Source organism: Patella vulgata, chromosome 8, assembly GCF_932274485.2.
Source record: "Patella vulgata chromosome 8, xgPatVulg1.2, whole genome shotgun sequence".
In the NCBI taxonomy this organism is placed as follows: domain Eukaryota; kingdom Metazoa; phylum Mollusca; class Gastropoda; family Patellidae; genus Patella; species Patella vulgata.
The window spans coordinates 9,523,333-9,667,303 of NC_065886.2; the positions used below are offsets into that span (position 1 = coordinate 9,523,333).

The window sequence follows — 143,971 nt, forward strand, 5'->3', positions numbered from 1 at the left end:
CAGTTTTAAAAACCGTTGAAAATCACCGTTACACCCTAATATTAATAACAATTTTGAGAAAATCTGACTGAAATTGCCCGGCAAACTGGCCACTCCTCATACGCAAATAAAATAATGTAAGAGTATGTAATACCAAGGTTGTGGATCCTCTAGATGTCAAAATTTTTATACGATTTTGATGAAACTTGGAATTTATTTTATAACCCAAAAATCCGAGTTACTTTCGATATTCACACAGATGAGATTGTAACTTAACCTGATAATGACCCCTGATTGTACGAAAAATCACGTTTTAAGCTTGTGGTCTTTCTAGAGGTCGATTGAGTCCGAATTTCGTGAAGACCGTACCGAGACGGTAGGTGGTAGGGGAAGGCAAATGGAACAGCCAGATATCGGTATCGCATTTGAAGTACATTTCCCGCGATATAACTCTCTTTTTTTGAAAAAAAAATCAAATCGTATGTCTATTTTGCATCATAATGTTGTAGTGTTGTGTAGTATGTGGTGATATTGGGTAGTATTGGGTAAATCGTCCCACCCTGAAACAGCAAATCTGTAGATGATGATAATGCAAATACATGCGATTGATGAAAGTAGCAATGAACAGTACTAATACCTAATTAAAAACTCTAAATATAAAACTTATACCAGGGTTGAATGAAATATCCAACCTTACACTACAAGATTCTATCTTAGAGTGATCAAGCTGATGAAACAGAACTAATCCAAGAAACCTTCGGGTCAAAGTTGAAATAAAACACCAGTGAGCTCAGTGATCTTGAAACTCACTGGATGACCTGGCGCCTAGTACGTTCGGGCATTTTTATGCGCGAACTCTTAGGTTTTTTTTACTGGCATGCGCACTGGTACTATTTCTTTTTCTTTTAACAAGTACCCAAATCGGGGATTTCGTGCGGAGGTAGTTCGGAGGTAAACAGTCTGTGAAGTACAACACTTGCCACTGTACCTGTGTATCGCTAATTATAAACCGAATGTGTGAAGACAGTTCATACATATCACTCAAAAATTTTTCAGTACAAACTCAGTTGATTCACGCTCGATTTGCTACTAAACAAACCCAACGGTTTATTTTCTCAACAGTGTGACCCGAAGTGACCGCGGATTTATTGACCTTGTATGAACTTATCCATAGCTATATCCTTACACCGAGAGAAATTATCTAGTCTCGGTGAAAAGAACCATCGTCATCTGGTAGAAAATTACTTTTGTTTTTTTTGGAACGGAAAACAGTGTTTTTAGAAGCAAACTAACCTGCCGCACATGAGGAAGTCATTATACTAATAATAAAAGGCAAGACCTCTTTTTGCGGCGCAGGCTTATCACTGAGTAGTAAACCGTCCACAAACAATAATATAGGAAGCCTAGTGACGAGTGTAGTAAGTAGGCTATAGACTATAGGTTTGAGTCGAGATTACTCGCTTTCAGTTTACTCTGTTTTTGCGATAACCAATTATGTGGGAAATACCATACTGACATTCGGTTTTTAAAAGTTGTACGCGAACTAAATGCGTTTGTTAGATACTGACAGAGCAGCCCCGAGTCCAACAATCGCCGCCCGAGCTGTCTTCGTCAGCTAGTTTCACAATATCGTGCAATAGGTGTATTAATGTGATTTTTAGGTTTAACCCCGCAAACAATGCCAAAATAGTGTTTTCACTGCTTACAGAAAACTGAAATTTAAAAAAAAAATTTTTTATGAGGGTGACCCTCCCACACACTCCCTATCGAGCTGCCGCTCGGTCTGCGCAGCCTCATGCCTGGCACATACTGTCAACATTGTATATTTTTCCGTTTCCGCCCTTCCCCCCCCCCCCCAACAATATATATTTCACGGCTACGTTGCGACGGTACCAGCATACCCAGTTGTTGACACCCATTACATTACTCCTGTCTAACAAATCATAAAGCTGTGGTGTTACGGTGGAGGCATAGTATTTCACCGTAACACCACAGCCACTCTAACCATTCATAATACATCTAACTATCCCATTACAGCACTTCACTCCCTACACATTTCCCCTCGTCCTACTTTCCCAAACGTCAACAACACATCTCATACATCCAGTTCGCTGATTAACCCTTGTACCACGTCTACTGGATAACTTTAAAAAGAGTTTACAGAACAGGACAGTTTGAAGATGCAGTGATGTGTAACATATTATCTAAGATTAAATTAGAATTGTAACTACATTAGAATACCCATAAAATAAATATAACTACTCTACCACACATCGGGTGGTTATTTCTTGGATTATGGCCCCTGTGTGTACCCAAAATCGTGTTTTGAGCATGAGGATACAATGGAGGTCGCGAGTTTTATTTGATTTTAAAAACTGTTCAAATGTATCACTGTTTCAGCTTAATTACGGTTGAGTTTGAATTTCTTGACAAAATTGCTGCTCCCTAGCGTGTTCACTAGCTTTTGGACACTTAATATATCCCTCGAACAGGATTCACCCTCTACAATCCCAACCCTTCACACCTAATTTAAAAATCGACAGTGTTCACCCTCTCCTGACAGAAAATAATATTATGTTAAAACAATTGGTTTTCGGCCAATCGCCAAGTCGGGTTTATTTTACGCTGATCAGCTCGATGTGGATTGTTTGTATCAAATCCAAAGAAGAATGTATCACTGATGCCCGATACTAAAACCCATGCTATTAAATGAGCATTTCGTATCTTGACAACAAATGTATATGTCTCATTTAGTACAGTCTAATTAAGTCGATCCCTTAAATTCAATTATTTGAAGAAGGCTGAATTAATCAATCTTAGTTAGATCGGTGTGTTTTTATTAAATATAAAATCCGAATGGAATAAAATGTGAACAAGCAGTTGCCATGCAAGATATGCACCAATATCTATGAAGACCTGATATCTATTGAACAACCTGCATTCGTCACCAAATGCGAATTAGAATGGGTCAAGATTCAGCTCAAAGGCAGCAAAGAACTCTATATCGGATGTTTTTACATGCCTCGACGTGATAGCACCCAGCTTCAAGAACTCGACAAAGCCCTTGAGTTGGTGTCAAGGACCAAGAATCGTCACGTTATATTATGCGGAGACTTCAACTGCCCTGACATTGACTGGCCATCGCTAGCCGTCACTCCGACAACCTCTCGCCAAGTCCACCAAGATCTGATTGACCTGTCTGTGAAGCATCAAATCACACAGATGCAGGAAACCCCAACTCGACAAGAGAATGTGCTTGACCTAATCTTCACTTCGAATGCCTCTCTGGTGAAGAGCTGTTCTACAGTACCTAGTATATCAGACCATGACATTGTTGTCGTTGACTCTGACACCAAGCCTCACAACAACAGTCAGAAACCTAGAAAGTACCACCAATTCAAGAAGGCCAACTGGGACAAATTGAGAAGAGACTGCCAAGAAATATCGAGTAAGATTGTTTCATTGTACCACCAAGACTCAGGTGCTGAGCATCTGTGGAACATTTTCAAGTCATCCTTACATCAGGCCATAGAGGTAAACATCCCGACTAGGTCCGCAAGACGACTAAACACTCCCCCATGGCTTAATCGACGTATGCTACGGAAAAAAGCCGTCTGCATCACCAAGCACGTAAAACTAAGATCTGGAGTAATTACACACAATACCAGAGGGAATGCAAGTGCGCATTCAGGCAAGCTGAATGGTCATACATCAACGAAACCATCCAGACCAGACTAGAGAATAACAACACTGGAAATACGTGAAGTCGAAGAAACAAGACAACATCGGTGTCTCCCCACTAAAGAGTAAAGGTCACTTGCTATCTGATGGAAAATCCAAGGCTGAGGCACTAGTCGACCAATTCAACTCGGTATTCACAAGGATTACTTCCACCATCATGCCGCCCACCCAAAAAACAATCAAGGCAAGCATTCCAGATATTACGATTGGTGAAGAGGGGGTCAGAAAACATACAGACTGCCAAAGCGGCAGGCCCCGACGCCATACCAAACACGGTACTCAAGGAGTGTTCTACTCAGCTAGCCCTAGGAATCTCCCATATCTTCCAGAGATCACTTGATACAGCTGTTCTACCTAGTGATTGGTTAAACGCTAACATCGCCCCTGTCTTCAAGAAGGGAGAATGTCATTTACCAGAAAACTATAGGCCAGTATCTCTAACATCAGTCCTTAGCAAGATACTCGAACACATTGTCTGTCATCACATGCTAAATCACTTCGACCCCCACAAGATCCTCACAGGCCTCAACCATGGCTTTCGGGCTGGTTACTCGTGTGAAACGCAGCTAGCAACCACCATAGACGACCTCTCATCCAATCTAGATAGAGGCCTGCAGACGGATGTCATCATTCTAGATTTCTCAAAGGCGTTTGATACTGTACCACATAACGAACTTCTACACAAGCTGAGTGCATATCGAATCTGGGGTAAACTTCATACATGGATCCAATCATTCCTCTGCAAAAGATTGATGACGGTCGTAGTTGAAGGTGAGCACCCCAGAGCTCTGCCAATTGAATCCGGAGTGCCCCAAGGGACTGTACTAGGTCCCCTTTATTCCTTTGCCATGTGAATGACATGCCAGATGCTGTTAAATCAACAATATGTCTCTTTGCCGACGACTGCCTATTGTATAGGGTAATCCGCAACACTAAGGACCACATAACCCTTCAGCAAGACCTACAGAACCTTGAAATCTGGGCCCAATCATGGGGTATGCGTTTCAACGCTAAAAAATGCTATGTACTACGTGTCAAACCAAATTCCTCACACTTTTACCAACTAGACGGTATCTTCCTTCAGGAAGTCAATAACAACCCGTACTTGGGACTGGCTATATCTTCCGACTTGAAGTGGGGAACCCACATCGATAACATATGCAAAAGGGCCAGCTCGACGTTAGGATTCATTCGTCGAAACTTCCATCACTGTCCTCCAGGAACCAGGAAATCAGCCTACATCGCTCTCGTCCGATCAACACTGGAATACGGAGCCATCATTTGGGATCCCTTCCTCAAGTCCGACATTGACAAACTTAAAAGGATCCAGAGAAAGGCAGCTAGGTTCATCACAAGAGACTACAGGACAAGGACCCCAGGCCACGTCACACAGTTGTTAAAAAACCTAGAACTCCCACTACGTCAAGAACGTCGGAAAGATTTGAGGCTCACATTCCTCTTTAAGGTGGTTGAGGGGCTGGTACCAGCCATACCTCCTAATAAATACTTAAAACCAATCAGAAACAAGCGTCGGATAACACCTAAAACATTCACAAACTTTAATACAATAAACATTGTTGAAAACTCTGCCACTTCCAATGCAAAGTGCTTCACAGTAAACGTCGCGAAAACGGTCACTCACAAGCACTCATTTTTTATTAGAACTGTGATAGACTGGAATAAACTTTCTGATAATCAAGTAACATCGCCATCTGTGAAAACATTCAAAGCCCGCCTCCACAGTGATTAGTTTCATTAAGCGCTCCTACTCATCCGTCGATTAAGTGCCAGTAGTGGTTAATTCGATGTACTCATACAGATACAGATGCCCACATTTTGACTGAGAACAAGCTAAATAAAACAATTTTACATACAATCAGGGCCATAAATTTTCACGAAATTAGAACTCAATCGTTATTATGGCGTAACGCTGTTATATTTCAACGGTTTTTTTTTTTGTTGTTTTTTTTTAACCAGATAAAAATGTTGACATCAAGTAGGCCCACGAGCTAAACACGCGATGATTTTTTCGTACAACCAGGGGCCATAGTCCAGGAAGTTACGGTCCGATATGTGCACATATCGAAAGGAACCGATACCTTTTGAATATAATCATATATTTAAAGTGTGTGACATGTAGACTGCACACAAACAAATTATAGACGGACAGACATTCTGACGCACAAGGGCGGCAATATACGTCCACATCAAAATGTGGGCTTATGAAAAGATCCAGATACCGTCACTTTTCCGCGGGTTGTAATATAAATATAGATAAGGCCACACAAAATAAATGTCTTGTTTCTCGGGCAACTGACAGCTGAAACTGTAGGGAGGGAGGGCGGTTTCTTTTTTTTTTTTTACTCATTGATTGTGCAAAATAAAATTTGGCTATTGCTGAAAATTGCTGGGGCGGGAGGGCGGTCTTTCTTTTTTTTTTTTTTTTAAATGAGAAAGTCATTACTTGTTTACGTTTTTGCTTTCCGTTATATTCAACTTTATTGTACATACTTAAAACATAAACCCAAAATCAAGTCTACTAAAACACTGAGACTGAACACTGATTGAAAGGAAAATAATTTTCCATATTTAATTCACATAATTGAAATTGGTTTAAAATAAAATTCCATACGACTATGTAATAGCCCTCCATAAAGACAACAATATTTTTAAAAACTAAGCCTCTTTCACCAGGTGTATCAAAAATAATAATCATGGTAAACAGTATTTAAAACTAAATCTAGTATCGCCGGTTTATTTATAATTATTTACCGAATTCCAACCAATGCATGTCACACCGTGTCATCGGTATTGGAGATTGCCGGAAATACTGTTTCTTGGGATATTCGGTGTGTTTCTCAGGATATTCGGTGTTCTATCCGGTGTTTATATTGAATGACTATTTAAATCTAACTAACAACTGGTCAGTAAAACAATCAAATCGGTAATCCAATTATTATTTTCCGGATTATCGAAACTACCCTAAATGTGCTAATAATGACCCAGATTCTAAGGTATGCATTATGACGACTATCGTCATCGTATCGTATTCTTAGCTATAATTAATTAACCTGTTCTACGGTTCATTATTTTATCAATAGGATTTTCCAAACAAGGACCGACTGAAGCCGGCAATAATGAGCCGATTACGATCGAATGATTGAAATATTGTCGCCAATGACTTTTAACACGAATCAAATTCTAGTTTATCAGGGGAGGTAATTAATATCACGTGATACAAAATGGAGGTTCTTTCGATATCAATAAAAAAGGCAAATCTGCCAAACTTCGCCATTGTTCGGAAAAAAAAGACAGCATGTTCATCTGAATCAGTTTTAATACATTTGAATAGATATACATGTATGGCGGATGTAGGTACATGCGGGATATTTTTTTTACGACTTGCTTGTCGATGTGCGGGCGGGCGTTACATATTTATTTTTTTTCATCAAGACTAATAAATAGACTGCACGCGCAACCAATTTTGCGTGCGGGCGGTGCCCGAGAAACAAGTTATTTTATTTGTGTTGCCTAATGCACTTACATGCCACATTTATGGTTTTATTGTCGTCGCCCGCCGATGTTTCACATTTCCACTCTCCAGCATCCCTGTCTTTAGAAACATTAGCTATATGAACAGTGACACTGTTACTAGTTGTACTAACTATATAATATAAGGTGTAGTTGTATTTGGTAGGGGATGTAATTGAATCAGGAGTAATAATACAGTCTTCAGATACAATACAAGCAGTTACCTATACACCATCCTTAGTAATTACAGCATAATTAGAAGTCGTACACGTTAAATTTGCATCGGGATATATTGTAATTTTACCTGTTACGCCTGTAATATATAAAATAATAAGCACGTTATATATGCAGTGTTAAAGGATGCATACATAAATTACAAATTTTACGTGAAAGAACTGGTCGTTTTGGTCTTACTCTAAAGCAGTTTCAACTTTCAGAGAGAGAGAGAGAGAGAGAGAGGGGGGGGGGTTGATTAATAGTAATAATAAAAATAATAAAAATAGCACCTTCTTAATATAGTGCATTTTATAAACATGCTTTACAGAAACATAAGTAATAAAATTAAATTATGATTTAAAAATTCAACGATGATATTATGGTTTTGATATAATAAAGTTTAGTGCATAAAAATAAATAAAAGGTAGTAAAAGTGTTCTGATTAGAAGGATACAACGTGTGAAGGAAACTTGGATCGGGAATACTGTTGAAATTTTATATACATAAAAGTCAGATATTTTTTCACACGATTCTAAAAACTGATCAGCATGTGAAATGACGCTTGAAGAGCATGCTTTTATTTGAGCGTTTAAAACTATCAATTCTTTCCATAATGACCTTTTAACGTCCACTCGACATGTACTAGGCCGGACAGTGGCGCTACGGTCTACTCGTATTTCGAATTTTTACTGCCTAGGGTTCCTTTTGTTGCACGGCAATGGTATTTTGGCCAATCTGGACGACAAAACATTGTACCTTGCCCGGCCCTCGAATATGCACCAAGGACAAGAGGAAACCACGAGGAACTGTCTCGGGAAATACCGGTAGCGAACCTCCTAGTTAGCGAGGCAACGCCTTACCCACTGAGCCACCACACAGCTCTTAAAGTAAGGTTAAACTTTCAAAAAGGCTCAATTAATCTTAAAGTGCACATAAGATGGACGAGGAAAATTTCCGGTACGTGTAGCCAATGGTTACTATATCCACTTTACGGCAAGTTCATACCAATCTGATTGAAATTAATTTACAGCTATCGTCACTCAAAGTTGAAAAATTAGACCTCCCGTAAAAACGACTTTGCCAATTATCGAAAGCACTCTTAACCCCTTCAGACGCCATTGACGTCACAGTGACCGAATGCATATTCGCAATGTTTATTCCTTAATTACCTATATACAGCCGACGTGTGTACTCATTAATGCTTGACTGATTCCTTAATCCCCTAATTAAATAAAACAATTGACTACCGAATAATTTGTTTTGTAATTTAGATTCTTTTATAATGTCCCGCCCCCTCTTCTCACGACAGAGATTTTAATACAGTGTTTTAAAGTGACTTTTTGATAGAGTTCCTCTACCAAAATGTGCAGTCTTAACGATTCGAGACTTCTTCGCCAGAAGAGTATTGTGGTTGCAATGTCCCGAGTAACAGAGTAGGAGTAAAAGGATGTGGTCATGCAAAATGTATCATAAAAGTCAAACATGATTGAAACGCCATCTCGTTTCTCTGTAGCAATCGCTTTTCTTTCTGCATGCGGAGTTGACTTCATTATTCTGAAATAGACCGTGAAAATAAAATACGAAAAAATATATCAATATACTTTAGAATTAACAGTACAAATAAATGGAATAACAGATTAAGAAGAATGAATGAATGAAATGCGGTTTTATGGCACGTCAGCTCCAACCGGGCTATATTGCGCCAAACATATGGTGAAAATATGCGAGACAAAATAAAAGAAATCACAGAAATATATTTATATCCATAAATAAAAACAAATATCACAGATAATATATAAAATTAAAAATAAATATCAAATACTTTATGAATATAAACAATTAAAATGGAAGAAGACGGGTTACATGTATACAATTAAAACTTATAGTAAAATTTTGTCTCTTTTAAAAAGTTTAGTATCTCACAATATAGCTCCGGTTGAGCAAATAAAAAAATGTCTGGCAACGGTAATATTTAAATCTAATATTTCCAAGATACTTGCACTCGATCAAAATGTGCTTCACCGCCAAAGGAGCATGACAGTGTTCACATTCTGGTTGAGGCTCTCGTTTCAAGATGAAAAAGTGAGTTTTAAAAAAGTATGACCAATGCGAGAGCGACACAAAACAAATTCATCCCTCCTGTTGGTTCTATAGAAGCTTGGCCAGTCCCCAAAAAGAGGCTTAATGTGATGAAGTTTATTTGTGTCTGCAAGATCCCAAGACCGTTGCCAGCAGTCATAAATAAAATGATTTATACATGATTTAAAATCTTTATATGGTAATAAAAAGGGTGATTGGGGAAGGCCTAAAGCAGATTTGGCAGCAAAATCGGCTTGATCATTTCCCCTTATATCAACGTGACTGGGGAACCAGCAAAAGACAACGTCTTTGCTGCTGAACTCGTAAGATAGTAGCAGACGATAAACATCTGCTACTAATGTGTGTTTCAAGCTGTTTATTGTTAATTGCTTGAAGCGAGGACAAAGAATCAGTAAAGATGATGTGCGGTAATATATGTCATGATTGAATGAACTCCAAAGCCCGAAGAATAGCACGGAGCTCAGCTGTAAATATTGAAGCAGCAGGTGGCAGACACACAGAAATAGGTCTCGGATGGTGTCACGGTAGCCGAAGCTACCCTATCACCATCCTTAGAACCATCTGTGTAAATAGGAGCATAATGACAATAGGTAGACCTTAGCTGCCGAACGAGAGACTGAAACATCGTGGAGCTAGTATCTCTCCTTTTGTGTTGTGTAAGATGGAAATCAATCTTTGGGGGAGATATAGCCAAAAGGGGTTGTATGCGAATAGCGAATGGTGGAATAACTTTAGTCTTGAGCAGATATAAAAGCTCATGATAGGGTCTAAATATGGTGTTAAATGAAAGATGGATTGGTACAGATGCTATTTTCGTAGCATACTGCAGGGCCAGTTTATCAGGTCTGTTGTGCAGTGAGGGCTCATGCGCCTCGACGTATAAACTGTCCACTGGAGATGTGTGAAATGCTCCTAAACTGGCTGTGTATGGTTTCGTGCTCTTTGAGATAAGACTCGCGGGCAGACCCATACACAATACACCCATAAACGTCGAGTTTTGATCTTATTAATGCTCGATATAATCTGAGCAAGACCTTACGGTCTGCTCCCCGGTCAGTATTTGATAAGACTCTCAATATGTTGAGGGCTTTCGGACATTTCTTTTTTAGGTTTTTAATGTGGGGAATAAATGATAATTTTTTTTTATCAAATATCAACCCCAGAAATTTGGTTTCCTCCACAACTGGAAGGCGGTTGCCATCCAAGAATAGTTCTTGATCGGGATGCAAACCTCGTTTCTGACAGAAATGCATGCAGACAGTCTTAGATTTCGAAAAACGAAATCCATTTTCGGTTGCCCATTGTTGAAGTGAATTCAATCAAAGCTACAACTTAAGTTCGAATATCCGCGTGTCTGTAAAACCATAGCACATCTGAAAATAAAAGTCATCAACATAAAGAGCGCCGTTTGTACCGGGTTTAAGGCACGCTGGGTTTGTATTATATTTAATTGCAAAAAGAGTAGGAGATAATATGCTTCCCTGAGGAACTCCCATTTCCTGGGGAAATGGGTCAGAGAATATTGATCCCAGTCGTACCTTAAATGACCTATCTTCCAGGAAATCTTTAATGAAGATAGGTAAGCGACCTCGTAGGCCGAGATTATGTAGGTCGCGCATGATATCACGTTCCACGTGGTGTCATAATGCTTTCTCCAGATAAAAAAGTATTGCAACTAAATGTTGCTTCTGGATGAAAGCGTCCCTGACGAACGTTTTAAATCGAACAAGATGATCAAGAGTGCTCCTTTGGGAGGGAAATCCTCATTGGAGGTAAGGTTGTTGGACTCGAGGTACCAAACAAGCCTTCGATTGAGCATGAGCATTGTCTCCATGGTTTTGCAAATACAGCTAGTTAAAGCGATCGGGCGATAGTTGGTAGGATTCGTATGATCTTTACCCGGTTTAGGGATAGGAATTAGTGTGGCTTCATTCCACGAAGGAGGGAAATTCCCATCAACCCAGATCCGGTTCCAAAGATCCATTAAGATTAAGAGTGTTTGAAAAGGTAAATGTTTTAAAATCTGGTAGTGTATTTCATCTGGACCAGTTGCAGTATCCCGACCTCGCTTTAGCGAATCACGAAGCTCTGCAATGGAAAACATATCATTGTAGCATTCATCATTGCGGAAAAGTCGCCTTTTCTCCTGTGGTTGTTTAATGCCTCGGAAGGCATCTGAGGAGAAATTGGATGATGGATTGAATGAGATTGTACTGGCCAGAGAATTTCCAGTATCAGGAAATGTTTTTAAGGTGGTATTATCAACATTAATTTTTAAGGTTGACAGATAATGCACTACTTTTACCTTTAATCCAACGTATTTTATCCCATACCGATTTGGATGTGGTACGGGAATTCATCCTAGAGACGTAACCTTGCCATGAAGACTTCTTTGCTTGACGCCCGGACCATTTTGTATGCAGCAATATTTTCCATCGAAGGGTTTGTCTCAGGTCGTTTCAAAATACGACCACACTCTTTAAGAGCGGAATTGCAATCATCTTTATACCATGGTTTGTTGAAACGTTTTGGTTCAGTCGTGGTCGTTGGAATTGCCTGCTCAGATGCACCTTGGGAGTTCTTATTGAACGAAAACCGAGGTCCCGTGTACACATTAGCGTACACATAAAAGATCCCTTGGGAATTGGAATTCGATAAAAGAGTAAGCAGTAGCGCGCTGTCCGGGCAAAATTTTACTCCAGTCGGAGCTGAAAAGTAGGACTTTAAACCCATTTCAATTCATTTATATAACAGGCATTGGTCCAAATTACATTTATGGAATAATGTCATGTTAAGATTAAGCTTATCATACAGTTAAAACTATTCATGAGACGGCTTTCCATTGCCAGTTACCAAGCATGTAGTGATATAAAATTAATGACTTCTGGTATAGTTGGTAATAAAAGAAATATATATTATTATATTGAAACTTAAAAAAATTTATTAAAACATAACATAAATGAAGGAATGAATTAATAAAGGAACAACTGAATAAATGTACGACGTATAGCCCCATTACAATAAAGAACCCATTACAATAAAGAACATATACCGGATCAAGAATAGAATAAGGTCTTCGGCACATGGACATATCCAGCTAAATCATGTTTGAATTTATGCCCATGGAAATAATTAATAACAAATCTGGAAAATTACAGTTAAATGTCCCAATGAGTGAGACTTTAACAGTCGATATGTCCTAGAGGACTGGGGCATTATTGCTAAAGAAATTCAGTATTCCTTCGAAGTATCAAACACACATTACCTCAAGGAAACTATTCCTTAGGCGGAGGGACTAGCGTTGTTATATTGTTACAAAATGTAATTTAGTGTGAATTATTTTAACCCACTGATGTGTTCTCTGATCTATAATTATGTGCCCTTTATTTACTGTTAGTGAGAGAGAGGGTGAGACGGGGTTTAACGTCCCCTCGACACAAACTAGGTCTTTGCTTTAGCAATGAGAGGAAACCGGAGCACCTGGAGAAAACCCACGAAATTGCACAGGTAACCCGACTCCTTGTCACGTACAACCGGCGAATCGACACCACGCCATTTGACTCAATGACAGACCTTATGATACAGCTCGAATGCGCTAACCATTCGGCCATCATCCCCCCCCCCCACACACACACACTTTATTTATAAAGTTTTGGATAAGAATAATCATTACATTCCCGTTCGAGTGTTGCTATAGTTTTACAATTTTTTTTAAAAATTATTCTGCATAAGCAATTAAATCGATATTATCGATGCCGTAGATTAATTCATAACACAAGATTCTTTCGGATATTATGTTTCATTTAATTATGTGATATCATATTCAAGTCTTGGTTTACACAAAGTATAGTATTTTATTATTGTCAATATTTCAATTATTTATTATTATCGTCGACTCAGTAAAATATGGCGTGATAAACCATTTAGATTGTATCTATAATGAAGAACCGTTAGTGCTTCTTCACAAGCCGTAGACTTAATATTCGTGTCTAAATAATACATAAATAGCCCTATTAATTGCACCTATCCCCCTCATTATATCTTTAACCCCCAATTTACATGTACTTCTTATTCATCTTATGTTTATTTTTGTTATAATCCGAGGACGAAACATTTTCATCTTAGGGGATATTGTAATGGGATTATATTTCGTGCATTTATTCATTCGTTTATTTATTAATTTATTCCTTCATTAATTTATTCATTCATGTATTCGAGTGTGTTGTCTTAATAACTTTTTAAGTAACAATATATTTCTTTTAATAACAACTATACCGGAAGTCATTAATCTTGTATGGCTACATGCTTGGCAATCATGCGATGGGCAAAAACTCATGGGGGCGCAAAAACTCTAAACCATGACGCAAACTCCGTCATTGCGTCCCTCTTACTTAGACCCTGAATCAAGTGGCATATAATAATATAATGTTTGTGAGGTGAAGGGAAATGAAATGGGATTTAACGCTCTACTGTTCTGCTCCCAGTTCACTGTCTGCGATATCACCTAGGTGGTAGTGGACGTTAAAAAAGCTATTTCACACACACGCTCATGGTCCTTTGGTTTTTGAAATGTTCTGCATGCTGAGAATGTTGGAACAACTTCTATGTCCCGTTTCTAATATTTAAGATTGTTTGGTTTTGTACTTCATACAGCTGTTTGCAAACAAATGTCCAGATAGACCCCGAGATCTTTTATTCCTTTTAGGAGGGGTGTTGCGTTCTCTTCCGTTTTTTTGGAATGAGAGGAAATGGGTATCGTAAAGTTTGTACAGCAATACCCCTGGACATCATGTTCTCTGAGGTTGAAGCATTTTGGAATGGTTTTGATTTGATAGCATTGCTGTGTGCTTCCCCAAGTTGTATTCTTCAATCTTTTGCTGCAATCAGACTTGCATACGTGTCATTGTTTATTGGCGTAAGGCTCTGGTTTCCAATTAGCCAACATAAATTACAATAGAAGATTGTTTAATGCGCGATGCGATGCCAACAGCAAGCGTTCAAAACAAAATGTTAGTTTCACGGGAAGTTATCCACGCATTATAAGGCGATAATAAGTTTCAAGATCATTTGAATTCAAAAGAAATCATACAAGTAAATAATTAAATAATTAAAGACATTCAACCATTTGCTATGAAAGATTGTGAAAGACACCACATGATAAGATCATCATCATCATTTATATCAACATATAATCATTTCCCGCCAATTTTAGGACTAGCTATGTATGCTTTATTAATATATAACATGATCATCATTTATGCCAACAATATCACAATTTCCCTCAATTGTAGACATTAGAGCCCCCCCCCCCTCCATCACCACGCACATTTGGAATCTTCACAACATTCTGCATGGTCTATACTGGGCTAATGCATACGATCTGCAGTATGTTATAGGGGCAATATTTTGACCGGACAGCAATGCCTATTCTAAACGATCTTACGTTGTACCTTGCCAGGCCCTCCGCCATACACAACTGAAAAGGGGATACCACATTGGAAAATTTCGATGAACTTGTGTGACAAATTGCTCCATAACTTTCATCAAATGCTTATTTAGATGTACTGAATGTTTTACAATCCATTTGTTTTTAATAATATATATTTGCTATTCATCTCATCAAATCTCTTCATAAGCACGTATTCGCTGTTTTGTAATTACAGACTTAATAAACCCACGCTTTGACAAGCTACATATGACATGTGTACAACCTGACCATTAAGTGGTCACTTAATCATATACTATTCAAAAAAAGTAGGGGATATTTGATTTTGGGGGCATAATACTAAAATATGCAAATGACTACGAAAAAAGTCACTATAGAACCTAACAGAAGAAACATTTCCAGTTACATGTGACGCCCAAACGCACCAATAGCTACCGCATGGAATGCAGGTGATGCTTGGGATCATCATGGGGGTCCAACCCAAGATTTGCACGACTCTGACTTTGGATGTTACAGTCATTGTGGCATTGAATTCCAGGGTGGAAACATCAGTTTAATTGTTTTAGTGACCAGATAACAAATTTTGATATGCGTCGGCTTACCCAAAATGAAAGGTTACGTGCCCTTGGCATGCTACAGATCGGCACAACACAGGCGGTTGTGGCGCGGACGATGAATGTTTCTTAGTCTGTCATAAGCAGGCTATGGTCCAGATACCGTGATACACAATCTGTACAGGACAGACCACGCTCAGGTCGACCAAGGGCGACAACTCAAGCCCAGGATCGATTTATCCGTACCTTGGCCTTGAGAAATCGTGTCATCACAGCAAATCAGATCAGCGCTCGTCTTCAAACAGACACTGGTGTGAGAGTGAGTGGCCAGACGATTCGGAATCGACTGCATAGGGGTCACCTTCGCGCCCGACGTCCTCGCGTGATCCCTTGTTTGAGAGATCATCACATTCAGGCAAGACGTCGTTGGTGTAGAGATCGTCAACACTGGGATAATCGACGCTGGAGGAATGTGATGTTTTCAGATGAGTCAAGGTTCACTGTTGATTTTTTGGACAGACGTAGGAGGGTGTGGCGTCGTCGAAACGAGCGCTTCCAAGACGTTAACGTCATCAGGCATGATCGATTTGGGGGTGGTTCTGTTATGGTGTGGGGAGGCATCACTGTTGCTGGAAGAACGGCTTTACATGTTGTTGCAGGGCGTGTTACAGGCCAGTACTACCGGGACAACATCTTGGCAGTCCATGTTGTGCCGTTCGCACGACGTCATGGCCGCCGTTTCATCTTCCAGGATGACAACGCAAGATGTCACAGGGCCAGGATCGTTACAGGTTACCTCCAACAACAGAACATCACCACATTACCTTGGCCAGCACTGAGTCCCGACCTCTCCCCCATCGAGCATGTCTGGGACATGCTTGGACAGAGGTTACGTCAACGTCAACAACGTCCTGCCAATGTCCAAGAACTTGCTGCTGCGTTGCAACAGGAATGGGACAATCTGGACCAAAATGACCTTAGACGTCTCATTAGGAGTATGCCACGTCGGATCAATGCTTGTTTGGCAAAAAGAGGAGGATTTACCCGTTACTGACTTGGTTGTGATGCTGTGGTAACTTTGCTGTTTGACCCCGGGTATCATTTTACCCTTATAATGGTCAGTCTGTGCCTTACTTAGTCTAACGATCATTTGGAATAAATCGATGAATGTGAACTTCATTTCATTTTGTCATTTGTTTCTTCGTCAGTTTCATTAGGTGACTTTAATAACACTTAAAAATCAAATATCCCCTACTTTTTTTGAATAGTATATAATAACATGTGGTATAAAATAACTTTATATATAATGATGACATTGTGTTGTGAGACCCAGTTCCTTATAAGAAGTTCCCTATTGTTGGACGTTATATAACCACTGACAGTTAAACAGACTTGGAACAGAGTTCTGTTATCTGTAGTGTTACACTTTCGCGGCCAACGGAATCAAAATCATGGCCGCCAGGTTAGCAAGCCAACGCCCTGTCCACTGTGCCCCCATGTTGTGAAGTAAATGATGTTATGTGGAGTACTATTTTCAACGCATTCATTTTCGGCCAATCACCTAGCAGAGTCTATTTTACGCTCATTTAGCCCGATGTGGACTGTTTGTACCAAATCTAAAGAAGAATTGATCTATACTCAGCCAAATTAAAAACTTGATACTGATGAATTTCAACAAAAAATTTTTTTCTGGTAAGTCAAATAAATTTTAAAGTGTTTCTAACGATAGTAAGTAGTAAGAAGCCTTTAATTTCATAAAATTGTAAAGTCACGTGGATCACGTGACTTTTGCGCATATAAAGATGAAAAACCTGAAAAACACGTGCAAACACAACCTCGTGAGGTCAATCGATGCAAGTTTGCTTAAACTGAACACGCACACGTAACTTGAATTAAAATTGTTATTTTCATCTTTGATAGAAAATGCCGCGCCTTTCAAATGTAGAACGTCTACGTGCTATAGGTAGGCTCTATGCTGGTCAGCCTGTGGTCACTGTTGCAAGAGCCTTTAATTGTTCACGCCAGACAATAATTAATCTTAGAATGAGAGTGCTTCAAACTGGAACTATTGCCGACCGCCCAAGGACGGGAGCGCCACATGTGACGTCACTCCAGGAAGATCAAGCAATACGATTAGGTCATCTTAGAAACAAATCTGTCACTGCAACCTCCACAAGTAGAGAGATGTTTGGTGGAAGGGTAACTGCACAAACTGTTCGAAATCGCTTGCAGGCTGCTGGTCTTCGAGCTCGGAGGCCCTATAATGGACCAATATTGGCACCTCTTCATCGCCGTAACCGACTTGTGTGGGCCACAAGACACATAAGATTTACTCAAAGACAGTGGAATTCGGTTGTCTTTAGTGATGAATCTCGATTCAGTTTGAGATTTGCCGATGGCAGGGTCCGAGTGTACCGCAGACGAGGTGAACTTTACGCTCAAGTATGCGTCAGAGAAGTTGACCGATTTGGTGGCGGCAGCGTCATGGTTTGGGGTTCTTTTTGTGCACATGGGCGGTCTCTGCTTGTTGTTGTCCAAGGGAACTTAAATGCTGTCCAGTACAGGGATCAGATTTTGCAACCTGTTCTTCTTCCGTTTATGCAGAGACATGGGCCTGGACTAACGTTTCAACAAGACAATGCTCGACCCCATACAGCAATTGCTACCCAGAATTTTTTAAGAAATGCCGGTGTCCCAAGTCCTGGATTGGCCGTCGCTTAGCACCGACCTTAATCCTATTGAACACATCTGGGACGAACTGGTCGACGTGTTCGTAAGCAAGTGAATCCACCACTGACTTTGCAGGACCTTCAACAAGACGTTGTGTGGCAGTACGAGACGCTAGAGGAGGCCACAACCGTTACTAAACACTTTATTCCGATTGTTCTCCAAGTCTGTGAATTTCATTTTGGGGGGTACTGTCACATCGCGAACGTTATTAATGTCAAGGACTTTCGGCGAGACGTATTCTTGCTTTCTGTTGATGTCAAGGTCGTCTGTGCACAACATAACCCTAAAATAGTTGCCTTAAACCAAATATTAAAAATCTAGTCCCAAAAATCCCGAGTGTCAAGTTTTTAATTTGGCTGAGTATATATATTTATTTCTTGTTGTAAATCAATAGAGCCGAGTGTGATTGGTGGCATCTTGTTTATTTAATTATCATCGGTTGAACGGATTAAAGTACATAGACACGTTATAGGAATCGGACATTCATTAATGAATGCATATATGTACTTACAAATAAACTTGATGAAAAACACCAACGTAACGCGTCGTATAATTCAAGATCATTTGAATTCAAAAGAAATCATACAAGTAAATAATTAAATAATTAAAGACATTCAACCATTTGCTATGAAAGATTGTGAAAGACACCACATGATAAGATCATCATCATCATTTATATCAACATATAATCATTTCCCGCCAATTTTAGGACTAGCTATGTATGCTTTATTAATATATAACATGATCATCATTTATGCCAACAATATCACAATTTCCCTCAATTGTAGACATTAGAGCCCCCCCCCCCTCCATCACCACGCACATTTGGAATCTTCACAACATTCTGCATGGTCTATACTGGGCTAATGCATACGATCTGCAGTATGTTATAGGGGCAATATTTTGACCGGACAGCAATGCCTATTCTAAACGATCTTACGTTGTACCTTGCCAGGCCCTCCGCCATACACAACTGAAAAGGGGATACCACATTGGAAAATTTCGATGAACTTGTGTGACAAATTGCTCCATAACTTTCATCAAATGCTTATTTAGATGTACTGAATGTTTTACAATCCATTTGTTTTTAATAATATATATTTGCTATTCATCTCATCAAATCTCTTCATAAGCACGTATTCGCTGTTTTGTAATTACAGACTTAATAAACCCACGCTTTGACAAGCTACATATGACATGTGTACAACCTGACCATTAAGTGGTCACTTAATCATATAATAACATGTGGTATAAAATAACTTTATATATAATGATGACATTGTGTTGTGAGACCCAGTTCCTTATAAGAAGTTCCCTATTGTTGGACGTTATATAACCACTGACAGTTAAACAGACTTGGAACAGAGTTCTGTTATCTGTAGTGTTACACTTTCGCGGCCAACGGAATCAAAAACATGGCCGCCAGGTTAGCAAGCCAACGCCCTGTCCACTGTGCCCCCATGTTGTTAAGTAAATGATGTTATGTGGAGTACTATTTTCAACGCATTCATTTTCGGCCAATCACCTAGCAGAGTCTATTTTACGCTCATTTAGCCCGATGTGGACTGTTTGTACCAAATCTAAAGAAGAATTGATCTATACTCAGCCAAATTAAAAACTTGACACTGATGAATTTCAACAAAAATTTTTTTTCTGGTAAGTCAAATAAATTTTAAAGTGTTTCTAACGATAGTAAGTAGTAAGAAGCCTTTAATTTCATAAAATTGTAAAGTCACGTGGATCACGTGACTTTTGCGCATATAAAGATGAAAAACCTGAAAAACACGTGCAAACACAACCTCGTGAGGTCAATCGATGCAAGTTTGCTTAAACTGAACACGCACACGTAACTTGAACTGGAAAAACAAATTAAAATTGTTATTTTCATCTTTGTTAGAAAATGCCGCGCCTTTCAAATGTAGAACGTCTACGTGCTATAGGTAGGCTCTATGCTGGTCAGCCTGTGGTCACTGTTGCAAGAGCCTTTAATTGTTCACGCCAGACAATAATTAATCTTAGAATGAGAGTGCTTCAAACTGGAACTATTGCCGACCGCCCAAGGACGGGAGCGCCACATGTGACGTCACTCCAGGAAGATCAAGCAATACGATTAGGTCATCTTAGAAACAGATCTGTCACTGCAACCTCCACAAGTAGAGAGATGTTTGGTGGAAGGGTAACTGCACAAACTGTTCGAAATCGCTTGCAGGCTGCTGGTCTTCGAGCTCGGAGGCCCTATAATGGACCAATATTGGCACCTCTTCATCGCCGTAATCGACTTATGTGGGCCACAAGACACATAAGATTTACTCAAAGACAGTGGAATTCGGTTGTCTTTAGTGACGAATCTCGATTCAGTTTGAGATTTGCCGATGGCAGGGTCCGAGTGTACCGCAGACGAGGTGAACTTTACGCTCAAGTATGCGTCAGAGAAGTTGACCGATTTGGTGGCGGCAGCGTCATGGTTTGGGGTTCTTTTTGTGCACATGGGCGGTCTCTGCTTGTTGTTGTCCAAGGGAACTTAAATGCTGTCCAGTACAGGGATCAGATTTTGCAACCTGTTCTTTTTCCGTTTATGCAGAGACATGGGCCTGGACTAACGTTTCAACAAGACAATGCTCGACCCCATACAGCAATTGCTACCCAGAATTTTTTAAGAAATGCCGGTGTCCCAAGTCCTGGATTGGCCGTCGCTTAGCACGGACATTCATTAATGAATGCATATATGTACTTACAAATAAACTTGATGAAAAACACCAACGTAACGCGTCGTATAATCCCTGTCATGGTTTTCCACCGTTTACACTGGCCTTTTCCTAATCATATCCTCATATGATGTAAAACCGCTATAACTTGCCATAGACAAAGCTATAACAAGATCGGCAGTGTATTAATGCACGCCAACAGTGGCTAGCTGTAAGCAGTTTCGTATATTGGTGTCTGTCTTGTCCTGTTCGTATCACGACCTCACCCCTTTTATAACCGACAGCTTGCTTCAGCTTGATCAAATTAACAACTAGTTATCTTTTTGTGACATCATTTGTTAATGTATTATTGAAGCATTGTACAAATGACAGCAACATCACTATCGGAACTCCTTATCAATACACATGGATAGCTCTCGGATGTATGTAAAGCATGTAACAATAATCTTGTTTTGTCCCCTCGTGATCACATTCCAATATTTTAACCAGTTCAACGTTAAGTTGCTTATCGCGGACATGACACTCAGGGCCATGTGTTATATAGATATCGAGGTGTCTATGTACTTTTCTCAATGTTTAGGAGTTCTCTAACCAGTTGAAGCACGACGACTACGCTCAGCATTTTTAATCAAAGGCAGGATATCTGTCCGAGAACGCCTGACAAGATAAATAATTTGATGAAAAATAGCATCCGCTAGCTCAACAAATATTGCCTGAATGAAAGCCGTGTCATCTATTAACAAACAAACTTTTCTCCATCGGGTAAAACGGTCTTTATCGTGTCTCAAAATTTCAGTTCAAAATATTGAGTGAACGTCAAAAATGGTTATCCGGACACGTAACCCTTTTAAGATTTCCGGTCAATTCTTTCCTTGAATGACCTGATAATCGATTCCCGTTCTTTTAGAGGTCTATACAGTGAATAACTCATGTGTTGTACTTGATAACAAAAGGTAAATTTCACCTCACATTATTTTTATAAAATAAAAGTCTTGTTTTATCCAGACACTGCATAATATAGCTTGGGACACCGGTCTCCATTTCCAGATGAAGACTGACGGGTTTAAGTTGTTTGAAAACATATCACAAATATTGAGTTAGTTGCACGACCATTAGGTAGAGCATTTTAAGGGATTATAACACAAAATAAAGCAGCTTTATTCTTCAACATATTATTGGGATTGGCCCTTTAAACAACTTTCAACTTTCTTGACAATTGTTGTAAGCATTGCAGCTCTGTTTGTATTTGCAAAGAGGGGAATAAAACGGAACCTAAGGAATAGGAAAGTATGTTTTTCAAATCAATTTGACGACTTTGACCTAACACTTAAGGGTCTTGCAAAAAACTGTCTGGCATTCTCCATTAAGTGATCATTTCCTTTCCACTTGAATTGTCGGATTTTTATGTTTTTAGTAAAAAAAAATCAATTTCATGGCCATGATTGGTGAAAAGACATCTTATTTATGATTATACGCTTTGTTATATCGTCTTTCAAAAGAATTTCCCCTCGATTCTTGGATGTTAAAAGGTTATTGGTCACAATGTCCGAAGCAACTACACCAGAACTTAAGCATGTCAGTCCATCAATTGATTTTACATCTTCCTCTTCCTTCTGAATTCTAGATTTTGCTAGATCCTTCATCTGCTTATCAGTATTGTATGTATTAGCCATTTCTTCACAAATACGTGTTATTGCAGCTATTTGTGGTTGCAAAAATGAAATGAAATGGAGTTTAACGTCCTACTGTTCTGCTCCTAACCTGGGCTAATAAAGACGGACATACGCAATACAGTGTGCTATGAGGGAAATTTTGCCCGGACAGCGGCACTACGGCCTACTCTTATATCGAATTCCAACTGCCAAGGGATCTTTTACGTGCACGCCAATGTGTACACGGGACCTCGGTTTTTCGTCCCATCCGAACGACTAGACAGCTTTCCTTGTCGGGCCCTCCGTCCTGCATCACTGACAAGGGGAAACCACGCCGGAAAATCTGGATGAACTTTCTCGGCCAATGCAGGGATCGAACACCTGACCTCCAGGCTAGCGAGCTAGCGTCTTACCCACTTAGCCACGTGATCCCCCAGCGATGTCCTGCTCCCCTATTCAGTGTTATCTAAGATATTGGTTCCTTTTGATAATCGCGCATATCTGAAATAACTTCCTGGATTATGGCCCCTGATTGTTCGAAAAATCGCATGTTTAGCTTGTGGATTCGCTAGAGGTCACAGTTTTTTTCCCGATTTTAAAAACCGTTTAAATATATCACCATTCCACCATAATGAAGGTTGAATTCGAATTTCAGGAAAATCCAAATGGCCGCTCTTTGTCCGCAAATTGAGTAACAGTATGCAAAACGGAGGTTGTAGACCCTCTAGAGATCACAATTTTTATCCGATGTTGCTGATACTTAAAACATATCTTTATATCCCAAAAATCTCAATTCCTATCGATATTTGCGCATTTGAGACCATGACTTTCTGGTTTATGGCCGCTGATTGCACGAGAAATCGCTTTTATTTTTTAGCTTTTTTCCTATCCATCTCTTGGAAAATGTGGTCGTATCTTACCTGGCAGTCGCTGGTTTCTTTTTATTAAAAACAATATTTTTATTCAGAGTGGTATCTAAATCGGGATTGAGGAACAGGCAAAGCCTATATTAAACTCCTCAACGACACCCAAGGGTAACGAAAACAATGGTAATGAAGTAGCTTGCATTATTCTACTACTTTCTTAGACTAACTCATCGACAGTTATGTCCGTATTCATTTCTGGAAGGAGGTTACTATCGTCCAGGCATCTTGTGTACAGATTGGTACAATTAACTAGAATATGACGGAAAACGGTGCCCATACGAAACATTAACCCAAATATTGTAATTGTCCCGCCCTAATAGCTGACGCATTATACTTTCTATATAGGAGAGAGCGGGTTTGATTTACTCTCAGACATCATGATGAGACCGTAGAGAAGACACCATTTGGAGCTCAGGGGAACGTCATACCCACAGCCTCCGTGGCTAAGAGGCCAAGGAAACAGACATCATAGAGCGGCCCTAGAGGGGAACATCATAGCCTCCTCAGCTTAGAGGCTAGGGTGAAGACATCATCCTAGCGCGAACATCATGTAGAACTAATTAAATTGTTTAAGTGACATTTAGTAATTGGATGGGAATGACACATGACACAATTATATGAAATACAAGTTACTTGAAGAGTTTATTACAGCGACGTTTCGACGAGGGTTCTCCCGTCATTATTTACTTGATAAAGATGGGAGAACCCTCGTCGATCGTCGCTGTAATAAACTCCTCAAATGACTTGTACTCCATATAATTGTGTCATGTGTTATCATGTAGAACTGTATGTGGCTCTTGCCACGTTTCAGCCGTTAGGTCAAAGTTGTAAATGGTGTTATAACTTAGACCGTGGATATTTTAATAACTCCTAAAGTATCTATAATATATGTTGTAGTTGTCCTGTATTTAACCGTTGTGGTTTGCTGTATTTGTTATATAAACTTAGGTACAAAAGAAACGGTGTTCCAGAGTCAGTTAAAGGCATATATATCTTTTTTAGTGCCGCGGCGAAGGATAGTCACGACGTAACCCTACCTATAGTGTCACATTATGCTCATTATTTAGGGAAACTCAATCTTTTATAATAGACGTCACAGTTGATAAGATCTATGTCAGTCATACTTAATTACAGATATCATAACTTGAATATATTATTATAGATCTTTGCTTCCTTCCCAGAAAGCATGAGTTTAGGATTTTCCAGTAGAGCTCAACTCCTCGGCTTTAACTGATTATGTCACCGTTACAAATGAGTTTTGATTGGTTACTATATTGACGAATAAGGTTTTGAATCGATCAAGCTATAACGGGGTAGGGCGACTCCTCACTACCCACAAGCAATCAAGAGTGGTCTAACATTTGTCTTATAGATCAGCTTTAATCGACTAAAGTGTCGTGATTCCAAACCCATGCTTTCATGTGGCAAAGAGTAGCGTAATCGGTCAAAGATCATGGGTTATCGCCGTGTTCTCCTGTTCACCCACTGTACCAAGATCAAATTCATGTGTTAGTCCCTATTATAAACATAATCTACAAACATAAATATATATTATATAATAAAGTTCACAAAACCCACAATCACAATATAAGAATAAAACCCTCATAAGCTCTGTCGTGTGTTGATGCATAACTTAATTGTTAGCGTTTTGATAAACTTAGTGTAGGCTCTTAGAATAATATGTTGTTTGCATATAACAGCGTACTTCAGCTTGAACAAATGAACAAAGTCAATGTTTTGTTATTAGTTATGGAAGAATTACTGGATGTTTTTCTTGTAATATCATTCGGTAATATATTTTATGAACTTATAAAGTACTTTTTAATTTTACGTTTTTATAAATTAAAGGAAAATAACGCGATATATGCGTTTCTGTAATTCACTTCCTGGTCTTTTTAAAATATAGTAATACATGTAAGTATGTTTAATTAACACCTTGGAACAAAATAAACTAGACCAAGCCAATTTTCTTAAAACAATGGTTTCCTAAAACACAGTCAAAATGAATTGCTAATATCTAAGTGAAGATATAAAGAAATAAAGACGAAAAACTACAACATTATTTTACAGTCGTATTTATGATGATTATAATTCAATACTACTTCAACCACTGCATAGTATGCATCAAAACTAAAAACAAAAAACAACACTGCCTGTTGGCCAGTATTACACAAACTAACGATGACCGTTTTTAGCAACCGTCACACTTAGCAATATGTATAGTAACTGCAGAATTTGACTCCATATTATCTGAGAAGTAGTAGGCTTCCTTTTTCATTATTCTACGTCGTTCGGAACCGTTTATATTATGTGAAATAGCTTTAATTAAAGTCCCCTTCCACCGAAGTGGCTGTTTATACAGTTAGTGTACCTGATACATGGATATACGCTAATTTTATCTTACAATTATAAAGACCTAGACGTTGACCAAGCGATTCTCTTTCTATTGGTCCACGTTAATGGCAATGACCCTCTTAAATTATTGGGCTAATTTGATGTTATTTCAATTCATGGTGGATACTGAATCTGCATTTATGTATTTCACAAAGGGTGAAATTAATACTGTTTACAAATAAATAAAATAATTAATTTTACAAGTAAATAAAAACAAGTTTTGAGAAGTAAATAAAATATATATTTTTACAAGTATATAAGATAAACATTTTTACAATTAATCAAAAGTGATATTTAAGATTTGTACAGATTAAGGGATAAGGGCTATTCTTGTCTACCGAACGACTGAGTGGATTTGTGATATATTTCATATATAGAGGATTTTGGATTTTTTCAAAATTAAAGATGGGATGGAGGCTCTGGCTGAAAAAACCCAATGTCATTGATTTTGAAAAAGAAGTTCACATTAGCACGTGATTGTATTTTGAATGGAAAAGCTCGTTTGACTAAACAATATTTATTTATTTTCTGTTACACTATTACAGTTGTTGTTAATCATCTTGGACAGTCTTTCAATGTGTGCGGTCCAAGTAATAGAACAATATCACTGGTATACGAATATCCTGAACCAATACCAACAGTAGTATGGAGGAGAGGAGATGGGGGTATTCTGGCTATTGTATCTAATGCCGTCTGTGTATCCACTTTAAATGACCCTAAATACAAATTTTTGTGTGAAAATGGTGGACTAAAATATGGTCTAGAAGTTAACAACCCAGATGATGGAGAAGTCTATTATACAACAAATCCAAAAGATAATAGAACTATTGTAATTCAAGGTAAATTGTTTATATTTATTTATGGTTGAAATGGGAAATATTACACAAATAATATATAATCTCGCCATGTTTTACTTACACTCATTTGATTATCGTACTACTAATGTGGCCTAAAATACTCAGTTGACCCCAATCCTATTTCTAACAATTACTTATCTTATTAATATTACCTAAAATATTCAGCTGACCCCGATCCTAAATCTAGCATTTGATTATCTTATTATTAATGTTATCTCAAATATTCAGTTAATCCTAATAGTCTATTCCTAATGTTCAATTATCTTATTACCAATGTTACCTGAAATATTCAGTTAATCATAATCCTACATCTAACAGTTAAATATCGTATTACTAACGAATACTGAGGAAAGGTGTTTAAAAACCTTATGGAATGTAGTATCACAAATAGAGATAGGTGGGCTGATATATTTTTCAATACAGTCAGTCTTGCGGAATGTGGTACAATGGATGTCGTGTCACACTTGGGTTATCATTAAACACACTACATAGCAGTGATGTTAACAGTGATAGTAGCTGACAGGGTATTCATTGCTTGCTTAAAACACATCCAGATTTTATATCTTGCAACTGGAAAATATTTATTCAACTGTGCTTTATTCCTATATCAACTATTACCTTCAACGAACGGACGTACCTTTCGGGGGATAATAAGAAATATTTCTATTTTCCTTTATTACTTTACTCGATTTATCACGATTAAAGTTGGAAATGAAAAGAAATGAAATGAAATGTCGTTTTATGGCACGTCAGCTCCAACCGGGCTATATTGCGCCAAACATAATAATGATTCTTTTGAGACAAGCTAAATGATATCACAAAACTTTATATGCATAAATAAAAACAATATCACAGTTTTATCAAATTTAAAAATAAAAACAATCTTTTATGCATGTAAACAATAAATATTACATATACATATATATATATTATAAACAAATTAAAATTTATAATAAAAACCTGTCTCTTTTAAAAACTTTAGCATTTCGCAATATAGCCCAGGCTGGGCAAACAAGTGATGTAGTGACTGGCAACGATAATGTCGTGATCTTGTATTCTTGAGATGATTGCACTCAATCAAAATGTGCTTCACTGTCAAAGGAACATGACAATGTTCACATTCTGGTTGAGGCTCTCGCTTTAAGATGAAAATATGTGTTAAAAAGGTATGACCTATGCGAGAGCGACACAAAACAACCTCATCTCTCCTGTTGGTTCTATAGGAGCTTGGCCAGTCTCCTGAGAGAGGCATAATATGATGAAGTTTGTTTGTGCCAAGACCGTTGCCAGCGGCCATAAATAAATGTATTCATAATGGATTTAAAATCCTTAAAAGGTATATAAAATTCAGATACGGGAAGATCTAAAGGAGACTTGGCAGCCGAGTCTGCTTGATCGTTCCCTTTGATATCCATATGACTGGGGAGCCAACAAAGGACAATGTCCTTGCTGGTACACTCGAATGATAGTAGCAGACGATAAATGATAATGGGTGATCAAGCTGTTTGTTGTCTGTTGCTTGTATGGAGGACAAAGAATCAGTAAATATTATATATTTAAATATAGATGATGATTGAATGAACTCCAAGGCCTGTAGAATGGTCTGGAGTTCAGCTGTAAAGATGGAAGAAGCAGGTGGAAGGCGGACAGAAATTGTCTCAGATGGTGTCACAGTAGCCGAAGCTACCCGAACATCATCTTTCGAACCATCTGTATATATTGAAGCATAATCACCATATTTAGACCTTAGCTCTCGAAAGAGAGACTGAAACACCGTCGAGCTAGTATCTCTCTTTTTATGTTGCGAAAGATCGAAATCGATCTTTGGGGGAGATACAGCCCACGGTGGAGCCTCAAAGAGAGGGGTATTCGCGATACTGTCAAGACTGATACCAGCCTCAGACAAAAGGGGTTGAATGCGAATACCGAAAGATGGAATGACGTTAGTCTTAACAAGATACAAATGCTCATGAAGAGGTCTAAATATGGTGTTAAATGAAATATGGTTTGGAAGTGATGCCATTTTCGTAGCATACTGCAGGGCCAGTTTATCACGTCTGGATTAAAGTTGCAGATAGATTCAACATCGACAATTTGACGTTTAATTACGAAATGAAACCAGAACTTAACAATGAAATATTTGGATCTTTTTCTCAATCGTGCTTTTTGATTACAATGAAAGGTATCTCTAACTTTTGAATATAAGCTGCAGCAAAAACTAGATATCTCATTGCATTTATTGTAAAACTATTATACCGAAACAACATGTCGGTACGTAATGTAACGAACTGTAACTTTTGATACATATTAAGCCGTCCCCAGCCATATACCACACCCTAAATATGCTTCAACCCTATGTGCTGCCACGAATAAATACATTCACATAACCGATGGTCTGATAACCAACAGATCGTAAGTCTTCTGTTATTTATACCACAATGTCACATTTTGTTATGTTATGGCCAATCACATAATGCGACCTATATTATATTTCCTTTTTTGTTCAGATAAAGGGTCGTTCAACATAAACGTAACAGAAGAACCGTTTTTATGTCAGTTAACAGATACTGGTGTACAACTGGTGTGTAGTATAGGATGCACTAAACCAGAACCAAAATTAACATGGAAATTTACATCTTATACGGTAACATTTATTTATTGTAATGCCGACACCCGGTTACCCCGTCAATAGTTTTAGCGGATCTTTTCATATTTAGTGTGAAGCATTGGGGTGACCAGGGGACGTATCCTATATTCAGCGTGCTGGCTCCCGAGTTACCTCCACCCATTTGACCGTAAACCTTGTGAACGTGTTACGAGGTACAATTTTTAAACAGAATGTTTTAAGGTCTGGATTTAAAGCATTTTGATCACCAATGTATGCATCCTATCAAATTTCCCGTTTCACGGAGTTATACGCTCACATTCCGCTAATCATGTGAACGCAATAGAAGCTATACGGATTCTTTGCAAATTGTGGTAAAAGCAGGTGATCCCCGACACGATTTTAAACTTCCTTTGTTCGCCTTTTCTAGAGTTATACCTTCTTGGTCGAAAATCTTGTGAATGCCATAGAGGTTAGTATTGAACGGAGTTTTTTCATATTTGGTATGAAACTTTGGGCTCATGCTAGGACGGACCCTACCGATATGATTTTTCAATGTTCAGCGACCTCCCGTTCCGGCGTTACACCCCCGTTTTTGGATACTTTGAAAACGTGACAGCGAGTTCAGTTTACAACGGACTTGGTAAAATGTAGTGTGCATCATTAGAGGAAAAACTCTATGGATTTATTGCCGGTGGATGTACCCAATCGATTTTCAAATTTGGTGTGAAGCCTTGTAATCAAAAACGATGGCGCCTATTGATTTCAAGTGCAGAGATATATAACCTGTCCATAAGAGCTTGTGAATAGGATACAGATCAGATTACTAGAAGGCAAACAGATTCATATCAATGATTGTAGTCTTGATAAGTTTATTAATGTCTAATTAATAGTTTAGATAACATTAAAGACCTTAAAAAGACCAGCAATAGGCAGATTTACCGCCTACATAATCCATGTTTAAGTAGCTAAGTCTTTAACTCAATATCATTCACAGTCTTCGACATTGAAAATGAAACGAATTATTTGTCAATTTCAATCAACATTGGTGCTGATATACAATATTTAAGACAAAATAAAAATTTTACCATTGGGACACGAATCGTGTACCAGAATGCGTTTCAGAGCCATTTGTAACAAGCGACTCGGAGAACGAAGCTAGACATATCCCATGCCAAACGGTGACGTCATATTCTTATATCTGCAGAGCATGCACAAAAATACTAGTGGTGTAGATTGGAAAAAAAGCAGACGCAGTCATGGACATCGTCGTTACACGCCACCCAAGCTCAGCACGATTTCACTTGATGCCCTTTTGGAAATTATCCAAGAACCACTAGGGCCACACCATATACGTACTAAATTATATTCGATTCCACTTACTATTTTGAAATTACTTAAATCTCAATGTTTGGATTCAAATTGCACTGATCCTGCATCCACTGAATACAGGGTTGTCATTGTTCTTGACATTGTCCATCGTCGTTTGGACATTGTCTAACACCACCAACAGTTCATTTCTAAAATTGAAATTTGCTAACGAAGGCATTGATGCTATCGGGTTAAGCCAAATATTACACCATAAGCAAGTCACGGCACACATCCCTCCTTACTTCAAAACTGTTACTTTTCCTAGGATTTCTTATATGTATCATTGCATCCAAAATATTTAATTACAGAAACGCATTATCTAACATCAATGCAAAAGAATTATATGATAACCCGCTACCCTGTTCTTGCTCTACGTCGTCCTTCATTTACCAACCAGCTGGACATGTAGTCACTGGTGATTTAAACATAGTCCAGAATAATTAGTTACGTGAGATTTTGTCTAAAGGACCCAAATACCGGGAACCGCAACCATTTTCATGGGATCAAAATTTCAAACTTATTATGGATGTCGTAGAGGACTACGCCAGATCATGGGCCAAGAGGGAAGATGTTATCTCTGATACTCTCTCAGATTGGACTAAGTCTATCAGTCGTTTACTTAAACGAAGAATTTATATGCAAGGTCTGTTAGTTGATACTAGGCCTAAATCTATTTTCAATGATGTTAGCATTGTTGAAAATCTCAACGCCTAACATGACAAGTATGTCATTGTACCGGCTGACAAAGCGTCCAATAACTTAGTGTTTATATGTAAACGATATTATTATGACTGCCTGTTCAAAGAACTTAATTTCGGGAAATCAATCGACAGTGCTTTTTATAAACGCTCTACGCTTAGTAAGGATGAAATTATATCCAATCACAGATCTGTACTCACTTCATTTGGTACTCCATGTGGAGATACCTATACAGATCTGCCCTTGTTATATTGGATACCTAAACTACATAAAAATCTCTACAAGCAACGTTTTATAGCAGGTTCATCCCGTTGTCCACAAAACCACTTTCAAAAGTATTAACATCTATACTAACGGCAGTTAAAGAGGGTATTCAAAAATACTGTGACAAAATATACTCTCGTAATGGTTTTAATCAAATGTGGATATTAAAAAATTCCAAAGAATTACTTAATGGTTTACAATCTAGATCACTTGTTTCAATCTCATCTATACAAACGTTTGACTTTTCTACTTTGTACACTAAAATTCCCCATAGTAAATTAAAAGCTTGGTTAAAAGACATTATTCACAGTGTCTTTTTATCTAAATCGGGAAATGTTAGATATCAATATTTAGTTGTTAATTACAATTCCACATATTTTGTTATCAACCATAGTGATTCCAAAAATAAATTCCCCGCCAACAAGATAATTCCGATGTTGGATTTTTTAATTGATAATATCTTTGTTGAATTTGGAGGGGAAATTTATCAGCAAGTGGTAGGTATCCCCATGGGCACCAACTGTGCACCTTTGCTTGCTGGTTTGTTTCTCTATTCCTACTAAGCCGATTACATACAGGCACTCGTAAAATCAAATAAACGATTAGTCAGACATTTTAATTTCACTTATCGATATATCGATGATGTTCTATAACTGAATAATCCAAAATTTAGTGATTATGTAGAATTCATATATCCTGATGAGCTCGAAATTAAAAACACTACTGACAGTCACAAACGCTTCCTACTTGGATCTGCATCTCGATTTTGACAATTGCCATAAACTTAGTGTTAAATTGTACGATAAACGTGATGACTTTGACTTTCCGATTGTTAACTTTACATTTATTAGTAGTAACATTCCAATATCACCAGCTTATGGAGTGTTTATGTCTCAACTAAATCGTTACGCGAGAGCTTGTTCATTGAATTCTGATTTTTTAAGTAGATCGAGGCATTTGTCATCTAAGCTTCAACTACAGGGATACTTGCGAACTAAACTTATTAAAACCTTTAAAAAGTTTTATGGGCGTCATATTGACTTGATTGGTAAATATAACATGTCTCTCTCGGATATTATTCTAGATATATTTAATTGACGTCTACTTGATGAGAGAATCATAGAAGAGGAGAATTTATTAATAACTGGTGCCAAGACCCCCATTGAATACCTCAACACTGTTATGAATTTTGTTGGACCGTGAATTGTCATGTTTCACAAACTGTTTATAAATATTTATACTATAAAAATTTATACTATAAAAATTTATTTATTTATTTAGTTAATATATGTATTTATTTAGTTAATATATGCATATATAATTATTTATTATATATTTGTACTTATATATCAAACTATAAAAATGTATTTACTTATTTATTTACTATGTTGAAGTGTCACAAACTTGTTACAGACTATACTTTAAATCCCCTTAAACCCCTTTGTTGGTTAATTAGTCATGGCCGGGTGGACCTAGACTCTAAACAATAGGTGTGGGGAAATACATACCGATAGTCCATTTTACCGAGATTTCGCCTAATAGTTTGGATGCAGCTATGGCGGGTGTGGCGCCAGGCAGGGTAAGCTTACTCTTCCGAACACCTGTTACCACTGTTTGTCGTGTATTTTGTACACGGTGAACAGTCCATATGCTGATTACACTATTTTGCCTATACCGTTTTTTTAGGACTTCGAATTTTGTCTAATGGTTTGGATTGTTCGTACTTGGTTTTATTTTATTGACACTTCTCGCGTATTTCGCCGAACATAACTGATTTGAGATTAGAGTAAAAACAGAAACGATTGAATATAAATCAGTTTATATACATTCATATTACTTTATTATATGCATTGCGACCCATTTGTGTCAATTTCTAGGTCCCGAATTTTAGCGATTTAGCTCTTTTAATTAATAAAACAGAAATATATATCCGTGAAATAACAAAATTGTTTATTTCATATTTTTACAGGGTGGAACACTACAAGATTTACCAGGGGGTGTGGAATGTGTTATTACAGGATGTTCAACTGGATACGTTTCTAAAAGTAACACTATAACTATATCAAATAAAACACCTGTACTGATGGGTAGCCTAGATAGCTATACAATAATATGTGAGGCCTCTTATCCTGATTGTGATATACCTACAACAACTGACCGAGTTAATAGTTCTTGCATAGGTATGGCTTGCAAATATTAACATACTCAATTGACAAATTAACTATGCCTAACATCAAATACATTATTGCCGATAAACAGGTCAGTATTTATTATTAAATGAAATGAAATAGTGTGTAACGCCGGAGAACCCCTTGAAATTTCTCGGTCAACGCATGGATCGAGGGGGGAACCGCAGGTTAGCGAGCCAAAGCGGCTACTTAATTTATTATAAACACTGTATCCAATTACACACCAGCCTGCCTAAAATTATTTTATGTATGCCCTTTTATGTGTCAGACTCTCTAAAACAGTCTTATTCCAGGTGACTGGCGCTTGGCGTCAGCGTGACTGCTCATCTTTTAACTGAATACATTAGTCGGATTGACGCAAAACTTCAATACATGGAAGATGGGCAAATCGTTATTCAAGATACGACAAAAATCTATATAAGGTAGAAGCGTATAATAATTACTGTGATATTATTCCAGCTCGACCAGTCGTACACATAGAGCCTTCAACCAGTCGATATAAAGTTATAGAAGGGGGACAACTTGTGTTGACTTGTCAAGTAAGCAATTCTGTTTTAGCCGTGCCATCCGATGTATATAAATGGAATAAAAATGGTGTACAGGTCACAGGTCAAAGTTCATCTATATATATAATAGAATCAGTAGAGAGATCAGATAGTGGAAGTTATACCTGTACAGGTATTAATAGTGCTGGATCAGGTGAATCATCTACACCTGTACAACTTGATGTTTTATGTAAGTATTTGTAACCGTCTATTTGTAACTTCTATGTATACTTACCACTTCCGTCCTACTGAATGTTTATCGGTTGGTGATCAATTGTCGTATAATTAGGAAGTTGGCTAATGTTCAATGTAATCTAATGCAATAATAGGATAATTTCTATCTTTGCTGATTGAAATGATAACTCTATAATCTAACCATAACCTCACTTTATAGCTTATCTTTATAGCTGTTTTCACGGTATATTTACATTATTTGTTTTAAGTCGGTCCCATGGTGACCATATCAGTTGATTCTGTAACTAAAACAGAGAATGCCGACCTTCTGTTGATCTGTACCGTTGAATCAAATCCACCACCATCAACGTTTAAATGGTATAAACCAGATGGTAGCAGTGTTGATGTATCTTCTATTGGACGTCTTGATATAACTAGAATTACCAGGAATCAGGGTGGTATATATAGATGTGGAGCTACCACTACACTAGTACCAACTATTGGTGATCCTATAACTAGATCTAATAGTACTACTATAAATATTACTGTACTGTGTAAGTATAGCTATATCTGATAGTACTACTATAATTATTACTGTACCGTGTAAGTATAGCTATATCTGATAGTAAAACTATAGATATTACTGTACTGTGTAAGTATAACTACAGGGGCGGATCCAGGAATTTTTGCACGAGGGGGTTTGCCAGGTCCCTGAGACAATGTATCCCCCCTCCCGCGTTGTCTCTATCGTCATTTTGGCGTATATACAAACACATTTTAAACAGAGGCATTCAACATCTCAGTTGACGTCATTTTTTATTATGAATTAATACAATGACATTGTGATTCAATTTCATGGATGCAAAGCATCAATTGTGATATCACATAATGTCTATATCATTATCTCGTGCTTTGAGTGCCCATCCTGTCCCACATCTGACGATAAGGGATAGAGCACACGGTCGAGAAACTTTTCTAATAAAAAGTTTTGATTTACAAAAAAAATTATGTAGCTGAGCAGGGGGGGGGGGGGTGCCCTCCCCCTCTGGATCCGCCCCTGAACTAGATCTGATAGTAAATCTATAAATATTACTGTATTGTGTAAGTATTACTATATCTTATTGTTGAATACTTGTTACTGTCAGTTGTCGAGTAACTGTTAAAGATTATAATCTGAAATTTTATTCGTCACAAATAATATTTTATGAGGTTTGATATTATTTACAGACCTCGATCCAGTAACTTTATTACCAACTGGAGATAAACTGACTGTAAATGAAGGAGATTCAACCAATATCACGTGTTCTACTAACAGTAACCCTGTAGCCTTAGTTACCTGGTATAATGGTACAATTCAGATATCATCTAAACATACCAACATCAATACCTTTACCATACAAGCTACATGTCTGGATACTGGTGACTATACTTGTCACGCTACCAATACCGAAATATCAAGTGTTCAATACAGCCAATCATTGACATTATTTATTAACTGTAAGTATATAAGTATTTATTACAGTTGGTGATAATATGATAAGTATAGTATAACTGATAGCCGATGTTATATTGTTATACAGGTTCACCTAGACCAGATACAAGAGTTATAACAACATCTATAGTTAGTGGTAATATAACAGATATAGTACAACTGGTAGCTGTTGTTATATATAACAGATATAGTACAACTGGTAGCTGTTGTTATATCTATAATATTGTTATATACAGGTTCACCTAGACAAGATACTAGAGTTATAAAAACATCTATAGTTAGTGGTGATATAAGAGATATAGTACAACTGGTAGCTGATGTTATATCCTATCCACCACCAACCTTCACCTGGTATTATAATAATATAACTACTGAAGATGTTAATGATAGTGTCATTAAACAGATTGATACCAATATATCTATCAATACTTATAGATCAACATTAAATATCAACATTACATCCAACATCTTCTATACATCATATACAGTCAATGTATCTAATAATATTGGTTATACAGAACTAGAATATCAAGTTGCAGGTCAATGTAAGTACATATATATAATATACTATATACTCAGTCTGACAATATTACAACTGAATTGCACATATTGCCTCTTGGTCATTGCAATTATTTGTATATGTACCTTCTAACATCAACTCATCAACAACACGTCATGACAGTATCTGTATTATATGGACACCAGGATTTAATGGTGGAGATCAACAGGAATTTATTGTTCAACATTCAGTAGATAATAAAACCTGGACTAGTTCTACACCTCTACCAGAATCTAAACCTGATTATTGTATAATGAATCTACAAGCTGATACACCATATTATATTAGAGTTATAGCTAGAAATAAATATGGTAATAGTCCACCAGTTTATCTGATATTATCTGGTGGTTCTGCTACAATACAAACTTTAAAGACAGGTAGGAAGACTAGATACAATGCAGATTATTTAGATAGGTTAAGTAGACTATGATTATTGCTGTGATTAAGATGTCTTTTCTATTTTGGCTATTAAAAAATAGATCAGACACCAAGATTAAGTAACAGACGGTGTTCTAAATGTTGTAATGATTATTGTAGCCCAAAATGGGAATTTCGTTGGATTCGCTTTTGGTTTAAAATGGTGTCAGTTGAGTATAACAGTCCTTTACATTTATTGGGCCGACTCACTTTAAATTAATATTTCCTTGGTACTACATGGTCCGCGCAGTGGCATACAATTCTACACCAGAAAACACCTTTCCTTTAAATATTCAAGAAAAACACGCAACTGGAACACACGCAAAAACAAATTTCATTTCCATGATTGTCTGCTTATCTGTAATAATGGTCAAATTCCAACTTATTCAATGAGTTAATAAAAATGTTACAACTCACTCGGGCGTTCTTTTGGTCAATCCCTGTTTAGAATGTAGCTGACTGCTATTGTTTATTTGATACCAGCAATAGCGGCCTATAATAATTTCAGCGGTATCAAATGAACGATACCAGTCCGATAAATTGTAAATTGGAGGTGTTTATATAGTAATTATTTTGCATGTGGAATATTCATTGCAGATGTACCTACACCACCTGGCACCAATGGAGGGTTAATAGCTGGAGTTGTTATAGCAGTGCTGGTAATTATTATCGTTGCTATTGTTGCTGTTATTCTGGTACGAAAAATGAGAAAGAAACATGAAGGTTTGTTTATATGAACGTTACTGATGTACAACTCACACATTAATTTTTTTTTTAAAAAAGTCCCTGGAAAACGTCTCCGTCTAAGGTACATCTCTTTCCGTAGATTTACCAAGTCTCGTGTGTTAGATTCAGTCTTTTTATTTTTGATTCATCAAATATAAATGAAATTAATGGACTGGTTTATGAACTTTACATGTAGTTTATGTTACGTTTTAGCCGAATCATCAACATATGCTGGTTTAGATCTAGAGACTAGAACAGCTACTGGTATAGATGATACAACATACCAAGGTCTACAACATTATGTTAATCTACGATCATCTTCTACAGTCAATAATAACCAGAACTACGACTCACTTCAACATATAGAACCAACTACAGTATATGATAGTTTGAATACAAATATGGGTGATGCGGTGATATCTGAAGGAATAACTAATACAAGCAGTAAGTACATAATGGGGAATATCTGTGCCATGTCCGTATGCATTCTTGCCGATACTTAATCACGACTCGGCACTGGAGTGTGTCCAGTTTGAGAGTAAATGCCTGCTGTTTGACAGCTCTATATAGGATTTATGTTTTGCATGTCAATTACATGTTGAGATACATTTCGAGCAACATGATCCGATTGGTTGCGTTTGGGTAATCCGTTCGTTGTGAGGTCGGAATGTTTTAGGCCACCCATTGTATTATTGGTATTAAATGATACCTAATGTGTTATGTCCTCGTTTGATCTATGGAGCACTAAGATTTCCATTTTCTGTGATTGGTCGAATTTTGGCTATTGATCTCGTCTCCAAAAAGATATTTAATTTTTATCAGCAATAGCTTTCAAAGTATTGTATTCAAATTTTGTTTACCTCGGCATTTATTACTTTGGTGTTTGCAAAATGCTGTTGTTGTTGTTTTTTTGTATTGTGCGTATATATCTGTGTATCTGTGATTTTATTTCAGATTTGTCGAATCCTTACGGAAATATTGATGCAAAAGAAACACCAACTTATGCTAATCTTAAAACTGGGAGGAATACACAATAATTACAACTGTAATGTGGGAGACAACTCTACATTCGTTAAAGTACAGGATGCAGACCGCCGCTAATTTCCCCATTGACTTCAATGTTAATTCTGGCCTCTTTGCCCGGCTCAAACTTTTCCCCTAATTAGACTAGATATTTCAAGTCCTAAAACCCTAATGTGTTGAGTCTGCATTTTTATACTATGTAGACTGTAAGTTACGTGACTATTATATTACTTTGGGTTATTGCTATTTTACTAACAATGCTGTAACAATGGCATCGATTTGGTTTTTTTTGGTATCTACGAAGATGGCACCGTCGGCAATATGAATAGCACATATAAATTTATTTACAATAGTAGTTTGTGCGCCGCGCTCATGACAGTTTTGTTAACGTTGGGGGTCTATGCTGTATCTATAACAGAGCCAGGGACGTATCTAGATCAGAGCAACGAGGGGGGGGGGGGAAGTGTTCTCAGGGGGTGCTGTAAAATTGACGGACAATGTATATCTATTGTTTTTATGGTCGACCATATTTTCCCCGGGGGGAGGGGGGGGGATGGCGGGGGCGAAACTTATAACGGACATATATTCCAAAGTAACATACACCAAAAACTATCTTTCCTATAAACCATGTCATTCACGTCATACCAAAAGTAATATACCACTCTATTTAGCTAGAAAATATGCACAATTTTGGTCATAGACGAAATCTCCGGATCGTGATTAGGTGATCTAATAAGAAAATTTATTGAAACAGCGTTACCCAATCGAGGAAAGGAAATTAGAAGTTAGGATAAACAAGGCTTTGATATTCAAACATCGAGGACTACTAAAATAAAGGATAATTCGAAAATATCATTGCCTTTGTCACTCATAACTCCCAACATCCCAACTTCTTTAAAACAATGCATCAGAGCAGGTTAATCCTGACATCAAATAACTATGGTGGGTTGTCGAATTCAAAATGCGATCTGGAGTAGAAAGTAGAAAATCAAAAGCAAAAGAGAAAATGTCTACTTTCAAAGACTTCCATGTCTGCCAGAAAGATTTTATCCTAAAAGGACATTTTCATGAGGGAAATATGTATCTCCGGTGCTCTTCAACTTAAAATGTCCACCTTTTCAACTTTTCAATATTCTACATTCAACAACATAATTTTTTCTCAAATAACTTTTCTCCATGCATAAAACGAAAATAAATATGATCACGTGACTTTTTCTGATTATCATTACAGTGCGGTCATTTTCAAGAGAAATAAACGACACCAGAAAAATACCGCATCCGCGTTCAAGGAAGAAACTAGGTTGTAAGATTTTAAAGCGCTAGTCCGAAATGCCCCATTTGTGAGTGTACTTTAAACCCCATTTCTCTCTCTTTTAAAGCGCATTTTAATCGTCAATATGACGCAAGGTGTCAAAATGCTACAATAGGTAAAATAATATTTTCATTTTTCTGAATTTAATCGAATAAAATACAATATATTAAAAACCAAATATTCTGGCAGGGAAGGAATTCTTTGAAAGTAGAAATTCTGCTGTTGAATGTAGAATATTGACGAGTTAAAGTTGAAAAGGTGGACGCTTTAAGTTGAAAAGCACAAGAGGTGCAGGTTTCCCTCATGAAAATATCCTTTTTGGATAAAAAAATGTATCTTTTCCTCTTAATTTTTCTTCTTTCTACTCCAGGTCGCATTTTGAACCCGTTACCCGGCCATAAACAACAACCTCCGAACAAATTACTAGCAAGAAAGTGAAATGTCCAAAACAAATCTATTCATTTTATCATCCACTCTCCTTCAACATAACGCAATCTTTCATCAATTACCAGTTATAGTCACATTATAAAAATATAAATAGCAGTACTTAGTCTAAATATTCATAATAAGTGATCTCCTATAACATAAATCGTCTAAGCTTGACAGGTTTAACATGTTTGGAATGTTTCGATATTTTGATATGATACATTATAATAAAAGGTATTCATTTAAATGCAAACAGAAAAAAGTGTACAAAGTAGATGAGAATATAAGAGCATTTCCAGTTGGTCGCGTTAGTCCGGCAGGAGGTCGACAAATCTGGAAATATAGTCCACCTTATGTTTTTGATGGATTATATATCTTCAGTATGTGTAGATTCTTAATCCGGATGGTGCCACTTCTGGGGAAATTTAAATATTCACGATGGCCGCCATGAGGCAGTTACTAGTTATTTAGTGGGGTAAAATATGTGACAGATTCTCTAGAACTTCGGTTTGAAGATGGTTTCTATAAGAATTCGGCCCGCTGAATCCAATGAGGTGTATAATTTAACTAAGGGTGCCAGGGTGGCATCATCCGAATTCTGAATCCATATTGAAGATATATAATCCTCCAAAAACATTAGGTGGACTATAATTCAACGTTAAGGCTTAAAATGTGGTTTGGCAATTCGCCTAAAGGCAAATGCTATAGCTCATACGATGTATCATCGATACAAGTTAATTGTGACCGGTTACGACAAAATGAGTCAGAATTACGCACGATCTAATAATGAGATAAAGACAAAATATGTGAAAATATTGATTTTGATCGAAATTGAGATTTTCAAAAAAATGAGTCTTAAAATATTCTATCTTTAGACCCAATAGATCAAAAAAGCAATAACATATTTTAAAACACCTTTATTTGGACGTTTTGTAAGAGTACCGTATTCTTATATCTGCCCTTTTCTGAATATTCTCAGTAAAATTAGATATTTTTCTTCGCAAGGTTCTTGGCTTCGATGTCACGCTTATAGTGCTAAGGAATTTAAAGTTTGCCTACCAACGTATACGTGTTTTCTTAGGGTTTCTTAAACAGTAAGGCAGTCGTTTTTGCCAGAGTACGAGAATACAGAGGAGTTACACAAACAAAAAAAAATCAATTATAGTTAATTTGATCATCCACTAGATCAAATTAAATTGAGACAAGACTATATATTTATTAATAACACCCAAATAAATAGTGGCAATGCCGACGTCACACTTTCGTGAAATTGGCACCAGCTAGCCATACGAATTAACTATGGAATTTTGAATTTAGCGCCAACATGGCCCCGAGAGTGGTCAAAAACCAATCAACAGCCGAAGCAAGTGCGATGCCCACAGATGACATCCGAACCGCACACGAAGGTAATACGAAGATGTGAATTTGTATAGTAGTTTATACACGATGGCTCTGTGAAGTTGTCCAGGACTGACTCAGGGAAATGTTTTAATCTCTCGAAATTGACACCAGATGGTTACACGATAAAGTAAATTCGGTTCTTATCCTAGATACATCGAGCCATTCGTGAGGGCATTTAAGCCATCGTATGACCCGTGAAGTTTTCCAGGCTCCGGCTGCAACTTCGTGAGCGCTGGCAAAATATTTTGCATGCCAAAATATTGCTGAAGGACCTTGCGAAGGCTCATTTTCGTGTTGAATTCGTGTGTCCATTTTGCCCTTCATAAGGCCATCGTGAGGGCATGGCGAAGGCTTTAATCATAAGCATACGGACAATCTGACTTTTCGGGCAGACGGGTAAAGTGAACACAAAACTTATTATTTTATCTAGTTGGCAAAATAAAGTGCTGGAAATCTCATCAACCGTTATTTTCTTTTAATTCAATACCACGAATTTGTGCTGAACTGATTATGGATTAAAACATATTGTGTGGAGTCACTCTAGTTACTTTATCCGTTACTGTCTCTTCCTATACAAATCTAATATGAATATAAGGCTTGTACAAATCTATGAATGGAATGTTACCGTAAACGGGAATTCTTGCCGTACTTCAATTAACGGGCAAAACTGTCAACGTTGATACCGCTAAAATTGATGTATTCAACAGTAACTGATAGAGGCAGAGTCGATAAAAATCCGTTACTGAAGTAAGTAGAGTCATTCTACTTTATGCGACATTTTTAGGGCATCGATTATTATTTGTGGATTCAGATTCAACAGTCCGATTGGATGGTTGGAATTCAGATCGGCATATAGTGGGATGCAAACCGATTGTATACTTTGAAGATGCTTAACCCATGGGCTAGAATAGCAAAAAACGCATTTGCGGCGGTGAAATTTTCAAAACATTCTTAGGGAGGGCGAGGCCCCCATAACCCGCGACGTTTGATTGGTTGTTTGGGTTTCAGGTCAGCCACCTAATGTGACACTACGGGGACAGGTGTGACAATACTGTTCATGGACTCCTGTGTCACTATCCTGTGTCGGGGTATATGGCTTCCACGTTCTGTATAAACCCTCAATATCAATTAACTTCGGAACACTGTATTGTTATAACTATGTTTATATATGAAATACAGGAAACTACAACATCTATGATAGTACAATATTAGTTATTATAATATTTACAGTCTGAGTTTAACAGGCCTAGAACGCTGACCTAACTGCTATATTACTATATCGGCCTCGTACGTACTTCTAAGAACCATGCATGATGTCTGATTATCCCTTAAGTCCTAAAGGTAGCAAGAGCCACATACTTCTTGATAGGTTTACATCATTTTCTCACAAGACCTGTAAGCCGAGGCGACTCACGGTATGTCTCACTATATATATTTTAGGAAGCCCACATGATGTCTGAATGAGGTCTGCAACCCGGCATCTCGGCACCGACATTGTTGGATTATAAAAATACATTTCAAGTTTCATCAACATCGACCTCTAGAGGGTCCACAACCTTGGTATTACATATTTTTACGAAATGAAATGAAATGGGGTTTAATGTCCTACTGTTCTGCTCCTAAACTGGGCTAATGAAGACGGGTACATAGTTTGCTCTCACGCTGGCCATATAAAGGACAAAATGAACACATGTTGAAAACACAATTTTTCGTACAATCAGGGGCCATAATCCATGATAAGATTATATTAGGGATTGGAACATGTCGAAAATTTACTATATTTGATCGTACCCTTGCACTTTTACTGGTAATAATTAACAGACCTAGAAACTGGGGAATATCCGGCAGAGGACGTTCTGTTGATTGTAATTTGGGTAAAGGACGAGATGGCTTATTTTATTCAGATTTAGACGATGATTTGAAAGGTTGTGGTAGCGGTCTGGCCGAGCTGTTTGTAGTGAGAGCGTGTGTTGTTTGGTTATGAATTACCCTGACGTATATTAGGACTTCTTATGCTGGGTGTGTATATTTCTATGGTTCTTATAGATTAAATCTCTGAATGGGTTTATTAAAGAATGAACATAGCAATATCAATATAAAAATATTGAAATCATAATTAAAACATCAATTCTAATTATCTATTAATGAACATTGAATATATAATATTAGCATATATTATGTGAGCAAGTGTAATTATAAGCTATTTCTGATTACAATATATATATATATTAATCAATAAATGAATTTAAAATATTATCATACAATGTGAATAAGTCTAGTAAAATTTTTCACATCATAATATTAAGCATAAAATAAACATATATATCTTATTATTAGGCGACACAAATCAACAACTCGCCTATAAGAAACATAAGTATTAATTATTTGACGTCTAACTGGGTTTATTAACGAATTAACATGAATTGTCCGTATTTCATCTGTTATAATTATACCCAGCAGTTATCGCCAACGTATTATCTTAACATTTATTAAACTATAAATATTTGAACATATAGATGATAATTCTAAACATATCATACAAAATGTGATATAAATAACTCAAAAGATAGGTACCTACTGAATCAATGACTAAGATGCTAAGTAATATTAATTTATTTTAAGTAATTTAGTCAATTTAGATAAGTAATTATATGCATACCAAAATACATACTATAACGGTAGTTTTCTTTTCTGGTGACTCAGGTGTTTGACCTACCTTTGGACCCCTGAAAAAAGAACACAAAACCCCTAAAACTAACAATTAAATAACTCAACACAATTAATGAAAGTTTCAAGTTGATTAAATTTTTAAAAAGTGTTACGGTCTGAATTATTTGCATAATCTATATTTTACGTTCCTCGATATAGTCGGCAGAACGAGTGGGAGCCCAGTTAGTTGCTCTAGGGCGTTGGCTAGGTTCATCTCAGTGTTGGCCGAGAACGTTTACTCGGATGTTCCAGCATGCTTTTCACTTGTCACGAAGAAGACGAGCTTGACAAGGACAGCGTATAGTAGTTTGGACAGGACGAAATACTGAGGTCCCGTGGCGTGCACGTAAAATAAATCTTGACAGACGGAATTCAGAATAAGATTTGGCCTTAGCGCTACAATTTCCCATATAGTACAATGTATGCTTGTCTTTATGATCTCAGTCGGCGCAGAAAAGTAGGACGCTAAACCCCCATTTTATTTCATTTATAATTAGCAATAAGACCGACTTTCAATTTCGAAATGACAATCACATCAGACCAAATTCATTATTTTGAACCGAATCAGGAAGAATCGGTTAATATAAGTAAGTACTGCATATTTAACTGAACTATGGGGGTCGGGTGGAGTTATGTGAGATGGCGTAGCTGTCTGGTCGCCTCTGGCTTGCGGTTATAGTTTCTATCTCTGGTATGGGCAAATTATCAACTTATCGTAGTTTACTCCGGGTACTCCAGTTTCCTCCCACAAGAAAGACCCCTGCGTATGCACCGAACAAACTAATTTAAGGCAATTTGTGCAATGCCATCTTCTGTCCGAACCAAAGAATACAGAAATAAGCCGGGTAACACACTCGAATATTTTAAGCCGTTATAGCTTATAGATTCTCGTGGTATGATATGGCAAAGAAATGCCTGGAAATCCTGGAGCTTTAGGAAATTGACTTTCTTAAGGGCGTGTGGCTATATTGTTTGGAACCTTGAAATATACAAAAATGGTTCTAAAAGCACATATTAATGTAATACGAATTTAAGTAAGTGAGTTATATTCAATTTTGAAAACAATAATGTAATTTCTAATCAGTTATGTTCGGTGAAATACGCAAACGGTTCAAATTGAACGTCAGTCGTTTACGCCAGCTTAGTGCATTCTGTATATTTTTTAAAATTATTATTTTGTCGTTTGTGAATAAGCCTTTACCAATTACGTTTACATTGTGTTGTAGGATACGTTTTTATTTGTTCATTACAAAATGGCACCCACAGGGTGCATGACTCGTGTGCTGATTATAAAATGTTAATTGTGTCTTAAATATTGGATATTAGGATCCTATAGTTTCACGGCAAGATAACGACATCAATATTGAATGAAATTTATTAATATTGAATTCTAAACAAAAAGCGATTTTTTCGTACAATCAAGGGCCATAATTCAAGAAGTAAGGCTGATGTCCCCCGCCGAAATCCCAAAATGGAAAGATGACACATATTATAATTAATTGCACATTTATTTTTTTTCAAAAGTATCGAGCAATCAAACTATACATTAAGTTTCATCACTCTCTATCAGATAGAATCAAGATTATCTTGTCCCAAAGCAATGGCCAATGAAATTGATTACCTCTGCTTAGCTTTAGCTCGAAATGTTCATCATTGAACTCAGTCAAGACATTCACATGAACATCTACATCGAGTTTAACCATTCTACCTCAATTAAAAGCAGAGTTGTTATGTTCCAAAGTTTTGACCAATCAAATTGCTTATCGCCCCTGAGCAGAAAATGCTCATTATCTAACTTAGTCAAGGTATTAATGTGATTAAAACTATACACCAAGTTTCACCACTCTCACTTAATTAGGACTAAAGTTATCGTGTCCCGAAGCACCTTATCTCTGCTTACTCTCAACAGAAAATGCTATCTTCGACCTCAATCAAGGTATTGACCTAATAAACACCTATACCAAGTTTGAACATTCTAGCTCAATTAGAAAGAGAGACGGGCAGACAAACGGACGAACCCGTCGAAAGGCGGGGGACACAAAATATTAGCTCAACCGTAATGCTGCACTACTTTGTGTTACGCTAAACGATAGAAATAAAGTTGTTTTAGGTATACGTACTCATTGCTCGTGTTTCTGTGAAGCAACACACTAAAAAAAATATATATGTCTATTAGCCATTTCTTTTAGATCCTTAATACGCAATGACAATTAAGATATTCTTAACATTGGCCCCGTGTTCATTAGCCCAACTGGGCAAATAAACGCTGCTGAATTCTAACATCACCAATAAATCCACTCCCTTTTTTAACACAGTGACTTTACACATATTAAAGGTCACCGGAAAAGCATCATTTTTTTTTAAATAATGCAAGCAATTATGTCAACACATCCTTTCCATAAGTATAACCCGAGCCCGAACGTCAATATTACCTGCAACAGGTAAATTTCAATATTAGTAATTTCCGCCGTTCTCCGTAGGTAGTCGGAACTTTCCGTCAAAAAGCAATCTGTGACGTCATTTTAGTCCTTCTGCACATCGAAATATAGACTAGAATATGAGCAGAAGGACTAAAATGACGTCACAGATTGTTTATGTACTTATGGAAAGGATATGTTGGCATTATTACTTGCATTATTTAAAAATATATATATAAACCTTTTCCGGTGACCTTTAAACTAATTCACATGGAATTAGATTACTTTGTGGGGTAACATATGCAGCCCCGTATATTGATATTAATTATAAACATTGAAATGTTAAGGAAAAATATTACCAATCTTATATAAATTAGTATTTAGATATTTGGTTTACATACAAAGCCAAACATGAACTCTCTGGACCATCGGATGCAATATATATGGAATGGATTAGATCATCCGCGCCGTATAATAATTTAACGTTATTATGGTCGTCACCCAATGAAAGGACTTACACTCGATATTTCGTCATTGGTACTTGACAATCGCTTATATCTTGGCAAATGTCTATACACTCTCAACTTCGCTCTGAATAGAGTAATTTGACTAAAATTCTTCTTTATCTATGTTAGAATTATTATAGCAGGAGCGGCCAGCTTTATATTTAAATCTTAAATAGGAAACATGAGCCCGGATCCAGGCAATTCTTTCCAGTTGCCCCCACAGCCCTCCGTAAATATATCAAATAAATATAAAGGTAAACCTGCCTACTGGTCTTTTGAACACGACAACAATAACTACAATGATAATCACAACGACAGCAATACAGCCCACAACAATTCCTGTTATTTCTCCCGCCGTGAGCGTTTCTTGTGCTAAAATATGAACATAATTTGCTTAAGATTAAAACTGACATCATATACTTAACTGGCATGTTGTCACTGGTTTTATCTACATTTTCAAAAAGTGTCTTACCCTTCCCCTTGCTGTATCCACTGATACATTAGGTAAGTTTGGGACAAACATATTCTGCAAATGGATCTCTTGCAGTGGACGAAAATCAGACAAATTGCCCAGGGTTATCACATGAAATTGTTGGATCGAAACAACGTGACTTTACTAAATGGTAGAACTTCGGTTCTAAAACGCATGCGATAGACAATTCGGCCACCAAAGCATCCACCCAGCCTGTTATCGCACCTTTAATGCCTCAGATATGGTTTATGTCAGCTAGGGTATTGTCAACAATATACAGTGCCCTCCAAACTACAATTAATATTAATACATGACATAAATGTATTTGAAACTAACTTCTAACAATGCTCGGATATCGGTTTGTTCGGAGTAAATTGGACGACAAACTATATAATAAAAAGGATCACATCTAAGACTCACAAAGGCTATCACAAAACGAGCATTCTTTGCTCTGCATAAATTTACTCGATCGATGAAAATGAAATGGGAGTTTTAAATTGCCTACTGTACTGCAGCCGACTAGGCTAATGAAGACGGCGCCCAATCAAGAACTACATATTGATAACAGGCGCACTTGGCTGTATTTGTAATAATTGTTTTCATTGTTTGAAAAAGCTTGGAAGAGTGTAGATTTTTGGGAATTGTTCCATCTGACTTTCTTTTGAACGACAGCCTGTTCTTCCGACATGGCATAATCGATCTTTGTTGGTACTGTAGGTTAATTCAATTACAATGGGTTGAGAAATAATCAGGATTTCAAATTTGATGGTCAGGTCATAGATTGTATTTGAAACGATCACAAATCAATTACCTTCTTTATCCATACCAATTCTACTATCGAGAATGCGAATATCAAAAGTGTGACACATTAAAAGCGATATGCCATATTTGTTTACGACGATGTCTTTGGACTTTCTGATAATATCAAATGTATTTACATCATAATTATCTTTACAGCATAAGTAAGCAACATAATCATCCAACATAAAATCTTGTTCTGAATCCCAAATTCCTTTCAGAATTGAGATCTCCAGCTATATCACTGAACGAATACTTTTATTTTATAGACAAATATATACATCCCTCGCCCTCCGTTAATCTCCCTTACCCCCGTGTTCTCTAACAAGTGAGAATGCTTCATGATTTGGTAGTAAGTTTGTGAATTCGGTAATAACATATGTACAAAATTTTCATAAACACGTCTTTAAGACCGTTAATATGTAATGAAATTAATGAAAAGGTATTAATAAATGATGTACTACTCGAGCCTTGGCCACACCCCTATTGTTCTATGATGAGCTCATCTGGTACACCTCTACCATCACAAGCCAGAATACTGTTTAGCTGTTCATTGTAAACAAAGGCTCGGTTAACAGATCAGTTTGTCATAGCTTCTCGTGAGGATTTCCCCCTACCATTTTCAGCAAAGATGCCCTCAGCTTTTTTCTACAATGTCCGACCCTTTCGCTATAATCCTCTTTAACATATACAACCTTTTTTTCTGTTTTCCTGTGTCCCTATGAGCGACCATTTTGTCGGTCAGTTTCGGTCCAATTTTCAAGAAATTCAAACTCACCCGTAACGGTGAACGATTGAAACGTGTTTTAAATCGGAAACAAGCTGTGACCGCCAGAGGTTCCACAAGCTAAAAACGTTTTATTTTATTTTTGGTAAAATCAGGGGTTATAATCAAGGAGGTTACGGTTCAATATGCGCGACTATCGCAAGAAACCGAGATCTTTGGAATATAAACATATTATATTTTATGTTTCATAAAAATCAGATAAAAATTGTGACCTCTTAAGGGTTTGCATACATGAAGCGGCCAATGTGTCTGGCAGTTTCTGTCCATTTTCTAACGAAATTCGAACTCAGCCATCATTGTGGTGTAGCGATGATACATTCAAACGCATGTTTTAATCGGATAAACATTATGGCCTCTAGGGGGTTCACAAGTAAAACATACCATATATTTGCGTACAATCAGGGGTCAAAATCGGAGAGAGTGCGTCGTTTAGACGGTCCACAACCTTGTTATTACATTTTTTTTACACTATTTGCATGGCCATTTTGTCTGACAGTTTCATTTCGATTTTTACGATGTAAAAGCTAAAATAAATCGCAATTGTTTGTACACTCAGGGGCCATAATCCACAAAGTTACGGTCCGATATGCGCAACTACCGAGATCTTTGGGATATAAACACATACCTGAAATAGATTGTTCCACAGTTATACAATTTGCTACCAGATGGCGCAATTAACTGAGGTTGGTTGAAAAAGTGACTTACATCGTTCTTCCCCGGGACTCTTCATATTTGACGTTTCATCAAAATCGAATAAAAATTGTGACTTCTAGAGGGTATCAGCCATAGTATTACATACTTTTACACTTTGTACGCACGTACAAGGAGTGGCCATTTTGTCGGACAGCTTTGGTCCTATTTTCAAGAAATTCGAACTCGGTCGCCATTATGGTGTAACGGTGTTATATTATTTCAATATTGTTCTTTTTTTTAAATCGGATACAAATTGTGACCTTCACAAGCTGAAAAGGCTATGATGTTTTCGTGCAATCAGGGGCCATAATCCAGGAAGTAACGATCCGATATGCGAAAATGTCGACAGAAACCGATATCTATGGGATATGATCATATATCAAGTTTCTTCAAAATCGGATACAAATTTTGACTGTAGACTGTCCATACACAAATTGTGGACGGACGGACTTCCGTACGTACAGGGGCGCCGACATATACGTCCACATCAAAATGTGGGCTTATAAAAACAATAATTATCTTTTCTTAATGTCTACATGAAAATATCCATATACCGTCACTTTTCCGCGGGTTGTAATATAAATGTAATAGATAATGCACTTACCGGTCACATTTATGAATTTATAGTCCTCGCCCGCCAATGTTTCACATTTCCATGTTCCATTATCCCTGTCTTTGGATACATTAGCTATATGAACAGTTACACTGTCACTAGTTTTACTAACTGTATAGTATCTATTGTAGTTGTATTTGGTAGTGGAGGTATTTGAATCAGGAGTAATATTACAGTATGCTGTAGATACATTACAAAGAGTTACCTGTACACCATCCTTAGTAATTATAGCAATTTCAGAAGTGGTACACGTTACATTTGCGGAACCACCGTCTATCAATGGATCGGGATATGTTGTAATTTCAACTGTTACACCTGTAATATATAACATAATAATTGCAAGCACGTATGAATTATACCTGTAATATATCAACTATTGTAGGGGGGGGGGGTTAACGCAAACTATATTATTTCGGGACTAGCATTTGATTCAATTTTATTTCAGTAATTCGCTTGCGCGTAAGGGTCTTCTGATAGTTGGTGCCGTGATAGAAAAAACTCTATTTCGAGGACTGCTAGTGAAGCTTGGAAGAATTTTTATACGCCCACATTTTCATGTTGACGTATATAATATCGTCGTCACCCCTGTCCGTCCGGACGCCTGCTCACATTTGTTTGTGGACACTCTACAGGTCACAATTTGTATCCGATTTTGACGAAACCTGAAATATGGGTAATTGATATCCCCAAGATCCCGTTTCCTTTCCATATTGGCATGTGTTGGACTGTAACTTCATGGAATATGGCCCGCCTCTACGAAAAATCACGTTTTTAGATTGTGGGTACTCTAGAGGTCACCTTTTGTATCCGATTTTGATGAAATTTAAAGTGTATGTTTATAAACCGAACATCTTAGAGCATTTCGATATTCTCGCATATCGTACTATAACTTCCTGGCTTATGGTACCTGATTGTACGAAAAGTCACGTTCTTAGCTTCAGTCCCTCTAAAGGCTACAATTTTTATCCGATTTTCACAACCGTTCAAAAATATCAACGTTACACCCTAATGACGGTTAAGTTTTAATTTCGTGAAAATCGGACAAAACGCCCCTTCTCTGCACGCAATGTCACTTGTTCGGAATTTACTAAGCGTTAGATTGACATAAATTTCGGAACCAAAAATATTCTAGAAATGGCACGGAATACCAACAATATTAATAATTAAACCGAAATGGGCTACTTTAACTATCAAACGTTTGAAGAAAGCTCATATTGCTAAACATGTGATGTATGTGACACGCGTGTGTGTGCTAGTAAACATGACTTACTGTGAAATATTTTACAAGGTCAATGTTGTAATTAAACCTAAAAAAATTAATAATGACACATTTGCAAAATATTGAATAATGAATTAGAGAATAGAGTGAAAACCACTCTCTGAATTAGAAAAAAAGAGTGAAAAATCACTCTCTGAATGAGCAAAACGCCTACATATGAATCTTGCAAATCTTTTTTCTGATTAGAAATAGCTAATAAAGAAATAAAATCAACACTCCAAAATAGAAAATCACCACCAGGTTTTCAATGAAAAGAGTAAATTCGCCACCACGTTTGTTAAATTATTCTAGACAAATAACATATTACTCTTTCAGGAGCTGGTTTCCTCGGAGGCCCTGCTCCTGAACGACAAACGCATGTCTTTATACACTGTAAAGTTGATGTTGATATTGTTGTATCAGCAAATAACTTTTATGATTGAAAATATTTACCATAAACAGATCAAAGTCGTCATAATGTTAATTAGATAGTTACAATTATTATTAATCATGCAGTAGTAAGTAGGTAAATATTATATTACTAATGTGTTAAACCCGTGACTGTTGATTGACGTACACCACTATACGCCAGGTTGGTATATTCAATAGTGATGGTTATTATAATTACACAACTGCTTATTAATTACTACTGCATAACTTTTAACCATTTTTAAACATTAGTGTAGAATAGTTGATCAATTGTAAGATTTAGCGACAAAAATTTCCATTACTAAAAGGTCTAGCCTTTATACGTCAAAGGTACCACCTGAAATGCTGAAATTCGAGAACTGAAAACATAACAATATGTGCAGCATACATAAGCTTTAAACGTATGATATTACCTCCACCAGAGTAAAGTTGGAACATAAATAGGGATTAACAGAAAATATGGAAACAACAAAACAAGCTCGTCAATTAAACACAATGTAACATCACGTAGTTAACAGTATTAAAACATTCACAAGAAGGTGACCAGGAAAGCTTAAGTAGTTCTGTGTAAGCATCTATGAAAGGAAGTCTTGCTAGGGTATTACAAAATAATTATGTAAAATCAATTATAATGAAATTTTAAACGCAGATAACTGCAAATAAATCAATTTGTTCTTTTCTGAATTGTGACAATATTCCGCTTAAGTTTGTTGTCATTATTATTTTGTAATACTGGTGCAGACGAGACAGTATGTGAATACGGGTGGGACGATTTACCCAATACTACCCAATACCACCCCAATACCACTACAATATAACGACATACTACCTAATACTCCAACATAATGATGTAATTATATATAATAGATTAAAATATACACAATAAAATACTTGTTTTTCTTTTTTTAGTTTCGTCGACTTGGAAACCAACTGCAACGCAAAAGAAGATGATTAATCTGAATAGCAATCTAAAATCTCTTTATCGGTTGTAAAGGGAGATAACTGCGCAAACATTTCATTTTTCTGCAAATTTTAGAATATTCGTTGTAGTAATTATACTAATATGCTGCTATTTGACAATACTAGGTTGTTAATTGATAATATTGGGTAGTATGTGGTAGTATTTGGTAGTATTGGGTTAGTTTTTGCTTGTTTTGGTTATATAGGGAGGCAAATGGAACAGCCAGAGATCGGTAATCGCATTTAAAGTACAATTCCCATGCTATAACTAATTATTTTTGAATAAATTCAATTGATATGCACATTTTACAGCATTACGTTGTAATATTGGGTAGTATGTGGTGATATTGAGGTGGTACTAGGGTGGTATTGGGTAGTATTGAGTAAATCGTCCCGCCGTGTGAATACAGCTGATTAATAGTTATCTCAAACTGACATAACATGGTTGTATTTCTACATTACGTTTGATGTAATCTTACATAAGCCGTGTATTCATATGTTAACAAACCATGTGATAATCCAAATGGGACACTGTATTTTAAGGATACTTATCACTGTATATATATATATATATATATATATATATATATATATACTTTTAACAGTTTAATAGGGGTCTTTTACGTGCACGCCAATGTGTACACGGAACCTCGGTGTTTCGTCACATCCGAACTACTAGACAGCTATCCTTGTCCAACCTGCATTACTGGCAAGGGGGAACCACTCCGGAAAATCTTGATGAACTTTCTCGGCCAAAGCAGATATCGAACACTCGACCTCCGAGCTAGCGAGCCAGCGTCTTACCCCCCCCCCTCCTCATAAGTGTACTATAGACGAAAAGTAATGAAGCCTTAAAAGGTTTATCAATGTTTAAGTTCTAAGGAAATGTACAATTACACGTTTCCTGTAAATTGTACACAAATCCCGTATTTAAACATGTCTGACTACATGAAAACATATCGCCTGGCAATCTGGATTTTTTTCACTTGCACGTGCACCGAACATGTTGCGAAATCACTTCGAAATTTGCCAATTACACGTTTCCTGTAAATTGTACACAAATCCCGTATTCAAACATGTCTTACTACACGAAAACATATCGCCTGGCAATCTGGATTGTTGTTAGGGTTGTATTATTTGGTAGATAATGTCACTTGCACGTGCACCGAACATGTTGCGAAATCACTTCGAAATTTGCCAATTTTCAGTTTATTATAATGGGTGGGACACGCTCAAATTGTTTTCAGACCACAAAAATCACCACATGACGAAGTAGGACCTTGCTAGATTTAACGAAATAAAGACCGAAATAAAATCTTTGTTCATATTTATTTCGGTGAACATAATATGATCCTGATGATGAGATATTTTAGCCCTTTTTACAGAAAGTTTGTCACTGCATACAGGACTAGATCGGACGGGCCCAATATTCTGAAAGTATTCAATATAATTGCTCCCAAGTAAACCAGTATATATATAAGATATGTGTAATTAATAATAATAACATCTGACCATATTTTAAAACATATACATGAACATTATATTCAAGATTTAAAAAAACCAAATCCTTATAAACCAAAGACTGCATTTTAGAAAATAAAACCAGATATCATTATGGGAAGCATCAATGACCTTAAAAGTTAAATATTATTTATCTCTATATTTCAAGATAACTATAGAAGGCACAGGTTTAATCAAAGTAAAACCGGATGTAAACAAAATCGAAATAAAATATTTTCGAAAATTTGAATCAAAATGGCTGCTGAATATCGATTTGAATATTTTGTGTAAAATCCAAAATGGCGGCCAAACAGTTAAACATTTTAATGTTATTGTGTTCCTTATTCCTACCAAGTTTCAGCCTGATACCTCATATGCGAAGGTAGAGAGGTAATCATGAATGTCGAAAAAATACTAACGAAAATATTTGATGCTAAAACTAATAGATAAAACTTCCGAATTTCGAAAAACCGTCAGTCCAACGAATCAAAAAATGAAAACCCGACGAAGATCAGTTGAAAAAATTAACCGTGATATGGGCAAGCTGAAATTATTTTTGGTTCCATCCGTAAAACAATTCATTTTTGTCACAGATGACCAAATTTATATGTAATACATAGTTCCACGGGGGCCAGCAATATCTACGTTGGTGGAATGTTTGCATCGTGCAGGGTTTTGGCGGCAAACTCTGACTAAATTCCATAAAAATGTTCTTACGAAAACATTACGTGTTACGACCGAAGGCCTGAAACAAGTGTAATAAAAACTCTTACGAATACAATGTGCGTTACGACCAAAAGTCTGAAACACGTAATAAAAACTCTTACGACAACAATAGGGCTATGTGTTTCGACCGAAGGTCCGAAACATGTAAAAAGTCGCTATTTGCCACATTGGACAACATATGCCTCAGATGCATATATATTTGTTATTATTATTCATATTGAAATACAATGTTAGCAAGCGCAAACACATCCAAGCAAACGAAGTAGCTCTCACTTGCAGCTGTCAAACAAAACACGTGATATTTTAAGCAATAGGCATTGTAGCGTGAATTGGGTCACAGTGTACTGTTCAGTATGAACATACGGAACGGCATTGTGTATCAACCGTAAGAAAGGATAATATCGTGTTTATAATATCCTAACAAACAGTCCCTTTGATAAGATTTTCGGTAAGCCGACGACGATTGAATAAAATATAGCTGTAAACGTACAGTTCGCAGTGTGAAGTTGAATCGTTTTTCACCAGTAACGAATAGTGAGGTGGACCACCTCGTTATTGGCGAATAACGAGGGGTACGCCACTTCGTTATTCAACTTGTTATTCGGGATTAAAATATGCAGCTAGCCATGACTAGAATGATGGATGCCAAGTATCCCCAAGAAGTATTAAACATAGCAAAACGAATTCTAGACGAAAAACAGTCCACATTGTTAGTCAAGCAGCGAATAACGAGCTGTTGTTTTTTGTTTTTCATCCCGTTATTCAAAACGATCACTAGATAACAATAAAATAATGGATTGCAAAGTATCCCTTAGCAGTAGAAAACTGATAAAATGATGTGTATAGTCGGTAAATAAACCAGATTGTTATTCAAGCGGTGAATAACGAATAACGAGGTGGCCTGCCTCGTTATTTGCGAATAACGAGTGACAAGCTGCCTCGTTATTCATTTTTCGTGATTCAACTTGTTTTGCGGGATTCAAATATGCTGCTAGCCATGACTAAAATGATGGATGCCAAGTATCCCCCAGTAGTATAAAACACAGCCAAACGACTTCTGCTAGACGAAAAACAGTCCACATTGTTATTCAAGCAGCGAATAACAGCTGTTTGTTATTCGTTTTTCACCTCGTTATTCGGGATTCACATATGAAAGTGTTAGTGTATCTTTAATGAGGATATTTCATGATTTAATTGAAAACGATCACTAGATGATAATAGAATAATGGATTGCAACGTATCCCCTACCAGTAGAACACTGATTCAAGACGCATCGTCCGTAAATAAACTAGACTGTTATTCAAGCGGCGAATACCTAATAACGAATAACGAAGTGGTCTGCCTCATTATTGGCGAATAACGAGGGACAAGCTACCTCGTTATTCGTTTTTTGTTATTCGACTTGTTATTCGGGGTTCAAATATGCAGCTAGCCATGACTATAATGAAGGATGCCAAATATTCCCCAGTAGTACAAAAAAGCAAAACGACTTCTAGAGGGAATGCGAGAGAGAAATGGGGTTTATCGTCCACTCGACACAAACTAGGTCATTTCGGTACTAACACATGGTTTAATTTCATTTCAATAATTCGCAATGGGGGAAGGGGGGACGGAAGACCCGGAGAAAACCCACGAGGTTGGACAGGCGACCCTACTCTCTGTCGCGTACAGCCGGTGAATCGAAACCACGCCACTTGACTCAATGACAGACCTTATGAGAGATACGATTGGTTTAATCTATGTTAATTAACAAATTTCGATATGTAGAATATGACAATACATTGATAAAGTAGTGATATGTTATGACTGAAAAACCAAAGATCCACATACAAAAAAACAACAAAAAAAACTCTATTATGTATTTTGAGCATGACCACATTTTGAACTTCGTCTCGTCCACATTCATATGTGTATAAACACGCCAACAGTGAGGCTGATGTCCCCCGTCGAAATCCCAAAATAAATAGATGACACATATTAATTAATCGCACACTTATTTTGTTTTCAAAAGTATCAAGTAATCAAACTGATTATCAACTATACACTAAGTTCCATAACTCTCTATCAGATAGAATCAAAGTTATCTTGTCTCAAAGCATCGACCAATGAAACTGCTTAGCTCAGCTTAGCTTTAGCTCGAAATGTTAATCATTGAACTCAGTCAACATCTACATCAAGTTTAAACATTCTACCTCAATTAAAAGCAGAGTGGTTATGTTCCAAAGTCTTGACCAATCAAATTGTTTATCGCTCCTTAGCCTAAGCAGAAAATTCTCATTATCGAACTTAGTCAAGGTAATGATATAATGAATCTATACTCGAAGTTTCATCACCCTCACTTAATTATAGCCAAAGTTATCGTGCGTCAAGGCATCAACCAATCGGATTGATTAGCTTTGCTTACAGTAAACAGACAATGTTCACCATTAAACTCCGTCATCAGATGAATGCCTACGCCAAGTTTGAAAAGTCTACCTCAGTTAGAAAGAGAGTTATTGTGTTCCAAAGTCTCGACCAATTGGTGTAGCACCATGGGCCTTCTGTCAGACGTGGAGAGCGTTCGTGGGAAAACCGGTCGCCACATCATATCTTAGTAGCCTTGTGATCGTCTAGAATTTGTCTCTAGCTGCCTTTGCTTCTGCTTCACGTTGTGTGTTTACTTCTTACTGTTTTCTTAAGACGTTTGTCTTACCAGGAATAGCAATGCAACAGTTCGTTTTTACATTTTATATATCATAGCTGATCGCATAGTTATGGTACAATGCATAGTAGAATAAAGACATTCTCTCTAACCCGCTCTTTAATGAATGTCTAAGGTTTGATTGTAGAACAGCGAGTGTTAAGTGTCGTGCACGAACTAAGGCACCATGTTTGCATACTCAAGAACAATATCACCATAGATAAAACATTTAGCTGTTCTTTAATGTCTGATGTAAGACTGATAATACCACAGGAAAAGATGTGGTTATCTGAGCTAGAGAATAACAAAAAGAAGGGGTTGGAGAACATGATCAGTTTTATTAATTTTTGCTGGCCAGCTTAACATCGAGGTATGTAGAATCAAATGTTTTGGGCAAAGTCCTTCGGATCAATTAAAGAAGTATTATTGCCTGAAAATTTGTTTCCACCACACCACTGAAGCTTATTGTATCTGAGTAAATATGTCGAGTTGAGCTAAGCGAACGGCTTTATAATTTGTATTAATATTATAAGGAGGTGGGGGGGGGGGGCTACATATTTCTTGCAAATGTTTTAATCATTGTGAGGATTTATGAACACTGAGGGTTTTGATTCCGAATGCATGTTAATTAAAATGACATGTAATATTAATTACTATATGTTTTGATTTTTCTGTTCGATGCACTTAAAGGTTATTTCTTTCAGAATCTGATAGCATCCCCAATGAATTGCAAATACCTGAAGCAAATATGACATCATTTTTGGCAGGAAGTCGGTTTTCTTTGAGTTGATTTAAACGCCATTTCAATTCCGTTCCGCCAATGGTACGCTCAACGATTTGACGGAGACGCCTATGATCATCATTATATTGCTGCTGATTGGCTTGAAGGTTATTGCCTATAAAGGGAGTTAAGACGTTGGCATGAAGTCCTCTGTAAGCTGCATCTCCCAATACTGCATCATTAGGTTGCATATTGTTTAAATACATTAAAAACTGAGCTGACCACTCTGCTGCAGTTTTGTCATGTGTAGCGCCAGGGATACCACTTACGATGTGTCTCACCACTCCTCTCCGGTCCACAATATATTCGACATTCAGGGCATCACACGATTTACCACGTCGGTCACAAAAGAAAGCGTCGCCAGCACGAGATGGGCGTTGTATTTTAACAATCATACCATCAATGTACAATACCGCAAACATATTTATGCCGTTGGCCAATTGGATTGGATCTCTAAGGTTGGCAAGTTCAGTTGGTTGAGGAAATGTTATGAATTTGTCCAAAATGTCAAACAAAAAATCAGCAACTTCATGTGTAAATAAATGACAAGTACCCCTTGCAATCCCAAATGCATGGGCTGGCTGACTATAATAACCACCAAACGAAAGGTAATTGAGAAAAACTTCTAACCGCTTTCGGGAAGTTGGATAACTGGGATCTATGTTGAATTTCTGTTGTCGCCATGTATTATATTCAGTAGAAAGTTCATCGATTTGATCATTATTCAGTCGAAACTTCCTTTCTGGAATTTCTTGTAAATCAGCAGGTCTGCGATCAACATTTCTTTGACTTCCGTTTTGGACATTTATGGGTAAAAACATCATTTTAAGCGTAAAAACTAAATCTGAAATTCTTAAATAAAAACAAATCCATTTTTGTCGTCTGCTGTTTTACACCAGTGTTGTATTAAATGACTTGAACTGAAATTTTTTTAACCCCTAGGGGTTAGTGTTAAAGTTATTTTTAACAAGATAATAACTTTATCAAGTTATTATTGTCTAACAAGTGTTTATGCAATTAGAAATAATATTGCACAAAGCTCATTGCCTCAATATTTTTTCACGTAAATTTTTTTTTTTTTTAAATCTGCAAATTGATATTGAAAATATAGACAAATTGAGGAGCTCAGGTATAACTTAGTGTTTGGGTAACACAGATACGACACTTTTGTTCATGTTGTGTAAATAGATCCATATTTAACACAACCTCAACACCGCAGACCTTAACTCGGACTGATTTCAAATACAGAGGGGGTCTGAGGTTGAGTTAGCACAGCGTTACACCAGTGCTACACTGATCTAACTGGTGTTAAACACTACACCACCTTAACCCAGGACTGGAATTGACCCATTAGGTAACTTAGGGACAAACATACACGCCTCGGTTTTCCGTCACATCCGAACGACTAGACAGCTGCCCTTGTCAGGCCCTACGTCCTGCATCACTGACAAGGGGAAACCACGCCGGAAAATCTGGATGAACTTTCTCGGCCAATGCAGGATCGAACACCTGACCTCGTGGCTAGCGAACCAGCGTCTTACCCACTTAGCAATCGTGATCATCCTCTCGTTATACACTTTACAGTTGATATTGTTAACATACCAGCAAATAACTTTTACGATTGAAAATATTTGCCACAAACAGATCAAGTCGTCATAATGTTAATTAGTTATTCACACTTATTAGTAAACATGCAGTAGTAAGTAGGTAAATATTATATTACTAAGGTGTTAAAACCGTGTCTCTTGATTATCGTACCCCACTATACGCCAGGTTGGTATATTCAATAGTGATGGTTATTATAATTACACAACTGCTAATTAATTACTATTGCATAACTTCTAACCACGTTTTAAACATTAGTGGTTGAATAGTTGATCAGTTGTAAGATTTAGTGACAAGAATTTCCATTACTAAAATGTCCAGGCTTATACGTCAAAGGCATCAGCTGAAATTCTAATATTCGCCAACTGAAAACATTATATGTGCAGTATATATAAGCTTTAAACATATGATATTACTACCACCAGAGTAAAGCAAGGAATAACTAAAGTTGGAACATAAGTAGAGGTTAACAGAAAATAAAGAAACAACAAAACAAACTCGTCAATTAAACACAGTGCAACATTACTTAGTTAACAGTATTAAAACATCCACAAGAAGGTGATCAGGGAGGCTCAAGTTGTTTTGGGTAAGCATCTATGAGAGAAAGTCTTGCTAGAGTATTACAAAATAACTATGTAAAATTAATTATAATAAAATTTTAAACGTAGATAACTGCAAATGAGTCAGTGTGTTTTTTTTTCTAAATTAATTGTGCACATATGCCGCTTTATTTAGTTTGTTGTTATTATTATTTTGTAATACTGGTGCAGACGAGACAGTATGTGAATACAGTTGATTATTCAACCTACCAGCTGTTGCTGTACTTGTGGGGTTTGTAGTGGTTTCTATTTCCAGTAAACCTAACATGAAACAAATATACACGATTAGGATACAGATTTTTAAGTATACATTTACTTACACACCCGACCCCAAAACTTGAACTTTTATCTACTCTTATTTGTAACATTTGTATCTGTAAATTAAACATAATATTGGGTTGAAATTTGCTAATTGTTTAGTTTATAATAATGTGTGGGACACGCGGCTTTCGGTTGTCTACCTAACTGCTCTAATGGTTTTCAAATCACAAACATCACCCATGACGAAGGAGAACTTTGCTAGATTTGACGAAATACAGACTGACGTAAAATCTTTGTTCATATTTCTTTCGGTAAACATACTATGATTTTGATGATGAGATATTTTAGCCCTTTTTTCAGGAACAGTTTGTCACTGCATACAGGACTAGATCCAAATATTCTGAAAGTATTCAATATATTGCCCCCAAGTAAACCAGTTTTCTAAGATATGTGTAATTAATAATAATAACATCTGATCCTATTTTAAAACACATACATTATATTCAAGATTTAAAAAGATAAAATAAAATCCCAATAAAGACTGCATTTTAAAAAAATAAAAACAGTTATCAATTTGGGAAGCATAAATGACCTTAAAAGTTAAATAATATTTGTCTCTATATTTCTGGCCCCAACATTCAAGACAATCATAGAAGCCAGAGGTTCAGTTAGTAAAAGTAAATCCAGAAGTAAACAAAATCGAAATAAAATGTTTTTGAAAATTGGAATCAAAATGGCTGCGGAATATCGATTTGAATATTTTGTGTAAAATCCAATATGGCGACCAAACAGTAAAAAATGTTATTGGGTTCCTTATTCCTACCAAGTTACTACTTGATACCTCAAATGCTAAGAGAGATACGCCATCTTGAATGTCGAAAAAATACTGACGAAAATATTTGATGCTAAAACTAATCGAGTGAACTTCCGAATTTAGAAAAACCGTCAGTCCTTGTGGGATTCGTCCAACGAATCAAAAAATGAAAAACCGACGAAGGTCCGTTGAAAAAATTAACCGAGATATGGGCAATCTGAAATTATTTTTTATCCCATCCGTAAAACAGTTCCTTTTTGTCTAATATGACCCAATTTATATGCAATACGTAGTTCCACGGTGGCCAGCAATATTGCGGCAAACTCTGACTAAAATCCACAAAAAATGCTCTTAGGAAAACATTACGTGTTTCGACGCCCGAAACAAGTAATAAAAACTTTTACGAATACAATATGCGTTTCGACCGAAGGTCCGAACACGTAATAAAACAATAGACCTACGTGTTTCGACCGAGGCATATATATTTGTTATATTCATATTGATATACACTGTCAGCAAGCACAAACACATCCAAACAGACGAAATAGCTGTCACTTGCAGCTGTCAAACAAAACACGTGAGTGCAATAAGTGTGAAGTTGAATCATTTTTCATTATTCGTTATTCACCAATAACAAATCATGAATAACGAGGTGGACCACCTCTTTATTTGCGAATAACGAGGGATACGCCACCTCGTTATTCGTTTTTCGTTATTCAACTTGTTATTCGGGATTCAAATATGCAGCTAGCCATGACTAGAATGATGGATGCCAAGTATCCACAAGAAGTACAAATCATAGTAAAACGACTTCTAGACGTAAAAAAGTCCACATTGCTATTGAAGCAGCGAATAACGAGCTGTGGATTTTTCGTTTTTCATCTCGTTATTCGGGATTCACATATGAAGATGTTAAGAACGATCACTAGATAACAATAAAATAATAGATTGCAAAGTATCCCCTAGCAGTAGAAAACCGATAAAATGACGTATAATCGGTAAATAAATCAGATTGTTACTCAAGCGGTGGCTTGCCTCGTTATAGGCGAATAACGAGTCGAACAAGCTACCTCGTTATTCGTTTTTCGTTATCCAACGTGTTATTCGGGATTCAAATATGCTGCTAGCCATGACTAGAATGGTGACTGCCAAGTATCCCCCAGTATTGTTATTCAAGCAGCGAACAACGAGCTGTTTGTTTATTCGTTTTTCACCTCGTTATACGGGATTCACATATGAAAGTGTTCATGTACATGTATTTTTAATGAGTATATTTCATGATTTAATTCAAAACGATCACTAGATAATAATAGAATAATGGATTGCAACGTATCCCCTAGCAGTAGAAGAAAACTGATTAAATGACGCATCGTCAGTAATTAAGCAGCGAATAACTAATAACGAATTGACCTGCCTCGTTGTTGGCGAAACGAGGGACAAGCTACCCCGTTATTCGTTATTCGACTTGTTTTTCGGGATTCAAATATGCAGCTAGCCATGACTATAATGAAGGATGTCAAATATCCCCCAGTAGTACAAAAAAGCAAAAAAACTTCTAGAGAGAGAGAGGGGGGGGAGAGAGAGACATGGGTTTATCGTCCACTCGACACAAACTAGGTCATTTAGTGACTCACACATGGTTTAATTTCATTTCAATAATTCGCAGTGGGGGGGGGGGGGGTCCGGAGGACCCGGTAAAAACCCACGAGGTTGGACAGGCGACCCTACCCTCTGTTACGTACAACCGGGGAATCGAAACCACGCCACTTGACTCTATGGCAGACCTTATGATACAGCGCGCACGAGTTAACCATTCGGGGTGGGGGCATATAAAGTCGACTCTGGGGGAGATAAGGTTGGTTTAAGAGGGATACGATTGGTTTAATCTATGTTAATTAACAAATTTCGATATGTAGAATAGAACAATACATTGATAAAGTACTGATATGTTATGACTGAAAAATCAAAGATCCATACAAAAAAAACACCTCTATTATGTATTTTGAGCATGACCACATTTTGAACTTCGTCTCTGTCCACATTTGTATATATTATTGTATAAACAAGCCAACAGTGAGGCTGATGTCCCCCGTCGAAATCCCAAAATAATTAGATGACACATATTAATTAATCGCACATTTATTTTTTTCAAAAGTATCAAGTAATCAAACTGATTATCAACTATACAATAAGTTCCATCACTCTCTATCAGATAGAATCAAAGTTATCTTGTCCCAAAGCATCGACCAATGAAATTGCTTAGCTCAGCTTAGCTTTAGCTCGAAATGTTAATCATTGAACTCAGTCAAGATCTACATCAAGTTTTAACATTCGACCTCAATTAATATCAGAGTTGTTATGTTCCAAAGTCTTGACCAATCAAATTGCTTATCGCTCCTTAGCCTAAGCAGAAAATTTTCATTATCGAACTTGTCAAGGTAATGATATAATGAATCTATACTCGGAGTTTCATCACTCTCACATAATTATAACCAAAGTTATCGTGCGCCAAAGCATCAACCAATCGGATTGCTTAGCTTTGCTTACAATAAACATAAACAGACAATGTTTATCATGAATGCCTACAGCAAGTTTGAACAGTCTACCTCAATTAGAAAGAGAGTTATTGTGTTCCAAAGTCTCGACCAATCAAATTGTTTATCGCTCTGCCTACTCTGAATAGAAAATGCTCATTATCGAACTTAGTCAAGGTATTGATGTGCTAAAAATATACACTAAGTGTCCTCACTCTCACTTAATTAGAAGTAAAGTTATCGTGTCCCAAATCATCAACTATCAAATTGCTTATCTCTGCTTACCCTAAGCAGAAAATTTTCATCTTCGAACTACACCAAGGCATTGACGTAATAAACATCTACGCCAAGTGTGAACATTCTAGCTCAATTAGAATGCGAGTTATTGTGTTCCAAAATCTCGGCCAATCAAATTGCTTATCGCTCTGCCTACTCTTAGCAGACAATGCTCATTATCGGACTTAGTCAAGGTATTGGTGTAATAAAAACATACCAAATTTCATCACTATCACGTAATTAGAACAAAAGTTATCATGCCCTAAAGCATCAAATAATCAAATTGCATATCTCTGCTTACGATAAGCAGAAAATGCTCATTTTCGAACTCCATCAAGGCATTGACCTAATAAACACCTGCACCAAGTTTAAACGTTTTAGCTCAATTAAGAGAGTTATTGTGTTCCAAAGTCTCGGCCAATCAAATTGCTTATTGCTCTGCTTACCCCGCAGCAGAAAATGCTCATTACCGAACTTAAAGGACAATATTGGTGCCAGTCATTATCACATATGTGATAGAACTGGTTAAACACTTTCCAAATATCATTTTATCACATAGATCATTGCTACGATAGATGAATAATCAATGTTTCAACAATAGGAAGTGACGATCGCAAAAGGAAAACACGAGTTATCCCTCTAATATAACTGGCTGAAGTGACAAGGGATAACAGATACATGGACGAATTTCTGCTCACTAAAAATTCCTTGTGTCCCAAGAGGTGTGACAGACAGACAGACAGACGGACAGACAGACAGACGGACGGACAAAAAGACAGACGGACGGACGGACGAACCCATTTTAATAGTCCCCTGCTTTCTGCTTTATTTATGTTAAGTAATGTAATCGTTGGCCTTCTGAAGTATCGTGACTTAAATTTAAGAAATGAAATACTTTACATATTATGATCTTTACATATTATGATATTAAATTCGATGCATTTCTCGGAATTGTTATATGACATTCCTTACAAACCCTGCGCCCCGCCTACTCCACCCAAAAACAAAAATATTAAAAATAATTAGCTAATATTAAAATTCGGAATTTTTTTAATTCTAAAGGTCATGAGCACAACGATAACATTTAAACAGCCCAACAGATTGTATTGCCCACTCTTAGTTGACAAATCTGTTTATGGCATAGTAATGCATATTTTTTGTTATAAGCCAGCAACCATGTTTAACTTTATTGGCGGGAGGGATGGGACATTCATAGTATGCCTCTCCTGTTGGAACTGTAATGTGGTCACTATTTAACAAAAAAAAAAAAAAACAAAAAAAAACAAAAAAACAAACAACAGAATTTGAGCCCACTATACAATAGGTTATTAAAATAATATGAAACAAACCTGAAACTATTTCTATAGCAGATGTTTCTCTGGTAATAGATACCCCTCCATAAGATATCCTAAATATTATAGTGAATGATCCGGTTATATGGTGTGATTGTACGAATTGTGATGTAACGTTTGACGTTACTGTAATAGTTTGGAAACCAATAGCACTGCAATCTTTGCGTTCTATTGTGGAAGAGTCCAATGGGTATGTAGTATTATTCTGCAAAAAGAAAAAAAGTTACCCATTCAGTGTATTAACGTACAATAAGCACACGAACTTTCACAAAATAATATACAACCATTAACATGACAAGAAAATGGAATGGGGATTAACGTCCTTCTTTTCTGCACCTACTAGTGGGCTAATCAAAAGACTCACAAAAGTTTTGCAATAAATACTTATCTATAATATGATTATGAAACACAAGGCAAGCTTCTATGTAGAAGCCTCGGTTACCTATAAACATGCAAATATCTAAAACTATCGCAACTGTCAGTGACATCTTCACAATACACTATTGTTTATGCATGTTTGAAAAGTTCACATATATATATTACCTGTTTTAAATGCACTGTAATAGAGGTTTCTTGTGGGGTACAGGCCACTGTACAGTTTATGGGTATACTATCTTTTAATTCTGGTGGAGCGTGGTCAGTTATGGCTGCTGTATGGTCCTGATCTGAAAATTTTCCAAATAATATGTTTTAGTTGTTCGAATAATTTAGGGTTCCATATAACTACATATTAGAACAAACGTAAGGACAAGATGTAAACGTGGATTTAATTATGAAACATTTATGCTACTATTTCATTAGATACAGGTCGTAATTATTATATATATCTTATATCGCAAGATACCAATAACTGTGTATTGTATATTCGTTATAGGTGGATCAGCGGTGTATATTATCCCTTTGTCGGTAGCTGAGCTATCTAATTCTAGAATGTATCTGCTTCACAAAGAATCGCCCCATTTCTAAGCCTTTTAGACAAATTTTCGGTTCTTTTATGCGCCCTTAAATACCACGGAAGATGTCAAGTTCTATTCCTATAAATCAGATCAATTGTAATTATTAAAAATATTTAACATACCTATAACTTCATATTGAAATGGGGAAGATGGTGTATCAGTCCCATATATTATCCCCTGATCGACATCCGAGCTATTTAATTCTAGAATATATCTTCCGCCATAGTCCTGACAATAAAAATTAAATCGTGCAGGAGCAACAATGAGTGGACTTTTACAGCCAGAACCTGTTGTATCTACTCTTGCATCACGAAGAAGTGTTGTGTCTCTAAACCACAATATGGTCATTTCGTTTGGATTAAATTCCATTGTGATATTAAATCGGGCTTCAGATAAAACATTATTAGTTTGTCCGGCGACGAGATCCGCATTAAACACGCCTGGAAAACATTAGGTATGGAATGTAAGCATTAAGATACACAAACTGTACACCTGGGCCTGTTTCACGGAATTTTAACTAAGATAAAATCCAAATTTTAGTAAAATCTTAGTGCTTAGCCAATCAAAATTGAAATATCTACTAAAATTTGGATTATATCTTTAGTTAAGATTTCGAGAAACAGGGCCCTGGTTCTATCAATAATACTACTCGTTTAATTTCAGCCATTACGTCAACTTTATATTAGGTTTTAGTAGCGATGCCAAACGCCGCTAGAGGCGCTGGCTGTCCTATTATTGGTGTGCTAAAAAACCTGACCGAAAAATGTACCGTTTCTACTACGGGGTCTCATGAATATTCAGGAAGTCAAAACGTGGTCACGTGGCACTTTTCCGGAACCTGGTGAGCTGAAGTTAGCGGACTGCCATAGCAGGTAAGATTTTGATCGAATTTTCGCCTATTTTTCTTGTTTTTAATTTTTAAATGTAATAGAAACTTTGAAAAAAAGAGCATTCCGCTCGAGATATCGACATTTTTGGATAGCCTGGTATATATTTTGTATAGTTTGAGCTTTTGTTTTGCCAAAATCCCCCGTAGGAATTGGCAATAAGACGGAAAGTAGAACCGGGGAAGAATCAGGGAAAGACAACTCTTGGTAGGTGCGTGTATGGGATCAGACCACAATGAATGATTTATTTTTTTTTTCCCTACCTTTTGCAAACTTAAGTGTGAACTATTTAGATGTTTTTGCAAATTTAATAACATTACTTGTAAAAAAAAATGGACTTTTGAGAAAAATATATCCCCAAATATTGAAATAAGACTGACTTGGCATAGGCAAAATGAAAATGTGTATCTCATTTATTTTAAAGCTTATATTTACTATGGAAGAAGAGTATTCACAACCATTATTCATAACAGATTCTGAGGAGAGTGAAAAAGAAATTGGAGAAAGTGAATCTCAAGTAAGGCATTTCAATCTGTACTTTAGGACAGTTATTATACTATGTTTATTTGATGCAGCACTCTTTTATTATAACTTTAAAAAACATAATCGGAAGAGGCCAGGGATTATATTGCTCTGTACCAAATCAATTTTATTTTCCAGGCACAGACGCAAGCTCCAAGATTCATGCCACTTTTCACTCCACGCTTTAGTTCTGAGAATACAGATTCTGATGACCAAAGTTTAAAAATTCCAGAAAAGGTACATTTATCTAAATAATTATAATGGTCAAATATAGAATGTTAGTCAGACTACAAAAATATGTGCATTGAGCAATCTTGCCAGTTAAATCGGTACAAATAGTATTCAGTTCATACTAATAGTCCACTTGTACCACAGTAATGTACAGTATACGCCTATCTCCAGTGCCGGATCTAGGGGGGGGGGGCAATGTGGGACAAATGTCCCGGGCCCCCCACATTTAGGGGCCCCCCACAATTCTGGGTCATACTAATATTTTATCCCGGATTTCACTAAAATAAAGTAAATGAAAACATCATAAGAGAAAGAGTCTGTTTTAAATACTCAAATTGTCAATGAATTCTAAACGTCAATGAAATCGCTGACTAAATTGTCTTAGATGCACTGAAATTAATCCTAATTTTAAAAAAGAATTCCTGGAGGAAAACACCCCTGGCACTCAAGGGGGCGGAGTACATACTAGTACGATCCGCGGTCAATACGAACATTTTGAACAAACAACATTGGGGCCCCCGCACAGTTGGTATGTCCCGGGCCCCCACAAGGTTAATTGGGCACTGCCTGTCTTGCCAAGAGCACCCTGAATGATAGTTGTGTGTTTCAGTTTAGCATGATATACTTATCAGACAACAAAATATATTATTTATTTATCTTTCAGGTTGCAAGATTGGACACACAGTTAACCTTTTCTGCATCAACATCAGAATTTGATTCAAGCCCGAAAATATTACGGAAAAAAGTAAAGAAACCAAAACGTGACCAGAACATAAAAGAATGTCAAACTATAATCGTCGGTGAAATATTTGCTAACACTAAAAACATGATTATGAGTGATGATATCCAAGTCAAACGAGATGATAATTTAAATGTAGGAACACAAACTGTTATATCTGGACCATTTATGCTTGATTCCCAAAACTTGTATTTTAAGTTTTAATTACTAATATGATCATGTAATCAAATCCCCCAATTATAATCCTCATGTCTTTTTGTGTCAATCTTGGGTTTACTGTCCAGGCTGCATTTTCTGACAGAAAGCCCAAGATTAGAAATTTGACTAATGGGGCAGTCTTGGAGCTTTTTGAACATGGTAGGTCTGTGAATGCAAAAACTATGGATGTGATTCATATAATGTGTGAAATTTGTGATGTTAAAGACGCCAATATTACTGCGTGTAGATCTAAGGTTTACAGGATGATTGACGCAGATAAGAAAAAGCGAGCTGAAGTTCGAGATTCATATAGGAATCAAATATTCCATTTACCGTCTTCTGTTCCAACATTAAGCACTACAGAATCAACGACAGAGTTAAAACAGTCAAAAGATGTTTCAGAGAGTAACATAAAAGAAGCAAACAGAATGCTTAAAAGAAAAGTTACACGTAGGGAGGACTCCTTAGAGAAGAAAGTAGCTGCAAAGACTCGAAAACTAGAAAAAATTACTGAATCAACTCAACAGAAGTTAAAGAAATCAGAGGAGTCATTGAAACAAAAGACTGAGATTCTCGAAAAGAAAAGGCAAAAGCACAGTCAAGACATTTTTAGCTTTAGACAGTTAAATAATTATGTTAAAACCCTGAAAAAACATATCGATGGTGTTAATGTAGTGCTTGAAGAAAGATCTCGTGAACATAAAGTTTTGGAGGAAGAATATATCATTCTACAACAGCAAAACAAGGAATTAGAAAAAAGTGTAGAGTATTTGCAAGGATTGATAAACGATACTGATGAAATTATTGTTTGTGATCCTTCAATAAATATTTATTCAAATAGATTAATTGAATGTGTGATGAATCTTACTAACTTAAAGATCGCAACAAAAAATGTTGGGCCTGTTATACAGGAAGTGGCTACACTTTTGGGAAAACGAGTGAACCGTCTTCCATCCCGCCAGACTGTTGACAATATTGTGGATAGAAAAGTGTCAATGTCACAAAAGCAAGTATCACAAACTATAGCGAAAGAAAAAGATACCACCCTTTACACTGATGAAACAAGGAAGCATGGACATACTTATCAAACCTACATTTTAACCGATAAGAGTCAGAATTCTTATCTTTTGGGCCTTAGAGAAATGGTGAACAAAAGTGCACAATGTACATTGGATGTGTTGAAAGAAATCCTATTTGACATCTCAACTCATTGTAAGGAGCTATCCGAGGCAAAAAACTTTAGTGTTGGGTATGAACTATTATGCAATATAGCAAATACCATGTCTGATAGAGCCAGCACAGAAAAAGCATTCAATACCTTGCTAGAGAGCTACAAAGAAGAGGTCTTGCCAAAGGTTATAGATAATTATAATGAACTTTCAGTCGAGAAAAAATCTCACTGTGGGAAAATTAACAATTTCTTCTGCGGATTGCATCTTCTTTGTGGGATGGCTGATAGGCTGGAATGAAGAAATATGAAACTGGCTTCTTAGATGGCAAGGAAATAGGATCTTCTGTCAAGCCTGAACTGAAGCGATTCCATAAGGCAGAGAGTGGCACATTAAGACTACTCCGCTCTTGTAGTACATCGTTTGCAAGAGGAGAAGATGAAAAAAAATGGAGTGTATTTGCCTTTTACTACATATTTAAGTCAAAAGAAAGAGAAAAACCAAATTTTAAGATTCAAACATAACAGATTCAATATGATATTCATGATGGGTCAAGCCGTCTATTACCACAAGGAAGATATTTTTATATTTCTTGACAAAGAGCATGGTTTTACAAACACCTTACTTAAAGCAGTACATTTGAACATTCAGGAAAAGCTCTACTTATCTGGATGCAAAGCACTCGGACTGATATCTAAATTTGTAACAGCTCCACTTTGGAGAATTATCGAAGCACCTGGACACATTTTAGATATGAATGAACAGTACTATGCCCTAGTGACATTTTTGGATAAAGCGAGTAGTGATATTGATTTCACTTTGAAATTTATGAATGGTGAATGTACCCCGTTTGAAAATACCAGTATTGATGATAATGATAAAATCTCAAGATGCTTGTTAATACCCAATGAAGAAGTTGATGTAATCTTAGGCCCACTATTGCAGTCATTATTTACAGCCATAAAAGAACTGTTACTTAGAATGGTGCCAGAACACTTGCCAGGAGGCAAATTTTGGAATCCAGATGAATCTTTACTGGAAGAAGTTTCCTCAGCAAAAAAGCATAACAAACTTCCTGAATTCGTATTTGGACAGTTAGACCATCTTATATCCTACAGACCTAATGCATCCTTACTTGCAAATGAAGCATACATTATGTTCAGTTTCAACAAAACATCTACATGGTTGAGAGAACTTAGCGAGGATGAAAAAAACAGGCTTCTAGATGAATCCAGAAAAGAAGGAAGAGAAATAAGGAAAGAATTCATTTCAAGAACAAAATCCATAAGTGATGAGCGTTTCAGGTTACAAAAGCTAAAAAAACAAGAAATGGAGAGGTTGGAAGCAAGTAGGATTCAGCGAGCAGAGTGTATGACAAATGATGTGTGTTATTATGGTTTATAGCAGACAGTGGATCAGATTAAAGAAGGAATGGACAAGTTAAGTGGTAATGATAAAGAATTAAGATGTGCTCTTCAGACTCAATTAAAGTTTCGTAAATCAGTACTCCATCAGAAGCATTCCGACAAACAAATTTTCAATTTAACAAAGAAAGAACCAGGTGGCAAATATCGTAAATTATCAGTAAAAGAACTAAGAGACAATTTATGTGAATTAGTTAAAACTGCCTTGGATGCCGGTTCTAAGTCAGAAGTTTCTGCCTATGATGTGCCTTTATTAGTAGATAAAAGGATTTTACACAAATTTGCAGATGGACAAGAATATCCCGGTTATGTGATCAATGTTGTTCTAGGCTTCCCTCAATGGTACAATGTTAAATTTGATAATGATGATGCTATTTACTCATACAATTTGCATGAGGATTATAAGAGGGGGGACTTAAAACTGTCAGTTTCTCAGGAAAATGCTTAAACATTTTAAAGTATAATACTTTTTGTATTTTCAGAAGGCATTTGAGTTACTACATGTAATTTTTCTATTCTTGCATTAAGATTGATATTTTTTATCATTGTATGTGATTTTTGATAATGTTATAATCAGAGATATTTATTATTTTTAGAAGAGAACGGGTCATTCTTTGTTTGTTTAACAATGATTTATTATATTATATACCTATATTTTTTTGTATTTGCATATGACTTTGATGACGTCCAGCCATGCCAAAAAAGAAATTATTTTGTCATGTGTAATCCCTGTGATTTTTTAAAGTTTTGTTTTGTAGTTGGTAAATTATTTTGTCATGTGTGATCCCTGTGATTATATCATATATTGTTAATTTCTTAAAGTTTTAGTTTTGTTTTGTAGTTGGTAGTTTTCATATGATTGATGTTGATCATGATACAGTTTTGTTTTCTCCTATTTTTTTTACAATGTATTCTTTAGCATTGATATATTTATCTGTTTATGGGATATTAAAAAAGATATTGTTACTCATTGTTGCAAGCTAGCATATTGTGGATTTATTTTTTCTTAATAATTTATAACCATAGATATTTGTTTAATAATGTATCATTACATACAATTATGTATATTTTTTTGTATATGACTTCGATGACGTCCAGCCATGTATGCCACAAAGTTTTATTAGGTTTGTTAAGAATATATCTATTTAAGAATATATCTATTTATTAGCCATGTGCCTTTAGCATTGATATTTTTTATCACTGTATGCAATTTTTTACTCATTGTTGTACATCTTTTTTTTAAAATTTTATAACCAGAGATATTTGTTATTTATAGAGAAGGGGTGATTCTTTCTTTAATAATGTCATAACATTCGATTACTTATACATGTAACTTTTTGTATTTGCATATGACTTTGATGACGTCCAGTCATGCCAAAAAAGAAATTATTTTGTCATGTGTAATCCCTGTGATTATATCATATATTGTTAATTTTTTTAAGTTTTATATTTTTGGTTTTGTAGTTGGTAGTTTTCATATGATTGATGTTGATCATGATACACAGTTTTGTTTTCTGTTATTTTTAAATTTAGGTCATAAGTTTTCACCCAGAAAAATTCTGTTATTTATTTATTTTTGTTGATTTTAAGTTTTATTGATTTTGTTAATTGAAATAAAGATATTTTTATTGATCATAATACTTGTGATTTTCCATTCCTGAAACAACTATTTTTGTCAGGTAAAAAATGAACGCTGTCTGTGTGTTTTGCATGTGTATGTATCCAGGAAAAGACTGTGAATATTTTAATAGCCTCTAGACCTACAGGGGGGTTGGATGGCTGAATGGTTAGCGTGCGCGCGCTGTATCATAAAGTCTGTCATTGAGTCAACTGGCGTGGTTTCGAATCCCCGGTTGTACGTGACAAGGAGTAGGGTCGCCTGTCCAACCTCGTGGGTTTTCTCCGGGTCCTCCGGTTTCCTCCCACTGCTAAAGACCCCTACGCGCAAGCGAATTATTGAAATAAAATTGAACCATATGCTAGTCCCGAAATGACCTAGTTTGTGTCGAGTGGACGTTAAACCCCATTTCTCTCTCTCTCTCTAGACCTACAGTTGACCCGTGACCTTTCACTTTCTGTATGACCTTGACATGGTATAGTAAAAAAATGCAATTCGAGTAGCTGATGCCTAATAAAAAAACACGATAACAATGTGAAAACATTATTTGTGTATCTATCACATCAAAAAACGGGTTGGGTAAATATTTCAAAGCCCTGGGACTTCTACATGGTTTGTTATTAACTATCACGTCATTTTTTTGCTGTGACCTTGAACGAAAATTGTCTCGGTCGTAAGTTTGAGAGTCTGTAGCATACACACTATATAACCGAAGAGTCTCCCGATAATTTGATTCAATCCAGTACATCTTGAACTTCAAATTCTGCAAGATTCGTGGATATACCTATTATAGTGTCTGAGATTTTAGCTTCGGTCAGGTTTTTTACGTTTTTAAAAAAAAGCCGTATTTTGGTGCCTCCAATTCGCGGTCTTCAAAATGCCATAACTTTTTTAATTTTCAATATTTTTTCAAAATTCTTTCAGATTATTGAATCTACATAGTTGACGCTTGCAGTGCAATAATCATATTAGAGACATTTTGTGTATTTAAAAACCCTTTGGCAACGCTAGTTTTAGTAGCTTTAAAAATTAGTATTTAAATTACCTGGGCAACAATTGTGACCAAATTAAAAAACAATAGAATGTTAGCTGAAAATAAAACTTACATTTGTGACTAAGTGAAAGAAAGTGAGACACATTTCGTTAAAAAATGAAATAACAGCTTTACATGAATTGAAATGCTGGATACAACAAATTTTCATTTAGTTATGCTACAGTTATTTAGTACAGGACCGAGATATACACCATACAATTTATAGAAAACCGAGATGTGTCGTTTAACTACAAAAGTGATAACAACCAGCAAACTGTACTGTACAGATTTGACACATTCATTACAAAGTCTTCGTCTGCAGACATTTTATTTAATGACTTCTGACACATGTGATATCTAGCCCCGTAGTGGCTTAATGTAATTAAACAAACGGTAAACGGTTGCCCTGCAAAATACTCACATATTTTCCAAGAGATGGACGGAGAATAAGGAAAATCAATAGGGCCCATATTCTCATTGTTTCACATCGAATTAAATACTGATTCATGATTTACCATTATAATTTAGTTTGCCATACACATGCTGACAAAGATCAAGTTTTCAAAATAGTGCCCTTATTGATCAAGTTTCAGGGAAGTAGCCCAGTTCGGGAACAATGAACTATGATTACAATATATGACACTACGGGGACATAGGTGACTCCAAATAAGGAATTAGCCGTGGCACTATCGTCTAGGGCCGTCAAGTATTTCAATCATCAATTAACTGACTCTGGAATACCGTTTATGTTGTTACTCTGTTTATATATCGAATACAGCAAACTACAAAAGGTTAAATACAGGAAACTACAATATCTATGATAGTACGTTAGGAGTTATTAAAATATTCACGGTCTGGGTTTAATGTCCTTTATAACTCAGACCTAACAACTCAAACACTACATATTGTCTCTATCCCAGCCTCTCAGTCACGACGGTGTTAATATTCGCCTTTCTACTGTGTATTAACAACAGTGTTCATTATAAACACAGATATAAATTTGTTTGTTATCCGCGGTAGTGTGTATAATTGTATATTTGTATTTATTGTATATTTGCTATTTGTTGTAATGCCCCTATATAATGTTTGTATATTGTCCCTTTAAAGTTGCATCTTATACTGGTCGGCACTATCTTTCCAAGAGCAATTCTAATCTGTACTTACTTTCAACTCACTAAATTAATCACAACACAGCTTCTGTTTGGAACCTCACTTGCAAGCTAAACTTGTTATAAGGAACAACAGCACATCTTATTACTTGGTAAGTTTATATTTATTTGACTTGACTTTTATATTTATCTATTTCATATGGTAATATAATTAGGGTATATTTTGTATATGAAATCACGAAGTTATTATTATATTTCTATAAATTTTGAGAAAATTATACTTCTCTACTATTAAATAACAATTCATTAATATCATTAATTTCAGTCTTGTATTGCTGTATTTTATATGTTATCAGCATTAGAATAGTTATATCAGTATTATTATAAACTCCTATTTTATAGGATATCTATTTGTATGTATTTATATTATGTCAGAGCTCATTGTAAATTAGTAAATTAGGTCGCAATTTTCAGTAACTTCTTATCTACATTCCTTTTATTGCAATAAAACTAATTCCCGTCACATTGTTTAAATATATGTATATAATTATAATAATTCTTGATATAATTTACACATTTCTTTGTATATTTCAGAGTTTATCTGTATCCACATTATTATTATTATTATCATATAATGTAATTTGATAAAATTGTAAATAAAACAAAAGTAGGATGTTAAACCCCAATTCATTTTTCATTTTGTAAATAAAACATATGACCCTACGATCTGATGTTTTCTTCATTTAGAAAGTCTGCTATCAGCAATACACCTGCATTTCCTAAATAATTTAATAATATGTGATATATACACGCTATATAAACATATTTGTGAAGTTTCATCTGAATCAGCAAAATGGGATGACGAAATGGACCTGCACATTCCACTGACCAACTCAAGATATTAGTTAGTATTATGGTTACCTTTGCTTCCAGAAAGTTTCAGCCATGTAACTTATGATCTAATCTTTAGCTGTGGCTATGTGCACGTTCTGACTAATTGACTTTTACTGATTTATGGACACCTAGCCACTACAAATTTAGGGGGTCAAATAACTGATGACCATATTATTAGCTATTAGCTCCTGGATTATTACGGTTCGATATGCGCCAATGTTGAACCGAGATCTTTGGGATATAAACATGCATTTTAAGTCACATAAACATAGGGAAAAACTGTGACCTTTCGAGGGCCCTGATTCTACTAAAAGTCGTGTTTTTAGCTTGTTGACCCATTAGAAGTCACAGTTTTTTATTTAATTGTAACAACCGTTCAAATATGTCAACGTTAAACCATAATGACGGTTGAAACTGAATTCCGGACTGAAACTGTCCGACAAAAAAATATTATACGGCTTTTCGGGTGATCTTTGAGATTGATAATAGCCCGAGACTGTCCATTATGTAAATGCAAAGAAAAACTTCGGATCTAACGCCCAAATTTGTTTTTTCTATGTACATTATGGACAGTCGTCGGACATTATCCATCCAATACATGTGTATTATATTTGATGGCACTGTGAGGTATATACCATGTATTCTAACTCAACAATTGAATATACATCATCACATTAATACTAAAGGGCGAGTAAAACATACCACTACTGATATTTTTAAATATAGAAAAGGTTAACTTGTATTAACATACAGATGTGACGTCACATTTTGAAGTTGGCGAACCATTATTTCAAATAATCGTACGGGAAACTTGCCAATCGTACATTATTTATACTAATGAAATATTGGATTCACGTGACGTATTTCACTGTAAAAGCACGTGCGGGGTGCCTGTATTTTAAGTCGTTTAATGGTCTCGAGCTTCAGACATTGCGTAATATATTGTAAAAACACTCGGGCCTACGGCCTTCTTGTTGTTAGAATATATTACTTCATGTCTCAATCTCGACCATAAACAATACATAATTGACTCACCTTGTAGGCCTACATGATATAGACATAGTACAATACATGTAGATATATACTTGAACATTGTAACTTGATGTTGTACACTGAAATACATTTTATCCATAATTAACGCCTATATTTTCTTAAACCCACTTTTACATTAAATTTTAACTATAGTAATATTTGGAATAAACCCATATCTACATAATATATAGTAGGTTGTGTTTTTCTTCCTCTTTCAACGCATCAATGACTGACTCCGTACAATACGTATATAACACCTGTCACATGTTTTGTGCATACCTGTATCAGAAAATATAGAATACATATTTAACTAGAAATGCAATGTACAAGGTCATATTAAGATGCGTAGAGATCATGTGGGGAAGGGCTCTACTAGAGCTATACATGCAAACCTCAAACCAGACATTCAGTCACATGGTTGTCATTGTCTTTGTACGTTGGTCTATTATTGGCTTGTGGCTTAATAACGACATAGAAGCAACAGTTTTTAACGGATGTTTTGTCAAATTTTGTGTAAAGTATTGGTGTCATGATTGGACGAATACTATCATGGATATGCATGGTTTGACTTTCCGTTGCAGAATTACCCCACCTTTTCGAAAACTTTGTTAACGTCGCCCATGTCGATATTATTACAATAAGGAAATTGGCTATAGAAGATAGATTTAAGTGAAGATTGAATTCATCAGACCCATTTTCATTACCGAAAACACACAATTATTATATTTACCAGAATTCATCTGTCAACTTGAGCTATATATTCTTATATATTACTCCATATTAATTCAGAATCGAAAGTGCAAATTTGTATGAGCGGGTGTTAGTCTAAAATTGAATTAGCGGATATATCAATGAAAGATATTTTTTAGATTATTTCTTTCCCTAAATCTGTTCAAAACCTGTCGAGCTCTTTGAAAAATGCAGATTTATTCATTACTCTACGATCGCACAATCTAAAAATGACGCCTAACACTATAAACTGACACTTCTCGACTATATTGAAATTCAGAGATCAAATGACATGACCTTGGGACCAATTTTAAAGTCTTTATAGCCATCTTTGGGGCAAATTAATTTTCAGGAACCCTAAATAGCTTAACACCTTATTTGCCAAACCGATCATCAGTAAATATTCTCTTGTCCGCCTATATCACCGAGAAAGATGACATAGGGCGAGATAATTAACTCTATAAATATTAACATTTCTTCTTCTGCAAATCAAATTGGAAAACATTTTTTAGATTAAAGAAAAAAAGGGTAAGGTGTTTGAAGTATTAGGGTATAATGAATGTTTCTATTTAGTATAAATGGGTACATAAAATAATGAGTAAAAGGCACCTCTTACTCCCGGTTCAGTTTGTGTCACTACGACCGATGTAAATAAAGCACGTGTTATCTGTGCCACATGCAGAACAATACTGGGTGTGACCTTAAAATTCAGTCATCTTGAACAGTTATTAAAGCGGGCTTAAAGTTTGCTTATTTGTATGTGAGACATCCCAAATACATGTAGGCAGTTGTACAAGCAATCACAATACTCTATATGTATAGTATCACAACGTATAGCCTTCTGTTGATAAAGTCCCCAAAATACCGAACAGAGCAGTACACATAACACTATTCGTGATTACAGAGATCAGTTGGACTTAAAAAAAAGTTTTTCAAAAATTCTTCTCAGACCTCCCTGTATACCTGTGTGGTACCACATTCTACAATAATTTTGACTTAGATTAATTTTAGGTATGTGGTGGGTTCCACAAGATGTAGGACTTAACAAATAAGCATTTTCTTTTCAAAAAATTCTTTTCCGAACCCCCTATATACCTGTGTGATACCACATTCCATAATAATTTTCATATCACAGGAGTTCCACAAGATATTGGACTTCTGATGGATAAAATGTCTTTGTGTGAACAATGCAGGGTACTGTCATCAGCAAACAAATCTATCTGACTTGAATCAATATTGAGTGTTAGATCATTTATAAAAGTAAGAAACAGGTGAGGACCCATGATCGACCCTTGTGGAACCCTGCATTTGAATGTAGTAAGTGAGGAGGTAATTGATCCTAAACAGACTTTTTGCTTTCGTGAGTCAAGATATGATTCAATCAAAATTTGTGGATTTTTATCAAATCGATAAAGATGTAGTTTCTTGATAATAAGTTTGAGATCAACGAGATCAAATGCTTTTCTAAAATCAAGATACACTATAATACTCATTCCACCATTATCGATAGCATCAAGACAATTATCTGTCATTCGGATCAGTGCAGTAGCACATGAATGATTTGATCTAAATCCAAATTGGTACGCATACAGAACATTGAATGCTTCTAAATAATATTGCATTTGGGTGCTCAAGTGCCTTTCGAATATTTTTTGAAATTGTGGGGAGAATTTAGATTGGCTTATAATTGTTCGGGTCTTCTTTAGCTCCCTTCTTATGTTTAGGAATAATTTTAGCAAATCAGTAGAAACTCACCTCTCCCAAATGAGTTTCTCGAATTAATTATAGTCTGTATTAAAGATACATTATGTAAGATTTAGATAAAGAGCTGGCCGTTCGTGATATAATAACTAAAAATAGATAATATAAAATGAAAATATTGAAAATGTCATTCAAATTACTTGATTCTGAGCCAAGATTTAGCTCTTGCATAATGTATGTTTAATTATAAGTATATTATATTCATGTAGGTGATCTTTAATGTTTGCATTGTATAGTCTACCAACCTATCCTTAACGCTTTAAACTCCTATCGGGTGATCTCACATTAGCTGTTGGACTATCACATTCACTTCTAGCTATAACCCAAATAACCAATTATCGGTTTATTGATTCCACTAACTAAGGAATTCACCGATTATAGATTTCATGTTCCAATCCGCCGAATATCAATCAGCTTTGACATCTATACCATACATAATCCATGTAAAACCATTATTGATACTGGTGGATTAGCTTCGTCTACACTACAATTCAACACGAGTTGTTTCCCTTCTATAACTTTATAGGGACTTGTTAGAAGTTCTGCGTGAGCTTTGGCTAAAAATTTAAACAAAAGAGAGAGAGAGAGAGGGGGGGGGGTAACGCCCACTCGACACAAACTAGGTCATTTCGAGACTAACATATGGTTCAATTGTATTTCAATAATTCGCGTAGGGGTCCTTAGCAGTGGGATGAAACCGGAGAATCCGGAGAAAAACCAGGAGGTAGGACAGGCGACCCTACTTCTTGCCACGTACAACCGGGGAATCGAAACCACGCCATTTGAGTCAATGGCAAACCTTATGATACAGCGCACACGCGCTAACCAAAGAAATAAATTAATTAGGTTCCAAGAAAGAGATATAGATTCAACGCAAACAAACAATTCGTTACTTGGTGTTAATCTAGCATATTTGAGATCTTTAGACGTCGAAGAAAATCGTATTCCATTTGACTAAAGTAAGGAATGTTCATCAAGATGTGATGCATATCTTCTGATAGAGACCTTTAAGTTTAAAGCTTGTTGTGAATTGCTTAGTGGTGTTTGTGGAGCAAAATCTCGTTTAGATAGGACAACGCTTGGATTTCGTGGGTCGACATAAACATTTTATTATTTCAAATCAACCCAATTTAAAGATTTGAATACAAGACATGGTCTCTTATTACAAGATAAGACAAGTGTTCAGATTACATGCATTTTAAGTTATTTCTAAATGTTTTAAAATTTAGATTGTAAATTGAGTTGTTTCTATACACAAATACCACAGGCACCCCCAAATACAGTTGTCATGGTTTATACGGTACACTATTATAAAACTGGAAGGAAAATTCTAAACTTTATCCCTAGGGTGACTTGGACAGTTCTGACAAAGGCTTTAAGAACTGTATGATTCTTTGACCAAGAGACGTTCTACTGCGAGCTATTTCTTCAAATCGTCAATAAATAGGAATGCATTTAGTATGAGTGTGATGGCTTGTAGCGTTTTACAATTTTAACTGTTGCATAAGTAGATGCGAACTTACTATTTCAATGACGACTTAAAATCCGATGACATAAAAATAGTAGTGGACGTTTAATCCTAGACGATAAATACTGATTATCTGCATTGTATGTTAACGAGATATATACTTACATCTTATGTTTAATGTTATAAAATAATAAAATACTTAAAATAGTAACACTTGGCACAGGTACTGTAATTAATGTTATCTGATACTTTTGTTACTAATAACAGTAGCATGCGGCACAGGTATTGTAAAAGTAAATGCAATAAATAATTAAGCCTGCTTAGGCCATTGTACACGTTTTTATTATTATTATTATTATTTTGTCGTTTGTGAATCAGCCATTACTAATTACTTCAACATTGGCTTCGGCAATATTGATTGAATTGAAACAATATTATAATAGTGTTTTTAATTTTGACTATTATAGAAAATATTGAGTTATGAGTTTAGCTCATTGAAATTTAAATATTCAACTACTGGAGAATGATTACTATCTTTATATCTCATTATAATATAGATCATACCTTTTACATCTATATCTATAGTATCTGTTACATCAGTTGTACCTGTATACCATGTTATAAAATATATCATACCTTTTACATCTATATCTATAGTATCTGCTACATCATCTGTACCTGTACAACTCCACATTCCACCATCTCTAGATACATTAGCTATATTAACAGATACACTGGTACTAGTTTTACTGATAGTGTATATACCAGTATACTGGTACTAGTTTTACTAGTGTTTTTTATAACGCAATATGCAAGATCATATAAAGATGCGTAGTGATCATGTGGGGAAGGGATCTACTAGAGCTATACATGTAAACCTGAAACCAGACATTCAACCATAACATATGTTTATCGTTGTCCCTGAATGTCGGTCTACAATTGGTTTGTTGCTTAATGACGACATAGAAGCAACAATTTTTAACGGATTTTTTTTTTCTTCAAAATTTGTGTTAAGGAGTGGACGAATACTATCATCGATATGCAGCGTTTGACTTCCGTTGCAGAGTTAGATCACGTTTCCGAAAACCTTGTTAACGTCGCCCGGATCTATATTTTCAAAGAATAATTCACCTTTTTACAATAAGGAATATGGCTATGGTACATAGATTTAAGTGAAGATGGAATTCATCAGACCCAATTTCATTACCGGGAACACACAATTATTATATTTTGGTACTACTGCGAAAACAATTATTTGTAATTACCTATATCTGTCTGTCGACTTGAATTATGCATTCTTACTTGTGCAAAATGCTTATATATTACTCAAAATTATTTGAGAATAGAAAGGACAGTGAACATTTTATTTGTTAAAATTAATTATTTCACAGTTTATGTTAAAGATACATTATGGGAGATTCGATAACGAGTTGGCAGTTCTCACTATAATAATTAAAAACTAGATAACGTAAAGGCAATTTGCTGAAAATTCCATTCAAATTGATCCACTATGAACCAAGAACTAAGCGAATAAAATTTCCGCCCAGCCTCGGTCATCATTACTAAAGTCAGTACGTTAAACAGCATAGTCTCGATTATCCATTTAATTGTTTAATCGAGAAGGAAAGTTAAGCAGTAAATCGGATCACAATCCACTTAAGATCGCAGGCTAGAGTTGATTATGGTCTGGATAAGTTAATTAATGTATAATTAATAATTTAGATAACATTTCAGGCCTAAAGAAAGACCTGCAATAGGCAGATTTAGCTCTTGCATAATGTATGTTTAAATAGTAAACAACACGTCACCAATCATCCAGAGAAGCATTCCAACAAAAAAAACAAGTTTTAATCACTATACATAGTACAGACAAATAGTATGGCGTTTAGGAAGACAACATGGATTGCATGGGGTTTAACCTAGCAGTCCGGTTATAAAGTTAAATTCAACACGTGAGTAGCGGGTTATCTGCCTTGAATACAGTCTCGGTATTTTTATAGAACAGTATTGTTTTTATCCAGACGCTAATATCATCTTTACCATTGTTAATTGTGTAGAGTTGTCTCCCATTTATATGTTGGACTGTATCCCAAGATTAACATAAGCACTTTTCTCGTCCCTGTTTATATTGGCGAATGTGGTTGTGGAATCTGTAAAATAAAATAGATGAAAACAATAATATATTAAATATATTTATATCTAACTAATATAATCTGTATATAATTAATATTCATATTAAAAACAAAGCCACTCACTGTCTGTTCTGGTTCTATCTTCTACTGTATTCAGACTACTGTCTACTGTATTCAGACTATCATATACTGTAGTTGGTTCTATTTGTTGAAGTGAGTCGTAATTCTGGTTATTCTGTGTATTGACAATATCAGTAGAAGATGGTTGTAGATTAACATAATGTTGTAGACCTTGGTATGTTGTATCATCTACACCAGTAGCTGTTCTAGTCTCTAGATCTAAACCAGCATATGTTGATGATTCTTGAATAAATATAATATAACCATACTTAAATGAAATGGAGTTTAACATACAAGTATTATGATCCGAACTGGGCTTATGTAGGCGGGCATACGCCATACAGTGTGCTATGAGGATAATTTTGCCCGGCCTACTCTTATATCGAATTCCAACTGTCAATGGATCTTTTACCTGCACACCATTGTGTACACGGGACCTCGGTTTTTCGTCCCATCCGAACGACTAGACAGCTGTCCTTGTTAGGCCCTCCATCCTGCATCACAAACACCGACCTCCAGGCTAGCGAGCCAGCGTCTTACCCACTTAGCCACCGTGACCCCCATAACTAAACTTGTTAACGGTCTATTATATTAACCCTATCGAATATTGATGAAATTAAAATTCAGAAAAGTAAAATAAAACACCTAGAAGTGTATTCAGGATCATTCCATGTCAAGTGAACCAGGGTGGGAAATCGCCCCCCTCGAAAAAATCTGGAAAAATATATATATTTATTGTACATGTAAAAACTAGAAACTGTACAAAATTTGTGGTCTGTAGCTTGAAAATTGACTGAGATACGACCATTTGACCCACTTGACATGGAATGACCCATCAGGTTTCTAAGAAGGGTAAGCATAACCTACATAGAACATGACACCTAACATTAGCCATAGTTAGAGAGGGGGATAGAGGGAGAGAGATGATGATGATTAGACTAGCCGAAAATTCAAAAGCTAATATCTCGGTTCAGAGTGGAGCAATTTGACCGAAATGTTCAGCATATTCTATTTACGTTATTTACTTTTTAACAATTAAAGCAAGAACTGTGAACTCTTTATCTAATCTCCCATAATTTCCCTTTAATGCTTGATTTTAACCTATTATGTTAAACACAGAGGCGGATCCAAATAGCTCTTGGAATGGCTACAGATGCAAGGAAATGACGGATAATTTTCTTGGGGGAGACCCCCCCCCCATTCCCCCCCTCTCAGCGGCCTGCCCCGTCTCCGCGGTCAGTGCCCTCATTTTGCGCCCGCCCCCTTTTCAAAATTCCTAGATCCACCCCTGAAACATATCGATTTAACAATAACATCTATTATAATAATCTCAAACGATGAACATAATATATACCCCAAGACGATATAGCCCTAAAATATTTTAATTTGGTATCATAAAAGATAAAAACAAACAAACCGTCCTTGCCCGTTCGTTGTTTTATTTTTCGTACGAGAATAACAACGACCACTGCCATAAAAATAATAATAACAACAGTAACAACAAGTCCTGCTATTAAACCTGTATTAGAATCTGGTGGTACAGTTGGTGGTGATGAATCGACTGTAAAAATATAGATTGTAACAATACCTATTAAACAGTACCAGAAAATAATTTGACACAACTACTAAATGAAAAGAGAAATGCGGTTTAACGTTCTACTTTTCTACACCATCGTGGCTCATGATGGGCATAAGCAATGCAGTGTGGTATGAAAAATATTTTGCCCGAACAACCGGGCTACGAGATCCTCTAATTTCGAAATACACCTGTCAAGGGGTGAACGTTTACGCGTTCGTGACACTGAGCCACCATGGCTACACAATCCTACCAATACGTGTTCATGTTTCATGTACTAAACATAAACTGGCCGAAAACAACAACAACCGTTTTATTTATGTACCTATATTAAAAGTTTGTACTGTACCTACACTATCTACTTTCATTTTCAGGCATGTCCTTCAAACTACCCGACAACAACACTATCTACTTTCATGTCCTTCAATTCACAAACTCTAAATCCCAAGATGTAAAAGAAACCCATCTATTCTAAATGATTGTCCCGAATTAATTATAATATGTAGTCTATCTACCCATCGCTAAAGTTTGTATTGTATCTGGTCTACCGATCTTTAAAGTTTGTATTGTATCTTGTCTATTTACCTCTAGCTAATGTTTGTATTGTAGAAGAACCATCAGATGATATCAGATAAACTGGTTGACTATCATCATATTTATTTCTAGCTATAACTCTAATATAATATGTTGTATCAGCTTGTAGATTCTTTATACAATAATCAGGTTTAGATTCTGGTAGAGGTGTAGAACTAGTCCAGGTTTTATTATCTACTGAATGTTGAACAATAAATTCTTGTTGACCTCCACCATTAAATCCTGGTGTCCATATAATACAGATACTGTCATGACTTGGTGGTAATGAGTTGATGTTAGAAGGTACATCAGGTTTAGCTGAAAATATTATTCACATCTGTTACAGGAAATGGATTGTATTCAAATGGTTTACCATTGTTCTATTTTACCTTCTAGTCAGACTTAATGTAAAGCCTCTAGCATTCCGGTTATTTCGAGGGCTCTAGAGTGTCGCCGCTGTAACAGAGCATGTTCAGTGTCTTGGGCTGTATTCTGGTCGAAGGCATGAATCACATGATCATGACACTTTGTAAAGAGGCAATAAAATATTGATAATGGAGTGTAGTGGCTCTACACATACCGGTGCTATAGCATCATTAATGATTTTTATGTTCAATCAAACATGAATTTCACAGTACAAATTACCGTTCTATTCAATGAGACATACATAGTATTCTTGTAAAAAATAATTTCTCACTTACAAAACACATGTTTTAAATAATATATATTGACCATTACGTATGTAACTGGTGTGTTTAATTACAGAATGTTGCCATGTTATCTTGCGATTTTAGTTTAGTCTATAGACCCATTTTCTGAACAGATGACAATATTCGACTACACTCTTGTTGGAAATATTAAAAAAAAACCGAGTATTACTACAGTAAAACACTTCTTTCAACGACCTATTCTTGTTTCCGGATGTGAATAAAAGTACATATAATTTATTTTAAAAAAACTTGATGTTCTCTTATACACCGTAGTGTTCCATAATGCAAGAACTGAAACATGGCTATTTACAAAATAAATATATATTTACAAATATTTACGGTCTTGTAGCGTGACAACTCTTAATATGATTTGTATATAGATATTATTTATGTTGATGCCACCCTTTTCAACTGGTACCGTATTAACCATACTAAAAATCGTAGTTCTTTATGATTCATGTTATGTTATACTTACACAGAGCTGTTACCTGGTACTCTATTTCTGTATAACCAATATTATTAGATACATTGACTGTATATGATGTATAGAAGATGTTGGATGTAATGTTGATAGTTAATGTTGATCTATAAGTATTGATAGAGATACTGGTATCAATCTGTTTAAAGACATCATCATTATAGATAGGTTCAACATCTCCAGTAGTTATATTATTATAATACCATGTGAAAGTTGGTGGTGGATAGGATATAACATCAGATACCAGTTGTACTATATCTCTTATATTACCACCAACTATAGATGTTGTTATAACTCTAGTATCTTGTCTAGGTGAACCTGTATATAACAATATTAAAGATAGAACATCAGCTTTACTTTATATCTACACACAGCAAAAAAAGTTAAGCACACCCCTGACTTTTCACAGAGGGGCGAACTCACGGAAGTATGGTATGAAACTCTGAAAAAGAAGATAAGCAAAACAAATTTTAATTAAAAGAACAATCATTTGATCATTTGGAAGTGAAGTTTTATAACAGTATGAGCACTAAAAGTGCATGAAAACATAGAGTGAAATTGAGATGGAATTTCATCCAAAAGACATGGGTGTTTAAGTATCGTCAGTTCAAGGTCTTGGTGTGTGCCGCCCGGTAAAAGCAGCTTAAATAAAGTGGATCAGTGTCCCAGGAATCACAAAACATCACTAACATGTGCTGCCACCAAGTGCCTGTTCCTTAATTGTTCCATCGGTATCCGCTGCCACTCCTCGTGAAGAGCTTTCTCCAGTTCCCACAGGTTTTGTGGAGAGGATTCCTTCTTTGTACCCGATATCCAAAACATGTTCGATTGGGTTCAAATTTGGAGACATTGCTGGCCATGGAATTTCGTGTGACAGCATTATTTGCCAGATGTTGGTTTACAGCACGTGAACGATGAGGTCGTGCATTGTCGTCCATGAACAAAGGTCTAGTGGCAAGTCTGTGGTCATCGAAATGATCAATAATCACAACAGCAAGACCTCTTGAATGTAGCGAGCGCTTGTGAGTGAACCTTGTGTAGTCACCAAATCCAGTCTACAGTCGTAGGAGAAGCCTCTCCAAACAATTACGGACCCCCCAGCGAAATGTTCCTGGTTGCAAGACGTGTATTTCTAGTTCTCAATACGCGGGCTCTCCCATCAACAGGGGGGGGGGGTGCTTAACCTTTTTTGCTGTGTATATGTTATATTAGTAGTATATTTACATTTAACTAAGAGTGTGAGTGATTGCTTGTACTGAAAATTTGGCATTTCGTTATTTGTAGCTTCACATGTATAGACACCAGTATCCAGACATGTAGCTTGTGGTATAGTGAAGGTATTGATGTTGGTGTAGTTAGATGCTATTATAGTTGTACCATTGTACCAGGTAATCAAGGCTACAGGGTAACTGTTAGTAGAACACGTGATACTGATATTATCTCCTTCTTGTTTATCTTCCATATAAAGTTTGTTGGTGTAGGTTTAGATTGAACGCTACAGGTTAATCTATAGTCAGTATTTTCTAGTATTTTAGTGATGTTATCAGGTGATATAGTAACTGTTGGTCCATATAATACAGTAACGTTAGTTGTAGTCGTTCCTCTACCTGTTTCTTGTGGTAAAGTTGTAGGTATCATGATATTAGTAGCTGTACATGTATAAACACCTGACCTGTCTTTACCTATATTAGATATAATTAAACTAGACCCAGTAAAGTTCAGACCACCAGGTCCAGTCCATCTATAGTTGATATTACCAGGATTAGCTGTAGCTGTACACTGTAAGGTTAGATCAGTTGACTCTATTACTTGATATGTTGATGGTGTTGATACAATAGGTGGATATAAAACATCAACTTGTACAGGTGTAGATGCTGTACCTGATCCAATACTGTTAGTACCTGTGCAGGTATAACTTCCATTATCTGATAGCTGTACTGATCTACTCTATATAAAGATGAACGTTGACCTGTTACATCTATACCATTCTTACTCCATGTAAAACCATTAGATGGTACTGGTGGATTAGCTTCGTCTACACTACAATTCAACACGAGTTGTTTTCCTTCTATAACTTTATAGGGATTGGTTAACGGTTCTACGTGTACTCTAGGTAAAACTTTAAACACAAATACAGAATGATAAATATATGCAGATTTAAGAAAGGAAATAAAGAGTTCGTTAAATAGTATTAATCTTTACGCTGGAATGTTTGACATCTTTGACTGTCAAAGAAAGAGTTTTCCATTTAATTAACGTGATTTGATGTGATTTGACTATACAATGGGTGAGGCCAAAATAATGTTAAAGTAAGTGTACTATAGCTCTGATGTATCTGTTTTACTTCGGACCATGAATAAAGAAATAATGTACTAGTATGTAAAAGGAACAAACATGGCCATGGGTTTCATTTTGAAACTGAACTAATTTTTCAAATTGTTAATATTTTTTTCTAACCTGAACCAACTCTGACACAGGTACTAACTTTAAATGTTTCCCCAACCTAATGAAATAGATAATGTTCATGGTGGATCTCCTTCAAGATGCGATACATATATGAAATGGGGTTTAACTGGGCTAATGAAGAGGGGCATATGCCATACTGTGTGCTATGAGGGAAATTTTGCACAGACAGCGGCCCTGTGGCCTACTCTTATATCGAATTCCAACTCTCAAGGTATCTTTTACGTGCACGCCAATGTATACATTGGGGCCTCGGTTTTTCGTCCCACGACTATAACCTGTCCTTGTCAGGCCCTTCGTTCTGCATCACTGACAAGAAGTAAACCCCGGTTTTCAAAGAGGTTAAACGAAGTCTCAGCAAAATATATGCTAGCCCAAACAAGACAATTTTCGTGAGACTGCAGTTACATGTACTGTGACATTGACAATCAACCCAATTTAGATTTTCTGTAGGGTTTTGAAAGTTTTTATTTCAAGAGAAGACACGTATTCAGATTATTTTATTTAGAATCTGGAATATCCAACAAGTGGAAATAATTTCAGGTTTTACATGTAGTTACATAATTTTGTGTAACTCACAGTTTCATTTATATCACTTAAAGGAGCTAAATCGCTAATATTTGGGACCTAGAACTTGACAAAAACGGGTCGCAACGCATATAATAATGCAATATAAACTGACCTGCATTCAGTTGTTTCTGTTTTTACTCTACTTTCTAATCAGTTATGTTCGCGAAACGCCAGAAGTCTCAATCGAATGGCAATCTCTTGCATCTGGTTATTAAAGTCTACGTCGATAGTATTTATTGCGCATGCTCTCACCGTTTGACACGACTTGCGGAATATGTCTAGCCTCGTTCTTCGAGTCCCTTGTTACAAATGGCGCTGAAACGGATTATGGTACACGATTCGTATACCAATGGCAAAATGTATATTTTGTCTTAAATATTGAATATTAGAACCCCATCTTTTCCCGGTAAGCTCGCAAAATCAATGTTGATTTAAATTGACCACTAATGCGTGTTTTCAATGTCGATTTGATTGAGTTAGGGACTTAGCTTCTGTAAGATTCCTTGAAAAGAAACGTATTAGATTCTACGATACCAATAATCCTCGTGAAGTGACGTATCATGCTTGTACTAAGTGTCGGGTTAACTTATATGGTTTGCCATATTTAATTTTCGGTTGTCATCTTGTGTTTTCGCCAATTTGGAATTTCTTATCATCACGTCCATATCCGAAATAAATCAAGCGACCCCCACAACCTGATATAAAATCACTATAGGTACTTGTAATTAGAGTGAATAGAAACAAGGATATTGGTGAAATCACTAATTTGACTCCCTATTTGTAGTTTTGTACCACCCTAACTTCTGGCGATATGTTGTATAAGGTGGTAAGGAGTCAGAATAAAATATATTTATATATAAGTTGGGTAACTACAACTTTTAGGGAGGATTGGGGGGGGGGGGCGATAAAATTAATGTACGCTGTTAATTTCAACAAGTTTGGTGGGGAAGGTCTTGTTTCCAGTATAAAGCAAGTCTTAATTTACCATAAATATACTTACATGTAATATTCAATGTTATAGAATCTGTTTTAGATGTACCATAACCATTAGTAGCTGCACATTGTAGTATTTTATCATGATCAGATTTATCAGCTGTATACTGTAATATACTGGTAGTAGTTCCATCAGAGTTATTACTTGTAGTTCCACTTCCTACATTATTCCTGCCATTAATAGACCACGTGATAGTAGCATGAGGATACGATACTCCAGATTTACAGATGATATCTGTATTTAAACCATCACTAAATATTAAAATATTGTTACTAAAGATAGTAACATTTGGCACAGGTACTGAAAGTAAATAAAATACAGCCAATAACCAGTGTTACTGATAACAGTAAACATATTTTAAATATTCAATTATTGTTACTTATATGCTATAATAGTATCCAACGACACAGGTAAATGTAAGCGTTGATTCACACTAAATTTTATAAACACGTTTCACTGTTGATAGTAATCACATTTAATACAGCCAATAGCCTTTGTTGTTAATAGTAGTCAAATTACGATAGAAATCACTGTAATATTTTCATAAGGATGCGAGGTTCCTATATTGATATGTCATCAAATACTTTAAACCCATTTTAATAATAAAAGTTGTATAGAACTGTGTCCATTAATACCTGACCGTTTTATCATGTATATGACATACAATAATTATTATCGCTATTTCGTCGACTGGCTGGTATTTGTTTACTTTACTATTACTATATCCAGTTATAATATATATCTTACCTTTAACATCTATAACTATGGTATCAACTGTACCAGGCAGATCTTCACATCTCCACATTCCACCATCTCTATCTCTAGATACATTAGCTATATTAACAGATACACTGGTATTAGTTTGACTGATGGTATATATTCCAATATATTGTTGATTTTGATTGCTCAGTGCTAATGCACAACTAGTTTCGTCCAGAAAACAGTTGGTTATAGTAGCATAGCCACCAACAGCAGCCGTGTTATATTTCAGTATGCTAACGAACTCTAAATTAGTACATCTTATAGAAGCTGATTCACCTTGTGTTACGGTAGATGGTACTGTTTCTATTGTTGGTGTACCTGTAATTATAAATACACATTGTATTATAGTTGATGGTACTGTTTCTATTGTTGGTGTACCTGTAATTATAAATACACGTGTATTATAGTTGATGGTACTGTTTCTATTGTTGGTGTAACTGTAATTATAAATACACCTTGCGTTACAATAGATGTACCTGCGATTATAAACACCCATGGCTTTGTGGGTAAGACGTTGGCTCCCCTTTGTCAATAGTACAGGCCTGACAAGGGACAACGTATAGTCGTTCGGATGGGACAAAAAAAACGAGGTTCCATGTACACATTGGGGTGAACATAAAATTCTCTAGGCAGTTGGAATTCGAAATAACAGGAGGCCGTAGTACCGTTGCCCTGGCAAAATTGTCCTCATGGCACACTGTATGGCGTATGCCTGTCTTCATTAGTAGGGTGTCCCCCATAATAACGGCGACTGTGGATTGGACTTCTTTATTTTAACAGTACAGGAACACACATTAATAATTATTACATCTATTATCCTAACAACCAATACAGGACATGGGAACATAACATATCATATTGTAGTCATTTCGGTCATCGTTCTAATTCACGTTCGCCTCTATTCTTGCATACCCACGTTCTGTCTTGAGCTTCCGAGCTCCTCTGGTGGCCAACTAAATCCCATCTCATTTATATCCAAAACCTAAAATTATCTCACGATAAGCATATGGCAGGCTACATGATGTGTGGTAACTTGACCACTATACATGATTATCTAACTTTGACTATTTACACACACCAGCTGGACTTTTATTAAATTAAACAGTCGTATGGTCAATTAGACAACAGCAGAGGTTGTATCACACAAGCTGTCATAGGATGATTATAATATTTTACCTATCACTGTCGCTCACACAATGTAACATTGTAATACAATATAAGAGTAGGACATAGTGCTCGGGCAAAATGTATGGAGTATGCCCGTCTTCATTAGCCTAGTCGGAAAAGAACAGTAGGACGTTAAACCACATTTCATTTCATTTCATAATAAAACAAATTAAAAAAAACAAAATGAACCTACTGTAAGGTCCTATTAAATATTTAAAAGCCGATACATTTTTTGAAAATTCCACTTGCGGTGGATTTTTATAGCCTCATTGACTATACTGCTGAGTATTCTCGCACTGCGTGCTTAGCCAGAAATCAGTTGCAGGCTAGTCACTAAAGCGTGCACATTCGCTTAAGAATGTTCAACCTTTAACAGGGCACATTTTGGCTGCGAGGGGCACCCTATCATTAGCCCAGTAGGAGCTAAATCGCTAATATTTTAGACCTAGAAATTGACACAAATGGGTCGCAAGGCATAAAATAATGTAATATGAATGTATCTGAACTGAATTACATTCAATCGTGTCAGTGTTTACTGTAATTTCTAATCAGTTATGTTCGACGAAGTACGCTAGAAGTCCCAATCGAATGGCAATCTCTAGAGTCTGGTTATTCCAGTCTACACCGATAGTATTCATTGCGCATTCTCTTGTTACAAATGGCACTGAAACATATTATGGTACACGAATCGTGTACCAAAGGTAAAATCTTATTTTGTCGTATATATTGAATATCAGAAGCCCATCTTTTCCCGGTAAGATCACAACATCAGTATTGATTTAAATTGACAAAACAATTCGTGTTTTCAATGTCGAAGACTTTGGATGATATTAAGTTAGAGACTTAGTTACTTTAAACCCCATTTCAATTGTTATAAACACACGTTATTATACATATAGATGTAAGCTAATATACCCGACTAACGACAGGTAAAACGTGTAAAATCAGATGCAATAATATTAATAACATTAATAATAATAACTTTAATTAATGAGGCAACGTATGTAGTTTGCAAAACAACTAATCTTCCATAAGCCACTCCTAAGCTACAAAGACATATATACATGTATAATATCAGGATAAATTCAAAAACATTTGAAATGCAATAGCATTTTAATGTGGGAAGTCACTCCTAAACTACAAATCATATACATTATGCAAGTAGAATATAGGAAGAACATTATAATTACACACAAAATAAGATAGAATGCAGTAGCAAGTTAATTTATACACGAAAAATAATAAGTATGACATCATTTCAATATTATGTTTTTTTCAGTTTTCAATATAAATGAGTTTTCAGTTAAATCTTAAAATTTTCAACACTTTTACATATCTTTATATCAAAAGGCCGATCGTTCCATAAAAGTCATGCAGAATAATGAAAAGTACGTTTCATGGATTCCGTTTTGCATTTTTGAAGGAAGAGAGATTTACTGGTCTGTGAACGGAGCAAGAAATCAGTTTTGGAAACAGAGATTTTTCAATAAAATAGGAGTATTATATGTAATAATTTTGAATAAGACAATTTTATTATAAAGAATCCTGTGTAAGGGTAAGCCAACCGAGTTTAGTAAATAACGAGGTGGAAATGAAGAGGAGTTTCAATTGGTGCATCAAGAATAATTCTTGCTGCCCTCTTTTGTAATTTTAAAAAAATGTCTAATCTACTTTTGGTAGCATTCCCCAACATAATAGAGTAATAGTCAAATAATGGTAGTATGTAACTATTATAAAACAAAATTTTTGTCTCGTAAGGTAAATGATCTTTTATTATATTGACTGTACTAATTGATGAGGTAATTGATCCTAAACAGACTTCCGTGAGTCAAGATATGATTCAATCAAAATTTATGATTTTTTATCAAATCGATAAAGATGTAGCTTTTCAATTATAAGCTTGTGATCAACGAGATCAAATGCTTTGCTAAAATCAAGATACACTATAGGCCTACCACTCATCGCACCATTATCGATAGCATCAAACCAATTATCTGTCATTCGGATCAGTGCAGTAGCACATGAATGATTTGATCTAAATCCAGATTGGTACGCATAAAGAACATTGAATGTTTCTAAATAATATTGAATTTGGGTGCTCAAGTGCCTTTTCGAATATTTTTGAAATTGTGGGGAGAATTGACATTGGCCAATAATTTTTCGCATCATCTTTAGCTCCCTTTTTTATAGGAATAATTTTAGCAAGTTTAAGGGCACTGGGGGATATGTTTTGAGAAATACAAAGATTAATGATATATGTCAAACTGCTACAAATTTTATACGAAGACAATTTTAAAATTTTGGGTGCAATACTATGTTCTAGAATGCTACACGATTTATCCCACAATTCATTTGTTATAATGTGTACCAATGATATAAATATAGATAGTATATTTAGTAACAATAGTCTACTCACCTTGTACATGATATATACATATTACAATACAGGTTGATATATACAACATTGTAACTTGATGCTGTACAGTGGTATACATATTGTTCACTTTATAGATGAAGACTGTACTTACATTTACATTAAATCATTATATGACCTTGTGAAACAAACATTATATCAGTCAGTATATATATAAAGACTATATAAACGCGACCTATATATATCTATCATGTGTATCATATTGTATTTTACTTCCTCTTTCAACATTTGAATGGCCGACGTCATGCCATACAATATCGTCCACGTGCTTTGTACAGATAATCTTATACAAAATATCAGACTAGAAAAGATCAAATTAATATTCATTGAGTACTATGAAGGCATCACACGAAAACATTAACCTGAAAACGAACAATAATTTGCAGTTTAATTACTTTGAAATCTGGTCAGGATTATATAAAATACCATTTATTATAGTTGATTTTAACTACAAATATTCAAAAACGAAATGACTTGCAGTAAGTGTTCATGGCCTGAGGAATCTCAGTGAAGTAAAATACCCACAGCTATCTACAGCTGTGGAACCCTAAAAGGATTCCAAGAAAATGTCCTTGTTTTAATAGTGGGAAATGTTAAAGCAATAAATGCCCCAACCGGTTAGTATAAATGATTCGAAATAAATTCGATACACGATAATCTAATTGACATAATTAATTATATAAAATCATAAACATTAATTACCAAAACTCCGCTGTATGATACTGGTTATAACAAAATGACGGTTTGGTTAAACAAACTAAATTCTAATGATTCAGATATAACGAATGGAATGAAAAAGGCTACTTGTACAAAGTCTGTATGTCATGACGTCGTATATCAATAGACCAGTGATTCTCAACCAGTGTGCCGCGATACACAGGTATGCCGCGAGATCTTCCTAAGTGTTCCGCAAAATTTTGAACGGCACACTAAGAAAATGAAAAAAAAGCCACTTGATCCCAATTGAGTATGCACTGATGTCTACTGGTACGTTTATAGCTGTGTTTTCCTGTATTTAGTTTGAGTCATTCTATGTTTCTTTGACTAGTCTGTGTCTATGTTTGTTTGCCGTCAAAAATTTCACGACATAGTGATCATCAGGGTAACTTATACCCCCATTTCACTGAGCTGCGGAAAGCTGCGGTACTCACGGACGTCCGCAGAATGGCTTCTACGGAAGAGCTTCGGCATTTTTACGCGGAAAAGTGGAAAAAAAATTCCACGGAAAATGTCCATTTCACACGCTCTCGGAATACCTTCGGAACAGTCACGGTATCTTCGGAACACATACGGGTAAACTACGGTACAAATCACGGCGAAGCGGCGGAGAAACTGCGGAACACTTAGGAATGCGTCCGGATCGTCACGGAAGATATTCGGACAACTTGCGGGCTACACTCAGCAATGACGGAAAATACGCGGGATAACTTCGGTAGCTCGGACCAATGGTGACGTACCTGCGGAAAATCGGTAAAGATCAAAGGATGACATCGGATTCCGCCGGTAAAATCACTGTTTTGAAGACAGAAAGCACGGACTTATATCCCCACTTCACTAGACCGCGGAAGATTTGCGAAAGCAAATCCGCAATTATACCTCAAAGTACCGTATGTCTTTCCTGTTGTACCGCATTGTTCCGCTAGGAAGCGCTGTTAATCCGTATACATTCCACATCATCCACAGTCTTCCGCGCGCCCAAAATTTTCCGCAAACGTTCTTTTGAACATGTTCAAAAGAACGTTTGCGGGAAAATTTGTTCGTGCTCTTCCGCAGTTAAACCGGGAGCGATCCGTAACATTCGCAAGTTTTCCGCTGTTATTCCGTATAGAAACGCAGTTGCCGCAAGTTGTCCGCATGTATACCGCAGACATTCCGTCACTTCCGCGGGTGTCAGATAGTCACGGATTACATGCGTTCGTGTAAGGAAAAATGCGGAAGACCTTCGCCTGCGAAATAAAAGCGTGGTATGTTCACGAAATGTTACGGATTAGACGCGGATGTGATACTGAAGTGGCGTAAATAGCCTGACACCATGGATAATGATGCATTACAGAGGGGTGTGATGACGGATTAGTCACGGATTAGGCGCGGTTAATATACGACTCGTTTGCGGACTACTTGCGGAAGCCGGGAATCAATTGCGGACTGTTTGCGGACTTCCCGCGGAAGAATTTGCAGGATATAAAATCCGTGCAAAGTCATCTTTCATTCATACCTCGTCAGGTATTGCAAACAATTGTTTAAAGATGCCAAAGGGGAAGCCTAGTTGTAAGAAGAAGGGTCCAGCAATTTCTTTTGGTCGAAATCATGTGCAAATCATGTGCTCTTTACCAATTTTTCCGCAGGTACGCCGTGATTGATCCGAGACCAAACGCTGTTGCCGAAGATCGTCCGCACTTGTTGCGCATTTATTCCGCGTATAACGCAAGTACTAAGCGATTATTCCGCAGTTCTACCGTGCCAAACGGATTAGTATCGCCAGATACCGCAGTTATTCCGCTACTGCCGAGTGTGACCCGCAAATTATCCTTATGTCTTCCGTGCTCATTCCCATGTGTTCCGCAATTTTTCCGTGATTTTTTCCGCAGCTCTGCCGTCCAGGTAGAAATATCTATAAATGGAGGTCGGCTTTCCACGGATTCTATACCCTGAAATTTTTTTCCGCGGGAAGTCCGTAAACAAACCGCGATTGATTCGCCGCTGCTGCAAGTAGTCCTCGCGTACCGCATGCAGTACGCAAATGACCCGTATAATAACAGCGCCTAATCCGTAACTAATCTGTCGTCAGGCCGGCTATCCCTCGTTCTTGTGCGTCTCATCCGCATCTTTTCCGTAAACATTCGGTGGCATACCACGCTTTCCTTTCGCAGGCGAAAGTCTTCGGTATTCTTCCTTACATGAACGAAGGTTACCCGTAACCATTTAACACACGTGGAAAGTGACGGAATGCCTGCGGTATACATGCGGACAACTTGCGGCAACTACGTTTGTATACGAAATAACAGCGGAAGACTCTCGGATCGATCCCGGTTTAATTGCGGAAAAGCACGGAAAAGTTTTCCGCAAATGATATTTAAAGGAACGTTCGCGGAACAATTTGGGCTCGCAAAAGTCTGTGGACTACGAGGAATGACTACGGATTCACTGCGCTTCCTGGCGGAGCCATACGGAGTGAAAGGAAAGACTTACGGACTTTGCGGTACACTTGCGGATTTCCTTCCGCAAGTCTTCCGTGGCCCAGTGAAATGAGGGTATTATACATTGTGTTGCTAATGGTATAGCGTTAACAATGGCCGTAATTCATGACGCCATACGCAGTAAATGTGACGTCAACATGATTTCATGTTAGTTACTGTTTAATTTAGGGGTATATCCTTCAATAAATAATCGTTCATTGATTGTCCTCAGCTCTTCATTCTCTGTGCGCAGTTTGTATATAGGACAGATTCTGAACTGGGGATTGCAATTCTTTGCGCATTCAACTATATGTCCGCTAAGGGGTATACATCTATAATATGGGGTTTTAATTTGTTGTTTATGTACTCGGACTCTTGTATACCCCTTAGCGGACATATAGATGAATGCAATAATGTCATTTTCTAAGGAAGTGAAAAAATAATTATTTTAATATCTGTTATTCAATAGGTTGTGAAATCTCTATTGTACAACCACAGACATCATTCTAGCACTTAAAAATCAATAGCATTCAAATTTGAAATATTTTCTACTCGCCACGGTACTTGGAAATTGTATCATTTTTCACTGGAAAACTAAGTCCATATAATGGAAGCTGGAAATTGTCTCTATTGTCAAGGTTAAACATACGAATAATGATGCCTCCGTTGTTTTAATGACTCTATATCTGCCACCAATATATACAGTGATTTATATATATTTCATTTTTAAGATTGTTTTGTTGATTGAACGATGGTCGGTTGCGCTTTTTATCCATTCTACACGATTTATTTTTATCTTACAGCGAATCTATCATTACTTGATTACTTTCGCATGTTTTTTTTCTTTTTTCATTACAAATGGCACCTGATACCATGGTCATTAAGTAAAGGAGTCTTGTACTAATTTTTGTCTTACAGTGAATCTACCATTTTAATTACTTTCACATGTTTTTGTTTTCTTTTTTCATTACAAATGGTGCGTGAAACCATGGTCATAAAGTGAAGGAGTCTTGTACTGATTTTAAAATGTTCATTGTGTACGTTTTAGATATTGGATACTGGAACCCATACTTTCACGGAAATGATTTCTAATACATTTCATTGGAGTTACATAAACTCCTTTAAAGAGTAGGGGTGGTGGGGGTAGTGGTGGTGGTGGGGGCGCTGTATCTGTCATCGGGTCAACTTGTGTGGTTTCAAATACCCTGTTGGACGTGACAAGGAGTATCTTCCTCTGTCCACCCTCGTGGGTTTTCTCCTGGTCCACCGGTTTCCTCCCACAACTAAAGACCAAAACGCGAATGCGAATGGTTGAAATAAAATTAAACCGTATGTTAGTCCCGAAATAACCTAGTTTGGGTCTAGTGAACGTTAAACCCTGACCAATTTTACTCACCTGTCGGTTGAAGGTGACTGTCGTATTTGTGTTTAAATATAATTTAAATCGGTGTTATTATAATGTTTATTCTGTGATAAGACTACTGTGATATTCGGATTTAAATTCTTGGACTACTGAACTTGTAAGTACAATATTTCTAGTTTCATCCTGCGGTATATAGCCGTTTTCTCTACGATTAGAGATGACATCCTTGTAAAACCGAACTTGTATTCATTTTAACTTTATTATCAAAATGGGCAGATCTAAATTGGGTAAAAATAATGGTAAAAGTGTTAATAAAAGGAAGCGGACTACGAGCACTGATAATATTCAACGTAGCACTGATAACTCTGGATTTCTTGATAGTCTCATGAAGGATGACCAATCCCTTAAACGATTCATTTCTGGCCTTTTAAAGCATCAAAACACCAAGGATCATATCATGAACGAACTTCAGCCTGAAATTTCTAAGGCAACAAAATTAATGACCGTTTCAATTGTATGGACGGGCGTATAGACGACCTCGAACAATACTCGAGAAGAACTTGTCTCAAATTTTGTGGTATACCGGAGACGACGTACAGTGAAAGAGAGGTTACGGATCACATTATTCTGAGCATTATTAACAATGAGATTTTGTATCGACACAATATTCAAATCTCACTTTATGATATAGGTCGTACGCATCGAGTTGGTCCGAATAGAAGTGGTTTCACCCGTGACATCATAGTTAGATTCATTAGTTACCGATGCAGAGCATTGATTTTCGGAACAAAAGCAATCTTAAAGAATTTAATAGAAACAGAAGATTTAATATATATATATCAATGAGGCTCTTACGAAAAAGAGATCCGATCTCCTTAGGAAAGTCAGAAATCTTTTTAAAGAACGAATAATTGAGGGTTGCTGGACATTCGATGGTAAAATTATGGCAAAAGCTCTGAATGGCAAAATCTCAACTATTAAAAATGAAAATGATTTAATTTATTCATCTTTATAGGAATCGTGCGAATGAGAACTATGAGCTCAATCGAGCTGATCAACCTCTAAATACGCAACGTACCTCGACTAGCCAGAATATTAATCACCCTGTCGGTAATCACAACATCTTCGATCTGAACCATATTCAATCTACTGGTATCAACAACAATGTCGTCATGAGCACAACCCCATTAAAGCTGCGTTCACACAGCATGCGCATTCAATGCGAATTCCGGAGACCGGTCGCCGGAATTCGGATTGTTTTTTCCCGGTTTAAAAGCGGTGCGTCACATTACAGTTTATTCGGATTGAATTCATTCAGCGCCACACTGAATGCGCAGTGAAGGTCATTCATATCCAAGATGGATGCGTCAGATATTCGTATTGGTGATCTTATGTTGCTTATGTTTAATTTCCTGAGTCAAGCAAGGCTACATCAGCGACGCCGAGTCTAAAGCAAGGCTGACACTTGCACGATTCCGTGGCACGCATTGGCACGACTCGAGTCGTACCAGTGCGCAAACTAGTCGTAAACTGGCGTGAAGTGTGCGTAAACCCGTCGTGACTGCGTGCCATGTCGGAACGAGAATTTTGAAATGTTCAAAATTTTGGTCACGACAAAATTTAGCGACCGGGTCGTGAACTATGCGCAAACTGTTCGTGAACTCGTCGAGAGGATGCGTGGCAGTGCGCGCCATGCCACGACTGTCACGAACTGCCACGACTAGTTCACGACTAGTTCACGAATATGGCGTGCCTAAGTCGACACGACACCGTCCGAATTGCGCGAACTCGTCGTGCCAATGCGGGAAGTGCGTAAACAATGCGCAAACTATGCGTGAAGTCGTTGTGCCAGTTCGTGTCAATGTGGACACTGATGGGCACGCATTCGTGAACTCGTCGTGAACTCGTCGTGAACAGTGCGGGAGCCTCCCAGTTCGTGCCCCAAAATAGCACGACAAAATCGTGGCCAAAAGTCGTGCAAGTGTCAGCCGGGCTTTAGATCTTCGACACCTTGCCATGCAGCGCCGGGCACGATTTGCCGGGCGCAAACTATGCGTGAAGTTGTTGTGCCAGTTCGTGTCAATGAGGACATTGATGGGCACGCATTCGTGAACTCGTCGTGAACTATACGTGAACTAGTCGTGAACAGTGCGGGAGCCTCCCAGTTCGTGCCCCAAAATGGCACGACTTGCCACGACAAAATCGTGGCCAAAAGTCGTGCAAGTGTCAGCCTGGCTTTAGATCTTCGACACCTTGCCATGCAGCGCCGGGTACGATTTCGTTGGCACCAAAATCAAATGCGAATGAGGATGATCACTCTTTTGGTAGCGTTTGCTATACAGTGTACACCAACTCTTGACTCTTTACTAGCGAAGATACGCTTCATAATTGAAATGTTATTAAATGGGGTTAAACATCCTACTGTTCTGGTCCGACTCGGCTTATAAAGACGGGCATTTTCCCAGGACATCGACGCTACAGCCCAAGCTTTTATCGAATTCAAACTATTAAGGGATTTTTTTACGTCCACGTCAATGTGTACACGCGAACTCTGTCGTTCGCCCCACCCAGACGACTATAAAGCTGTCCTTGTCAGACCCTCCGCCCTGCAACACTGACATGAGAAAACCACGCCGGAAAATCACGTTGAACCTTTCGGTCAACACCGACCCCCAGACTAGGGAGTCAGCTTCTTACTCACTGAACCATCGTGGCCCCAGTTCATAATTAAACATACATAATGTAAAGCAATACATTTTGTTGTCAGTTTTATCCAGCTATATGCAATACATGCTAGAGACTAGTCTCGAGACGACTACAGCTTACCTGCCCTGCTCCCAAGGTCTAGACCGTGAATGGTCAGATGTGATCTGAAGACACCTATCTTTGTATTTGAAATGTGGTCGTATATTATCGTCGCCCCCGCCCGACGCGCTAGAGGCTAATGTTAATATCTCATTGACATTAAATTTATGCACAGTGTTTAAGGTCATGGATGAAGAAGCAAATTGAATTTGAACGATTTACGATAATTACTGCCAGAGTTATAGCCCATCATATTTATGCACAGTGTTTAGGGTCATAGATGAAGAAGCCAATTGATTTTGAACGATTTACGATAATTACTGCCAGAGTTAGTTGGTTATGTTACCGCAGCATTTGTTTCAGTGATGAGGGCTGCAGCTATGTACACTACAACGTTATCGTTTCCGGTAAGACTGTAGATCTGTATCAAGCGTGCCACACTCAAATCTTGACTGCGAATAACCCGATTCGAAATAATAATTTGTTCCGGGTTAAATTCGGAAAACTATACGGATTCGTTAATTCAGATTCAGTTCGGTTTTTGTCGAATTGAGTGTGACGCCAAAGTCCGGAATAAGGCTTTATTCTGAATTCAATTCAGATTAAACCCCTAGTGTGAACGCAGCTTAAGACAGCTACCAGCAGGACCATCGACTTCTACTCCCGTACTAAGTAATCAAAAATCCACTCAAGAAACGGGTCCCTTTTCAATGGCACGCTAAACAACCAAAATGCTAGGCATGGGTCGCATAATAGTGGAAGTCGACATGACAGTCTAGTTATCTGATACTTGCTAGGACATTCCCATGGTTCAATCTGATACCACACTCTCCTTGTTAGTTTGGAATATAAACGGATTGAAGTCAGTGTACGACGACCACACTTTTATAAACTGTTTAACAAATTATGATATTGTGCTACTAAGTGAAACGTGGTTGAAAGAGGACGAATCATTTTCTATTGCTAATTTCTCAAATGGTATTTTTGTAAATAAAAGTGGACAATACAGTCGTGGTAAATGCAATGAAATTTGTGGAGGCCTTGCAGTTTATTTTAAACCTATATTTAAAGACTACTTTTCATTTGTATCAGAACACGAATGGGGTACATGGGTAATAAAACTTGATAAAGCAATCATCGAGGCCAACCGTAATATATATATATATAATATTCGTGTACATTCCCCCTGAAAAAATTATGTTCCATAATTTCTGTAATTTTGACATTTTTATTGAAATTGAACAGCTATATTTCCAATGTTCTGATCTAGGTGGATCAGCATTAATATGTGGGGATCTTAATAGTAGAACCCGATCCGACCCCGAATATATAATTAACGATAATTTGGATCAATACATCGCGTCAATTAACACTGATTATAATGACGATAATATTCAACCTAGGAAATCTCAAGATAAGGTTCTTAATAGTTTCGGAAATAATTAATCAGTCTCTGTAAATCTACTAATAGTCTGATTGCGAATGGAAGGTTAGGCGATGATAAAAATGTTGGTAAATTTACATTTTGTTCTAGTAGAGGTGCAAGTGTTATTGATTATCTAATAATACCAAGATGTCATCTTAACCTTATTAAAGAATTTCACATTGTAGATTCTACGGAATTTTCAGACCATGCAGCGCTGTCCTTTAATCTGAATATTATATTTAATAGCTCAAATACTGCACACGACTCCGCAGTATATGGTTAAATGGGATGATTCTAAAGTTGATATTTTTCGGGAAAAGATCAAAGACCATCGAAACGATCTGTCTGAAGTAGTATCGGTTAATTGCCTCACTGATGATGTTGATAAACTCGTGGAAGATGTGACTGGTATTTTCCGCAATGTGACAGTCTCCATGTTTGGAAAGCCAAAAAAGACAGTTTTTACGACTAGCCACAAATACAAGCAAAGGGCTACGCGTGGTTTAATAGCGACTGTGTTTCTGCTAGGTGTAAATTTAATATATCTAGAAATTAATATTTGAAAAATCAAAATGAGCTGAACAGAAAGCTGTTTACCTTGCGGAGGTCTGAATTAAACAATGAAAAACGGAAAGCTAAAGTTAAATTCAGTAAAATGCAAACTACTGAAGTGGTCTGTTTAAAAGGCCATCAAGCTGTCTAGACGTTCGTATTGGACGAAAACAGAGGTGTCGTGTACATGTTGACGTGCACTTAAAAGATCACTTAATAGTTGGAATTCGATATAAGTGTAGGTCGTAGTGCCGTTGTTCGGGCAAAATGTCTCTCATAGCATACTGTATGGTACAAGCCCATCTTCGTTAGCCCAGTCGGAACAGAAAAGTAGAACGTTTAACATTTAATTTCATTTTAGTGATTCATATTTTGAAATTTGAGTTTAGACTTTTCTATCACGTTCGCCTGGTAAAAGACGTAGATCCTTGTTCCAATGGTGACTGTAGGCGTTTTAGTTATATTGGATAATTAACATTGGAGTAGGATGTCCGGGTGTAATTCCTTTATCTCGTATTGTGCATGTAACCATACTTAGGCATGTCATTATGATATGTATGTATCCATTTAATGTTTACCGCCTACCCAGAAACATAATCCGTCTACATAACGACATATTTCTTTCTTTCCTATGTCTGTATATCCTTATATTGCTCTTACTGGTGTTCTATTTTCTGATATATTTTTTCTGCACATCTACCCCCCCCCCCTTCAGACCTTTATTCAGACTGTAACTGTTTATTGTACTATCGACATTACTTTAAAAGGAAATGGCCAGATATTTGAGCTGTGTTCACCTATGCAGTTTACCATGCAAACAGGTGCCTCCGGCCCAAAACACACCACGTTTAAACATGGTAATTGTAAGTTTTTCAGCTTCCCTAAAGAGTGATGTGTGCGTCTATGTAAGACCAAACAGCTCTTTATTCGGTGTCCATAATTCTCAGTTCTTAATCCATAGTTCTTAATTTTTATTTCTTCATTTGTTGTCGTATTTCGACATTTGTACACTAAAATTAACATTTGTATCTTAAAATCAATATTGTTTTTACATATCAGACATTTGTTATAAAAATTTGTGAATTATATTTTTGTTTGATTTTAGTTATATAAAGAAAAAATATATTTTAGAAAATCAAAACATTAGCCTACATTTACACTTCATCAGAGAAATACAAGGAAAAACAAATCCCAAACAACAAATTTCCAAATACAAATCTCCAAAAACATTTCTTCAAATACATTTCTCCATATAAATTTCTCGAAATTCACCAAACCGGAAATCAACCTGGCATAAAATAAGTCCCCATACAATAATGGGCTTATCGAGCAAGCATATGTACAATAAGCAAAATAGCTCGACAACAATGACTGTAGTGTAGTATGGCCATCAAACAAGAAAGTAAATTAAAAGTAATCTTTTTTCAGAAATTAGGTTATTGTCTGATAGCGACATATGTTTTGCTCAAACGAAAGACTATAAGTAGTATATTGAAAGAGTGATAACAAGAGACTTCCGGTCATGCATAACACGATAACCGGTATTCCGTATTTTAACTTTTAAATACCCCACCCCCATACACACACTGTCATCCAACTTAAATACCCTTTTCAAGCTATGTAAATTTAAATGTTCTAGAATATAATTTACATTTTTGAAACGCTAAATAAAAGTTTTCAGTGTGATATCTGGAATTTATTTATTTTCTGGCATATTTCTATTTACATATAACTTGCAAGAACAAATTTGAATGGCACTAACCTGTATTAAATGAGGGGGTGTGGTGGGGTATTTAACGTCATCATACGGTCCATAACAAGAAATACTATAAATTAGGATGCATACATTAAAAAATTCTAAATACCTTTTAAAAATTACAAAATGTTTTCGGACATATTCATATTAACCTACCTTGTTAAGGGAGGTTAAATTTGGATCCTTTGAACTCTATTTAGGAAGGTGGTTTAATTAAAAGTCAAAATACGGGTCATAATACGAAATTCCAGTTATCATGTAATGCATTACCCTGAAGTAAAATAAATTTTATCTTTATAAAACTAAAATTAAATTAAACCAAAATACAATTCACAAATATTTTATAACAAATGTCTGATTTGTAAAACAAAGATTGATTTTATGATACAAACGTTAATTTTATTGTACAAATCTCGGAATACGACAAAAAATGAAGAAACAAGAATTAAGGACTATGAATTCAGAACTAAGAATTAAAGACATCGAATAAAGAGCTGTTTGATCTTCCATATGCGTCAGGTTCATTGTATGGTCGCGGTAACTGTCTGAAGGTGCGTTTGCACAAAGCGCGACCGTGAACGCGGCGAATGAATTTGATTGATTTAATTACTTTTGAATAGAGTCGTTTTTAGGACTTCGAATTTTGTCTAATGGTTTGGATTGTTCGTACTTGGTTTTATTTTATTTTTATAATAACAGGACTGCGAACGTGGTCGGAATGAGATTACCTCCATTTCGAATTTTTGGGAATAGTTCGAGTGAACGACAGAGTTAAGTCAAAAGGTATTCTCGGTCATATAGTCTAACCGCGATTATCTGGACTATGTTGGGATCCACGGTAGATCATCGGTGTTGGGGGTGAAAAACTTGGTTAACACGTGGACTTTTACATCAAAAACGACGTGGCAATTGGAATTCGACAAAGAGTACGCGCAACACTGATGTCCAGGTAACAACTCCCCCGCAGTACGTTAAACCTCATTTATTTTCATTCTAGCTGGTGATCAAAAGTAAAATAAATATCCTCATTTTACAAAATTCTTAATCTACACTTTATATCGTAATATCATCCACATCAAGATTAAATAAATAAATAACACTTTTTTAAAAAAAAAAAAAAAAGCCAAATATAGCTTCATGAAACTTTAAACTGTTTTCATCGCACAGGAGTCGGATGTAATTTATAAACATAAAACAGCCTTCATTACATAAAAATCTGTTATCTGATCCAGGATGTTGTTTTATTTACTCTGGTCTTTATAGTCTTAGTTGAAACTCTAGGACAATAGAAATGAAACGGCGTTTAACATCTTACTTTTCGGCACTAGAATTTCTTTTACGGTAATAGAAAAACTTGTTTGTAGAACAGACGTCTAAGAAGATTTCTTTCTTAATGTAATATCTTGCGGAACTCTCGTGGTAAAGAATTCCACACAAAAGCCTAAAAACCTTGCCATTATCCAATTTTGATGCTTACATCCCAAAGAGCCTGTCGGACCGTAGCCCCTGATTGTTCGAAAAGTCATAATTACGTGTTTTGGACCTTCGGTCGAAACACGTATTGTTTTCCTAAGTGTTTTTATTATTTTATTTATTTTTTTTTTATTTTTTTGGGGGGGGGGAATCAGAGTTTGCAGCCAAAACGGTACATGATGCAAACATCTGCCGACGTAGCCAACGTAAATGTGATCTTTTCATGAAATATATTATTTTTTTGACAACCAGGAAATGTTTTACGGGTGGGACAAGAAATAATCTCAGATTGTCCATATCTTGTGTAATTTCTCAACGGATCTTTTTCGGGTTTTCATTTTTTGGATTCTTTGGACGAATCCCAAAGGGCTGATCTGATTGACGGTTTTTCGAAATTCAGAAGTTCGCTCGATTAGTTTTAGCATCAAGTATTTGCAAAATATTTTTTCGACATTCAAGATATCTCGGTCATTATTTGAGGTATCAAGTTGAAACTTGGTAGGAATAAGAAACAGATCGATGTCTTCAAAATGGCATACTCACAAATTTTGTGACGGCTTCGTGAAACTTTCTGAAATTACCGACGCGAAGCTTTCCGATCTTTCACGGACATGAATAGTTCTCTCCGTTATAACAAATAGACCAAAAATGGTGTTGTTAGCCCCAGATATTATCTTTCATTTTCAGAGACCTTGTTCGATAACATTTTCAACCGTTTGGCCGCCATATTGAATTTTACAAAAAAACTTTCAAATCGATATTCAGCCGTCATTTTGTTTCCGATTTTTGTTTTGTTTTGAACCTACTCCAAATGGCAACAATTCAAATGGAGCTGATTTTTGAATTTCGATTTCGTTTACTTCCGGTTTCACATTGAATTTTATTCGACTTTTCAACTTCTATCTGGTGACCTAACCTTTTAATGACCCTTGACCTTTGTATATATGATAAGCCGCATGTTTACCAACAATTAATATCAAAAGGTTCGGTCTTGAAGTATAACTTCCCGTATTATTAAGAGTTCAATATGACAGGTTTTTCTTTTTTAATAGGTATTGGATCTTACTATACTCAATAATGCATGGTGTATCGTGATTGTTGAAATGGTGAGACACGACGTGATCTGACATACCAAAACACGTCATTACCCCTTCGGATTCTAGTTTTTATCTGATTCTGATGATACCTAACAGCTATTTATACCCCAAAGATATGGGAGCCTTTGATATCCGCGCATATCGGACCGTAGCTTCCTGGATTATGTCCCCTGATTGCAAGAAAAATCGCTATTTTGTGCAGCTGGGTCCATATCATATGGAAGATCACCTACATTAAAGTTAACACCCTTACTATCGGCATTGGTGCAAATTAAAACTTATATATTGCCTTTAGAATCATTAATATTATCTGGCTGTCCCCTCTCTGAAGGAGTGGTCGACAAACTCTTTGAACTCTTCTTGTTTTGGTGCCATGTTAAAACTAAATGAAAATATTTAATTTGTTTTGTAGATATGCCGAAGGCAAAACAATAATACGCACTACTAACTTACGTTTCACGTTCACCAGGTGTAATTGTCACATGCTAACCATGTGCATAACAAGTGCTGGCCGTATCTTGGTGCACGAAATTGGTTAATTTTAAGTCACAAGTATTCCACAAACACTACTGATACACGTTCAGCTGTACGTGACAACAACGGTGTCCGTACTATTTATAAAACTTTCACCCGAACCCCACAATGTCGCAGTGAATCGTAGCGGAATGTCCCACAGGGTCAGTACCATCTTGAGCTATTCTTGGTCCACATCTATGGTCTAAAATACAAATATGAAAAAAATAAATTTTGTTGTCGGGTGATAAAATCACAACATGACAGTCTTGCTTTTATTAATCGATTTTTACATATTGCCTGATTTTCATGTGTCAGGCCTTTTGGTCAAACTTTTTGAAAGGTTTTGAGCGCCCAGTCAAGGGTTTTAATATTGTTTAGTGAGTATAATCTATTAACGTTCGATTAACTAGGATCATAATGCAAATGGGTGAATAAGTTGTCATTTACTGAAATAATCACTCTTGTTTCCCGCGCGGCTCACGATCTTTGACCTATCAGATTTGTTAACTTCGTTCAAAATTTGGTAATAGTTTGTATGAAAATTATTGTTGTCTTCTGTTGTCATAGAAGATTGTAGCTAGGTTGTGTATAGCTGCAATTTGTAGCCGTGATAATTCTTATCTACTGCTGCAATTGATACACTATTCGAGGCTTTGAGCAAGTACAATTAGGTTCAATTGCAAAATTTTCAACACATATCATAACAGTTTGCATGGAATTAAGTAATTATGTTACAAATAGTGAAGAGCGGAACACTGAAATCATAATCTTATCTTACCGAACAGTTTTTTTTTGTTTTTTTCGAGTGACATGACACCCCGTGATTCTGGTTCGGTGGCCATTTTATTGATTATAAATTGATCAGAAATTTCTATGTTAAGCTATGTACAGTACAGTTTGGGGTATGTGTTATTGGAAATTAAGGGAGTTATAGGCCAGTAACATTTTTGTAATCAATTGACTTGCTCAAAGGAAGGCCTTAAGCGACCCAGATACGTTCAGTTTTTCCGTGATATCAATTAATTGACGAAGAAATTGAACGTGGGTAGAAAAGATCGACGGCGAATTAATTGAAACAATTTAATTGAATCAATTAATTGAAGGATCAAAGTTCCTTTGATATATATTGACGACTCGTCAATTAAATTGACCCTGTAAGCTACAAATGTAGTTCCAGAGATGCTTTCATCTCGAAGTTTTCGTCAATTGACGAAAAAATTGAACGTGTATGGGCGCTTTAGGACGGTCAACTACTGTGGCTGGAGCAAGACGGAAGACATCGGTCGTGGAACTATTTCTATGTCATGTTTTGATCGGGGTTAAGTTGTTATATGAGGTGTTTTTTTATATGTTAAAAAATGGTATGTAAACCATGCGTTTTATGATTAAAGGGAGACAATAAAATAAAATCAAGTATGAACAATCCAAACCATTAGACAAAATTCGAAGTCCTACAAAAATGATATAGCCAAAATAGTGTAATCAGCAAATAGACTATCCACCGTGTACAAAATACACGACAAACAGTTGTAACAGGTTTCCGGAAGAGTAAGCTTTTATTCCATTACTGACCATCTGGTAACTTGTATCATACATGCTTAAATAGACAAGTTACCGATGTGCATGTCATCTAGTTACTTACTGATTGTAATTCTCAATATAGCAATACCCACACTGCAAGGTAGGTTATATTATCATGTTTATAGCATGACTATTATGTTACAATCGAAGTCCATTTCATCAATGGATGAATGGTTAGCGTGTGCGCGCTGTATCACAAAGTCTGTCATTGAGTCAACTGGCGTGGTTACATTGTCGAATCCAATGCTTATACACCATTACATTTGGAGTCATTCTATGTGTCTATGACTAGTCTGTGTCTACGATGCTATGACTTGCCATGTTTTTATTTTGCAAAATTCAAATCTTTTTCATATATATTAAGCCAGGTGTGCTGCTATTTTTTCATGATGTTTGGAATTTCGTATTAAGAACCGTATTTGAGTACACACATCCCCACCCACTTAATAAAGCTTACCGGTATTAGGACTTATACATTGTACTTTTTACATTATAATCAATATAAAATATATTTTATCAGAGCATTTAATATTGGCAGTGATACCTTTCCATATATCTATGTTATACTGTTTTTACATATATCTATTTATACACAAGGAAGTTTCAAACTGTCATTTGCTGGTAGACGTTAATCAGGGAATATTCACATCATGAAGAATCCTGGCTTACTATTGTTTATCACCTGTGTGTCTCTGTGTAGTATAAAAGGTAGGTCTACATTATTACATTATTATGTTTCAATTAACATAATATCAGTACATACTCGGACATAAGGTAAAATGTAGGTAACATAATCACAGTAAACAAGCTAGATGGAGTAGCTTCCTTGAATTTCACATTCATTTCAAATAATAAACACCAGAACGGTATAATTAGATTCTAAATTCAGATTTTGTAAGTGTAACGCTATTTATGTAAATCATAAATTATGACAACACATAATCAGATTTCTGTATTTGTTCAGCGTAAATGTTTATTCTATTTCATCATTTTTCTTTTTTCAACCTCGTGGGTTTTCTCTGAGTCCTTCGGTTTCCTCCAACTGCTAAATACCACTATTGAAATAAAATTGAACCATATGTTAGTCCCAAAATGACCTAGTTTGTGTCGAGTGAAAGTTAAACCCTATTGCTCTCTCTGGCATTATTTATATTATTAAAGGACAACGTTGGTGTCAGTCAATATTACATATTTGATAAGCCTGGTTAAGCACATTCCAAATATAATTTTAACAAAGAGATCGTTGCTAAGGTTGATCAATGACAAATATTTGAAGAATCAGGAAGTGACGCATCAAAAGGAAAACACTAGTTATCCTTATGCTCCCTACTATAGAAGGGAACTAAGCAGGTTTAATCTACCAACTTTACCACACCATTGCAGGTGATGGAAAGGGTGGGTCTGCAATAGTAACATACACACATTCCATTTTCAGCTCACTGCTAATTCTACTGAACGATACTAGTTTTGTTCATGAGGCATCCACGAACATATCAGTTTACAACATACAGCATTTAATGAAAATGTTTGTGATTATTGTAACATTACCCTTTAATTCAGTACATCATCTCTATTTAGTAAATGTAAACTGACTTTATCTATGACGAATACCTGAAACAGCCAAATCACTGGCGAATTCTGACAATTTATAACTACATGTATATATTGTGTACTTTGATAAACGATTAGCTGTTTATTAAGGTTTCAAATTGCGAACTATTGTTTTTGTTCGGTTATTATTTTTTTCCATTACCAAGAGTGAATATATCATATCATAATATGAATTAATTATTATGTTATATATTACAGGTGTGACAAGTATTACATTACACCCAAATCAATGGATACAAGGTGAATCAGCATCTTTAACATGTACAACTAATACGTCGATAGTTATAATTACTAAAGATTCTGTAACTGTAACTACTTGCATATTAACTAAACCATGTAAGATATTTGGTGACCCGAGTACAGCCACTACAAAATACAACTACAACATATACTATACAGTTAGTAAAACTAGTAACAGTGTTACTATTAATATAGCTATTGTATCTAAAGACAGGGATAATGGAGAATGGAAATGTGAAAATCCAGCTGTAGAAACTATTACTGTAGATGTCAAAGGTAAGTACATTAATTATTATACTTCTGCTGGATACTGTTTTAATGAAGAAATCGTTTAATTATACATATTCTGGTGTTTTTTTAATATAATGAAAATGTATGAAAGTAACATGGACAGATTATCTAGGCTTTAATGTCTATATATGCAATCCACGTCACTTCCTGGTTGTATATATGTAAACCAAGTGGGTAACTAGTTGTAATATTCACAAGGATAAGACTGTAAACCGATTCAAGGTGTGCAGTGTAACTATCTAATAGAAAATAGAAATGGGAATCTCCAATTGCAGATAATATCACTGTACGCAGTGTCATTTATATCAAAGAAAAAGTTCAGGTTTTCTGGATAATGTTGATCAAGAGGTTGATTTCACTTAACACAGTCAGTATTTCAAATAATATCAAGTTTACGTCTCCATTAACAAACACAGATTCGAGACTATAGCTGATGTTTCGACATCCTTGTTTAACATCTAGTAATCAAACACTGAAATAAGTAGCTACTGTATCTAAACAAACAAATTGTTGGATAAGTAAATTTAGTTATCTACTAACCGTAACAACACTCTATCCTTTATTCAACGTGTTTGTATATAATTTTCAGATAAACCTGATCTAGTTCTAACATCAACTCGTCACCACCAAATATAATGTTTTGTTTAATATGTGTATATAATTTGTATATAACTTCCAGCTAAGCCTGATGTACCTTCCAACATCAACTCATCAGCAATACGCCATGACAGTATCTGTATTACATGGACACCAGGATTTAATGGTGGAGATCAACAGGAATTTATTGTTCAACATTCAGTAGATAATAAAACCTGGAATAGTTCTACACCTCTACCAGAATCTAAACCTGATTATTGTATAAATAATCTACAAGCTGATACACCATATTATATTAGAGTTATAGCTAGAAATAAATATGGTGATAGTCAACCAGTGTATCTGAAATCATCTACAGTACAGACGTTAAAGTTTGGTAGGTAAACAGGGGTGTCATTGTTTACCCAGTGTCTATTCATGTATATTAATTCGATCAGTTATGACAAGATGGAATGTGAAGCCAAATGGACATTCCCACCAAAATCTCAACAAAAAATCACCCATATTGTTCACGTTTAGTTCTCGTTCCTTTCTTGTTTTTAATATATTTTTATAGCTATTTGTATTGCTTCAGGTAATGTTTCCTCAAACGAAAGTCAAGAAGGTGTTGTTGTTGGTTTATCGGTGCTGCTGGCGCTTGTAACCATCTTATCAATATTGACTATTATATCTACTATATATTACCGACGGAAATATCAACAGTCACAAAAAGGTAATACAAAAGACTTTACTAAAAGGTAAAAAGTTTTTTTATAATTATTTTTTCCGTAGAATATTACTGACTAGTGAAATATCTAGGCTGAGGGGTAGTTGGTTTGAATGTGGACAAAAATATGAAACAGATTTTAGTTATGAAATAAATGTGTACATATAACTTTTTAGAATGCGAACGACATTTAAGCCACCGGTTAATATTTATATAATGATTTAATATGAATTATTTCAGGTAGTGAAATCTCAACTACCAGGTAAGACATTTTGTCATAATTCTACCCTGACACTAAGTTTTATAATTGCTTATTAATTAACTGTATACAGTAAAACATTAGAATATTTTGTATGAACGAAATGCATATACATGAAAAAGGGCATCATCTCAACTGAACTATTAATATTATTAATTGTAGAAAATAAATGTATAAAACATGTCACATATTCCTGTTTCAGACAACCAACTAGGACTGGTTATGATAATAATGGTTTAAGTAAGTATATTGATATATCATATATCAGTCACCGCACTATATCTCCAAGGTTCGAAAATCGGCGTGGGCCGTGTTGAATCTGTGGCATTTTTTATTTTGGATTCCCACTGCTCGTAAAACGCGTCGGTGGTACAACTCACTAATTGACCTTAGAAAATATATTTCCTGGACGTTCAGTTCCTAGATTCATATGTAATTTTGGGGACACAAACCACTTGGTTCAAAATGGGCCTGAAAAGTTTTTTCTCGTTGGGGTTTTCGTTCAAACTTATTAAAACACAGATGCTATTTCGTTTCGTTTTTTAGTTCAAAATTTCGTTTTACTTGTCTTCACGACACCAGGATCTGGAAGAGTTGTTATATAACAGGCGGTCTAGTTGATGTGAGAAATTAGCCAATGAAGCAGTCTGAACGGAACTGTGGGTAAACCCCTAGAAACGTCAACGCTGATTGATTAATTAATCTCTGCCGTCATAGGGTCAAAAGCCTCTCTTATGACCCCTGACGCGAGCTCCAAGTACAACTGGTCATGTAGTGTAGGCCATCGAAAGTATAAAATTGTACATTCCAAGAGATCTGAAAATGTACATAAAAAAAGAGACATGTTTAGATATTAGTTTATTCTTAGACATCATCAGAAGATTCAAAATCAAAGTTTATAATATGAGCGGGATAGATATCTTCTTGGTGGATAATCAACAGCTCGCATATATCCCTTGGATATGCTTATGACCCCTGACGCGACCTCCAAGTACAACTGGTCATGTAGTGTAGGCCATCGAAAGTATAAAATTGTACTTTCCAAGAGATCTGAAAATGTACATAAAAAAAGAGACATGTTTAGATATTAGTTTATTCTTAGACATCATCAGAAGATTCAAAATCAAAGTTTATAATATGAGCGGGATAGATATCTTCTTGGTGGCTAATCAACAGCTCGCATATATCCCTTGGATATGCTTCAAATACCCATTCCCATTGTAAATCTTCATTCGAGCCTTTTATCGCAGGGTCATCTTGTTCTGTCATATTGTTGCGTTTAATGTGCGGCAAAAGACCACTCACACAAGATGGTAATAAAGAAAGAAAGGTTTGTTTTTTTTCATCACAATTAAAATTCCTCCAGAAAGCCTTTATTCTAGTTTCATCTACTGATGTAAGTCGCCTTTCGCCGTACAAGGTACAAACATTTTTTTTTCTATACCAGCAATTACGCCATCAAAAACATCATTTGTCTTTAAAAATTGTTAGAAAGTTTGAAAAAAATGACAGATAGTCATTACCAACTGAAAGCACGTAGGCCGAGATATTGATTGGATCAACAAAAATATATCAAGGTTAGTGTTGAAAGTGTCAAGAATATCCTAGAACTGACAACACGCCACGAGGACACCAAAATAGCTTCGCATTGCAAATTAATGGAGGTGATGAAACAAATTGTATTTTGCGTTCTTGCTCGGGCGAAATAAACACACCAATCCTCCTCCTCGCAAACAATGATCCAAATATACACATTTGTATCGATAATGAAACAGGGCAAAGGTAGAAAATATCGCGAAAAAAGTAACAGACCTTTCTTTATTACCACCTTGCCGTAGTGACCATTTACTGTATGGCTCGAATGAAGATTTACAATGTGAATCGGTATCTGAAGCATATCCAAAGGATATAATATGCGAGCTGTTGGTCAGCAACCAAGAAGATATTTATCATGCTCATATTATGAACTTTGATTTTGAATCTTCTGATGAAGACTAAGAATAAATTAATATCTAAACATGTCTCTGATTTACTGTGTTTTTTTATGTACATTTCCAGATCTCTTGAAAAGTACCACTATAATGTAATATATTGAATGACGAAATAGGTACTGAACGAAAATGCTAACGAGAAACGACTTTTAAACTTTTACGGTCAATTTTGAACCAAATGATTTCGGTCCACAAAAACACATGTTGCCCCACCCCCACCACCCATGGTCACCCATCCCGGCGCCCAGCTTCACACAATATGAACCTTATAAACATATTTAGAGATGTTTCATCGAGCTCTAAGAGAATCATCATTAAATCGACGTGAACACATTTCCCGTCAATTTCCCCCTCCCCCCAACACACGGAAACGTGAAACCACCAACCCCACCTCGCCACAAATCAAACCAGTTGTCCAGGGGCATCATAAACACTTAATTATAAATGGGCAGTCCTAGAAATTTATGTTTTATGATAATAATTTATGTCAACATAATGACATATCCCACCCCACCGGGAAAACGTTATTTTTGCCGCCATTTAAATTGAACACGGATGCCATTATATATTGCATGTCGCAAGACGAAAAATCAACAAGCAGTGGGAGTATACTCTTGTAATGCTCTAAGATATGTAGGTAGGGTTGTCAGACTGAAAAGTTAGTTTATAATTAACTAAATTATGTAATGTCTTGTAAGGTTGTCAGACTGAGCAGTTGGTAGTTTATAATTAACTAAAATACTCAATGCCTATTGTAATAATTTAAGAAGTTCACTTAGCTAAAATATAATTTTACAAATGTTACTTGTCGGTACAAAATATGTTTAGATTAGAGGTGTAAACAATTGAACCAAAACAGTTGAATTTTATCGAAATCATTATAGATAAACGGCATGTAATATATGAATATAAAGATGCTAACAGATGTATCATTCATTAAATAGTGTCGACATATGATGGTCTAGAAGTTAGTGAAAGAAATCCAACTGAAGGAACATATCAAGAATTGATTCAGAATTCTACTAATGTTGATAATACAGATAGTAACAGAATAGGAGGTAATGGACGTTTAGTATATATCGGGGGTGGGGGGGGCGGTCGAATGATCTAATGCTTGCAATTTAGATCATACGGTGTCAAGTTACACCGTGTCGATCCCACACTTGTACGTAACAATGTATATGGTTACCTGTCTATCTTTGTGGGTTTTCTCCCGTTCTCCCAGTTTCCTTCGACTGCTAAAGAAACCTACAAGCAAGCGAATTATTGAAATAACAGTTAACCCTATTTTAGACCCGAAATGACCAAGTTTTTATCGAGTGAACGCTAAACTCTATTTCACTCTCCCTCGTCGCCAGTAAATAGCTCTGTTTTGTATTTACCATGACCTTTCCAAGTATATAGATATGGTTATCTATTTACATTTCCATTGTGGAATATGGAACTAATTCCCAACCCTACATGCAAATTGATGGTTTGCATATCTTCGTCAAAGTATTACACAGATTCAGATAGCTGGACTTGGCAGTATGCATGTAGTCCATCAGCTTGATTTAACAATTTAAAAACTATAGCATTATATTAGAAAGGTCCTCTGGAGGTGTTCTAGGCCTAGTACTAAAATTAGAGTTGGTAATAACCAGTAATATGTAGTTAGTATGAGATTACCGATCTGGATCAATTTAACCAGTAATATGTAGTTGGTATGCTTATATACCCATCTGGATAAATTTAACCAGTAATAAATATGTAGTTGGTATGCTTACCCGTCTGGATAAATATAACTACCAGTTATTGTATACAATTAACGTAAACAATATTAGTAACATTTTATTTTATTAATTTAACATTCGATATTTCAGATCCCACCTATATAAATACCAGAATATAGTTGGTTTCAATTTGTTGGTATGTGGTTGAATGATTGTATACAATATACTGTATACAGTTACACCACCTTTTGTGATCACCAGTTATTTAACTTAGTTTATCTCAATATTCCTATAAAGAATTATCCCAGTATATGTCTTGTATGAGTTAACATTGAGTAGGTTATGGTATAACTCTGTAACAGATTTTATGAACTCAATATCCTGTATATAATTACGTCACATATTTACATCAAATTGTCGACCACCAGTGGAATAACTTTGGTTTATCTTAATAGTCCTAATCAATTATCTCGATATATATCTTGTATATAATATTTAACACCGAGTAGAGTGTGATTACCACGTTCAATACAACTTTTTAAAGAATGCAAAAAAGGTGAACACCACATCTCGGGGACCACCAGTGTATAAATCTAGTACTTTGTTTCCTGCGAATTTTTATCAACGATTTAAAACCAGCATCGAAAATATTATAAACTTACCACATATAAGTACGTTTAATTCCCTATTAGTAGAGTCAAACTGCAGAATAACCCTAAAAAATTGCAAGAAAAGGCAACAACATATCTAGACAACAACATCAAAAATTGTCTGAAATTGAGCTATCGCAAAGAGTCTAAATATGACGTCAAACAATATGTCCGCCATTGGACCAAAATCCCTTTTCTTCTCATATTCTATCAATGATGTTGTTGTAAAAGGCTTAGGTGTAAAACAATGCTAGTATAAAACCAATATCTTAGTAATTCATCAATCTGTGAGTGTTGTGATGTGTTTCCAAGTGACGTTATGGATGGATAGCGAAAGTGCAGACGATTGCTGCAATAGGCATGCCGATCACGATTTATGTCCGGTCTTGTGTATATTAACACCAAAAAAAGTCCCAGTCCGAAATCCGTGCCAAAATGGGTCACTTGGTGAAAATTCAAAATGGTCGCAGGTTGATCGAGCTTGGTATCCAAATGTATCCTGTCGGGGCTACTGAATCCATTCCATACACATTTTGGTGAATAATTATACCGCGGAGTCAATATTGGGAAATAAGTCCACATGGTGGCCAGTTTTGGCGGGAAAATTCGAAATTTTACAACATGACCACATTTGGTGTCAAAATATACGTTTTGGAGGCAGCTGATTCCATTTTCGACTCATTTTGGTAATTAACTGGTTCCCCTGGGTCAAAATTTGTGGAAATCCCATTCCTCGAACTAATACTATTGCATTCATAGCCACCCCCGCTCGCTACACTTTACCCTGGTAGGAAATCTCATCGGATTCGAGCGTTATCAACCATTTCCAGTTTCTTTTGTTTTTGCAATGAGAGTTACACAGAGTGATGAACAATTTCAATGCTAGATGCTTTATAAATATGTTAGGTGTTCAAGTAATTAATGAGTGCCATCTATTTAGGAATACCAGATAACATAAAATTAATGTCCATTTGGCATGTCCAAAAAAATAGGCGTTGTAGCAGCGGTCACCGGTTATATCTGTTGTAATGCACCGTCTGCTAGTCTTTCTTACAGACCATGTAAAAGACAACGGTACGCATTTTTTTTTATTGCACATCGGACCGTCTAGACCTTGATACAGGCACCTCCACTTAAATAGCGTAACAACATTGTGCAATAGTGAAAGTTGCGACATTTCACATAATATTTTTCACCGAGCTTGAAATCACGACCATTATTTCCCAGCTTAGCCGCCTTATTGACGCTCCCAATACCCGTTATTTCCGAAATAGTGTTGGGCAGATCATTTTCAAATAGTTCACTGCATATATGACAAACCATCCTCGGTTACCTAGTGTACTCATTCCGTTCTACTCCACTATACCCTGGGTTAATCTATGGGGAGACACGTTTTCAAGTTATCCGCCCTTGATGATTGTGCTATTTTTATCGACCAATCCAATAAATTGTTATTTGAAAAGGAAGTTGGCAAAGGGAAGTAACTCTCATCGGACAATGTTAGGAGTTGGCCTAGTCTAAATGCGTAATTATTAACAACCAATTATATATTATGTTAATGAAGACCAGACGTTCATATAATGTAGGGTCATTAGTTTATTTAGAATCGTTCGTTCGTTCCCAGAATTTTATGTCCACGTGATATCGTAGACAAGTTGTTGTGAATCAAATTACAAAGTATAAGTTCAATAATAATAAACATAACAGAATGACATATTTCAGACAAAGAACGAATAGTAATAATAATAACAAAAGTCAAACATATAGGTGTTATACATATTTGAAATCAACAACAGATACTACATATTTTGATAATACAATTAAATATAAATAAATTATAAATATATACATTATTTACATAAATCATTTAGTAAATGGACATAAAAACGATGGCGAAACGATTGGTTTGTAAACTGAACTGTTTTCTGATTGGTTCGTAGACTGTAGCTACATTCTAGGCCAGGGCAGATAATTTGAGATCGTGGAAACCCTATGGATTAACCCAGGGTATAGTGGAGTAGAACGGAATGAGTACACTGGGTAACCGAGGATGATGACAAACAGGCGATACTGTATCCGTCGTGTCTCAACATTTGAATCAGTTTGTCAATTAAATTAGCAAAGTGCTTCAATAGACATGATCAGCTTCGACAGTGACCTGGGAGTGTCCAGAGTTGACATACCGATACGCCGCTAACGCAGTGAGCTGGGCGACACTCCAAAAGAAATTTAGTTGATACTCGATGAATGTCATTGTATTAGCTTTAACGTAGGTGTATCATTAACCTCCATTCCCTAATCTGTAATCTAAATCCCTAATTGGAATTTCTCCTATATTGACACAGGGAATCACTTAATCGCTAAAATATGTACAAAAATGGATTCAGCTACCTCGAAAACGTATATTTTGACACCAAGTTTGATCCTTATGTAAAATTCGAACTTTCCCGCAAAAACTGTCCGCCATCTTGAATAACCCCAAATACTGACTCCGCGGTAACACTAAACACAAAAGTATGTATGGAAATGGATTCAGTTACCCCCAAAACGTTTATTTTGATACCAAACTTGACCATATTATGATAATTGGGTGGAAATTTGAATTTACCAGCTCAAACCGGTGGCCATTTTGAATTTTGGCCAATGTGACCCATTTTGGCACGGATTTCGGACTGTGACTTTTTTTGGGGGTGATAATATAGGTCGAGACCGACCATAAATCGTCGTCGGCATTTCTATTGCAGCAATTGCCCGCATTTATGCTATCCATCCATGTACAACCTCAAATGAAATGGCTAACAAACCATCAAAAAGGAACAATTTTCGTCATAACGTCAAAACGACCCCTTATGAAGCCATGACGTCACTTGGAAACACTGCACAACACTCACAGATTGATGAATTACTAAGATACTGGTTTTATAGTAGCATTGTTTTACACCTAAGCCTTTTACATCAATAGCATTGATAGAATATGAGCAGAAAAAAAGGATTTTGGTCAAATGGCGGCCCTTTCTTTTGACGTCATATTTGGACCATTTGCCGTAGCTCAATTTCAGACAACTTTTGATATGTTGTTGTCTAGACCATATACTACAGGAAACAACCATAAAACGTATTCTTGCAAATTTTTTTTAGAGGTTGGCCCATTTTTTTCATTACTTTGACCCTACTATATGCCCATACTAAATTAGTAATTAGTAAATTAGTAACTTTTATTGATTGTTTTCATTGTGCTTATTAGTAACTTTTATTGATTGTTTTCATTGTGCTTATTATATCGTAACACTTGTAATAAAAAACATTAACTTTCACAATTGTTTGTTTTTCACAATATATTTTCTTCAATAAATGTCGGGTGTAATTCAAGTTTACGAATATAGCGAAACAATTAGCAGTCTTTTTAATAACTAATGATGCATTATGTAGGATTCAGATTAAGTGCTGGATTAAGTGCCTATATCACCCCTCTCCTCATACAAAGATTATAAAACATATAATAAACAGATCTGATATGTACATACTATCAAATAATGTCGAAAATCATATAAAATTTAATAAGTTATATACACAGATATTGAATATAATAATTCCAATGTAGATAATGAAAAATTACTATATTGAAACCTGCATACAAATTACAGTACTTTATTCAGAGCGAAGTTATGACTGTTTGAACATATAGCATAGATTGGTCATTATCGTAGAAACGGTACTTGGCAATAAAAACTTAACCTATTCTTTTTTAAATCTCGCGGATGTTTAGATCCGTTTATATCTCTGGCCCAGGGCGTTGATTTTAGGCTTGTCTTGTTATTAAATGTCTAAATAATAATTTATATAAAATTTAAGGCCTACAGAAAAACCTGCAATGTTCAGATTTAGCTCTTACATAATGCATCTTTACATATGACGTAGTTTGTATCGCGTGGACGTTTGCGGAAAGTCGTGGAACGCTGAAAATCGATAAAGTTCATCCTCTCATGACCCCTATGCTTTAAAGTTCAATTTATATATGGGCATCACTTTGAAGTGTCATTTCTTGACAATTTATTTGTGAGCGACGTTCGTTAATGCTCGTATTTAGATGCATATAAGACTTTTCATCATAGTGTAATTATCCGTGTTTTCTTTGTCATGCGGTTTCAATACGGTTTTCAACATTATAATCATAATCATGATGCTTAACCAGTGTCAAACATATACCATGGGTCAGATATTCTACAAATCGACTCTAGCATGTTCCACACAGCCCAATATTATTAGGCGGCACTGGGAGGGACCTTCACCCTTCCCCACACACACATATACTGTTATACTGTTTTGGAGGGGTCCGGAAGGGATCTTGTTCCTCATACAAAATCGTGGGTCACCACGACCATGTATTACACATAAAGAGACATGGACGATAACATTCAATAGCCCACACCTTTATATGTAAAATTTACAAAGTCCTAATGCCGGTAATGAAAAGTCGAAATGCCTCTAAGGCTAAAGTTAAATGTAAAAGTCAATTGCAATGTGTCGAAGGGAATGTTTTATTGAAAAATGTTGTTTTATAACGTGTCTACATTTTACATTTCTTTCATTACATTTTACATTTTGGATTAAGCCTCGCGTCTTTAGATTGAAAATCCCCCACCCCCCATTCAATCTTCCTTTACTTCAACTTTAATCTATGTTTTGCAAGTTGTCAGAATATGAATGTGCCAGAAAATTATTTGAAAAGAGCAATCATTGTGCTTTTCATTGATATGTAACAAGACCTGTATTTTGCTTCAAATACCCCTACCCCCGTCATTTAATAGAGTTTCGTACCACCCGACTTTTTCAAATATGCAAATATGAATGTGCCAGAAAATTACTGATATATTTAAAAGGAGCAATGACCGTGCTTTTAGATATAGGTAGCATGATATCGATAATTTCGGATTAAGTCCCCCTCCCCACCCCCCTAAATAACTTAATATAGTTTTATACCATCCAACTTTCTTTGATCGTTTTTCGAGGTAAATAAACTTGAATGCACCAGAGAAAAGTATTGACATTTGAAAAGAGCAATGAATGTGCGTTTCACTAATACATAACATGATATCCGGAATTTCATATTAAGCCCCCCCCCCCCCCCTGCACAATCACTAAATATAATTTAGTACCATCCAACTTTGATCTTTTCTCAACTGATGAAAATATAAATGTGCCAGATATTAAATTTATATATTTGAAGAGAGCAATGAGTGAACCTACTTTACATGGTATATGAAATTCAGTATTTAAGACCCGTATTTTGACATATAATATCCCTCCCCTCTCCGCAGACATGGCAATAGATTTTAATACCATCAAACTTTAGTCTTTTTGCAAGTTGAGTCAATATGAATGTGTCAGAAAAATATTTGCATATTTGAAAAGGGCAATACAAGTGCTTTTCAGTAATAATTAAAGCTACGTTCCCAGAAAAATATTTTTCGGGTGGTTATTTCCAATAAAATTATGGCAATATTAGTATATATGGAAAGTAGAGATATCCAATTTTACTAGAAAAATACTGGATTCCCTGGAGCGCATACAGGACAAAAATGTAAGGGTTTCCCTAATCAACATCCCGACGATTAGGAGTGTCTGCTCGCGTGACATCAAAGGTTGCACGCGGAGATTGAGCGCTTGATGTACATGTTTATCTAGAAAGTGTTGGACGTACAACACTTTCTAGATAAAAATCACCGACAAAGACGCGGGCGGTGGATAATCCTAAAATTTACCTAGAGAGGTAAGTCACCTGACACAAACATGACCTCTTTTGATCGAATTTTTATAGCAGGGTATTCCCCGACAATTGCAATGTTGTGAGAAGGATTTGAAGCAAAATTATGATAAATTAATTAGTTTGAATATGTTTTTAGTCCAAATATATCATCAAATCACCCAGTTTGTACCCGGGAATGTATCTTTAACACAGATCTTCCTGGGGGTGCCGCGAAATTTTGAACGGCACACTAAGAAAATGTGAAAAACCACGTGGTCCCAATTGAGCTTTTCTTTACTTAGTTTGAGTCATTCTATGTGTCTATGACTAGTCTGTGTCTACGGCTGTATGACTTCTATGACTTACCATGTTTCTATTCCGCAAAATTCAAATATTTTTCATATATAATTAGCCAGGTGTGCCGCTATTTTTTCATGCGTTCCAAGGTGTGCCGTTGGCAAAAAGAAAACGGTTAAGAACTACTGAGTTAACATGATGTTTGGAATTTCGTATTAAGACCCGTATTTGAACACTAAATACTCCCCACACTTAATAGAGGTTACTACCACCCAAATGATCTTTTCTCAAGTTATGAAAAAAAACCCGGATGTGCCAGAAAACTATTTGCATATTTAAAAACAGAAATGAACGTGTCAGCTTGAATTCCACTTATAGTGTGCTGGACAATAGTGAGCCAGTTTGATCTCGGCATCGTTTCCACATATATAATATCCTGTATTTGCATATCAAAGTTTGTGCTGTGCGTAAGATGCTATGTAGAAAGCGTGAAGTACTCCTGAGATTCGGCAGAGCACAAAATGTAAAATGTAATGAGAGAAATGTAAATTGTAGACACGTTAAAATCCAGCATTAAACAATAAAACATTTGTCATTTGACACATTATATTTGACGTTTTATATTGAACTTTGAACTTAGAGGTATTTTGACTTTATCACCGGTATTAGGACTTTGTACATTGTACTTTTTACATTTTAATCAGTATAGCAGAGCATTACATATTGGCAGTGATGCCTTTCCATACACCTTTGTTATACTGTACTTACATATATCTATTTTTACACAAGGAAGTTTAAAACTGTCATTTGCTGGTAGACGTTAATCAGGGAATGTTCACATCATGAAGAATCCTGGCTTACGATTGTTTATCACCTGTTTATCTCTGTGTAGTATAAAAGGTAGGTCTATATTATTACATTATTAGGTTGTAACTCTCATATCAGGGGGGGGGGGGGGGTGGATGGCTGAATGTTTAGCGTGCGCGCGCTGTATCATAAAGTCTGTCATTGAGTCGACTGGTGTGGTATCGAATCCCCGGCTGTACGTGACAAGGAGTAGGGTCGCCTGTCCAACCTCGTGGGTTTTCTCCGGGTCCTCCGGTTTCCTCCCACTCCTAAAGACCCCTACGCGCAAGCAAATTATTGAAATAAAATTAAACCATATGTTAGTCCCGAAATGACCTAGTTTGTGTCGAGTGGACGTTAAACCCCATTTCCCTCTCTCTCTCTCTCTCTCCCTCTCTCTCTCTCTCTCTCATATCAGTAAATACTCGGTCGTATTGTAAGTGTAGGTGGTTTCCATACATATCACAGTAAACAAGCCAGATGGAGTCTCTTCCCTTGAATTTCACATTCATTTTAAATAATAAACACCAGAACGCTATGTCGGTATAATTAGATTCTAAATTCAAATTTGGTTAGTGTGGCGCTATTTATAAATTGTTCAGCGTAAATGTTTATTCTATTTCATCATTTTTCTATTTCCAACCTCGTGGGTTTTCTCCCACTGCTAAATACCACTATTGAAATAAAATGTTAGTTCCGAAATGACCTAGTTTGTGTCGACTGAACGTTAAAGCCAATTGATCTCTCTGTCATTATTTTTATTATTAAAGGACAATGTTGGTGTAAGTCAATATTACATATGTCATAAACCTGGTTAAACACATTCCAAATATAATTTTAACAAAGAGATCGTTGCTACGGTTGATCCGTGACAAATATTTGAAGAATCCGGAAGTGACGCCAAAACAAGAAAACACTAGTTATATTTATGCTCCCTACTATAGACGTAGATGATGATAACATACACACATTCGATTTTCAGGTCACTGTTAATTCCGCTGAAGTCGAAAAGTTGTTAAGGCCATATTACACGATCCTAGTATTGTTCATGAGGTATCCATGAACGTCTCAATTTACACCATACAACATTTAATAATGCGCACACAAGCACCCAAATCCAAATTATTTAAAATCTTTTGATACTTAAAGTAACCAAGTCTTTAACTCCATATCATCCACTGAAGTCTTCGAAATTGCTAACACGACTTATTGGTCAGTTTAAATCTACATTGATATCGTTATCTTACCACGAAAAGATGGACTTCTAGTATCCAATATTTAAGACAATATGAGAATGTTAAACTTGGCTCACGAATCGCGTGCCAAAATGCTTTCGAGCGCAATTTGTAATGAATTGACTGGATGAACGAGTCTAAACATATCCTACAAGGGAAGACTAGATTGACAAAACCAGACGCCAAAGATTGCCATTCAATTTAGACTCTTCACCTATTTCGCCGAACATAACTGATTAGATGTAAATCAGATTATATACATTCATATTTTTATATGCGTTGTGACCCATTTGTGGACTTTTCCAGGTAGCAAATCATAGCGATTAAGATATGGGTTAAGTTCCTTCTAAATCAGATAAAAATTGTATCCCCTGGATGGTAAACAAACTTCATGTATATTTCACATTTGACGTAAAAAGCAGAGGCTATAATGGAAGGTCTGGTGCGTATCAAAATCGAACTCATCAAAGAACTTTTGATCCTGGAGGGTCCACAAGTTTTGTACATAATTCACATTTTGCATAAAATGTATACACAACCTGCCGAATATGTATAGCATTATCTTGGTGGAAAAAAATCAAAATCGGATAAAAATTGAGACCTCTATACAATGTCCACAAGCTCAATACGTACAACCAGGAACCATAATACACCAAGTTACGGTTTGAAACTTGACAATATCGAAAGGAATTGAAATCTTTGCGATATAAACATATATTTTAAGTTTGATAGAACGGGATAACAATTGTGACCTCTAGACGGTCCACAGCCTTGGTATTACACACTTTTACACCAGAATTAAGGTGTAACGGTGACATATTTGAACTGTTCTTAAAATCAAATAAAAATTGTGAGCTCTAGATGGTCGAGAAGCTAAATACACGATTTTTTCGTACAACCAGGGACCATAATCTATAAGTGACAGGGAGGATCACGTGGCTAAGTGGGTAAGACGCTGGCTCGCAAGCCTGGAGGTCGGGTGTTCGATCCCTGCATTGGCCGAGAAAGTTCATCCCGATTTTCCGGCGAGGTTTCCCCTTGTCAGTGATGCAGGACGGAGGGCCTGACAAGGACAGCTGTCTAGTCGGTCGGATGGGACGAAAAACCGAGGTCCCGTGTACACATTGGCGTGCACGTAAAAGATCCCTTGGCAGTTGGAATCCGATATAAGAGTAGGCCGTAGGGCCACTGCCAGGGCAAAATTTCCCTCATAGCACACTGTATGGCGTATGCCCGTCTTCATTAGTCCAGGTTAAGAGCAGAACAGTAGGACGTTAAACCCCATTTCATTTCATTTCATTTCTATAAGTGACGGTCCGCCACATGCCAATATCGAAAAGGCTCTAGATCGTAAACGTAACTTTTAAGTTTCGGCAAAATCGAATAAAATTGTAACATGTAGGGTGTCAACACACAACATGTGAACGGACGGACGACCAAGGAGATTGGGGCGACGACATAATACGTCCACATGAAAAATTAGGTCATTTCGGGACTAACATTTGATTCAATTTTATTTCAATAATATCGCTTGCACGTAAGGGTCTTTAGCAGTGGAAGTAATCGGAGGACCGGGAGGCGACCATACTCCTTGTCACGTAGAATCGGGGAATGGTTGAATGGCCGAATGGTTAGCACGTGCGCGCTGTATCATAAGACCTGTCATTGAGTCAACTGGCGTGGTTTCGAAACCCCGGTTATACGTGACAAGGAGTAGGGTCGTCTGTCCAACCTCTTGGTTTTTCTCCGGGTCCTCCGGTTTCCTCCCACTGCTAAAGACTCCCTACGCGCAAGCGAATTATTGAAATAAAAAAATAAACCATATGTTAGTCCCGAAATGACCTAGTTTTTGTCGAGTAGACTTTAAACCCCATTTCCCTCTCTCTCTTTTGAAGCTGTGGTTCAATATAGAAAAAACAGTTTGGTAATTTGGGGGAAACAGTTGGAAACGGTTTCGGTTTAAAATCTGATGAAGTATGTTTTATATCATTATTGAAATTATTCCATGTATTTATAGTAGTTGAAGGCAAATAATAATTTTGATAGAGATTAGTTTTACATATATTTTGTTTAATATGGTTGGAATTACGTAAGTTGGAATGTTTGTTAGAAGAGGTAATCGGCGGAATAAAATGACAATAATAATTGGGAGCTATATGATTTACCATTTTATAAAACATTATTAATTTTATATTTATTTCCACACTCCAAACAAACTAAAATGGTATACACCGATAGTTAGAATTAGCCTCTTACAACATTCGGCCAAATAAGCCGGACAATCTGACTTGAAGAAGTCACCAAATGCACAATTGTTTGTAAGGTGGCATTAATGTGATGCAGGCAAATAGAAAAAAAACCCGTTTGATCATTCATATGCTTTGTATATAGTGGATAAATTTATATCAATTGAATGATTTATATACTTACCAATAGTGAATATATCACCAATAGTGATATTAATTATTATGTTGTATATTACAGGTGCGACATGTATTACATTAAACCCACCTCAATGGATACAAGGTGGATCAGCATCTTTAACATGTACAACAGCTACAGCTAATACGTCGACAGTTATAATTACTAAAGATTCTGTACCTGTAACTACTTGCTTTTTAACTAAACCATGTAATATAGCTGCTGACCAGAGTTCAGCCACTACAAAATATAACTACAACAGATACTATACAGTTAGTAAAACTAGTATCAGTATCACTATTAATATAGCTAATGTATCTAAAGACAGGGATGATGGAGAATGGAAATGTGAAAACCCATCTGTTGAAATGATTACAATAGATGTCAAAGGTATGTACATTATCTATTACACCTTTTCTCTGGATACTGTTTTAATTAAAAGAACTCGTTTAATTATACATATTCTGGTGATTATTTTTGTAATATACTCTTCAAAAAAAGTAGGGGATATTGAAATGCAAATATTTATGCAGGTTGTAATATGATAAATAGTCATGGACACTTGACATGCTTTGAGAGTATGTTCACGGATGAAGAACTTATCGCCCCAACAGAACCACTGAGCTGCACGTCCGACACGCAATAGCGCAATACACGTGGGAGGGGTTCATTGTCAAATTTGACACCTCAAGGAGAGGGTTGGTTTATCCTATCCATATTTGCTTTCCTATTGGTTCTTGCAAATGATTTACTGTTTAGCGTATCTTTGCGTTAGTGTGTTACGTTTAATTTGCAATGAGCCGTCTTCAACATGATGAACGTCTACGTGCTATTGGCATGATTCAAATGGGTTCTACACAGCGATCAGTAGCCAACATGCTTAATGTGTAACAGTCTTTATGAGTGAAATGGGGCCGTCAGATAAGTCGCCCATATGAACTGTTTATGTTCATGTGTAGGCAATTGGCCTGTTATTAACATACACTGGTTACCTCTAATAAAAACAGCAGTGCATTTCCGCAATCTTGTAATGTTTCTGAATATCCCCTACTTTTTTGAAGAATATATAATGGAAATGGAAGAAAGTAACATGGACAGATTATCTAGGCCTTACTGTCTATATATGTATTCCACGTCACTTCCTGGTTGTATGCATGCAAACCATGTGGGCAACTAGTTATAATATTCACAAGGATAAGATTGTAAATCAATTCAAGGTCTGCAGTGTAACTTTTTAATAGAAAATGGAAATGTGAATCTCCAATTGTAGACAATATCACTGTACGTAGATGTCATTATTGAGTCCATTACCAATTGCATTGTCATTTATATCAAAGAAAAAGTTTTTCTGGATAATGTTTATCAAGAGGTTAATTATACCTAGCATAGTCAATATTTGAAATAATATCAAGTTAGAGGCTATATCTGACGTTTCGATTTTCTTGTTTAACATATAGTAATCCAACACTGAAATAAGTAGCTACTGTATCTAAACACAACAACACTCTATACTTTGTTCAAATTGTATATAATTTGTATATAACTTCAAGCTAAGCCTGATGTACCTTCTAACATCAACTCATCAGCAATACGTCACGACAGTATCTGTATTACATGGACACCACAACAACACTCTATACTTTGTTCAAATTGTATATAATTTGTATATAACTTCAAGCTAAGCCTGATGTACCTTCTAACATCAACTCATCAGCAATACGTCACGACAGTATCTGTATTACATGGACACCAGGATTTAATGGTGGAGATCAACAGGAATTTATTGTTCAACATTCAGTAGATAATAAAACCTGGACTAGTTCTACACCTCTACCAGAATCTAAACCTGATTATTGTATAAAGAATCTACAAGCTGATACACCATATTATATTAGAGTTATAGCTAGAAATAAATATGGTGATAGTCAACCAGTTTATCTGCCATCATCTGTACAGACGTTAAAGTTTGGTAGGTAAATCGGAGTGTCATTTTTTACCCCAGTGATTCTCAACCAGTGTGCCTCAGGACCTTCCTAAGTGTACCCCAAAATTTTGAAAAGCACACTAAGAAAATTTCTCACTAAAGAAGCCAGCTATTTGACTGATGAAATTCGATACAGTGCAATAAAGTAAGTTCGTAACTGTGTTTATCTTTATTTAATTTGTGTCATTGCATGTGTCTAGGACAACTATGTGTCTATATGGTTGTATGCCGTCTATATGACTTGCCATGTTTTTATTTTGCAAAATTCAAATATATTTCATACATATACTTATATATATTTCATACATATACATTTCAAAGAAAGTAGGGGATATTCAGAAACAATACAAAACTGTTAATAATAGGCCAATTGCCTACACATGAACATAAACAGTTCATATGAGCGGCTTATCTGACGGCCCCATTTCACTCGCAACGAGATACACTGTCAAAAGTGAAAATGGACGTTTTTGATTTGTGTATTAGTAATGAGTAATTGCTCCGCCAATCCTCACACATTCAGCAATTCGTCGTGGCATGCTCCTAATCAACCGTCCAATCACGATTTGGGGCAATCTGGCCCACTCCTCTTGCAGTGTCACGGCCAATTCTTGCAGTGTTGTCGGTTGATGTTGACGTCGACGAACACGTCTCCCGAACAAATTAAACGTAACACACTAAAGCAAAGATACCCTAAACAGTAAATCTTATGTAAGAACCGATAGGAAAGCAAACATGGGTAGAATAAACCAGCAAGCGGTAGTTTTCATCAACCATTCCTCGAAGTGTCCAATTTGACAATGAACCCCTCCCATGTGTATGGCGCTATTTCGTGTCGCACATGCAGCCCAGTGGTTCTGTTGGGGCGATATGTTCTTCATCTGTGAACATACTCTGAAAGCATGTCAAGTGTCCATGACTATTTATCATATCACAACCTGCATAGGTATTTGCATTTCAATATCCCCTATTTTTTTTTTTTTTTTTGAAGAGTATATTTAGCCAGGTGTGCCGCTATTTTTTCATGTGTTCCAAGGTGTGCCGTTGGCACAAAAAGGTTGAGAACCACTGGTTTACCCAGTGTCTATTCATGTATATTAATTAGATCAGTTATGACAAAGTGGAGTGCGAAGCCAAATGGGCATTCCCACCAAAATCTCAACAAAAAAAAATCACCCATATTGTTAACATTTAGTTCTCGTTCCTTCCTTGTTTTTAATATATTTATATAGCTATTTGTATTGCTCCAGGTAATGTTTCCTCAAACGAAAGGCAAGATGGTGTTGTTACTGGTTTATCGGTGATGTTGGCGGTTGTAACCATCTTGTTAATATTAGCTATTCTATCTACTCTATATTATCGACGGAAATATCAACAGATACTAAAAGGTAAAACGATTTTTACAATTATTATTAACGTAGAATATTACTGACTAGTGAAATATCTAGGATGAGGGGTAGTTGCTTAGATTGTGGACAAAAATACGGACATGTATGAAGTAGATTTTAGTTATGAAATAAATGTATAAATATAACTTTTTAGAGTACAACGATAACATATTATTAATACGAATATATTCAAGCTATCGGTTAATATTTATATGTATAATTTGTATGGTATAAATTAAAATGGTTTAATATGAATTATTTCAGGTAGTGAAATCCCAACTACCAGGTAAGGCATTTTGTCATAATTGTTTATTAATTAACTGTATAAAATAAAACATTAGAATATTTTGTATCAACGAAATGCATATACATGAACAAGGGCATCGTCTCAACTGAACTATTAATATTATTAATTGTAGAAAGTAAATATATAAAACATGTGACATATTGCTGTTTCAGACAACCAACCACGACTGGTTATAATAATAATGGTTTAAGTAAGTATATTGATATAACATATATAACGACTCTATATATCTCCAGGATTCGAATCTCTGATTGAGCCGTGTTGAATCTGTGGCATTTTTTATTCAGGATTCCCACTGCTCGTAATACGCGTCGGTGGTACATCTCACTAACTGACCTTAGAAAATAAATTTCCTAGACATTCAGTTCCTAGATTCATATGTAATTTTGGGGACAGAAACCACTTGGTTCAAAATGGGCCTGAAAAGTTTTTTCTCGTTGGGGTTTTCGTTCAATCTGATTAAAACACAGATGCTATTTCGTTTCGTTTTTTAGTTCAAAATTTCGCTTTACTTGTCTTTACTACACTAGGATCTGGAAGAGTTTTTATATAACAGGCGGTCTAGTTGATGTGAGAAATTAGCCAATGAAGCAGTCTGTTACGGTGAGTTCTTGACGTGCTCTGAGCGGAACTAGAAACTTCAACGCTGATTGATTAATTAATCTCTGCCGTCATAGGGTCAAAAGCCTCTCTTATGACCCCTGACGCGACCTCCAAGTACAACTGGTCATGTAGTGTAGGCCATCGACAGTATAAAATTGTACATTCCAAGAGATCTGAAAATGTACATAAAAAAACCACAGTAAATCAGAGACATGTTTAGATATTAGTTTATTCTTAGTCTTCATCAGAAGATTCAAAATAAAAGTTTATAATATGAGCGGGATAGATATCTTCTTGGTGGCTAATCAACAGCTCGCGTATATCCCATGGATATGCTTCAAATACCATTCCCATTGTAAATCTTTTATCGCAGGGTCATCTTGTTCGGTCATATTGTTGCGTTTAATGTGCAGCTAAAGACCACTCACACAAGATGGTAATAAAGGAAGAAAGGTTTGTTATTTTTCATCACAATTAAAATTCCTCCAGAAAGTCTTTATTCTAGTGTCATCTACTGATGTAAGTCGCCTTTCGCCGTACAAGGTACAAACAGCATATCCAAAGGATATAATATGCGAGCTTTTGGTCAGCAACAGAAGATATTTATCCTGCTCATATTATGAACTCTGATTTTGAATCTATACTGATGAAGACTAAGAATAAATTAATATCTAAACATGTCTCTGATTTACTGTGTTTTTATATGTACATTTCCAAATCTCTTGAAAAGTACCACTATAATGTAATATATTGAATGACGAAATAGGTACTAAACGAAAATGCTAAAGAGAAACGATTTTTAAAATTTTAAGGTCAATTTTGAACCAAATGATTTCTGTCCACAAAAACACATGCTGCCCCCCCCCCCCACACACACACACCACCACCCACGGACACCCATCCCGGCGCCCAACCCCACACAATAGGAATCTTATAAACATATTTAGAGATGTTTCATCAAGCTCTAAGAAAATCATCATTTAAATCGACGTGAACACATTTCCCGTCAATCCCACCCCCTCCCCCACACACACGCAAACGTGAAACCACCCACCCCACCTCGACACAAATCAAACCAGTTGTCTAATGGCATCATAAACACTTATTTAGAGATGGGCAGTCCTCGAAATTTATGTTTTATTGATATATAGCATGATAATCATTTATGTCAACATAATGACATATCCCCCCCCCCCCCTCGGGAAAACGTTATTTTTGCCGCCATTGAAATCGAACACAGACGTCATTATATATTGCATGTCGCATGGGGGTAATCTTGTAATGCTCTAAGATAGGTAGGGTTGTAAGACTGAGCAGTTGGTAGTTTATAATTAACTAAAATATTTAATGCCTATTGGAATAATTTAAGAAGTTCACTAGCTAAAAGATAATTTGCGGCTTCTTGCCATTACAAAATATGTTTAGAGGTGTAAACAATTGAACCAAACAGTTGAATCTAATCGAAGTCATTCTAGATAAACGGCATGTAATATATGAATATAAAGATGCTAACAGATGTATCTTTCATTAAATATTGTTCTATAAATAGTGTCGACATACGATGGTCTAGAATTTAGTACAAGAAATCCAACTGAAGGAAGATATCAAGAATTGATTCAGAATTCTGCTAATGTTGATAGCACAGCTAGTAACAGAATAGAAGGTAATGGACGTTCAGTATATTTCGGCGGGGGGGGGGGGGTGTCGAATGATCTAATGCTTGCGCTTTAGATCATATGGTTTGTCATTGACTCAAGTGGCACCGTGTCGATCCCACACTTGTACGTGACAAGGTATATGGTCGCCTGCCTATCGTTGTGGGTTTTCGCCTGTTTTCCCAGTTTCCTTCTACTGCTAAAGAAACCTACATGCAAGCGAATTATTGAAATAAAAATTAATCATATGTTAGTTACGAAATGACCTAGTTTTATCGAATGAACGCTAAACTATATTTCCCTCTCCTTCGTCGCCAGTAAATAGCTCTGTTTTGTATTCACCTTGACATTGGCAAGTATATAGATATGGTTATCCACATACATTTCCATTGTGGAATATGGAACTAATTCCCAACCCCACATGCAAACTGAGGGTTTGTATCTATTCGTCAGAGTATTATACACCTTCAGATAGCTGGACTTGTCAGTATGAATGTAGTCCATCAGATTGATTTAACAATTTAAAAACTATAGCATTATATTAGAAAGGTCCTCTAGGCCTAGTACTAAAATTAGAGTTGGTAATATAACCAGTAATATGTAGTAAGTATGCTTACCCATCTGGATAAATATAACCCTAATATGTTGTTGGTATGCTTACCCGTCTGGATAAATATAACCACCAGTTATTGTATACAATTAACGTAAACAATATTAGTAACATTTTATTTTATTAATTTAACATTCGATATTTCAGATCCGACATATATAAATACCAGAACCTGAATATAGTTTGTTTCAATTTGTTGGTATGGTTATAGAGGTTATAGAAGAAATATGCATCCCAAGTAACTACAGTATATATACAAAAATAAATATTCCTTGTAATATTTTTTTTTAAAATTTAATAGTCGATATTTCAGATCCCTCCTATATCAATACCAGAACCTGAATATAGTTGGTTTCAATTTGTTGGTATGTGGTTGATTTTGTACAACACCCAGTATACAATTACATCACCTTTTGTGATCACCAGTTATTTAACTTTAGTTTATCTCAATATTCATATATAAAGCATTATCCCAGTATGTATTGTATATATATAACTGTATACAATTACATCACCATCGTGACTACCAGTTATTTAACTTTAGTTTATCTCAATATTCATATATAAAGCATTATCCGAGTATATTTCTTGTATTACTATTAATCATTTAAAGATACATTATGCGAGATTTTAATAGAGTGTTGGCCATTCTTACTATAACAGTTCAAAAATAGATGATAAAAGAAGAATATATTGAAAATTTCAGTCAAATTACTTTATTCTGAACAAAGTTATCACCGTTGTAATTTTTGACTACAAATAGGAGTCAAATCCCTCTTCACCGTCTATGAGAATGCAGGCCGTTTGATTGACAGGCGTCAACTCCACCTACATAATCTCGATTATCAAGTAACGTTTTCAATTCGTATAACATTTATTTTTACTACAAATTAAAAATAGGACTTTTATTATATAGATAAGAAGCGAAAGTTTTAATTAAGGAATAGACCAAATCAATGAGGCATAATTATAGCCGACTTCTTCAATCTTGTTAGCCTGCGTGTACTCCCGAAGCAGAAAAATTGAAATAGGAAACATTGATCCAATGGGGCTGCATGGGCTGCAATTCAACTGGGGTGATGTTAGCTGCGATGTTTATCAATTTCCATAATTTTTCTGTAAACGCAAGTGACAAAAGAGCGTATAATACCGACATCCAAACTCTCATTTTAACCACAAATAAACATAATATCAAGGCCGTATATATCGAACTTTCAATCAAATTGACCGACATATGCGGCCTCGCTCAACAGCGGCCTCGCTTCGTACACTCTATGATTCAGCCTCGATCTAAAATTTCCAGGAGTATGACGTCAACGTAACGGTTAATCTCAGCTTGCGACCCATATAAAAATTTAATCAATTAATGAAATCCTATTTAAATCCAAGCGAATCCAAGCCATCCGTGGGTCTACAGAGTTGATTTTGTGCTTGTTGTGTAAATAAAGATCTAATTTATAATTTATATGATATCTGAAGCCTTAATAAGGACTTGCAATAATCAGATTTAGCTCTTGCATAATGTATGTTTAATATTGAGTAGGTTATGGTATAACTCTGTAACTGATTTAATGAACTCAATATCCTGTATATAATTTCGTCACATATTTACACCAAATTGTTGACCACTGCTGGTAATGTTTTTAGTTTATCTTAATAGTACCAATCAAATGTTCAATACACCATCTTTTATTGGTGCCAAAAAGCCGAACATCACACCGTGGGAACCACCAATGTAAAAAATCTAATAAACAGACAACTTTATGGATAACATAACTTTATGTAAAAAAAAATCTAATATTTTATTTTCTGCGAATTTTTATCAATGATTTTATACAGAAAACCAGCATAGAATTAGAAAGACTAATAATCTTACCTCATATAAAGACGTTTAATTCCTTACTTCCTTTGTTTGAAACTTAATAATTATTAACTTTTATTGAATGTTGCGATCATATTTTCACTGTACTTATATTCTATCATAACACTTGTAATAAAAGACATTAACTTTCTTGACTGTCTTTTTTTAACAATCTATTTTTTTCAAAAAGTGTCAGGTGTGATTCAAGTTTACGTATATAGCGAAATTATTAGCAGCCTTTTTAATTATTAAAGATGCATTATGTAAGATTTAGATTAAAAGCTGGACGCTCTTGTTATAATAGTTCAAATATAGATAATGACAAATTAATATAGTGAAAATTTCTTTCAAGTTATGTTTATAGCACGACTTTCATGAGTTAACATGTTTAACCAGAGGCCGTAGGCCGAGATGTTAAACCTGTTAACTCATGAAAGTCATGCTATAAATAACTTGTAACATTGGCACCTGCTGAACATGCTTGTTGTTATTGCACAGAAACCCACCCACTTCTCTATATGATTTCTAGTGTAAACCAGCAAAAGTGTGCAATGGTATTGAACATGTCTAGTTATTGCACGGTTAAGCTCCACCCAATCTACTAGAGGGAAAAGAATCTGCTTATTCAACGAAAAGAACAAAGGAAGATTCCCCGTTCATGTTACAAATTACTTTATTCAGAGCGAGGTTATAACTGTTTGAACATATAACGAAGATCGTTCATTATCGTAGAAAGGGAACTTGGCTCGATTGTGCATTTTATCGCTAAATCTTAAAATCGCGCAGATGCTTAAATCCATTTAAATCTCAGCCATTCGATGGTCCAGGGAGTTGATTATAGTCTTGTTATGTTAAATAATAGTTTATATAACATTTGAAGCCAAAGGGAGACTTGCAATATGCAGGTTTAGTTCTAACAATGCATCGTTAAAGGTGACCTAGTTTCTATCGAGTGGATGTTTACTGACAGCCATTTGTCTTTTTATCTAGACAATTTGTTTGTGAGTGGCGTTCGTGAATGCTTTAATTTAGATATATACTCTTTAAAAAAGTAATAGATATTCAGAAACAATTCAAAACTGCGGAAATGCACTTCTGTTTTTATTAGAGGTAACCAGTGTATGTCAATAACCGGCCAATTGCCTACACATGAACATAAACAGTTCATATGGGCGGCTTATTTGTCGGTCCCATTTCACGCGCAAAGTGATTCACTGTCAAAAGTGAAAATGGACGTTTTGATTTTTGACCTAATAATGAGTAATTGTTCAACCAATCCTCACACATTCAGTAATTCGTCGTGGCATGCTCATAATCAACCGTCTAGTCACGATTTGGAGCAATCTGACTCACTCCTCTTTCAGTGCCACGGCGAATTCCTGCAGTGTTGTCGGTTGACGTTGACGTCGACTAACACGTCTCCCGGTCAAATTAAACGTAACACACTAAAGCAAAGATACGCTAAACATTAAATCTTATGCAAGAACCGATAGGAATGCAAACATGGATATGATAAACCAGCACGCGGCAGTTTTCATCAACCCTTCCTTGAAGTGTCAAATTTGCCAATGAACCCCTCCCACGTGTATGGCGCTATTGCGTGTCGCATGTGCAGCTCAGTGGTTCTATTGGGGCGATAAGTTCTTCATCTGTTTACATACTCTCAAAGCATGTCAAGATTCCATGACTATTTATCATATCACAACTTGCATAGATATTTGCATTTCAATATCCCCTCCATTTTTGAAGAGTATATATATAAGATTTTTCATCATTGTATTCTCCACACCCCCTTTGTCATATTTGATACCCCATAAGCGAGTAAAAGGAATTTGATGAAAATTTCAAATTGATCCACCCTGATCCGAGAATGGAGCGATTGAATTTTGGGCCTAGCCTCGATCATCATTACTAAATTCGGTACGATAAAAAAGATAGTCTCGATTATCCATTTTTTGATTTAACCAGAAGCAGCAGAACGGCTTCTAATCCAGTAAATATCACAGGCTAGCGATGTCATCGAGAGTTTATTATGGTCTGGATGCGTTGATTAATGTCTAATTAATGATTTAGATAACATTTCAGGCCTAAAGAAAGATCTGCCATTGGCAGATTTAGCTTTTGCATGATATATGTTTAATGTTTATCGTCTACCACGAAAAATAATCCTTCTACATAAGGGCATATTTCTTTTCTGCCCTATATCGTTCCGCATAGTTAACTTCCAATGTCTTTATATCTTTATGTGTCTCTTACTGGTGTCCTATTTACTGATATTTTTATTCAGTGTGGGTGCTTTATTCAGACTTTTAACTGTGTATTTTTCTATGTGACATTAGTTTAAAGCGACATGGCCAGATATTGTAACTATGTTTAACTATTTTACCATGCAAAGCTGTCACTGGCCCAAATACATCACGTCTAAACATGGTATTTGTAAGTTTTTCAACATGGTGTTGCGTCAGGTGCGTTGTATGAACGCGGCGGTCGCGTTTGATAGATTTATCTATGATTTGAATGGAGTCGTTAATTATAACAGGGACGCATAGAAGGCTAATGATTAATTGAATTTTTTCTAAGAGAAAAATCTTAGGATGAAAGAAGCACAGACCAAGGAGAGAGAGAGAAAAAAAATGGGGTTTAACGTCCACTCGACACAAACTAGGACTAACATATGGTTTAATTTTATTTCAATAATTCGCTTGCGCGTAGGGGTCTTTAGCAGTGGGAGGAAACAGGAGGACCCGGAGAAAACCCACGAGGTTTGACAGGCGACCCTACTCCTTGTCACGTACAACCGGGGTTTCGAAACTACGCGTGTTTACTCAGTGAAAGGCCTTATGATACAACGCGCACATGCTAACTATTCGGCCATTCAACACCCCCCCCCCCCCCAACCACCGACCAAAGCTCTTTATCAAAATTATTCTGACTACAAAACACTCTATCAAAATATTATTGAATGTACGAACACACATTGAATTTTTTTTCTATGTCCAATATCTTGTGGTGAAAAATTATGCTCTTTTTACCATAATTTGTGGACCTCTTGTAGTAAAAAAAACCAAAAAAAACTCTATCATAATTATTCCAAGTCGAAAATCTTGTCATTTTCATTGTAGGTACTACTCGGGATTTCGATGCGATCTCACTGGATGAATGAATACAATTATGGATATATGCTCATCAATTGTATTACTCAGCTATCGTAGCTCTCTGTGTTAAACCTATATATGGAATGTATTTAACCAGTTCTTTCACATATGTGATAATGACTTGCACCAATATTGTCCTTTAAGATTTTCTCAAAATCAAATTGAAAAGTGTCTGCATAACAGTTCCACTTTTGACCTAAAACACTAGGACTGTCATAGTTAGCATTTTGAAGAAACAGACTACAACTACGATCTTCTTAGGTTATACAAGGGACTTTGTTGTGAACATTATTACTATGTTTGAGGACATAATGTGCATCACTTTCACATAACAATTCCGTAAGAGTAGGTGAATTACTGACCCATTTGCGTAAATTAAAATCCCACTCTGCAAACCTAACTTTACTTGTTTGCACTTTTCGAAAGCTGACTGAACATCAGAGGAACTGGGTGCAAAATCATCTACATACAATGATCTCAAAGTTCTATGTATAAAATCTAAATCCTTAAGGAAAATGAAGGTTAAGGTTGTGTCTAATAAAAGGGCTGGAAGTGACACCAAACACAACACGATTACATTTAAAAACCTGAACTAAAAATTCGTCTTTAAAGGGATCATTCACCCATAAAAATCTTAGGAAATGTCTATGCTCTGGGGCTATAAGAGTATTCAGAAATGTTTTCTCTATATCAGCTAAAACTGCAATAGCATTCAATCGAAATCTCAACAATATATCATAAATAAGGATTCAATGAAGGGCCTGCAAATAAACAGTAATTTAAACTTAAACCACCCAGTTTGGCGGAAGCGTCATATACCACTCTAAGCTTAGTTGTATCTTTACTGGAACGTAGTACCTCTCTGTGAGCTAAATAATGAACATTATCTGGATAAGATATTTGACAGGTATGAACATTACTAATAATGCCTGTACCCAATTGCACATTAATAATTCTATTGTATTCTCGTAAAACATCAGGCTTCTTTGTAATCTATACAATAAGGAACTTTGAAGATTCAAAAAAACATCAGATAAAATAGGTGAATAATCCTTAAATGGAAGCTTAGCTTCATACCTTTGGAATGACTCATTAAAGTGAACATCTTCAATAAAATCTGAAAGTACACTGGACTCATCTTTTGTTATACCTATTGTTTCTAAATCCCAAAGCTTTGATAATTCATTCTTAACTAAATTAATATCACCTTCACTAGTACTATGGCTTTCAGCTGAAATATGCAATACATGTGTGGATGATAGATTAACAGTACAGCCATTGTTCAAATTACAATTATTCAATGGGCCTGATATTATCCAACCTAATTTAAAATTAAGGGCTACGAAGGATTACTCTACGATCTGAAATATCAACTACAACAGTACAATCTGCAGACGCATGTTGCTCTCTACAGAACACACAATATGGGACTGTATGACTGTCTCGTAAATTACTGGAGAACAAGGTTGAAGCGGTACTGTAACTAACGACAGGAGCAGGTTTAGTTC

General features: G+C 36.1%; 2 protein-coding genes, 3 long non-coding RNA genes and 1 other non-coding gene across 8 annotated transcripts; 3 read left to right on the forward strand and 3 right to left on the reverse strand.

Annotated features, from left to right (window-relative positions):
• The first annotated feature begins 35,926 nt into the window (after positions 1-35,926).
• Positions 35,927-39,320, forward strand: LOC126830977 (uncharacterized). Of its 2 annotated transcripts, XR_008788983.1 has the most exons (5): positions 35,927-36,175; positions 36,407-36,715; positions 37,744-37,869; positions 38,086-38,316; positions 38,827-39,320. It is a non-coding gene; the product is annotated as an uncharacterized LOC126830977 (transcript). The 2 variants fall into 2 exon arrangements; XR_008788982.1 differs by lacking the exons at positions 35,927-36,175; positions 36,407-36,715 and adding an exon at positions 36,824-37,106.
• Positions 39,321-43,286: 3,966 nt separating this feature from the next.
• On the reverse strand, positions 43,287-78,791 carry LOC126830997 (uncharacterized). 2 transcript variants are annotated; one of them, XM_050561612.2, is made up of 9 exons: positions 78,620-78,791; positions 67,883-68,200; positions 67,348-67,469; positions 66,802-67,009; positions 61,778-61,828; positions 51,021-51,344; positions 47,931-48,038; positions 46,864-46,893; positions 43,287-44,760 (listed from the first exon to the last, which is right to left on the reverse strand). In XM_050561612.2, the coding sequence occupies exons 1-9, from the start codon at positions 78,714-78,716 to the stop codon at positions 44,747-44,749; spliced, it is 1,272 nt and encodes a 423-aa protein (XP_050417569.1). In that variant the 5' UTR covers positions 78,717-78,791; the 3' UTR covers positions 43,287-44,746. The 2 variants fall into 2 exon arrangements, with proteins under 2 accessions (XP_050417569.1, XP_050417571.1); XM_050561614.2 differs by lacking the exons at positions 46,864-46,893; positions 47,931-48,038.
• On the forward strand, positions 68,457-70,172 carry LOC126831023 (uncharacterized). Its single transcript, XR_007684097.2, has 4 exons — positions 68,457-68,632; positions 69,072-69,164; positions 69,308-69,406; positions 70,065-70,172. It is a non-coding gene; the product is annotated as an uncharacterized LOC126831023 (long non-coding RNA).
• Positions 78,792-84,083: 5,292 nt separating the features above from the next.
• Positions 84,084-89,520, reverse strand: LOC126830995 (nephrin). Its single transcript, XM_050561610.2, has 6 exons — positions 89,388-89,520; positions 88,161-88,481; positions 86,988-87,293; positions 86,244-86,387; positions 84,830-85,069; positions 84,084-84,724 (listed from the first exon to the last, which is right to left on the reverse strand). Exons 1-6 carry the CDS (start codon positions 89,431-89,433, stop codon positions 84,645-84,647), a joined length of 1,137 nt encoding a protein of 378 aa, XP_050417567.2. The 5' UTR covers positions 89,434-89,520; the 3' UTR covers positions 84,084-84,644.
• Positions 89,521-91,863: 2,343 nt separating this feature from the next.
• Positions 91,864-96,702, reverse strand: LOC130014139 (uncharacterized). Its single transcript, XR_008789149.1, has 4 exons — positions 96,536-96,702; positions 92,938-93,270; positions 92,197-92,490; positions 91,864-91,891 (listed from the first exon to the last, which is right to left on the reverse strand). It is a non-coding gene; the product is annotated as an uncharacterized LOC130014139 (long non-coding RNA).
• Positions 96,703-116,201: 19,499 nt separating this feature from the next.
• On the forward strand, positions 116,202-119,982 carry LOC130014138 (uncharacterized). Its single transcript, XR_008789148.1, has 3 exons — positions 116,202-116,242; positions 118,938-119,051; positions 119,856-119,982. It is a non-coding gene; the product is annotated as an uncharacterized LOC130014138 (long non-coding RNA).
• The last annotated feature ends 23,989 nt before the right edge of the window (positions 119,983-143,971 follow it).

What these genes read in the sequence shown, in the direction of transcription:
- LOC126830997 (XM_050561612.2), bottom strand. Translation starts at nt 78,716, where the DNA reads ATGGATAAAATGTATTTCAGTGTACAACATCAAGTTACAATGTTCAAG. An exon ending in TTACAGTGCATTTAAAACAG is followed by an intron (nt 67,010 to 67,347) that starts GTAATATATATA and finishes TTCTTTTTGCAG; the next exon opens with AATAATACTACATACCCATT. An exon ending in CACAAGTACAGCAACAGCTG is followed by an intron (nt 51,345 to 61,777) that starts GTAGGTTGAATA and finishes TATATATTACAG; the next exon opens with GTGTAACAGTTGAAATTACA.
- LOC126830995 (XM_050561610.2), bottom strand. Translation starts at nt 89,433, where the DNA reads ATGCCAAATTTTCAGTACAAGCAATCACTCACACTCTTAGTTAAAT. An exon ending in ACAACGAACGGGCAAGGACG is followed by an intron (nt 85,070 to 86,243) that starts GTTTGTTTGTTT and finishes TATTTATTCAAG; the next exon opens with AATCATCAACATATGCTGGT. An exon ending in AGATAGAACCAGAACAGACA is followed by an intron (nt 84,725 to 84,829) that starts GTGAGTGGCTTT and finishes TTTATTTTACAG; the next exon opens with ATTCCACAACCACATTCGCC.